Here is a 130,558-nt window from a genome sequence, read left to right on the forward strand (position 1 = left end):
CCACCTTAATTTTCCTATTAAGTTGGTTTTCAACCTCATTCTTATAGAGAACAAATTTCTCTATAGCTTCATCCTTACTTTTGAGAAGATACACATAACAATATTTTGTGTTATCATCTACAAAAGTGATGAAGTATTTATTACCACCACGTGTTGGTGTGCCTTTTAGGTCGCACACATCAGTGTGGATTAGGTCAAATGGTTCATTACTTCTTTCAATATGTTGAAAGGATGACCTTGTCATTTTCGCTTCAACACAAATCTCACACTTGTGTTTTGGGTCAAGGTGGAATGTAGGTATGCTTTGCATGTTTATTAATCTACGCAACACATCGTAGTAACATGTCCTAGTCTACCATGCCACAAACACGAAGACTCAAGCATATAAGTGGAAGAGCTTTCATCTTTATTTATCTTGGGCCTAATGGCCATTACATTGAGCTTAAACAACCCATCAGATACATAGCCTCTTCCTACAAACATTCCATTTTTGGACAATACAACTCTGTCCGACTCAAAAACAATGCGAAAGCTATGCTTGCTCAAAAGTGATCCGGACACTAGATTCTTCCGAATCTCCGGAACATACAGCACATTGTTCAGAGTGAGGTCCTTGCCCGAGGTCATCTTCAGCACCACCTTTCCTTGGCCCATGATGTCCGAGGTTGCTGAGTTCCCCATGAACAGTTTGTCTCCAGTGACTTCCTCGAAGTTGTGGAGCAGCTCCTTGTTGCAGCACACATGTCTGGTGGCTCCAATATCGATCCACCATTACCGTGGGTTTGAACCAATCAGATTCAGTTTTGAGACCACAGTGCAGAGGTCATCCATTTCTGGTCCCTCGTTCAGGTTGGCCTCTTGCTTCTTCTTCGGCTTTCTGCACTCCAAAGATTTGTGACCTACTTTGTCACAGTTGAAGCACTTCCTAGAGAACTTCTTCTTGCTGATGCCTCCTCTGGGTCCCATCTTGGAAGACTTGGGGTTCTTCCGTTTCGAGCTTTGACCGTGCTCGACCATGTTGGCTTTCACAGTAGCCCGAGAGAACAGTTTCCTCTCTGAACTCTTGTTGTCTTCTTCAATGCGAAGTCCAACAATGAGTTCCTCCACATTCATCTCCTTCCGCTTGTGCTTCAGGTAGTTCTTGAAGTCCTTCCAGCCGGGAGGCAGTTTCTCAATGATAGCAGCCACCTGGAAGGTTTCACTCAGAACCATCCCTTCTGAGTGGATCTCGTGCAAGATCACCTGAAGTTCCTGGACTTGGCTGATCACAGTCTTGGAGTCAACCATCTTGTAGTCCAGGAATCGACCCACAATGAACTTCTTTGCCCCTGCATCCTCCGTCTTGTATTTCTTGTCCAAGGACTCCCACAGCTCCTTAGCCGTTCTCTTCATGCTATACACAACGTACAGCGAGTCGGCAAGGCAGTTGAGGATGTAGTTTCGGCAAAGGAACTTAGAATGAGTCCATGCCTCCACTGTACTGATGGTCTGCGCATCAGCATCCTCAGCTTGCTTGGGAGGGTCCTCAGTCAAGAACCGAGCCAGGTTGAGCGTGGTCAGGTAGAAGAGCATCTTCTGCCGCCACCTCTTGAAGTTCAGTCCACTGAACTTCTCTGGCTTTTCCCCATGACTGATTGGCATAGTTCCAATCGGGGCGGAGGGGGCCTGCACTTGTTGAGTCTGTTGCACCTCAACATTTTGTTCCGTGGCCATCTCAACAGAAATGATTCTGTTTCAAGATTGTTAGACACAAACAATCTGCCAGAGATTTTAGGGGTATTAGCTGAATTCAAATAGCACTGATTTAAATTCAACTTACAGTAGAGATGACCTGAGCGGATAATCTCAGGCTGCCAACAGGGGCTGGTTTCTGCTCCGAGCCGAAGAATTGCCGAGCAAGAAGATCGGCTGAGCCACTAGTCTGTGTTACCGAGCGGGTGGATCGGCCGAGCAGAGGGCAGATCGGCCAAGCAGATCAGTCGAGATGAGGTCGGTCGGTCAATCGGGTCGGTCGGTCGATCGGTTGGGTCGGCGGGTCGGTTAGTTAGCCGGGTCAACGGGTCGGTCGGTCAGCCGGGTCGGTCGGTCGGTCGGTAGGTCGAGTCGGCGGGTCGGTCAGTCAGCCGGGTCGACGGGTCGGTCGGTCGGCCGGGTCGGCGGGTCGGTCGGTCGGCCGGGTCGGCGGGTCGGTCGGTCGGCCGGGTTGGCAGGTCGGATAGTGTTGGGAGATTCATTGGCATTTTGAGTAACTATCTGATACAAGTCTATATGATCATGCCAATACTTCAAAAATTGATCTTTAGGATTTTTGCCTGTGCGCTTTTCATTTTTATTCATCTTTATGGCTGTGTTTGGATAGATATAATATAGTCAAGCTTGTAATGTAATCAAATTTGTAATATATGCTACGTTTGGTAGGAGACAATCCACCTTGTAATGTAATCAAGATTACATTACAATATTGATTATTTTGTTTGGTACAGTTTTAAAATTATAATGTAATTTAATCTAAATTACAAAAGGTAATAAAGTTTTGTAATTTGGATTATAAGGTCAACACCATGTAATCCAATTACATTACGAGGTCACAGTTTAGCTAAAATGTAAATGTCAAATATACCCCTAGTCCATTTTCGACATCAACTGGTCACCGACGTCGCTACCTCGGCCGCCTCTCCACCGGTCGCCAATGGCTGCCGGTCACTGACGTCGCTGCCACCACCTCCGGGCACCATAAGCGGCGACGACTGTTAGAAATTATAAATGAGAAATTAAAAGATTTAAGTGTCTTTTAGATAGTTAAAGAGTGACATCTTATCAAGAGGTAGTGTGTCTCTTAGGAAAAGATGTGATCTACATCATACAATTCAAAATGGATGGATGAGATCTATTTGAACCAAGAGGTTCTTATACCCCTTCATTTAGTATAAATAAATTTCCTCACATTCTCATTTCACTTACTCAATTCCTTACACGCAAAGTAAGCATTACATTTCATACTTGCATTGGAGAGTTCGAGAAGCCTTCTTCGGTTCGGAGGTCTTGCGATTTACAGTGCTGCTATCGCAAGATAAAGTCGTTATATCTTGGGAGATGATTTCCATGTTCCGTGAGCACCGTGTGCGGGGCAATTTCGTCTTAAAGAGATAGAGTCTAACTCTAGCCTCGATTCAACCAAAAACGATGATATACCATCATTCTGCCCGCGCTCAGATTGCACCAATACAAAAATCCCAACAATTTAAAGACAAATTCTAATCATGCAAACTGATGGCTGGGATCAACGATGGTTCAACCGCCATTCCACACAGAGAAAAGTCGGAGAAGTTCAACGAAATCGACTTCAAATGATGGCAGCAAAAGATGTTGTTCTACCTGACAATGCTAAACCTCGTACGATTTCTGCATGAAGATCTGCCGACTGCTACAGAAGGCAAGTCCGATAATAAGGCTGCATGTGATACGTGGATGCACGGATCCACGGAGATTTCTTGTACCGTAACTACATTCTCAACGCATTGGACAACACGATATATAACGTTCTCAAAGCCTAATGTCACTCTGTAGCCGATGGACTCTTGGGTTCATTAGAGTTGGAAAATTTTTCAACCTGTGAATCTTGCTTTGAAGGTAAAATGACTAAGAGACCTTTTAATGCCAAGGGGTACAGAGCCAAAAATGTATTAGAATTGGTTCATTCTGATTTGTGTGGTCCTATATTTATCTAGGCAAGAGGTGGTTATGAATATTTCGTCTCCTTTATAGACAACTATTCAAGATACAGATACATTTAATTGATGCACCATAAGTCTGAATGCTTTGATAAGTTCAAAGAATATAGGGCTTATGTGGAGAAATGTCTTGGTAAAAGTATCAAGACACTACGGTCTGACCGTGGTGTCGAATACCTCTTTGGAGAGTTTAGAAATTACTTATCAGAAGCCAAGATCCAATCCCAATTGTCTGCACCTGGTACACCCCAACAGAATGGTGTGATAGAACGAAGGAATAGGACTCTTATGGAAATGGTTAGATCGATGATGAGTTATTCAAAATTACCAAATTCGTTTTGGGGATATGCTCTAGAAACAACATTATACATTCTGAATATGGTACCTTCTAAAAACAGTTCTTTCTACTCCCATGGAATTCTGGAATGAGCGTAAGCCTAGTCTGAATCATATCCGGATATGGGGTAGTCCAGCACATGTGCTGAAGGGAGATACTGACAAGTTGGAATCACGTACAGAAGTTTATCTGTTTATGGGGTATCCTAAGGGAATGAAAGGTGGCTTGTTTTATAATCCTAAAATTCAGAAGATCATTGTTACCACCAATGCTCGATTTTTAGAGGAAGATTATGTAATGAACCATAAGCCCATGAGTGAAATTGTTCTAGAAGAAATAAGAGAGGACACGTCTACTTTAGTACCAACAGTACAAGATGAAGTACCACAAGAGACTGCAACACGTGTCACACATGATACACAACCAGAGACAATGCCTCGTCATAGTGGGAGGGTTGTTAGGCAACCTGAGAGATTCATGTTTTTGGGAGAGTCTTCAGACTTAATCCCGGGTAAACATGAACTTGATCCCTGGACATATAATGAAGCACTCCAAGATAAAGATGCAGCATCTTGGCAAAAAGCGATGAATTCTGAAATAGAATCTATGTATTCTAATAAGGTCTGGGAGCTTGTAGAACCACCAGATGATGTAAAAGCCGTTGGGTGCAAGTGGATCTATAAAAGAAAAAGAGGAACAGACGGGAAGGTAGAAACCTTCAAAGCAAGGCTTTTTGCGAAAGGGTACACTCAGAAAGAGGGAATCGATTATGAGGAGACCTTTTCACCGGTAGCTATGCTTAAGTTTATCCAGATACTCTTATCCATTGCCGCTCATATGGATTATGAAATTTGGCAAATGGATGTCAAGACAGCTTTCCTTACCGGAAGTCTTGAAGAAAACATCCATATGAATCAAATAGAGGGGTTCATTGAAAAAGGCAAAGAGCATCTAGTGTGCAAGCTGAATCGGTCCATTTATGGACTGAAACAAGCTTTAAGATCTTGGAACATCCGATTTAATGAAGTAATCCAGTCATATGGATTTATTCAGTGTCCGGATGAGTCTTGTGTATACAAGAAGTGTAACGGAAATGTGGTGGTATTTCTTGTACTATACGTAGATGATATTTTGTTAATTGGCAACAATGTCAAAGTGTTATCGGACGTAAGGGTATGATTGTCCAAACAATTTGATATGAAGGACTTAGGAGAATGTGCACACATTTTGGGATCAAAGTCATAAGAGATCGCAAGAAAAGGATGTTGTGCCTATCTCAAGCTTCATATATAGATACAATCCTTGCTCATTTTAGCATGCAAAACTCCAAGAAAGGTTTCTTACCTTTTAGGCATAAAGTAGCTTTATCTAAAGAGATGTCTCTGAAGACATCGAAGGAGATAGAGGACATGAAGGCAGTTCCATATGCTTCGGCTGTTGGAAGCTTAATGTATGCAATGCTGTGTATGAGACCGGATATCTACCTTGCCATGGGCATGGTTAGCAGATATTAAAGTAACCCTAGACAAGGACATTGGACTGCTGTAAAGCATATATTAAAGTACCTGAGAAGGACTAGAGATTATATGCTAGTTTACCAATCAGATGATTTGCTCCCTGTGGGTTACACGGATTCAGACTTCCAATCGGATAGGGACAATAGTAAGTCTACATCAAGTTATGTGTTTACTCTAGGAGGTGGAGCCATTGTATGGAGGAGTGTCATGCAGAAATGCATTTCAGACTCAACCATGGAAGCTGAGTATGTGACAACCTCTGAGGCAGCCAAAGAAGCTGTATGGCTTAGGAACTTTCTCATGGACTTAAATGTGATTTCTGGTTTGCCCAAAATCATCACAATTTATTGTGATAATAGCGGTGCAGTTGCAAACTCGAAGGAACCACGAGACCATAAGGTGAGTAAACATATAGAGCGTAAGTACCACCTGATATGAGACATCGTCAAGCGAGGAGAAGTTGTCATCGCCAAGATTGCATCAGCAGATAATCGGGCAGATCCTTTCACTAAGACCCTTCCGACGAAAGCTTTTGATAGACATGTGGAGGGGATAGGAATCAGATGTATGACATCAAATATGGCAGCTTAGTCTTTTAGTATAAGTGGGAGATTGTTAGAATATATACTAAAAGTCTAGCTTTTGTAAACATTTATTTTGAAATAAAGAATCACTTTTGGTAAAAAATATCTACATTTATGTTAAGTGTAGTTGTTCAATTAATTTATATCGTAGATAACATGTTGTGTGGTGTCACACACAGAAGATCATGTTATCATTTCTTTATAAATTATAAACAGTTGCTCACGACTAAGATGGAAAGGAACACACCATTGGAATAGTTATAGTGTAATTAGGTATTAGTTTATCTTGACTAATAAATTACACTAGTACACTCTAAGTATATTGAGTAGGATCATTTAAGGCAAGTTCTTTTTATGCTGACTTAATAAGAGAACGAGACCTTAGTTATTATGAAAGTGTGTGCTCTTAATCCTAATATAATAACAAGCACATATATTTAGTATTTATTTCTTTAACTTATCAAACGGTGAGATTTAGCTCAATAAATCAATAGGCCCGATAAGTTGGAAAATGATATTACTTATAGTGTGTGTTGTTGATTATAGAAGGAAACTGTGTCCTAGTTATCTAGGTTGAGATTGTCCCCAAGAGGAGCTCATAATGATTATCATGTTAAACCCTGTAGGTGGACTTAGTCCGACGTGATAATAAAGTTGAGTGGTACTACTCTCGGAGCTATATGTTAATTAAATGAGTTGTCAGTAACTCATTAAATTAATGGATATTCGATATCTTAAACATAGGGAGACTAACACACTCATGATAAGAAGGAGCCCATAATGTAATTTTGGATTGGTGCGGTAGTGCAATAATAACTCTCTAGTGGAATGAGTTATTATTGATGAACTTGAGTTGTGTGTTCGGGGCGAACACGGGATACTCGAGCTCATCGGAAGGCCAAAACCAATTTCTCTTCTAGGTCCCTGTCGTAGCCTCAATAAAGCCTCAAATTCATCCATGTTAAGCCCATCTTGGTGTCCAAGAAGGAGGCCGGCCCAAGGCTTGGTGACCAAGCCAAGGGTCGGCCACAATCTTCCCAAAGAGGGTCGACCCCTTGCTTGGTGCCCAAGGAAGAAGGGGGTCGACCACATAATTCAAATACTAGGGGGCGTTTTGAATTTTAAAATATTCTCTTTGTAGAAATCTACAAGTTGTAAAAGAGAGATTTTAAATTTATAAAACTTTCCTTATTTGAATTAGGCCACATAGTTTAAAAGAAAGTTTTAAAAGTTTTTAAACTTTCCTTTTTTAACCATGCACATGGTTTTTAAAAAGAGAGTTTTAATTTTAAAACTCTCCTTTTTTGTAACCATGTTAAAAAAGAAAATTTTAGAAGAGAAGTTTTAAATTTTAAAACTTGGTTTTAATTTTTAAAACTTTCATTTTTTAACATCCACAATAAGAAAGAGAGCTTGTAAAATTTTATAAGAGGATTTCTTCTTTTATAAAAATTTTTTCTCTTCATGATGATGTGGCCGGTCACCCTTGCTTGGTGTCCAAGCAAGGGGCCGACCATTAAAAGCATTGAATCAATCAAGAGAAAAAAAAGGAATTAAAGAGGAGGAAAGGAAAAACAAGGGGAAGATTTTAATTTTTTGTAAAATTCATTCCTTATTTGCCTTGGGTAAGTATTATAAAAGAAGGGGAGGAAAGACCTCATGAGATATCAATTCTTATTCTCTAGTTGGTGCTCCCTCTTGTGGCCGGCCCTTTCCCTCTTCCTTTCCCCTTGCTCTCTTTTGTTCTCTTGTGGTGGTGGCCGGATTTTAGAGAAGGAGGAAGAAGCCTTTGGGTGGTGTTCATCTTGGAGAATCGTCGCCCACACGACGTCCAAGAGGAGGCGAGGAATACGACAGAAGATCTCGAGGTTATTAGCATACAAAGAAAAGGTATAACTAGCAATTTTCTTCCGTATCATGCTAGTATTTTCTTTGTATGAATTCCAAACACAAGAGGCATTAAATTCTAGTTTTTTGAATTGTAATTCGAGTTTGTGTTTTTTTTTTTTTTTCAAATTTGTGATTCGATTGTTCTTTTTGGTTAGACCTAGAGTTATATAAGGAAATTAAATATTAGCTTTCCTTAAAAGGCTTTATCTAGGAAGTGGTGGTTGCTCCCATATCCAAGAAGGCCTAGTACCTCGCCATGTTTAACCTGGAAGCCAATTTTAAAAATTAATATTTAATTGAATTTATAACATAGGTAGATTTGGATCAATAGTGTTAAGTTCTGCTTGCGATCCAAGTCTCAACCATTAAGAACAGATAAGTTAAATTTGGAATCAATAATGTAAAGTTCCGTTTGCGATTCTTAATTTAATTTCTAAAGAACACAATAGGTTATTAGGAAATGTTCGACACTTGTACAAAATTTTTGTATAGTGGAACCGGTACGATCTTCCTAGGAAGAACCAACACCACTTTCTTTGTTCGAGGTCAATATTGTACCCACATAGCACAATCAGACCATAGCTCTTGTGCACAGTCGACAGTTAAACCTTCTGGTAGTCCGGACTAGTCCGGATACCAATTGTAGGATTGAAAAGAATTTAGATATCTCCACAATGATATGATATTGTCCACTTTGGGCCTAAGCCCTCATGGTTTTGCTCTTGGACTCTACCCAAAAGGTCTCATGCCAATGGAGATATCTTTTCTCTTATAAACTCATGATCTTTCCCATGTGTTTTCAATGTGGGACTATGTTTGCAACCTTGTAACCCTGCAACCCCAACACCACCGTGGTGCTATTTTCTAATATACTATAGTGATGTTGATTTCTAAAAGTCAGCACCACAACAATGTTGATGATTTTAAAATAATTGACATATATATATAACTTATCATAGGAAAGTTAAAATTTGACATAGACATTATAAATACCTTTATTGCATTATTCTTTTCCATTACATGTCAATTTTTTAAAATTCAAATCCTTTAGGTCTATCAATGTGTTAGTATTAGCCCTAGTATAAATTATGAGATGATTGTAAAGAGCTTCTTTTGTATTATATTTCATTATTAATAAAGGCAAATCTGATTATTATATTTACTTCAATTCAGTGCCGAATGAATAAGTATAATAATGTACTAGAGTAGGAGGTTCTAATCTACAATATATCAATTGGTTGAATTGATAGTGATATATTGTAGATATACATAGAATACTACTCTTAACTATTCCTAGTCAAGCATTAATATGCAAGGACAATATTAATGCGTTGAGACTAACATATAGGTTAACAGATGACTTAATCTCATAAGTCATGAATATGAGATATCAGGTTGACACATGAGTATATATTAGAGACTATATACTGAATGATTCGTCATGAGAATATTTCATGGATTATTATATGAATGTTATAAATATTCTCATGTGACTATTAGTATGAATAGTCCTTAGACCTGAAGTCACTCCAGTTCCCTACATAAGGAGTTGTATACTTTGGTATCGTAAAAGGTCACCCGTAACAAGGTGGACCATAAAGACGATCACTGGCTATGCAATAAGTTATCCGGAGGGATATGAGTGATGTAGATGAGATCTATCCCTTCCATATAACGGAAGTGATATTTGTAGGCCCCTTGATTAGTAGGACACAAGAATGTATGACCATGCTTAAATGAGTCAATATGCGATATTGAGCTTATTTGATTGAATGTGTCTACCTAGAGATCAAGAAATATAAAAATTGATAAGACGATGATACAGCCTATGCTTCATTGATCAATCTAGATATCAAAGATAGAAGGATTGAGTCATACAAGATAATAGCCACGGAAAAAATTAAGTTTGATCTCAATATTCTTGTCACTTAGGTAGCAATGATGCCTTGCTAGATGCCACTATTGCTTATGTATCTAAATGTTGATTTGGATACATTACCAACGTTACAAGAACCTATTGGATCATACATAAAGAACAAGTCAATGGAGATATATTCATATGATGGATCATTGGATTAAATCTAATTCAAATTAGACTTATTGAGTTAGACTCAATTGAATCCAACTATTGGATTGAGTCCAATTTGAATTAGACTCATTGAGTCAATTGGATTAATGATTAATGAGTTGGACTAATTAAGTGATTTCATGAATTTGAATTCATGAAGAAAGAGGAATGTACAACTTGAATTACTCATGCATTAGATGCATTGTATGAAGAGTGAACAATTTGAATTGCTCATGTATTGGATGCATTGGATTCATTGGATGAAGAAAAATATTAATGTCAATTAAGGAAATTGACATTAAGGCATAAGGCAATTTCATGAATCTATAAAAAGGGTTTTTTGGATTCATTTTGATGATGAGTTTTTGGTGTTCTTTCTCTTCTTCCTCCTCCTTTCTTCCACTTGGCCGAAACTCCCAAGAAGGATTGCTAGCACAACCTTTGGTTGTTTTATTCTTCATTTTGTGAGTTTGTGAGACAAACGAGGCTTGTTCGTGTGGATACCATAGAGGCGGCCACTTAATCACACTAAGATCTATATTTAAAGAAATGTTGCTGTCGGGATTGCGAAGGACACACAACAAAATTATAACTCCCTCTCATGTAAATCTTAGTATATCATTTCCTTTCGCATGGATCTTTTGGAGGAACTAGATGTTTTTCGCTGTGCTTTCGAGTGTTTACCGTCCTAGTTCCTAACACAATGAGTTTCGGCCAAAACTCATTAATAGACCTAGAGAGCTCCGATCATATTCATTCCAAGTGTTACACGTTTCTCAAATGATCCGGAGTATATATGTGCCTAGAAATATTAGCTTGAAGTCATTAACAGCAGTGATTAAAAGCTTTCCAAAGTTGATGATTTTAAGACAATTAACATATACACATAACTTATCGTAGGGATGTCAAAACTTGACATGGACATCATAAATACATTCACTGCACTATCCCCTTTTATTACATGTCAACTTTTCAAAAATCTAAATCTCCTAGGTCTATCAATGGGTTTCTATCAAAACCCATTGTTGAACCTAAATATCTTCGATTAAATCTATTGAAAGTGCTAAAGGTTTCTGAAATGCCCCAAAGTCTATATATACATAGAGATACCAACTTGAAATCATTAACAACAGTGATTAGAAGATTTCCAAAGTTCATGATTTTAAGATAATTGACATATACATAACTTATCATAAGGATGCTAAAACTTAACATGGACACCATAAATACCTTCACTGTATTATCCTCTTCTATTACATGTCAACTTTTTAAAAAAATCCAAATTCCGTAGGCTTATGAATGAATTTCGATCAAATTCACTGATGGACCTAGAGAGCTCCAATCAGATCCATTCTAAGTGCTACAAGTTTATGAAATGTCTTGGAGTTTATATGTGCCCAGAGATATTAGTTTGAAGTTATTAACAGTGGCGATCAGAAGGTTTCCAAAGTTGACGACTGTAAAATAATTGACACATATATATAATTTATCGTAGGGATGTCAAAACTTGACATGGACACCATAAATACCTTCACTTCACTATCTTCTTCCATTATATGTCAATTTTTCAAAAATCCAAATCTTCTAGGTGCATCAATGAGTTTTGGTCAAAATCCATTGATGAAGCTAGAGAACTCCGACCATATACATTCCAACTCCTATGGATTTCTACAGTACTTCGGAGTCCAAATATGCCATTATTTACTGATTTTAAAAAATCACTACAACAACTTAACACACCAACACTGTCGTGGTGCAGATTTTTAGAAATCAGTACCACGGTAGTGTTGGTGTAATTAAACGGTGGTGTTGATTTATAAAAATCAGCACCACGACAGTATTGGTGTGTTAAAATGTTGTGTTAGTTTTTTAAAAATAATTAAAAAGGGCATATTTGGACTCTAGAGTATTGTAGAAATCTATAGGAGTTGGAATGGATCTCATCGGAGTTCTTTAGGTTTGGATTTTGATCGAAACTCATTGATGGATTAAGAGATTTGGATTTTTGAAAAGTTGACATGTAATAGAAAGGATGGTGCAGTGAATGTATTTATCGCGTCCATGTCAAGTTTTGATATCTTTACGAGAAGCTATATGCATGTTCCAATTGTCTTAAGTCATCAACTTTGGAAACTTTTTTATCGTTGTTGTTAATGACTCCAAACTGATATCTCTGGACACATATATATACTTCGGGACATTTCAGAAACTTGTAGCACTTGGAATTAGTTCGATCAGAGCTCTCTACGTCCATCAATAAGTTTTGATTGAAACTCCTTGATTGATCCAAAAAGACTTTAAATAATATTTTTTAGGCTTGAAACTGGATTGTTACGGGTTTCAATCAGTAACAAAACTTGAAATGGAAATCATAAATACCTTCACTACATTATCTTCTTCCATTACATGTCAATTTTTCAAAAATCCAAATCTCTTAGGCCATCAATGTATTTTGATCAAAATCTATTGATGGATCTAGAGAACTCCGATCAAATATGCCCTTATTTACTATTTTTAAAAAACTAACACAATATTTTAACACACCAACACTATCATAGTGCCAATTTTTAAAAATCAGTATATCGTGGAGTTGTTTTTTAGAAAATAGTACAATGGCGGTGCGATGTTTTTTTTAAAAGCACCACATAGCAATGTTGGTGTAATTAAATTGTGGTGCTATTTTTAAAAAATCAGTATTACTGTGATTATTGCATGCATGCATGCATAGGAGAGAAAATAAATTAATATAATTTAAGAGAAAAGAGATGAGAGGAGTTTGTTGTATGCAAATGTGAGAGGAAAGAGAAAAAATCACTTTTATCATAAGGGCAAAACGGAAAAGAAGTGCACCTTTTAGACAATTTTAAAGTTTGGTGCACCTTTCATACAATTTGAAATTTAAGGTGCGCCTCTTGGTAAATTATCACAGTAATTTAAGGATAGAGCACTTGAGATAGTTTTAATTGGATAACTTCAATTGGATGAAATTGTGGGCCCCGTGACAGTTCACATGAAATTTCTAGGAAAAGAAATAGAGATAGGGTCCTATCTCGGTGCGGTTATTAATTTATACTCTTTTACTCTGAGACGTGAAGGGAGAAAGGAAAGGAATCTCTATCCTTCGAAGCAAAGGAAGGGAAAGGAAAACAAAATCAAAGATGAATAATGAGTCCTTGTAGAAAGGAAGACCGAATAGAGGAAAAGAAAGAGGAATAAAAAAAAAACAGCGACATTGCGACAACTAAATTTGCAAGTGAATACAAGTTGCTTCATGTTGCCTTCAAAACCTGTGGGCTATAACACGTTGTCGAACTCGAACACAAATCGAGGTTTAGGCTCGGCCTTCACCATCAGATGCTGTCGATCCATGCCCTCTTCTTACCGATGGTGACCCATTTGCTATGGAACTCCATCGCCCTGTCGTCCTTTGCAATACCCTTCAAATCCAGTCGCATCCTGAACTTGCCCATAAGATTCCTAGGGCTCCACTAAAAGGAACTCCCTTACACGCTAGTGTATATGGAGACCTTGAGCTTCGCGCGGCTGGCGGAGCAGGCGAAAAGTGACGACTTTCTAGTGATTCGGTCAAGATCATCCTGTAGAAATTAATAGGTAGAGGAAAGAAATAATATAAAGCTTTTTGATGATCTTATTACTAAAACCAATAGGTTTATTTATACAAATTGTCTAAAACAATAATTGAAAGATTAAATAAGGTATACAATCATAATAATTATAAACATAGTAATATAATAAACTTAGAAATATTATTTTTTCCTATTTGATTCATGTCAATTTTGATTGTGTGCCGAATATAATAAATTTCAATTGATTAAAATCAATTAGAGATTATTTCTATTATTATTACCCCCCCGACAAACTTAACGGGAGTGCCTGAACGTTGAGTTTGAGTGCTAACTTGATAAAATATTGTCTAGATAATGGCTTAGCGAATATATCAACAATTGGATCTTCCGTAGAGATATAAGAAATCGAAAGTTGTCAAGTCACCACATGCTCGCAAACAAAATGAAAATCAATCTCTACATACTTGGTACGAGCATGAAAAATAGGATTTACCGCAAGATAAGTTGCTCTAATATTATCACACCATATTTTAGGCGTAGCAGTTGAGAAAAAGTGTGATTCCGAAAGAAGAGATTGTAGCCAAATAATTTCTGACGTTGCATTAGCGATAACTTTATATTCAGCTTTAGTACTCGAGCGAGAGACTGTAGGTTGGTTTTTTGAAACCCAGGAAACAAGATTTTGCCCAAGAAATATAGCATATCCACTAGTAGAACGTCTATCTTCAGGAGATCTAGCCTAATCTGCATCACTGTAGGCAATCAACTCTCGTGAAGACTGATGATATAAAAGAAGACCATGTAGAATAGTGCCTTTGAGATATCGAAAAATTCGCTTAACATATTCTTAATGATGTTCAATAGGAGCATGCATAAATTGACAAACATGATTCACAGCGAAAGCAATATCGGGTCGTGTAATTATGACATATTGTAGGGCACTAACAATACTACGGTAGATCTGGAGGTCAGACATTGAAGAGGAGGATGAAGATGCAATGAAACCACCTTCTATGATTGGTGTGGAGATAGGACGTGCACCATCCATTTTAGCTCATTGTAGGAGCTCAGTAATGTAATTGCTCTGAGAGAGAAGACAACTTTCAGAATGTGAGAGAAACTCTATGCCAAGGAAAAAATGATCATTGCCAAGATCCCGAATAGGAAACTCTTGATAGAGAAGATGTAGTAAAGTAGTAATGCTATTTTGATCACTATTAGTTATTAATATATCATCCACATAAATCAGAACAAATATTGAGAATTCCTCATTACAATTGTAGAATAGGGAAGAGTCTATTTTTGAGCCAAAAAATCCCTGAGTATGAAGCCAGGTAGATAGATGATGAAACCATGCATGAGGTGCTTATCGAATACTATATATAGACTTCTGAAGTTGACACACATGTGTTGAAAGTTACGGGTGGATGAATCGAGGAGGTTGCTCCATATAAACAGTTTCTTCAAGGTGTCCATGAAGGAAAGCATTGGATGTTAGGACCTTTGTACCCGCTAGAGGGGGGGTGAATAGTGTCTCGTCGCGTGTTCGTGCTTGCTTTGTCTTGATATGTATCGGAAAATAAAATACAACACACACAATGCTAACACCTAGGATTTACTTGGTATCCACCTTAAGATGAGATGACTAATCCAAGGATCCACACACGACACGCTATCTCTACTATAAAACACTCTTTTTCAATTACAGCCGGAGGTGGAGAAGCCTCGTACAAACTCACCCACAACACAAACACGAATACAAGAAGAAGAAATACAAATACACATAAAGACACTCTCTTCTTTCTTACTTGTGCTTGTTGTTGCCTCTTGAACCTTGAGAGAACACTCCCAAGAGCCTTCAAGAACTGGCGGTGAAGATCGGAGAAAGTCGCTGAAGATCGCTGTAAGCTCGCAGAAAACAAATCACAAAAATCTACGGAGAAAACGCTTCGCCAAGGCTTTAAACAGTGCTCCCAATCGATCCAATCCATCCCCAATCAATTGCCACATCAGCATCGTTCCATTGCAGCCGTCCATCACTCATTTCCTGCCCAACGGTTGAATCCCAATTGATCGACCGATCAATTGGGAACATCTAAATCGATCAGTGGATCGATTCAGAAGCTTTCTGTGTTCTCGCGATCGCGCGAGAACTCTCCTGCCCAATCGATCGACCAATCGATTGGTAGCTCCCAATCGATCGGCCGATTGATTGGGAAGGATTCTGTGCTCGCGATTTCTCATCCCAATCAATCGACCGATTGATTGGGCCTTCTCACAATTGCAACACACCCGAATCGATCCACTGATTGATTCAACTCTGGTTCAATCGATCGCCCGATCGATTGACCGGCCTGGACTTGACTCAAACTAAAGTCCAAATTCCCAAAACCCAACTCCTGGTCAACCGTGACCTGTTGGGTCTCCATGCCTAGCATTTGGCCACACCCGACCAACCTCGAACTAGCCTTCTAGCCTCCTCCATCAGCCTTGCGTCCCTCGGATATCTCCCATTCTTCACGCCTTGCCTTCAGGAGCTTCCTTCGACCTCATCCTAGTTGTCGAGTTCTCCTTGCCAAGTCACACTAGGACTTACCTTGCCAAGACTACATGCTTGGACTTACAACCTTTGCCAAGATCACACTTGGACTTTCCGTTGCCTGACTCCTCACCAGAACTTCCCAATTGCCTGGCTCCTCACTAGGACTTTCTCCTTTGCCAAGATCACACTTGGACTTTCAGTTGCCTGGCTCCTCACCAGGACTTCCCAAATGCTTGGCTCCTCACCAAGACTTTCCAATTTGCCTAACCTCCAATTAGGTCTTCCACCACTGCCTAAACTCTAATTAGGACTTCCATATGCCTAACCTCCAGTTAGGACTTCCATCACTGCCTAAACTCCAGTTAGGACTTCCATACGCCTAACCTCCAGTTAGGACTTCCACCACTGCCTAAACTTCAGTTAGGACTTCCATACGCCTAACCTCCAGTTAGGACTTTCATACGCCTAACCTCCAGTTAGGACTTTCCCAGTCAAGTCTCCTGTCAACCTTGACCTACTTGACTTGTATTCTCATCAACCTAGTCAACCCTTTGACCATCTCCATAACCGGACGATTGCTCCAGCAATCTCCTTATATTGTCAAACATCAAAACTCAAATCCTGACTTAAGCTTGACTCAACTCAAGCTTAGTCAAACTTGTCAAACTTGGCCTAGGAAAACTGCACCAACAATCTCCCCCTTTTTGATGTTTGACAATACCTCTAAGTTAATACCTCTAAGTTAGGCTAAATCCCATAGCCTTAAGCTCTTCTTTATACCAAGGCTAAATCTCATAGCTTTAACCTCTTCTTTATACCAAGGCTAAATCCTATAGTCTTAACCTCTTCTTTATCACAAGGCTAAATCCCATAGCCTTAACCTCTTCTTTATCACAAGGCTAAATCCCATAGCCTTAACCCTTTCATGATAAGACATGAATGAAGGTTTCCTTCATTCTCTCCCTTTCCTAGGGGGCAAACACCCTCTACTTGGGATGAAGGCCTAACTTAACCTTCCATTCTCCCCCTTTTTCACACATCAAAAATTGAAAACAAACTCTTCTCCATAAGAGTTAACTCTACGTTGTTTACAACCTCATAATGAAGATCTCATAGTCTTCACTGTCGCCAAAGCTCCCCCTTGAGCTCTACTTCACTTCACCCTACTCATTCTAGAGCATGTATCCACTTCCCAATGAAACTTCCATTCAATGTATTTAATGACCCCCCTTGAGCAGTAATCATCTTCTCAATGCTTATCCAAGAGCATTTTTCACTTTACCAATGAAGGTCCGATCCCTTTCATTAACCCAATGTTCCCCCTTGAACAGTAATATACTCCATAATGCTCATCCGAGAGCATTTATCATCCTAGCAATGAAGATAACCAATCTTCCATTGCTCCCCAATACTCGACCCTGAGTATTAATTCATCACGAAGGTTTAACCCCTTTCGAAGGTCTTTGAAAATATTTTTTATGTTTTCAAAGAGTAACTCCTCCTAAAAACATGGTCAACCTTCTATCATTGCACCAACAATGACTTGGGGTTCCTAAATAATTAGGAAAACTAAAACTAGAAGTTTTAAGGTTCAAAATTCAATAATGAAACTAAAGCTCAACCTAAACTTCACCTAAATCTACATTAACCAAACCATGCTTGTTTTCATCATGAAAACTCCCCCTAAGTGTATACAAATATACTCCAAAGGGTTAGGAATAGTTAATGACCCTTGAAAACCAAAACTTGAAGTTTTAAGGTTCTAAAATTCAGAATTGAAACTAAACCTTATCCTAAACTTCACTTTGGTTTCTCTTAACCAATCCATATATGTTTTCAACACGAAAACTCCCCCTAAATGTCTACAAATGTATTCCAAGGGGTTTGGAATCATTATTAGGACTCGAAGTGACTTAAAGTATTGAAATCAGGCTTTTTAGGTCAAAATCAGACTTCCCAATCGATTGAAGTTGGGACTCAATCGATTGACATCACTTCAATCGATCCATTGATCGATTCCACAAGCTACTGCTCGCAGAAATACCCTCTGAATCAATCGACTGATTGATCCAGCCTGGGTCAATCGATCGACTGATCGATTCACTACCCTTCTGTTCACGGAAAATAGCTTCCCAATCGATCGGCTGATCGATCGAACTCATCCCAATCGATCGGCTGATAGATTGGGTTTCTGATTTCCTGAAATCCAGATTTCAGTGAAATTCAGAAACTCCCCAAAAATTCTACAAAAATCTAAAAATCATGAAAACTCATGTAGTCATTATTTAGGGTATACTTTATCAAGGAAAAATAGTTTTCTATGAAAATACTTCCTATTTTCAAAGATTGACACAACTTTGAAAACCCTTGAAAACTTCAATGTTTTCTCCTAGTTTGTGTCTAACTTTTCAATGATGATTACTATCAAAAGATAGTCTTCACCAAGGTTTTCCAAAAGCATTTTAAAATCATTTTCAAAACCAATATCCAACAATGTTCTTTGGGTTCAATGCACATGACTTGTACATTAGCTTTCCCAATGATTGGAAGTTACATGACTATGTGCTTTGATGAACCTAAAACTCAACAAGATGCACTGAATCAACATCTTGAGTTTTGTTCACCATTCTAACATCTCACTTGTATCTAATGTGTACTAAAACACATACAAGTCACCTTATGGTTCTTTGTGAGATGTAAATTTTGTTTTGCCCTAAGCTAAGAGATCATGCATATCTATCTAGGCATTATGAGACTTGATCATCCACCTAGGATGTCATTTGGTATAATCCCACTTGTTGGGATACTTACCATTCTTAATAAATGTCTTTTATCCTTAATTACAAGGAAATTAACATAATGCATGATGTTACATGACATACATCAAGATAAGCAATTTTCAAAAGAAAAACATGCTATAGCTACATGATGTATGTATGACATGACATGATATTTTTGTATTTTTCATAATAAAAATGAATGCAACACATGATGTCATGGCATATGATGTGCAATCAATCATGACATTTTAGCATAAATAAAATATACCTAGATAATCTATCTAAGTATCCTTAAACCTTAGCTAAAACCTTAAAATTAAGCCTAGATTGCTTATCTCTTGAAGGAATGCCAAAACCCAACTTGACATTTCTTTTACCCCTTTCCATTTGTGCCAATTGAAATTAAGAATTCAATCCTCAAATATTTGTTTGGCACATATTACTCTCTTTAAGGATCAAATATTTTGATTGAGACTTAATTTTACTCTTAATCCCTTAAGAACATACTAATATCTCAACTAGACATTTCTTATCCCTTCTCAAAGTGTGCCAACTTAACCTTTGATGTGATTCCTCAAGGTTTGACACAACTTACTCTTCCAAAGAGTAATTAATTTGATTAAGGTTTAAATTTTCCCTTAACCCCTCAATAGAATACCAAATCTCCAACTTGGTATTTCTTTTTCAATTTGTGCCAATTTAAGTTTAAGTCCAATTCCTCAAGACTTGGCACATTTTACTCTTTCAAAGAGTAAATGAGATCAAATTAAGGCTTAGATTCACCTTTAACCTTCTAAGAAAATGTCAAAACCCCCAACTTGGAATTTCTTATCCTTTTCTAAATGTGTCAATTTAAATTAAGTTCAAATCCTCAAAGTTTGACACATTTTACTCTTTCAAAGAGTAAACATCTTACATTAGGACCTAGATTTCCCTTTAATTTACCCTAAGAAAATACCAAAATCCCAATTTGATATTTCTTATGTTTTCCCAATTGTGCCAAGTTAATTCAAACATAATTCCATAAGATTTGGCACATGTTACTCTTTTCAAGAGTGACAATTTGGATTAAGGTTTACATTTCCCTTAATTCCATAAAAAAATGTCGAATTTTAAATTTGGCATTACTTTTGCTTCTCTCAAGTGTATCAATTTAAATTAGATTCAACTCCTCAAATTTTGACACATTTTACTCTTTTAAAGAGTAACACTTATAATCTTTTTCATTTTCAAAGGTTAACAATAACCTTGAAAATGCTCTTCAAGTGCCAATTTCATCAAGGTTGGGTTCACTACCCTTTCAAATATAGAGTTGACACTCTCTAAATCTATTTAGGGTATAGAGAATATGCTCCTAGGAACCCAAAATCTATTGGTGCTCCTTGGATGCTCTAGGTACTCACTAGGGATGACTTCCCTAGATACCTTCCTAAGGACCTTTCTTGGCTTCTTAGAAGCCTTGGTCACTTCTACTAGGTCAACTCTAGGGATGACTTCCCTTATAGCCTTCTTTGTGACTTTATTTGGCCTCTTTGGAGCCTTAGTCACCTTGGTCTTGACAAAGTACTCTTAGGGATGACTTCCCTAGTATTTTTGACTTGACCTCTAGTCCTAGGGTTGGTTCCATAGCTATATGGAACCCTATGAAAAGAAGTCACATCCTTCTTGACTTTAGGGTTGTATCCTAAACCTCTATAACCATTTGATGACTCTTGTCTAGCTTTTCCTAGGTTATGCTCATTTTGACCCCTAAGCATGTTTTTCATTCTTGCTAAGGTCCTTTCTAAACTATCAAGTCTTATCCTCAAGACTTGGTTTTCACTCCATAAATCCCTAGATTTTGGTTTTTCATTGAATCCTTGAGCATTTCTATATTTAGGCATATATCTAAAATCCTTAGAGTTATTGCCTAAATTGTTATCTACCTTCCTAACCTTAGGTATGGTAGTTCTAGCATGAGGATGAATATATTTTCCCTTAACACTATCATGCTTCCTATTTTCATGATAATTTACATTAAAATGATAAGTGTTATTTCTAACATGCATTTTATCATGTGTTAAAGGGATAGGTTCATTAAATGATATCTTGGTTTTTACCTTGGAAGCTACCCCTAGACTTGTGCCTCCTCCTTTGACCTTAACCGTCTTCTTCCCCTTTGGACATTGACTTCGATAATACCCATTTTGATTGCACAAGAAAACACACAATGTGTTCCTTGCTCCTCTTTGTTGTGGGGATTGTCTCTTTGGGCTTCTCCTTGCCCTTAGATGCTACTTGGCCCTTGTTCATGGCCAATTTTGGACACTTGCTCTTATAGTGTCCATGTTTTCTACACTCGAAGCAAATGATATGATTTTTATTATTTACAATTGAAATTTCTATACCTTTGCTTGTAGGGGTGACACTCGATCCTCCATTTGATTTATCTTGCATTGTGGAGGTTGCATCATCTTCTTCTTCTTTTCCTCTTGAGGGTATGGGTGTTTCCACCTCTTCAACTCTTGAGGATGTGGATGCTTCCACCTCTTCCTCCCTTGAAAATGTAGAAGATCTCTCATCTTCTTCCTTCTCCTCCTCTTCCTTCTTTTCCTTGAATGTTGACCTTATGTCAACATCGAATTGGTCCTTCTCTTCTTGGACCAATGAGCCCTTCTCCTTGGGCTCCTCCACTCCTTGAAATTGAGTGGGGTTCTCATGATAGGTAATGATCTTTTTCCAAAGATCATTTGCACTCGTGTATTCACCTAAACTCAAAATTATATTAGAAGGTAAAAGATTTAACAATATATTTGTTACCTCCTTATCCGCCTCCGCTTGCTCCCGTTGTTCCTCAGTCCAATGTCGATTCCGGAGGTGCTTCCCTTTCTTATCCATTGGAGCTTCAAATGGGTCTTCCAAGACCACCCATTGGTTCCAATCCATTTGGAACCAAGTCTCCAACCTTGTCCTCCAAAAATTGAAGTATTCTTTGTCGTACAGAGGTAGAATTCGGATGTCCCATCCGAGAGGTCCTTCACTCCATCTTCTTCTTCCTCTAACTTTTTGCTCTCTTGGCGGTTAGTCCGTAGAAGAGCGACCTTGCTCTGATACCAATTGTTAGGACCTTTGTGCCCTCTAGAGGGGGGTGAATAGCATCTCGTCGCGTGTTCGTGCTTGCTTTGTCTTGATATGCAGTGGAAAATAAAATATAACACACACACAATGCTAACACCTAGGGTTTACTTGGTATCCACCTCAAGATGAGGTGACTAATCCAAGGATCCACACACGACACGCTATCTCCACTACAAAACACTCCTTTTCAGTCACAGCCGGAGGCGGAGAAGCCTCGTACAAACTCACCCACAACACAAACACGAATACAAGAAGAAGAAATACAAATACACGTAAAGACACTCTCTTCTTGCTTACTTGTGCTTGTTGTTGCCTCTTGAACCTTAAGAGAACACTCCCAAGAGTCTTCAAGAACTAGCGGTGAAGATCGGAGAAAGTCGCTGAAGATCGTTGTAAGCTCGCAAAAAATATATCACAAAAATTTACGGAGAAAACGCTCCACCAAGGCTTTAAACAGTGCTCCCAATCGATCCAATCCATCCCCAATCGATTGCCACGTCAGCATCGTTCCATTACAGCCGTCCATCGCTCGTTTCCTGCCCAACGACTGAATCCCAATCGATCGACCGATAGATTGGGAACATCTGAATCGATCGACGGATCGATTCAGAAGCTTTCTGTGTTCTCGCGATCGCGCGAGAACTCTCTTGCCCAATCGATTGGCAGCTCCTAATCGATCACCCGATCGATTGGGAAGGCTTCTGTGCTCGTGATTTCTCATCCCAATCGATCGACCGATCGATTGGGCCTTCTCACAATTGCAGCACACCCGAATCAATCCACTGATCGATTCGACTCTGGTTCAATCGATCGCCCGATCGATTGACCAACCTAGACTTGACTCAAACTCAAGTCCAAATTCCCAAAACCCAACTCCCGGTCAATCGTAATATGTTGGGTCTCTATGCCTAGCATTTGGCCACACCCGACCAACCTCGAACTAGCCTTCTAGCCTCCTCCATCAGCCTTGCGTCCCTCGGATATCTCCCATCCTTTACGCCTTGCCTTCAGGAGCTTCCTTCGGACTCATCCTAGTTGTCGAGTTCTCCTTGCCAAGTCACACTAGGACTTACCTTGCCAAGACCACATGCTTGGACTTACTGTAACGCCCGAAAATTCTCAAACTTGCATTAGAATTATTCTACGATTTTTCTGGAATTTTTAGATATTTTTCCGGAATTTTTCGAGTAGCGTAAGTAGCAAAAATAAATATAAGCGTAAAATGGCCTAGGCGGGGATTGAACCCGAGACCTATGGTTTAGAGGGACAATGTCATAACCAGTTGACCCAGCAGGGCTGTGCTGAAAGGGAAGGGGAACGATTATATTTAAGTTGGGTTTAGCCGAATTAACCACTTAATATAAATAGAAGGTTTAAGTGGGTTTGGTTTATTTTTGCTTGGTTCGGCAACCTTCTCCCTCTCCAAACCCTCAACGCCGACGCCACCCTCTCCTCTCCCTCACGCACGGCACACCAAGCCCCAAGGTCCCTAGGGCCATCTTCCGGCGACGACTCCTACACGAAAGAGGCTCTCCTCCGCGAGAGGAACGCGAAGTCGTGAGCGGATCGTCGAGAGGACCACCTCCACCGGAGTTCTAGCGAATAGAATCGTAAGAAATTACGATTAGAAGGTAAGAAACCCCTCACCTGCAGTATAATAGTTTCCGCTTGAGTTTTTATGCTCTAGTTAGGATGTATGCAGATTTTTATCGATACCTAGGGTGTATTTAGCTCTCTTCGCCAATTAGGGATTAGTTTAGCGCTTTTAGATGGGCCGAATACGTCTATTCTCCTTCAGTTGGGGATCATAGACGCTGTTGGGTGCCTAGAAGCGATTCCCTAATGGAGAGGAGGGTTTAGGCACACCAAGTGTTCGATAAAATGATTAGATCAGCTAAAATGCAACTTAGGCATTTTAACAGCTTAGATAAATGCATTAGAAGCATTTAAACCAGTAAAATAGTTATTTCAGCTTATATGGATTAGATATCCAATGGGTGGGCTCCCATAGTCGCCTCTAGGTTCAGATAACCTAGTCCTAGGTTCAGATAACCTAGTTTCAGCAAAACAGCATTAGCTATTCAGTATTTTACTTTCAGTTGGCACTGTACTGGATTAGATATCCATTGGGCTGGGCTCCCATAGTCGGTCCCTAGGTTTAGATAACCTAGCTGGGTTTAGATAACCTAGTTAACCCTACTAAATTCGGGACTTGCAAACCCGGGTCTAGTTAGGGATGCGCGCACAGCAAAGTACAGTTGCCGGGCCCTACAGCATGATTAGTATTTTCAAGTATTATGTATTAGTTTCAAACTCAAAATCAGATATGCTAGTGGAGTTGTTTTCAGTTACAGCTTTAGTTCCAGTTAGCTTAACTTATGATTAGCTTAGTGTTATTACTTGCTATGCCATGATTCCAGTGTATATGCCATGCTTATATGTTATGCCATTAGATTTCAGTATGCCATGGTTTAGCTTTTCAGTGCATGTTTTCAAATAGCATGATTTAAATCCATGATTGCATCGTTGCATGTTTTTGTGAGGTAGATGGTTTCTTACTAAGCTCGTTGGCTTACAGATACTATTTTCCTTATACTGCAGATACAGGTAAAAGGAAAATGGACTAGCAGTGGAGGCTGGGGGTCAATGCGGAGATGGTGTGTGTGTGTGGAACTGGAATGAAAGATCTTAGGGATCTAACGAGCTTCATTTATACATTAGAACTCTTTAGCATTTACTTTCAGCACTTTCAGTTTATTAGTTTGATACTGTCGTTTTCATGCACGTTAAGTTGTTAAAATGTGTTTTAGTGAGTGAAATGCCATGAACCAGTTTAGAATTGCCACTACCTGTTATTAGAATAGTTTATTATGCAGTAGGTAGTTGTTGGATTGTATTTTGGCACACCGGAGTCCTGAAATCAGAGTTCCCGGCCGAAATCAGACACTGATCGGTCTCCAGACCGATCAGTGCCTGAGCAGTGTCACTGGATCGGTCAGCCGACCGATCCAGCGCGATACAGTAGCGATCCCAAGTATTCCAGGTACCTGGATCGGTCAGCCGACCGATCCAGCTATACCTGGATCGGTCTGCCGACCGATCCAGCACGGGACAGTAGCGAACCCAGATTCTGCAGGTTCCTGGATCGGTCAGCCGACCGATCCAGCCTATACTGGATCGGTCCCCAGACCGATCCAGCCAGTGTTCGCGTGGGGGGTCAATGGATCGTTCCACGGACCGATCCAAAGTTCCAATTTTGTCTCCTCAGCCTAGCTATGAATATCTAGAAGGTAGTGGGACATGAAATCTCACTCTCACAGAGTTAACAGAGACAACTACAATAGTTTAGTAAAATTTTTAATTAGCCCAGCTTTCCGCACAGTATAGCTTAGCATTAACTGTAGCGATTCGCCTTACAGCCTAGTACCCAGAAGGCGGGTCGTTACAGAGTGGTATCAGAGCAGTGTTCCATACTTTCTACACACACATCAGCATTGTACCTGCAGCTTCCAAGTAAGAATACCTCTACTCTCTATATGTTCCTTGCTTTCTTATTTCAGTTCATGTTTATATATACCTGAAGCATGCTAGTATATGATAGTTTTAGACATGATATCAGTAGTTGTGAAACTATGAGTGCTTTAGTTATGTATGTTCTCTATGTCATTAGAAATGGCACGAGGACGCCCAGCTAAGCGGGCACCAGCTACTGAGCCCCAGCAGGAGGCAGGCAGTTCAGTGCCCCCTCCAGATCTTGCAGCGTTGGTGGCTCAGTTACAGCATCAGCTAGCTGAACAGCAACAGGAAATAGCCACCTTAAAGGCTAACCAGCAGCATACTCCTACCGTCACCCCGGAGCCGAACTTAGCAACCCCAGCATTTATAGAGGTTCCACCAGTTCAGCCAACAGCACCAATACCAGCACCCAAAGGAAAGAAGCTTACCTAATCCAGTGGCAGAGAGTTAAGCCCGAGAATTTCTCAGGCACTAGCGAACCATGGGATGCTCAAGCATGGTTCAAAACACTGGAGAGGATAATGGAGCTTCTAGACTGGCCGGAACAGGAGAAGGTTAAATGTGCTTCCTTCTGCCTGACAGGGGACGCTAGCATATGGTGGGAGAGAGTTAGAGCGAAGCGCCCAGTGAATCAGATGTCATGGGCTGACTTCGAGAAAGAGTTCTTCGAGGAATTCTTTCACATGCGAGTTACAGACCGCCGGATCATTGAATTTGCGCGGGCAACCTCTCGGTGGAGGAAGCCGTGAAGAAATTCAACAGTTTAGCTCGTTTATGCCCAGAACTCCGAGAAGGAGCGAATCCGGTTGATGCTCGAGATCTGAGGCCGAGATAGCGATGAGCGTGGTGGTGGCGTACATAAGCCCTGAAACCACGGAGGAGTTAGTGGCGGCGCCTTGACCACGAACATTATCGAGCAGCATAAGCGTGACGGGTCTCCTCGAGTCCAAGGCCAAGGCTCTCACACTCCAAAAGCAGCAAGGCCACGGCTCTAGGACAACTACAGCGCAAATCGGGGAGTGACTCAAAGGAGGACCATCTAGCAAGCGACCCGGTTATCCAAAGTGTGCTACTTGTGGGAAATTCCACCACGGGGTTTGCGGCACACGAGGATGCTTTGAATGTGGACAAGAAGGGCACATGGCCAGCGGTGCAGAACAAGGCGGTCTTCCTCGGCCACGGCCAGTTGACATGCGAGGCCGGCCCGGTAGATTATATCGAGATGCGATGCGCTCTAGAAGGTTCCCTTATCGGCCAGGGCAGATTAGAAGCCCCTCCAGGCGAATGCGAGGATCTACTCACTCACGAGAGAGGGCGTAGCCAATGCCTCGGCAGTCGTCACGGTCAGTTAGCATTTTCGTTATAGTGCTCTTTGTTTTATTTGATCTGGGGCAACCCATTCATACGTAGCCAGGGTTCTCCGAAAAATTAGAAATACCATCGAATTACTCGGTGGTCGGTTCTTGGCGACACTACCTTGGGAGAGTTATGGCATCCACGCCTTGGCTCGAGGCGGTGCGGTCATTATAGCGGGCGGGGAACTCTTACGTGATCGATCTGCTAGAAATGACCGACTACGACGTCATCACGGGAATGGACTTTACGATCGGATCGGTGCTTCCATAGAGTCTGTAAGCAGTCGTATTCAACCCGAAGCGGTTTGAATACCTCGTGACAGAAAAGCGGAAGATTTCTCTCAATGAAGGCCAGTTGATGGATTCGGGATGTCGGGTACCTAGCACATGTAGTCGATACTAGTCGGGGCAAGGACCAGCGACTAGCGGTCAGGTCGTATGTGACTACCAGTGTCTTCCACGAGGAATTACGGGCTTAGCACAGACGGGAGATTGAATTTGAGATAGAGCTCTTCCGGTACTAATCCCATTTCCAAAGCGCCTTATCGCATGACTCCAGCAGAACTGAAGGAACTTCAGGAGCAATTACAGGAGCTGCTCGACAAGGGTTTCATACGCCCGAGTCACTCACCATGGGGAGCGCCTGTATTGTTCGTGAAGAAAAAGGATGGAAGCATGCGACTGTGTATAGACTACAGATCCCTAAATCAAGTCACGATCAAGAATAGGTATCCTCTTCCCAGAATCGATGACCTGTGCTGAAGGGAGCAGCGGTGTTCTCTAAGATAGATCTCGGATCGGGTTATCATCGGTGAAAGTCAAGGAAGGGGATGTACCTAAGACAGCATTCAGGACCAGATACGGACACTACGAGTTCGTAGTCATGCCCTTTGGCGTGACCAATGCTCCAGCTACGTTCATGGACCTCATGAACAGAGTATTCAGGGAATACTTGGACAAGTTTGTCATCGTGTTCATAGATGACATCCTTATCTATTCGAGTACTCAGGAGGACCATGCAGAGCATCTGAAGACAGTTTTGCAGATCCTTCAGCAGAACCAGTTATACGCCAAATTCACGAAATGTGAATTTTGGCTAAACAAGAATGTTTTGGTCAGTATCAAAAGATGGTTTATGTTGTAGATTTCAGCCATAACTGAAGTATACATTTTAAAATTTACTGCAAAATTTTACAGGTGAAGTGGAAGAAGAACAGGAGAGGGAACACTCTATTCTCCAGCATCAACTTGATAAGGAGCTTCAGGAGTTGGACAAACGACTTGAGCTAAAGGAGGTAACTGACATGATGTTGATTTTAGCAATTGTTTAAATTTTCATGGTAAGCTTGGATAAAATTTTCAATGTGCTGTGAGCGTGTGACCATAAGTATTATAAAATTTCTCAAGGAAGAAAAGAAAGACGATGCAGGATGACCAATTGCATTGCCCCTGGATATAAATTCAGATTAGGAGACAGTACTCAATGTCAATATACGGTATCATCAGAGTCAAGTACTTCTTCACTCGAAGGATCTGAATATGCGACAGTGCAGGTGGCTAGAGTTGGTCAAAGATTACGACATAGACATCCTCTACCACCGAGGGAAAGCCAACAAGGTAGCAGATGCACAATCCAGTGCTACCTTGTTATCTCTTACAGCTATGTCACCGCCCCTACGAAGGAGATCGTAGAGTTCGGTCTCGAGCTTATTGTTGGACGACTCTCTACTATGACCTTAGGGTCTACCTTGCTTAGTGACATTCGGTCAGCTCGGGACAGGACCACGAAATTGAGAAAATCAAGCAAGGACTAGCGAGAATCGAAAGTAGAGAGTTCGGGGTGTCCGATGGCGGGGTCTTGTATTTTGGAGACAGACTACGTGTTCCAGTCGGGAGGAGCTACGGAGGCAGTTTTAGATGAGGCTCACAAGACTCCCTATCACGATGCATCCGAGTTCCACCAAAATGTACCAAGGCGTGAAGAAACATTTTGGTGGCACGGAATGAAGCGAACATCGCCAGATATGTTAGCGTCTGCCTCACCTGTCGAGGGTCAAGCGGAACACCGGTGAGGAGGAGTCTTGCAGCCTATACAGATTCCAGAATGGAAGTGGGAGGATATCTCTATGGATTTTATAGTGGGACTGCCCAGAACCACGAATGGGTTCGATGCCATCTGGGTAATAGTCGACAGGTTGACCAAATCAGCCCACTTTTTAGCTATCAAGATATCCTACTCCATGGAGAAGCTAGCTCAGTTGTATCTCCAGGAGATCGTCAGACTACATGGAGTCCCACGAACCATCATTTCAGACAGAGACAGCCGATTCACATCACACTTGGTACAAAGCTAAAGTTCAGCACAGCATTCCATCCTCAGACAGATGGACAGACGGAGCGAGTAAATCAAGTACTCGAAGACATGCTCCGAGCTTGTGCCCTAGACTTTAAGGGAAGTTGGTGCAAATATCTGAGCTTAGCAGAGTTTGCATACAACAACAGCTATCAGGCCACTATCGGCATGGCACCTTACGAGGCTCTCTATGGGCGGAGGTGTAGATCTCCAATCTGCTGGTATGAGAGTGGTGAACAGAAGGAACTAGAGCTTCAGACAGATCTAGTGGCAGATACCACAGCAGCCATACAGCAGATCCGCCAGAAGAGCTATGCTGATACGCGGCGCAGACCCTTGGAGTTTTCAGTTGGGGATTCAGTGTTCCTCAGAGTAGCTCCCATGAGGGGAGTAATGCGTTTTGGGAAGAAGGGCAAGCTAAGTCCCAGATATGTGGGACCATACCTTATCAGTCGAAGGGTGGGCAAGGTAGCATATGAGCTAGAACTACCTCAGGAGATGTCAGCTGTCCACAACGTATTTCATGTCTCTATGCTGAAGAAGCATACCCCAGATGCCACCCAGGTGATTGAGCCCCAGTCGGTACAGATCCGCGAAGACCTCAGCTATGATAGTCGGCCTATTCAGATAATAGACCGAGCAGTTAAGAAATTGCGGAACAAGGAAGTACCATTAGTCAAAGTTATTTGGCACAATCACACAGCAGAAGAGGCAACTTGGGAGACAGAAGCCAGCATGAGACAGAAGTACCCAGAATTGTTCTAAGTTATAAGGTATGGGGGATTGTAACGCCCGAAAATTCTCAAACTTGCATTAGAATTATTCTACGATTTTTCTGGAATTTTTAGATATTTTTCCGGAATTTTTCGAGTAGCGTAAGTAGCAAAAATAAATATAAGCGTAAAATGGCCTAGGCGGGGATTGAACCCGAGACCTATGGTTTAGAGGGACAATGTCATAACCAGTTGACCCAGCAGGGCTGTGCTGAAAGGGAAGGGGAACGATTATATTTAAGTTGGGTTTAGCCGAATTAACCACTTAATATAAATAGAAGGTTTAAGTGGGTTTGGTTTATTTTTGCTTGGTTCGGCAACCTTCTCCCTCTCCAAACCCTCAACGCCGACGCCACCCTCTCCTCTCCCTCACGCACGGCACACCAAGCCCCAAGGTCCCTAGGGCCATCTTCCGGCGACGACTCCTACACGAAAGAGGCTCTCCTCCGCGAGAGGAACGCGAAGACGTGAGCGGATCGTCGAGAGGACCACCTCCACCGGAGTTCTAGCGAATAGAATCGTAAGAAATTACGATTAGAAGGTAAGAAACCCCTCACCTGCAGTATAATAGTTTCCGCTTGAGTTTTTATGCTCTAGTTAGGATGTATGCAGATTTTTATCGATACCTAGGGTGTATTTAGCTCTCTTCGCCAATTAGGGATTAGTTTAGCGCTTTTAGATGGGCCGAATACGTCTATTCTCCTTCAGTTGGGGATCACAGATGTTGTTGGGTGCCTAGAAGCGATTCCCTAATGGAGAGGAGGGTTTAGGCACACCAAGTGTTCGATAAAATGATTAGATCAGCTAAAATGCAACTTAGGCATTTTAACAGCTTAGATAAATGCATTAGAAGCATTTAAACCAGTAAAATAGTTATTTCAGCTTATATGGATCAGATATCCAATGGGTGGGCTCCCATAGTCGCCTCTAGGTTCAGATAACCTAGTCCTAGGTTCAGATAACCTAGTTTCAGCAAAACAGCATTAGCTATTCAGTATTTTACTTTCAGTTGGCACTGTACTGGATTAGATATCCATTGGGCTGGGCTCCCATAGTCGGTCCCTAGGTTTAGATAACCTAGCTGGGTTTAGATAACCTAGTTAACCCTACTAAATTCGGGACTTGCAAACCCGGGTCTAGTTAGGGATGCGCGCACAGCAAAGTACAGTTGCCGGGCCCTACAGCATGATTAGTATTTTCAAGTATTATGTATTAGTTTCAAACTCAAAATCAGATATGCTAGTGGAGTTTGTTTTCAGTTACAGCTTTAGTTCCAGTTAGCTTAACTTATGATTAGCTTAGTGTTATTACTTGCTATGCCATGATTCCAGTGTATATGCCATGCTTATATGTTATGCCATTAGATTTCAGTATGCCATGGTTTAGCTTTTCAGTGCATGTTTTCAAATAGCATGATTTAAATCCATGATTGCATCGTTGCATGTTTTTGTGAGGTAGATGGTTTCTTACTAAGCTCGTTGGCTTACAGATACTATTTTCCTTATACTGCAGATACAGGTAAAAGGAAAATGGACTAGCAGTGGAGGTCTGGGGAGATGGTGTGTGTGTGTGGAACTGGAATGAAAGATCTTAGGGATCTAACGAGCTTCATTTATACATTAGAACTCTTTAGCATTTACTTTCAGCACTTTCAGTTTATTAGTTTGATACTGTCGTTTTCATGCACGTTAAGTTGTTAAAATGTGTTTTAGTGAGTGAAATGCCATGAACCAGTTTAGAATTGCCACTACCTGTTATTAGAATAGTTTATTATGCAGTAGGTAGTTGTTGGATTGTATTTTGGCACACCGGAGTCCTGAAATCAGAGTTCCCGGCCGAAATCAGACACTGATCGGTCCCCCGACCGATCAGTGCCTGGGCAGTGCCACTGGATCGGTCAGCCGACCGATCCAGATGAATACAGTAACTTCGAGTGCCTGGATCGGTCAGCCGACCGATCCAGCTATACCTGGATCGGTCTGCCGACCGATCCAGCACGGGACAGTAGCGAACCCAGATTCTGCAGGTTCCTGGATCGGTCTGCCGACCGATCCAGCCTATACTGGATCGGTCCCCAGACCGATCCAGCCAGTGTTCGCGTGGGGGGTCAATGGATCGTTCCACGGACCGATCCAAAGTTCCAATTTTGTCTCCTCAGCCTAGCTATGAATATCTAGAAGGTAGTGGGACATGAAATCTCACTCTCACAGAGTTAACAGAGACAACTACAATAGTTTAGTAAAATTTTTAATTAGCCCAGCTTTCCGCACAGTATAGCTTAGCATTAACTGTAGCGATTCGCCTTACAGCCTAGTACCCAGAAGGCGGGTCGTTACAGAGTGGTATCAGAGCAGTGTTCCATACTTCCTACACACACATCAGCATTGTACCTGCAGCTTCCAAGTAAGAATACCTCTACTCTCTATATGTTCCTTGCTTTCTTATTTCAGTTCATGTTTATATATACCTGAAGCATGCTAGTATATGATAGTTTTAGACATGATATCAGTAGTTGTGAAACTATGAGTGCTTTAGTTATGTATGTTCTCTATGTCATTAGAAATGGCACGAGGACGCCCAGCTAAGCGGGCACCAGCTACTGAGCCCCAGCAGGAGGCAGGCAGTTCAGTGCCCCCTCCAGATCTTGCAGCGTTGGTGGCTCAGTTACAGCATCAGCTAGCTGAACAGCAACAGGAAATAGCCACCTTAAAGGCTAACCAGCAGCATACTCCTACCGTCACCCCGGAGCCGAACTTAGCAACCCCAGCATTTATAGAGGTTCCACCAGTTCAGCCAACAGCACCAATACCAGCACCAGTGGTCCCAGCAGCTGAGCTAAGGAAAGAAGCTTACCTAATCCAGTGGCAGAGAGTTAAGCCCGAGAATTTCTCAGGCACTAGCGAACCATGGGATGCTCAAGCATGGTTCAAAACACTGGAGAGGATAATGGAGCTTCTAGACTGGCCGGAACAGGAGAAGGTTAAATGTGCTTCCTTCTGCCTGACAGGGGACGCTAGCATATGGTGGGAGAGAGTTAGAGCGAAGCGCCCAGTGAATCAGGCTGACTTCGAGAAAGAGTTCTTGAGGAATTCTTTCACATGCGAGTTACGAGCCGCTACGACGAGTTCATTGAATTTCGCCAGGGCAACCTCTCGGAGGAAGCCGTGAAGAAATTCAACAGTTGGCTCGTTTATGCCCGAGCTAGTCAGCATAGAGAAGGAGCGAATCCGGTTGATGCTCAAGATCTTGAGGCAGAGATAGCGTGAACGTGGTCGGTGGCGTCATAAGCCACAAACCACGGAGGAGTTAGTGGCGGCGCCTTGACCACGAGAACATTATCGAGCAGCATAAAGCGTGACGGTCTCCTCGAGTCCAAAGGCCAAGGAAGCTCTCACACTCAAAAACAGCAAGGCCACGGCTCTAACTGGAAGGGAACTCCAGCAGCAAATCAGGGAGTGACTCAAAAGGAGGACCATCTAGCAAGCGACCCGGTTATCCAAAGTGTGCTACTTGTGGAAATTCCACCACAGGGTTTGCCGCAAGGGCACGCGAGGATGCTTTGAATGTGGACAAGAAGGGCACATGGCCAAGCAGTGCCCGAACAAGACTGGTCTTCCTCAGCCACAGCAGATTCAGCATGCAGGCCAGCCAGCGCAGTTATATCAGATGCAGTCTGCTCTAGAAGGTTCCCTTATCAGCCAGGGCAGATTAGAAGCCCCTCCAGCTATGGCGAATGCGAGGATCTACTCACTCACCAGAGAGGACGTAGCCAATGCCTCGACAGTCGTCACAGGTCAGATTAGCATTTTTCAGTATAGTGCTACTGTTTTATTTGATACTGGGGCAACCCATTCATACGTAGCCAGGGTGTTCTCCGAAAAATTAGAAATACCATCAGAATTACTCAGTGGTCAGTTCTTGACGACACTACCTTCGGGAGAAGTTATGGCATCCACGCACTGGCTCAGAGCAGTGCCAGTCATTATAGCAGACAGGGAACTCTTCTGTGATCTGATCCTGCTAGAAATGACTGACTACGACGTCATCCTGGGAATGGACTTTCTGATCAGATACGGTGCTTCCATAGAGTGCCGTAAACAGAAAGTCGTATTCCAACCCGAAGCAGAAGCACAGTTTGAATACCTCGGAATCAAGAGAAAAGCCGAAGATTTCTCTCAGCAATGAAGGCCCGAAGTTGATGGATTCGGGATGTACGGGGTATGTCAGTCAGGGCAAGGACCAACAGCTAGCAGAGGTCCGAGTCGTATGTGACTACCCAGCAGTCTTCCCTGAGGAATTACCAGGCTTAGCACCAGACAGGGAGATTGAATTTGAGATAGAGCTCTTCCCCGGTACTAATCCCATTTCCAAAGCGCCTTATCGCATGACTCCAGCAGAACAGGAGCAACTTCAGGGGCTGCTCGACAAGGGTTTCATCCCGAGTCACTCACCATGGGAGCGCCTGTATTGTTCGTGAAGAAAAGGATGGAAGCATGCGGTATGCATAGATCTAAATCAAGTCACGATCAAGAATAGGTATCCTCTTCCCGGAATCGATGACCTGTTGACTGAAGGGAGCAGCGGTGTTCTCTAAGATAGATCTCAGATCGGGTTATCATCGGTGAAAGTCAAGGAAGGGATGTACCTAAGACAACATTCAGGACCGACACGGACACTACGAGTTCGTAGTCATGCCCTTTAGCGTGAAATGCTCCAGCTACGTTCATGGACCTCATGAACAGAGTATTCAGGGAATACTTGGACAAGTTTGTCATCGTGTTCATAGATGACATCCTTATCTATTCGAGTACTCAGGAGGACCATGCAGAGCATCTGAAGACAGTTTTGCAGATCCTTCAGCAGAACCAGTTATACGCCAAATTCACGAAATGTGAATTTTGGCTAGACCGGGTAGCCTTTCTCGGTCACATCATCTCCAAGGATGGTGTTATGGTAGATCCCAGCAAGATAGAAGCAGTAAGTAACTGGAAGAGACCTAAGAACGCCAGCGAAATCAGGAGCTTTCTGGGATTAGCAGGATATTACCGGAAGTTTGTAGAGGACTTCTCCAGGATAGCCTCCCCACTGACAGCTCTTACCAGGAAGAACAGGAAATTTCAGTGGACAGAGGACTGTGAGAACAGCTTCAGCGAGCTAAAAAGGAGGTTGACCAGTGCTCCCGTTTTGGCTCTACCAGACGACACCAGCAGCTTCGACATCTACAGTGATGCCTGATGAATCAATATGTGAGGCCTCTAATATATTGCTTGGTGATAGTAGATAGTTGCCTTGATTATCTGAAGGAGGAGCTGAGATAGCAACTGCAAATGGAAATAAAGATTCATCAAGAGTAACATGTCTAGAAATATATATCCGACCGGTCGAAATATGGAGGCAATGGTATCCATGATGCAAATTACTATAACCAAGGAAAACACATTGTAAAGAGTGAGGGTTTAACTTGTGCTTAGAGTAAGGTCGTAGCCAAGGATAACATGCACAATCAAAGATATGAAAGGAGTAATCTGGAAGATAATTATAAAGTCTTTCCAAGGGACATTTATTTTGAAGTAGCGGAGTGGATAAACGATTGATAAGATAGACTGCGGTTTAGATGACATCATCCCAAAATTTAAGAGGAGCTGAGGCATGATTAAGAAGAGCTAAGGAAGTTTTAATCACATGATGATGTTTTCTCTCAACGAATCTGATCCTGTCCGAACGCTGACTCAACGGACGCTGGGCACGTGACACTCTCTGTACTGCTGACGTGGATCTCCGACCGGTCGCACTGGTCTCCGGCGAACCTACAAAGAAGTCGGGCCGGGAAGGGGTTCCCGACGACGCCCCTCCGACGCTCAAGTCAGGCAAGAGGAAATGCAGAAGTGGCTTCGAATACGAGAGAATGCGTACCTCCGGCAAAGTGTGAGGCCCCTTATATAGAGTTGTGAAGAGGCTCACGCACACATACCGAGGTGAATACGTGTCCTCTAACCATACCTCTGTATGGGCTTGTCAGAGGAGCTTGTCTGACACCATACTGCTACAGTCCGAGCACCTCTCTGATAGGACAGTAGAACCTTCCGTCATAGGCTTCTGCGTATGGGCTAGTCGTCGAACACGCTTACTGTCAGAAGATGTCCCCCGATGTTTTCCTTGTCCTTTTGTCTCTTCTTTTCCCGCGCCGAGCGTCCGGCCGCTCGGCAGTCCCATCACGTCCGACCGGACATAGGTACTGATACACTCGGGAGCTTCCAGGTCGTGTGCTCGGCTGAAACTGTTCACAGCATTACTGCTTTATGCCTCGGCCGAGCGGACTATCCGCTCGGCCCGGCTACCCTGTTCACCATGAGCGTCGGAGACGCGACTCCCCGTCGGGTTGTCTTTGATTCTGCTTAAACCCCGTTCGGCCGGTCGGTCCCCCCTTTTCCGGTCGACCGTTTAACCTTTGACCTCCACGTGGCGTTGACTTCCCTTAAAGGGGGTCCCCTGTCCTTACTGTCGGATCAGAATCCATTTTGTTCAGGAGTGTGGGGACAAGAGACTCGATGGATGATGTCAGAGGAAGTAAGTGACGATGAAGCGCTTGATACTCTCCACCCCAATCAGAATGAAGGGAGACGATTTTACAATTAAAATAGCGCTCAACTTATTTTTGAAAGCGACAAAAAATATCAAAGAGATCAGACTTTCTTTTCATAGGAAAAATCTAAGTAAATTTGCAAAAATTGTTAATAAAAATAACATAATAAAGAAAACCTTTATTAGATAGAATAGGAGCAGGACCCCACATATCAGAGTGAATAATTTCTAAAGGAAAACTAGAAGTGCGAGAAGAAGACACAAAAGGTAATTTATGAGATTTTGTTTTCATGCAAACTTCACATAAATGAGAAGAGGAGACTAAAGAAATTAGTAAACCATACTGATTAATGATATTCTGAACAACAAGTAGAGATGGATGACCAAGATGTGCGTGCCAAGAGAATTTATTAGTGTGTTCTTCAACAAACACATTAGTATAGGTGGGCCGAAGATGATAAAGACCATCTTTAATATTTCCTTGAAGTATAATATTTTTTGTTGTGGGATCCTTCACAAGACAATGATGAGGATGAAATTCAAAGAACACATTATTATCAAGAGCAAATTGATAGATGGAATGCAAATTTTTAATAATAAAAGGAACATGAAGAGTGTTGCGCATGCGAAAAGTACGACCACATGAGTGAAAAAATGTGTTTCTAATGTGAGTAATTTGCAAACCTGAGCCATTATCTATTTGTACCATGTCGAGTTCATCATAAGGTGAAGCTTCTTTGAGAATATTATATTCTGGTATAACATGATAAGTTGCTCTAGAATTTGGATGTCATCCTGGATTCTCAAGAGTCGATGAAACTATATTAGGAGAGATAGAATGCGAGAATGCTCCAGAATGAGATGACTGAGCTGCAGAATGCCAAGAAGGTGGTGGTCGATTTGAAGATGCATACTCTCCTTGTGAAATAATTGGTTGTCCCAATGCTGTAGGACCGTCAACAAAATTTGAGTCAAATCTTTTAGGACATTGAATACTAATATGTCCAATTTTGAGACAAATTTGATATCTTCTTCGACTATAAGACCAATTAAATCTTTTAGAGCAATGAATACCAGTATGACCAACGATGTGATAAATTTGACATCGGTCTAAACTTTGCTTTTGGCCATCGTGATGTCATTGAGTATTTGACATTGAAAATAAATAACTTGTCCCTTGATTGTAATAAACTTTGCTGGAAGAATTTTCGATGGTTAAAAATAATACTTAGCACTGGAACTTTGCGGTCCAACGGAAGCGAAAAATCAAAAAGAGGCGGCGAATTCCCGATGCGGACTGTAGTAATTTTTTTTCCTCGACAACAGAGAAGAGGCGGAAAATCAAGGAGAGAGGAAAAGCACGAGGCTTCGTGAAGATGGTAGACGATTTTATAAGAAAAGTGAAAGAAACGTTATTGAAAAAGTAAACAGTAGACAAATTAAAGAAAGGGGAGGAATATGGTGGAATACAGTTTTAGAAAAGAGATATAGAATTGATATGACTCTGATACCATATAGAAATTAATAGGTAGAGAAAAGAAATAATATAAAGTTTTGTGATGATCTTATTACTAAAGCTAATAGATTTATTTATACAAATTGTCCAAAACAATAATAGAAAGATTTAATAAGGCATACAATCATAATAATTATAAACATAGTAATATAATAGACTTGGAAATATTATTTTTTCCTATTTGATTAATGTCGATCTTGATTGTGTGCAAAATATAATAAATCTCAATTCATTGAATTCAATTTGAGATTATTTCTATTATTGTTATTACATCCTTGGAGTGGTGAAACCAGGTGGTGACGGGAATCAAGTTGTCTGCGATGGAGATTTCGCCACAAGCGAGGATAGGGATGTCAGCAATCTAGTGAGGGAACTTACCTGTTCGAAGCAGGGAGAGGCAGGGCCACTGACGACACAAGAACCTTCAGCGCTAGGTTGCCAATGATGACTCGAATGAAGGAGCACTGGTCCATGCAATCGTTGTCTTCTTCATCGTGATTGAGCATCAGAGAGCGACGAGAATGGAATGGAAAAGTAATATGCTGTAGGTTTCGCCGCCGCTCACCCCTGTGCGATGACCGAGTAGGGGGGCCAGCGTGAGGCCATCTTGTTGCTCGCAGGCGAGTGTGAGGCCACTCACCTGCTCACCTGTTGTGGCGTAGATGGTGCTAACACGCGTGAGCAGAGGACAGATGTGGGCTTTCTGCTCGATTTTGAGAGGATGAAAAAAAGTCGAAAAAAAAATGATGTGATGATAGATTTAAGAATTCATTCGTCCATTATTTAAGAAGAAGTAAACAATGAAAAAGATGATTAATTCATTCTTTGTTTTTTAAGTAAATGGTGAAAAATTTTCTTCACAACAAACTTTTCTCAATTTTTAAATCCGTCATCTCAAGTAAATGAGAGCATCGAACTGATTCCATCGGGTTGATGTGGTATAAGATATTTCACTTTTTAATTACTTTGGTTAGATTTGTTATGTTAAGATATCATAAGTACATTTCAAATGGTAATTATGCTTCTTAATTAAACATATATGTATATCTCTCAAACTGGAAACGAGTAAAAAGAGGATCACTCCCTGTAGGCCCTTCTTCCCTCCATTCTTGTCTTTCACCCAGCATAATGGCTTGTTTACTCTGGAGTGGATTGGCGGAGGGGCAAATGGAGCGGCTCAAGGCATATATATCCCTCCACTATCTGCTCTCTGAAGTAAACATAGCATATTTTATTATCAGCTGATTGAGGAATATTTTTTTCCCCTTTACATAAATAGATGGATTTCTTGATTGGGAACCTTATCTTCCGTTTTGCGGCCGCACCCATTCTCATTTTCCCATCGACGAAGATAAACCCTCTCCCTTACCCTCTCTTCCTCTCCGTCTGCCATGGCCTCCTACTCCGATTCTGGGGTGGCTCAGGCTGCGGATGTAGTCTCTCATCCGTCGCCTCCGGTTCCGAACGAATCAACTGTCTCCATCCCCGAGGAAGGCCGCGACGGCGCGACCGAGGTGACAACCCCGAAGGGTGGCGACGAGCTTCCTCAAGCCGAATCCACCCTCCAAGATGCTGCGGACGGGACCTCCCTCGGTTTGCAAGATAAGATTGTTATTACGGACGATACCGTGGCCGGCACTCCATTTACTGATGTTGAGGTATCGCAAACCTCTGCCGGTTACTTAGCTCCTTATGCCTTCGAGCGAGATGGGAATTCTATCTCGGCTGATGAAGGAGCGAGCTTGTCCCAGGCGGATGACGAGGTGGTGCAGGTTTCGAGCAAGAGCCTCGACTTGGAAGAGAATTCCGCTGATGGAGGCGCCGTTGGAGGAATAGTTCAACTGGAGGAGTCTTCATCCTCAGGTTCTGTTCAAAACTCGGAGAAAGAAGGGATTTCAGATGGTGGATTGTCTGAAGATGTACCTGGTACCATAACTGAGGACCGGACGGAGAAGAAGGCTATTGAAGGTCAGTCAAGCGAAGGTTATGTTGTTGAGCGAGTCCAGGATAATGGGATTCTGAGTTCTCCAAATGAAAATTATGATGCTTCTAACGAGATGGAGGTACCTATTTTTGCAGTAGAGGGAAATTCTAAACCAGTGGGTATTCAATTTGCGGATGCAAAGGGCCAGAAATTTGAATCTGGTGAAGAAATTGACACTGTGCTAAACCTCGACGAGGTTGAGAAGCGTCCGTCTACTGGTATTGAACCTGTAAATACTCAAACCGCTGATGCTAACAATCAGAAGATTGAAGATGATGGAGAAATTCATTTGGTGAGTGGCCTCAGCTTGGTTGAAAAGCCTCTGAATGCTGAAGCTGAAATGATTCAGGCTGCTGACTCAAAGGATGAGAAAATGGAAGCTAGTGAAGAAATTGACACAGAAAGAAGTCTTTATGTTAAGGAACCTCTGGCCACTAATGCTGAAGCTGAAGAGTTAGAATATGCTGATACGAAGGATGAGAAGATTGAAGATGGTGAAGAAACTGAGGCAGTAAGAAGCCTTGGCGTGGCTGAGAAGGCTCCGGCTGCTGGTGTTGTAGCTGAAAAAATTCAGGTTGCTGATTCTAATCATATCAATCAAATTTCTGAGGATACAATATCATGCAATGCCAGTGAAGACTTGAAGAGTAGCTACCTGGATGGTAATATCCTTGATCCATCAATTGTGGGAGAAAGTGGTGAGCCAGTACTTGTCTCTGATGCAGCGGAGGAATCTGCTGATGCCACTCAGGCAGCTTCTACTGATGGTATCGTGGGGGTTTATGAGGTAGAGGAAAGTGAACAAGAGGAAGGCTTTGTTTCTGATGTGCATGCTAGAGTGGCAATCATAGAAAGCTCTGAAACAGCCAAGCAGATTATACAAGACATGGAGAAAGATTCTTCCAGCCACAATGATAACTCAGTATTTATGCATGATGCAGATGGTGAGATTGTTGTTGAATCTGATGAAGAGGTGGACACTGACGAGGATGGCAGTGGTGAGGAGATTTTTGATTCTGCTGCACTTACTGCCCTACTTAAAGCAGCTGCTGGTGCATCTCCTGATGGCAATATTACTTTAAGCTCCCAAGGTGCCGGTAGGATCTTCTCGGCTGAAGCCCCTGCAGGACTAGGTTCATCAGTTTCAACGTTGAAATCAACAGCACCACGTTCTCTACGTTCAAGTTTGTTTACTCCATCAGATTTGTCAGTAGTTGGAGATGATGAGATAATGGATGAGGAAGAAAGGAAACTTCATGATAAGGTTGAGCAGATAAGGGTGAAATTCCTTCGCCTTGTTCTGAGGTTGGGGCATTCTCCTGATGATATTGTTGCTGCTCAAGTCCTCCATCGTCTTGGTCTTGCAGAGGGGATCAAGCGAGCAAGGCAAAATGGCCATTCTTTTAGTGTTGAAAGTGCAAAGAGGAAGGCAATGCAGCTAGAGGCTGATGGCAAGGAGGATTTGAATTTCTCCTGCAATATTCTTGTCCTTGGAAAGACTGGGGTGGGCAAGAGTGCTACTATTAATTCTATTTTTGGCGATCAGAAGACTAAGACCAATGCATTTCAACCAGCCACAACTTATTTGAGACAGATTTCAGGAACTTTAGAAGGGATTAATATTCGAGTGGTTGATACTCCAGGACTCAGTACATCTGCAATAGAACAATCATCAAACAGGAAGGTACTCATCTCAATAAAGAAGTTTATCAAAAGTTGCCCTCCTGACATTGTTCTCTATGTAGACCGCTTGGATACTCAGACACGCAATCTCAATGATTTGCCTCTGTTACGCTCTATTACCAGTATATTGGGTTCGTCCATCTGGTTCAATGCTATTGTTGCACTCACACATGCCGCTTCTGCTCCACCAGAAGGGCCAAATGGATCTGCTCTTAGCTATGAGATGGTTGTAGCTCAGAGGTCACATGTTGTTCAACAATGTATTCGTCAAGCAGCTGGAGACATGCGTTTGATGAATCCAGTTGCCCTTGTTGAGAACCATCCTTCTTGTAGAAGAAACAAAGAGGGCGAAAGGGTGCTACCTAATGGCAAAAGTTGGAGAACAGAGATGCTTCTTTTGTGTTACTCTTCAAAGATATTATCTGAAGCTAATTCCCTTCTGAAGCTTCAAGATGCTTCTTCTGGGAAGCTCTTTAATTTCAGGTTTCGGTCTCCACCTCTTCCATATTTGTTGTCATCACTTCTGCAATCCAGAACACACCCAAAGTTATCTGCTGATCAGGGTGGTGAAAATGATGGTTCGGATTTTGATTTGGATGATTTATCAGATATAAATGAAGAGGAAGATGAATACGATCAACTTCCACCCTTTAAACCCCTTAAAAAGGCTCAGCTTGGGAAACTTACTAAGGAGCAACGCAATGCCTACTTTGATGAATATGATTACCGGGTTAAACTTCTTCAGAAAAAGCAATTGAAGGAAGAACTAAGAAGAATCAAAGAGATGAAGAAGAGAGGAAAAAATAAGCAAGATGATCTTGGTTATGGTTATGGCGATATTAGTGAAGGTGATCAGGAGGGTTCACCTGCATCTGTGCCAGTACCTTTACCAGATATGTCCTTGCCACCTTCGTTTGACTGTGATAACCCAGTACATCGTTACCGTTTCCTGGAGCCGACATCGCAGCTTTTGACTAGGCCTGTTTTAGACACACATGGCTGGGATCATGACTGTGGATATGATGGTGTCAGCATTGAACAGTCTCTTGCTCTTGCTAATTGCTTTCCTGCAGCCGTTGCTATTCAGGTCACTAAGGACAAGAAAGAATTTAGCATTCAGTTAGATTCCTCCATTTGTGCCAAGCACGGAGAAAATGGTTCGACTCTTGCTGGCTTTGACATCCAATCTGTTGGAAGACAACTTGCTTACATTCTCAGAGGTGAAACCAAATTTAAAAACTTCAAGAAGAATAAAACTGCTGGTGGAATATCTATAACCTTCTTAGGGGAAACTATAGCTACTGGTTTGAAAGTTGAAGACCAGATTACAATTGGAAAGAGGGTGAATCTGGTTGCAAGCACAGGCACCATCCGTTCTCAAGGTGATGTGGCCTTTGGGGCCAACCTTGAGGCACGGCTCAGAGACAAAGATTATCCAATTGGCCAAGCCCTTTCTACTTTGGGATTATCCCTAATGAAGTGGCATGGTGACCTGGCATTGGGAGCAAATCTGCAATCTCAGTTTTCCATTGGAAGAAACTCAAAGATGGCTGTACGTGTGGGGCTTAACAACAAGCTCAGTGGGCAAATTACAGTCAAGACAAGCACCTCAGAGCAGCTTCAGATAGCACTAATTGCTCTAGTTCCAACTGCAGTTTCACTATTCAGGAGTTTCTGGGCTGGTGAGTCATTTTTGGCTCGCTAACTTATTTGCTAGAGTGGTTATTTCGTATCTAGTTTATCTCAAATTTTGAATTCTTGAAGCTCATCATAGTTTTGTTTGGTCAAATTTTACCTGAAACTTCTGGTTTTGCTCAACTTTGAATAAATGCACTTTTTGCTCTTATTTTGTTGAAACCTCTAAAGGAATTGGAAAAATGTCGGTTCTAATTCTTAGGATAAAAAGGCTTAATCATGATGATGAAACATAATTTTTCTACCTATTTTTTTTTTTTCAGAGATTTAAATCTTGAGATATTCATTGTGTTGATCATCATTGGTGTTTGTTTTTAATAGTAGTTTGGTCAAATTTTATTTTATCTGAAACTTCTGTTTTTATTCAACTTTGAATAAATGCACTTTTTTGCTCTTATTTTGTTGAAACCTCAACTAAAGGAAGGAACAATGTTGGTTCTAATTCTTAGGATAAACGAGGCTTAATCATGATGATGAAACATATTTTTTTCTACCTATTGTTTATTCAGAGATTTAAAATTCGAGCTATTTTTGTTGGTCTACTTTATTCTTACGATGATTATTATTTTTTTACTTGATCTGCGACACAAGCTATTGCCTGTTCTCTGTAGACGATAATGTTGGCAACAAGTCATGTTATTTTCATAGTGAAGAGAGGTAAAGAAGCTGCTGCGTCTTTCCTAGTTTCCAGAATGTCTTATGCCGAAAGGAAAAAAGTCCTCTTAAATTTCAGATATTTATTTTTCCTTAGTTTTATCCCTTTTTTACTTGATTATTCTAATTAGGAGTTCTGCAAGTGTTTCATGCAATATTTTTCTACTCGGCCAACTCTTAAATCTCCTGATGGCACTTTGTCTGACATTGAGCATAAGTTGGCACTTCACCGTTAGTTGTGGCATGCTCAATCTGAGGATCATCACCTTCAAAGTGAAATTATAAACAGATTTTCATATATCTTATTCTCTTCTAACAAATTCATTTGAAGATATTTAAATTTATAGCCTTCTTTGTGGCACTTTCCCTTGTTCTTATTCTCGTCTATTAGCGTTCATGAATATGTTATGAAAAATATAATGAATGAACATATAGTGAAGGATCAGTCGGTCACCTTGTTCCTCACTTGGAGCAAATTATCAACTTATTTGGTTCATCTTTATTTATCTATAGGTTGAGGACCTTCCCTTTTCTGCACTTAAATTGCTATTATTTTATCTGTATACCAGCAAGATGGAACCATAATCATAGTAAAGCAAGCAATTCTAATTACAACACTATAGTGGATAAACTCTACTACTTGATTTGATTTCTTAACTTCTATCCAGACAGAACTCTTTTGACCCAATAGCTTGCTAATTGATCTTTACAATGTCTTCTCTATCAATTCTTTTATAAACACTTGGATATCATATGCTTTACCAATTAAGCTACTATGCCTGTCTATTCTGTGTCGTTTATATGTGAGCAACATCTGAAATCTCGGTCCATTGCCGATATCTGGTATGATGGGTTAGTCAGTTGCTTATCACCCTTACGTGTATTTTCTTTTTTAGTTTCATTCCTAACTTCTTTTGTGACTGTGAATATTCTAACATGGTGGTTACATGTCTAGATTAAACAATAATTGTGCATTTACAGTACTTGCGATGACACCCTTCATCTTGTTCATCGTGGTAGAACTGTGTGACTTCAGTCATTTTGTAGTTGTTCGAATCTGAAAAGTATCTGGGTTCGATATTTCGCTCTTTTCTTTTGGATAATACATTGGATACTCATGGGGGAATCAATAGACAGGCTGATCAGTTGCTTTGCAACTGCTCAAGGTGCCTGGCTCAGATATCTCACAGCCAGCTTCTTAGTCTTGTCTTTCACCTAGACCCGATCTCAATTAGAAACCGACGTTCTTTGCAGCTCGATCATTAATCTTAACCATGGTTGGTATACGGTTCTTGGCAGATCTGGTTTCACCTTCTACATTTTGATCATTCACGATTTGTTTAAACAAATTATTTTCAAAGATTTTAATTACATTTGTTTTTAGTAAATCCTTTGGTCACAATTCTTAATCTTTCCATCTTTCTATATTTTCAGAATGTTCTTTCCACCTAATAATCCCGTTTTAAGCTAAATTCACGAGTTTAAAGATTGACAGCATCATCACTTCCTCCTTATTCTGTCATATGAATCAAAATAACGCAGACGTTAAAAAATTGAAAACAGAAAATTGAATTATTAAATTATAAATTATTATGTAAATGAATTTAAATCTGTATTTCCCTTCTTATAGTTAAGTTGATGATTTAGATATTTTAGAATAATAAAAATTATTTCTTTGATATTTTAAAATAAAATAGATTTTATAGCTGAGGGGGTTGGTACGTTGTAGTGGTAGGTGGATCTAACTCGAGGAATATGGTTGAAGTATGCATGACAACGAAATTATATATATATATATATATATATATATATATATACACCAATAAAAATAATCACAAAATTTAAAAATCATTAAACAGCACAACGAAAGAAATATTAAGAATTAACTTAAAATCAAAAGCTTATCAAAAATAAATAATAAAAAAATCAATCCACCTAACAAACAAACACAAAGTTTCTCAATTTCATTCCCTCCCCTTTACTTTACCCATCTCTCCCACCCATCTCCGCTCCTCTCCTCAGTCCTCCCCTGCTCGGCACCCAATGGAATGCCGCCACCATCCTCCCTCTTCGTCTTCCTCTTCGGAAGAAGAGGACAATCAAACTCGACTCCGATTTTCCTCCCTCTCTCTTTCTCTCTTCTACCCTCATCTCTCCTCCACCTCCTCCTCCTCCTCCTCCTCCTCCTCCAATCTACTCTCATCCGTTCCCTTCAGCCTTAAGATCCCCACTCAGATTACCTCCCTCTCCCTCTCCCTCTCTCCCTTCCCCTCCGAACTCTCCTCCTCCTCCTCCTCCCGTTTCACTCCTTCTAGATTATCCAACTCCATATTCCTCTCCTCCTTATCCTTCTTCCGCCGCCGCACCGCCGACCCCCTCGTAGCCGCCGGCTCCCGCCGCTGCGCCATCGTCTGGTTCCGCGCCGATCTCCGCCTCCACGACCACGAAGCCCTCTCCGCTGCAAACGCCGACTCCCTCTCCTTCCTCCCCGTCTTCCTCTTCGACCCCCGGGACTTCGGGCGCTCCGCCGACGGATTCGACCGGACTGGCCACCGCCGCGCTCGCTTCCTCCTCGACTCTGTGGCCGACCTCCGCGCCGGGTTGCGGCGCCGCGGATCAGATCTCGTGGTGCGGGTCGGCTGCCCCGAGGTGGTGCTGCCGGAGCTCGCGCGCGCAGTTGGCGCCGATGCGGTGTATGCTCATCGGGAGGTTTCCCGCGATGAGGTGCGTGCGGAGGAGCGAGTTGGGAAGGCGATGGAAGATGAGGGGGTTGAGGTGAAGTACTTCTGGGGAAGCACGTTGCACCACATTGACGATTTGCCGTTCGAGCTGGAACAAATGCCCACCGATTATGGAGGGTTAAGGGAGAAGATGAAGAGCGTGAAGGTGAGAAAAGCGATCGAGGCACCGGAGGAACTTAGAAGAATGCCATCAAGAGGAGGTGTCGAGCCTGGGGAGATCCCTAGCATGCAAGACCTGGGGTTCAATCCGGCGCCAACCATGTCTCAGGTCATCTCTAAATCTTAACTTTTCTATGGTCTTCCATATACACAAAGATCATAGATTTAAAAAAAAAAAATTACCAAAGAAAGTAATAATCTATTAATCTTTTGATTACTAAAGGAAATCTTACAAGCCTTAAACAAGGGAAAGGGTAATTGCAAAGAGAACAGGGATTTCACGAGTCCACAGTAGTAAAAAATGCTAATGGGGTCATTTCATCTTGGTTGCTTTATCTGGCTTTGTCATCCAAAACGAACAACGACTTCTAGGTTGTAAGCATAAATGTCTATGCTTAGTGCGTCCAGTAAGGAAGATAATGGTTTTTTTTTTTTTGAGAAAATCATATTTGATATTTTGTTTTTTACCTTCATAAGATGACATTCACGTCACTGATGTTCATTGGTGCTAGATGTTTGAATCAATTTTCTACTACTGGAACAATTTATATGATGAAGTCTACCTTCACAAAATTCAATAGCCATCTTAAGCTATCTTAACTTGACATCACTATACCTTGTGGAAAAAGAAGACATGTTGTCTATAATTCAGTTGTTGTTTTTTTCTCATTGAGATGGTTCTTGCTCTTGCCAAAAGTGAAAATTTTGGGCTACATAACAGATCCTTTCAAATTATAGATTTATATAATATTTACTTTACATTTATTTACAATTGAGAAAGCTTCAATTTTCTTTGTCTGCAAGCCTTCTGACATATAAAAGAATACTCTAGTCATAAAGAAAGAGATTGGTTGATGAAAGATGCCTTACTTGCCTTAAGACTTTGGATATTCGACTCTTACAGAAAGCACTCATTTTGTATTTTGGTACAAAGCTTAGCAACAACAAAAATATTAGCCATGCTTTCTCTTGTTCCTTGTTCTTGTACCCAAAGTATATTCTTCTTTCTTAGTTACTTGTTTTTATCATTGTGGGCATCTATCTTGTGAATGAACCAAACTAGTGAACAAATGCTGCATAACCTTTAAGGTTACATGGCTTTTTGGTTCAATTTTTGAAAAAAAAATAAAGAAATATAAAAAACATGAAAAAATTAAGAGCTTTCAGATGATTGCTTAATGTGTCAACAATAGAGTCCCAGCAAATTTTGTTTTTCTTCCAAATTATTGATCTAATGCTTTTGTAAAGTAAGATTCTATAAGTTGATTAAAAGTGAAACTATGCTCTTATTTTACATATCTTAGCTGGGTGGGGTAAATGAGTTGGCATAGTGTCCGACTTGTTACCAAATGCTCACTCAAGCTTATTATATTATTTATATTATGATCAAGAGACCTTATTTTTTATTTGATAAGCTGGCAAATCAGATGGTTTTGTTACCATTATGCTCCATCTAGTCTTTTTCCTACCAAGTATAGTCTAGTGTGCATGTAATCTGTGCAAGTTATGGCGCTACATCCTCTTTTCCCTTTATCTTTCCAACTTTAGTTCTTAGACGCCTTATGTAGATCTCTTTACAACTTTTTAAGAAGTTTGATTGGCTTCTGCAGAGATATAGCTGATCAACTAGGCAAATTCCTACAGTCACTTTCTTCTTTTGTGATTGTGATCTACTATGCAGCTTTTTGGGATTGTGATCAGCGTATTGTAGGATTAAAATATTTCCTCTTTATGTGATTAGTTATTATAGTTCTGATCAGAAAACATCCATGGTTAGACCAGCTGCATTCATAAAAAGAATCTTAGAACTATAGTTGAGATAGAACTAAGAAATTTGAGATTAAAAGCTTCTATTTGGTTATAATTACTTTTCATAATGGTATTGTTTGGACTTTAGATTGTGTTTTGTGCTCTGATATTGTATGAAGCAATTGGTGATGAAATCATGTTTCTACATTTTTGTAGCAGGCTATATAATTTTACTTTTTGTGTAATACAGGATCGCAAGCCTTTCTTCAGCACTCCTGTTGGCGGGGAGACTGAAGCATTAGACAGATTAAAGAAGTATGCTGCTGAATGGCAAGCACAGCCTAACAAAGCAAGGACTTCCACCACAGATAGCATATATGGTGCTACTTTCTCATGCAAAATCTCACCATGGCTATCAACAGGATGCATTTCTCCTCGCTTTATGTTTGAGGAGTTGAAGAATGCTACTAGGTAATATTATATTAGACAAAAATGTGTCTCTTTGCTATTATAGGTTAAGCAGACAAAGTAAAGAATAAAGATGTAGATTTTTTTTAATGACCATTTCTTTTGCACTTTGTATAAGTGATGTGATCCTTGTTTGGTTTACAGGAATGTTTCTACTGCTTCATCGTCGAATTGTAGTCCTGATTCAGCAGATGGAGGTGCGAACTGGTTGATGTTTGAACTGTTATGGAGGGATTTCTTCAGGTAGCACACAGCTTAAAAAGCCCTTTCATTTACACTTAAGCTTGATTGTCCCAACTATTTAAAATTGGTTATACAATTTTTTTTTCTTTATCGAGCACTATGCAAGTCTAAATTATAATCATTTAAATCATCTTTAGTTATATTAAATAATGATTTTGTTAGGTCTCCTCTACCCTTTGTGCTAGTCATTATAGTCAATTCAACTATAGAATCTATCCGCCTTTGAACATGCTATATCTGTATCAGGTGTATTTGCATAATTTGTTGCAGTTTAATAATTGATTTGCTTTCATTTTGTTTTTAATTCTTATAATTGATTTATTATCTTTGTTAAACACGGTGATACAAAAGCTTACTGATTTGTTTAGTTGGGTGGTGGAAGAACAGGATAGAGGAGGGGAAAATTGGTTATCCACGTGTTTCTCTTATCCCATTCCCTTCTCCCTCCTTACCTCGTATTTATTCCTCCAAGTGTGATATTCTACCTTACCAAGCTTTAGAGCCTGCATCATTTTGTTTCTGGTTTCAAATTGTATAACCATGTTACTCATAAATGACTCAAAGTAGCAATATTTTAGAAATCTGGAAACAACTATCTTTGTCTCTTGAACTCTGAAATGCATCTAATATAACCGTTGAAAGTTATCTTGTCGGAATGAAACATTGTTTGAATTTATTGTCAGGTTCACCACCATGAAGTGCAGCTCTGCAAATAAAATGGTGGAAGCCGCGTCCAATAGCACTGTTGCTCTAGCATAACTCTGCTTACCATCTGAAATTCAAATCAAAAGATTCAAAACTTGACCAAATGGTCTTTAAGACATCAAGTTCTCCATTAGTTTCCCACAATTGTTATTTGTGCACTTTCATCGTCTCAGATATTGTTTTTTAACTTTTAAGGCATACAGATTTTCTGTGTCCCCTTCATAATAAGCAGCTGTTCCGGCTTGTGTAGATTGAAATCAATATTTTTATATCAACTATGCAACTGAGAGTATGACTTGTTTCAGCTCTAGGTTAAATTCTAGTTTCGTTAAGGTTATTTAGTGCTCGTAATTTCAACGTTGCTGTCGCATGTAATAATTAGTTTTGCACCGGAGATTGCATCTATATATGTGCCCACTGAGATGCTTGACAATCGGAGCTGTAAGAAACAGATTGTCCTTGTTCATGATCCATCTCACATTGCCATTTTGATGGCGCCCTTGTTCTTTCCTCTATATCCATTTGATCCCGTCCGAAAATTGAGTCAGATGGATCGTCGGATGAGATGGATGGAATGTTGACTGAGTCGCGACGTCTCGGAGGGAGGTATGCTGAGATGATTTCTGTGTTGACCAAGTCTTCAGAAGTTCTTTGGTCAACGCTACTCTACAGCCAACGACTGGGTTGACTCGGCCCTCGGTACTCCGATACTCGAGACAGATCCAATGAATATGTGAGTATAAGACTAAGCCATAAAATAATGAAATATGCATAGAATATGAACGGAGAACGTATCCTGGCCCAGGGGGCACCCTCGGATGGGACGCGGTGTGAGTTGTCCGGGCCCGGAAGAGTAGACAACGCCTGATCAGGATGGAGAGCTGGATCTGACGACGAGAAGCTGAACGAGGTATGAACCCGGAAGACGAGCTGCAGGTCAGGATATAATATCGGCACACAGACCGGGATAAGACACCGGCACGCAGACCGGGATATGACATCGGCATGCAGGCCGGGATAGAATATCGACACGCAGGCCAGGATATGACTTCGGCACGCAGGCCGGGATATGACTTCGGTGTTGGTGCAATATTCCCTAGGTCAAGGTTGACCTGGTTAACCAACCCTGAGTCTTGGTTTGGGTTTCGATATTTGACAATATGTTGAGTTTAGATGATATGGACAATGCAGGTGCAGTTGTTCATTTGGGGAGATTGTTGATACAATTCCCGTTTGGTCAAAGTTGACCAGTTAAGATTGTGAAGGAAAGTCAAGTAGGTCAAGGTTGACTGGATACTTGACTGAAAGTCCTGGTGAGTGAAGCCAGGCAGAAGGAAGTCCTGGTGAGTGAAGTCAGGCAGAAGAAAGTCCTAGTGAGTGAAGTTAGGCAGAAGGAAAATCCTAGTGAGTGAAGATAGGTGAAAGTCCTGGTGAGTGAAGCCAGGCAGGAGGAAGTCCTGGTGAGTGAAGCCAGGCAGAAGGAAGTCCTAGTGAGTGAAGCTAGGCAGGAGGAAAATCCTGGTGAGTGAAGCCAGGTGAAAGACCTAGTGAGTGAAGCTAGGCAATTGGGAAGTCCTAGTGAGTGAAGCTAGGCAGGAGGAAAATCCTGGTGAGTGAAGCCAGGTGAAAGACCTAGTGAGTGAAGCTAGGCAATTGGGAAAGTCCTGGTGAGTGAAGCCAGGCAGGAGAAATCCAGATGGGTCAAGGTTGACCAGACATCTGGTGAGAGTCCAAGTAGGTCAAAGGGATTGACCGGATACTTGGCACGAGGAAGAAAAGTCCAAGTAGGTCAGAGGGATTGACCGGATACTTAGCAAGAAGAGAAAATTCCAAGTGGGTCAAAGGGATTGACCAGACACTTGGTAAGAGAGTCCTAGCTGGTCAAGGGTGACAGGATGCTAGGTCTTATGTACCAACAAGTCATGGTTGACTAGATGTTGGTTTAGGGGACTTTGGACTTGGTTTTAGGTAAAAACCAAGATATGGATTGATCAGCCGATTGATCCAGCAGATCTGAATTGATCAGCCGATTGATCTAGCCGATTGATCTAGCAGATTTGGATTGATCAGCCGATTGATCTAGCAGATCTGGATCGATCAATGGATCGATCCAGCAGATCTGGATCGATCAGCCGATCGATTGGATCATGCCCAATCGATCGGCCGATCGATCCGGTGAGTCCCCGCGAACAGAACCCCTCTGGATCGATCGGTGGATCGATCCAGAGGTCTCAATCGATCAGTGGATCGATTGGGAGCTGCTGTTTGTGCGCGATAAGCCCTGGATCGATCAGCCGATCGATCCAGGCTATTCCAAAAAGCACAGAGGCACTCTGGATCGATCGGTTGATCGATCCAAAGCCTCCCCGATCGATTGGGAGCAATCCAATCGATCGGGATTCGACCGTTAGCGTCGATTTAAGCCGCAGGCGTTCGTTTCCTTCAGAATTGCTTGCACTGTTCACTCCCGATACTCTCCAGCACCTCCATAGCTCTCTCCAAGCTCCAGATCGCTAGTTCTTGAAGATTCTTGGAGGCTCTTCCAAGTCAAGAGGTGGATCAAAAACAAGAAGAAGAAGTTAGGGTTAGGGTTTTTATTGTACATCTTGTAAGCTTTTGCTTATCTTGTATTTACCTTTCTTCTTCTTGTATTGAGAGTGTTGTAGGGCTTCTCCGCCTTTGGTAGTTACCATAAAGGAGTGTTATTCATAGTGGAGGGTGCGTGAGTAGGTGTGGATCCTTGGACTAGTCACCTCTTGTGAGGTGGATACCAAGTAAACCATCCTTGTTAGCGTTGTGTGAGTTTGTTTCTTGTATATTTTCGCTGCACATCTTTGAAGAAACAAGCAACGCCGACCACGAGCACGCGACGAGCTATTCACCCCCCCCTCTAGGTACTTTTCGATCCTAACATTCGGCACGCAGGCCGGGATACGAGATCGGCACGCAGACCGGGACACACAATCGGCATGCAGGCCGGGAAACGACATATAGACAAGCATAGCGCATAGGTTGGAACATGTGGCACAAGCTAGATCGGCACAAAATCGAAACACAATAATGGCACGCAGGTCGAGGGCCTACAACGACGAGGAAGCTATGCCGTATAAGCGTCGGAATCTTAAAGGCGGCGACCCTTAGCCATAACACGCAGGGAATAGCAATTGCGTTCCAAAGGCCCTAACTATGAGGGTGAACAATAGTGCCGGGCACGACTTCGACAAATACGATGTCGACACGGAGAAGGAGAAAGGGCTGCCGGCGTTCGCAATGGGGGTCATGATGCGCAAGGGGAGCAGAGAGGAAGTGGTGGCTGGAAGTTGCTACCGGCGAGAGAGGAAGCGGCAGCGGCAGCGGCGTGCGTCCAGCGGCGACGTCGAGAGGAGGAGGGATAGAGAGGCTGTCGGTCCGGCTGGTGAGCTCAGGCAGCTAGGGCTGCGAGATAGAGAGAAAGGGATGTGGTGAGGGGATGTAGTGCTGCCGGCGTCGGCGTCAACCCCCCTCCCGAGCATCTCCTGTCGGTGGTGTCGTCGAGAGAGACGAAGGAGGAGGAGGTGGAGAGGAGCAGGTGTAGCGGCCAACAGCGGCTCTGGTGAGGATCGTGAGAGGGAGTTAGCGGCACGGTGAGGAGAGGGAGACAAGAAGAGGTGAAGACCGGCGGTGGCCGGCGTCGGAGCCGGCAAGGAGGAGAAGGCAGAGGAAGCTCTGCTAGCGGCGGAAGCTCCAAACGAACTCCCCTTCCTTTGCATGCTACAGTCTCCTTTCCCTTAAAACCCTATACAACCCAAAGACAAAACTGCCCCTCCATATCCCTTTAATTACGTCTCCACCCCTAACCCATATCCACATCACAAGTCTCCCCCTCAAGTCTAGTCGAAGGTGGCACAAGTCCGACTGACTAGACCAAGCCTTAAAATAGAATCGCTACCGAACGTGGAATCAGATCGTTAGACTCGTCTTATTACGTCGAACGAGTAGCTACAAACGATGAGCGCCCGACAGAGCGACCAAGCGGCGAAAGCAATACCGAACAAGTGTCAAAAGAACGATCTAGCAGATGTCGAACGATATCGAGACGACAATCAGGCGATGCTAAGCAGGGTGATCGAGCGATTACCGAGCTAGACGAAAGACAATGGACGAGTAATGGTGAGTGCGCGATCGAGAAAATGTCATCCGCATAAATTGTGATCAGTACGAGTAAATCCGTTAGCGTGATTGAGAAAGTGCCAACCGAGTGACAATGAATCGCGACCGGGAGAGCGCCGACCGAGCGACGGTAAATCGTGATTGACCAATAGAGAGAAGGATGGACGAGCGAAGCCGTGAGCGCGACCGAGAGAATGCCGACCGAGCGATAATGAATCGCGACCTGGCAACAACAAGAATGATGGACGAGCAAAGCCATGATCGAGACCGAGAAAAATATTGACCGAGCGTCCATAAATCGCGACCGGGCAATAAAGAGACTGATCGACACGCCAAGCCATGATCGTGATCGAACGAGTACCGACCGAGCAATAATAAATCGTGATCTGATAATAAAGAGAGTGATGGTCGAGCAAAGTCGTGAGCGCGACCGAAAACATGCCGACCGAGCGATAATAAATCGCGACCTGACAATAAAGAGAGTGATGGTCGAGCAAAGTCGTGAGCGCGACCGAAAACGTGCCGACTGAGCGATAATAAATCATGACCTGGCAATAAAGAGCATGATGGTCGGGCAAAGTCGAGAGCGTGACCAAGCGAAAATACATCATAACTGGGCAATCGAAAAATGTCGATTCAAAAATAGAGAGAATCTCTATCGAGCAGAATAAGAATGAGCGGGCGATGTCGAGTGCGCAATCGAGAAAAATATTAAGCGATAGGCCGATCGGCGTAAAACGAGTAGCCGAGTGGTACCAGCGAATGGTCGAGCAAATGACTAAGCAACAACGATGAGCGAAACGTGAAGGGCAGAGCGACAAGTGAGCGGTGGATGCTGACCCAGCCACAGCGGTGAACGAAACGCGGATGCCGAGAGTCGGACAGAGCGGCGAGCGAAGCGAATATGATAAGTGTCGGGCAGAGCGACGAGCGAAGCGGTGAGCGCCGATCGGGCAACAGCGACGAGCAAAGCACGGATGATAAGTGCCGAGCAGAGCGACGAGTGAAGCGGTGAGCACCGATCGGGCCACAACGATGAGTGAAATGCGGATGATAAGTGCCGAGCAGAGCGGCGAGTGAAGCGGTGAGCACCGATCGGGCAAGAGTGACGAGCAAAGCACGGATGATAAGTGTCGAGCAGAGCGGCGAGTGAAACGGTGAGCGTCGATCGGGCCACAACGATGAGCGAAATGCGGATGATAAGTGCCTAGCAGAGCAGCGAGTGAAGCGGTGAGCGCCGATCGAGCCACAACGATGAGCGAAACGCGGATGATAAGTGTCGAGCAGAGCGGCGAGTGAAGCGGTGAGCACTGATCGGGCCACAGCGATGAGCGAAATGCGGATGATAAGTGCCGAGCAGAGCAGCGAGTGAAGCGGTGAGTGCCGACCGAGAGGTCGTTGGGCGTAAGGGCATACTCACTTATAACTCGCACTGGGGCGAGAGTCTAGGACCCGACCTGGACGGTCGTTGGGCGTGAGAGCATGCTCACTTATAACTCGCACTAGGGCGAGAGTCTGGGACCCGACCTGGACGGTCGTTGGGCGTGAGAGCATGCTCACTTATAACTCGCACTGGGGCGAGAGTCTGGGACGACCGACTTGGAAAGGTCGTTGGGCGCGAAAGCCTTGCTCACTTATAACTCGCACTGGGGCGAGAGTCTGGGACCCGACCTGGACGGTCGTTGGGCGTGAGAGCATGCTCACTTATAACTCACACTGGGGCGAGAGTCTGGGACGACCGACCTGGAAAGGTCGTTGGGCGTGAGAGTCTTGCTCACTTATAACTCGCACTGGAGTGAGAGTCTGGGACCCGACCTGGAAAGGTCGTTGGGCGTGAGAGCCTTGCTCACTTATAACTCACACTGGAGTGAGAGTCTGGGACCCGACCTGGAAAGGTCGTTGGGCGTGAGAGCCTTGCTCACTTATAACTCACACTGGGGCGAGAGTCTGGAGGCGTGAGAGCAGAGTTCACTTATAACTCGCACTGAGATGAGAGTCTGAGACAGCCGACAGGGAAGGTCGTTGGGGGGTTGAGCGTGAGAGCAGTGCTCACTTATAACTCGCACTGAGGCGAGAGTCTGGAATCCCGACCGAGAGGTGATCTGGAGGCCTGACCAGTACTTGATCTGGAGACCTGGCCAAGAATTGATCTGAAGGTCTGACCAGGACCTGACCTGGAGACCTGACCGGGAAACATTCTGAATGCCTGACAAAGAAGCAATCTGGAGGCCTGACCCGGAATTGATCTGGAGATCTGACCAGGACTTAATCTGGAGACCTGATCAGGAAACAGTCTTAAGGCCTAATAAAAAAGCAATCTGAAGGTCTGACCCGGAATTGATCTAGAGATCTGACCGGGACTTGGTTTGGAGGACCGACCGGGAATTGGTCTGGAAGACCGACCGGGAATTGGTCTGGAGGACTGACCGAGAGATCGTTAGCGATACTCCGATCCGAGACCGGTGGTGATACTCTGGTCCGAGACCAGTGGTGATATCTCGACCCCGAATGGGGGAGGATAAGCCTTGAAGCCCCTAGAAGTGAAGCCTGTAGCAACATGAGGGAATAAAGCCTTTGTCATACCTGATCGCGTATCATACATGATCGCGGAGTGGTGTCAGCCGACTGAGGATCTATCTTGGTCCCTCCACTCCCAAATACCCGTGGAGCGAGGGGAGAAGATAGAGAGCGTGAAGCCGATATAAGGGAGTAGAGTCCATAGCCATAGAAGGAAGCAGAGCACCATGGGTGAAGGAAGCAACACCTGTAGATGTAAGAGGCTGCACAATAAGTGAAGGATGCAAAACATATAATAATAATAGAGTAAAGCGCCTATAGCAGCAAGAGAATACTGAGCCCCATGGTGAAGGGTACTGAGCCTGTAGCCATAAGAGGATGCAGAGCCTCATAGTGAAGGGTGCAGAGACTATAACACACCTGATCGGGGAGCTAGAACCTTGGTCCCTAATCAGAGAGTAAGGCCCCTAGCCTGTAATCAAAGAGCGAGACCCCTAGATTCTGATCGGGAAGTGGTACTACGAGTCAATGATCGGGGAGCTGTGTCCCTAGTGTATGAGCGGGGAGCTGTGTCCTAAGTGTATGTGCGGGGAGCTGGCCCCCTAGTGTCCGATCAAAAATCGAAGGCCCTAGTCTTTGATCAAGGAACTAGGATTTTACTCTCTTATCAGGGAGCTATATCAGTTCCTATAATCATAAAAAGGGAGCAGAGCTTGTAGCGTACCTGATCGGGAAGCCGTGTCAATCGGCTAAGGATTTGTGTCGGTCTCTTAACTCCCGAATACCCGTGGAGTCAGGGAAAAAACATAACGGAAAAACTAACCTGTCAGCCAGTTGAAGCTCCACTCGATCCCTCGACTCCCGAATATCGGTGGAGTGAGGATAGAATATAATATATGCGTCGAGATCCTCCGGGATTTTGATAATAGCAGAGAACCTCCCGACGTCATCCATCTTCACGTTCCAGAACAGGTGAAGGATGTTCTCACAGACGGCGTCAAATTTGATCCCGTCCGGAAGCTGAGTCAGATGGACCGTCGGGTGAGGTGGATGGAATGTTGACTGAATCACAACATCCCGGAGGGGGGTATGCTGAGATCGCTTCTGTGTTGACCAAGTCTTCAGAAGTTCTCTGGTCAACGCTACCCTGCAGCCAGCGACCGGGTTGACCCGGCCCCCGATACCCCAATACTCGAGGCAGATCCAACGAATATGTGAGTACAAGACTAAGCCATAAAATAATGAAATATGCATAGAATATGAACGGAGAACGTACCCTGGCCCAGGGGGCGCCCTCGGATGGGACGCGGTGCGAGTTGTCGGGACCCGGAAGAGTAGACGACGCCCGATCAGGATGGAGAGTTGGATCTGACGACGAGAAGCTGAACGAGGTACGGACCCGGAAGACGAGCTGCAGGTCGGGATATAATACTGGCACATAGACCGGGATAAGGCACTGGCACGCAGACCGGGATACGACATCGGCATGCAGGCCGGGATAGAATATCGGCACGCAGGTTGGGATATGACTTCGCACGCAGGCCGGGATACGAGATCGGCACGCAGACCGGGACACGCGATCGGCACGCAGGCCGGGAAACGACATACAGACAAGCGCAGCGCATAGGTTGGAACACGTGGCACAAGCCAGATTGGGACAAAATCGGAACACAATAATGGCACGCAGGTCGGGGGCCTACAACGACGAGGAAGCTACGCCGTATAAGCGTCGGAATCTTAAAGGCGACGACCCTTAGCCATAACACGGTGAGAGTAGCAATTGCGTCGCAAAGGCCCTAATTATGAGGGTGAACAGTAGTGTCAGGCACGACTCAAACAAATACGATGTCGACACGGAGAAGGAGAAAGGGTTGCCGACGTTTGCAATGGGGGTCATGATGCGCAAGTGGAACAGAGAGGAAGTGGTGGCTGGAAGTTGCTGCCGGCGAGAGAGGAAGCGGCAGCAGCGTGCGTCCAGCGGCGACGTCGCAAGGAGGAGGGATAGAGAGGCTGTCGGTTCGGCTGGTGAGCTCAAGCGGCTAGGGCTGCGAGATAGAGAGAAAGGGATGTGGTGAGGGGCTGTAGCGCCGGCGGCTTCGTCGGCGTCAACCCCCCTCCCGAGCATCTCCTGTCAGTGGTGTCGTCGAGAGAGACGAAGGAGGAGGAGGTGGAGAGGAGCAGGCGTAGCGGCCAATAACGGCTCCGGCGAGGATCGTGAGAGGGAGGTAGAGGCACGGTGAGGAGAGGGAGACGAGAAGAGGTGAAGACTGGCGGTGGCTGGTGTCGGAGCCGGTAAGGAGGAGAAAGCAGAGGAAGCTCCAAACGAACTCCCCTTCCTCTGCATGCTACAGTCTCCTTTCCCTTAAAACCCTATACAACCCAAAGACAAAACTGCCCCTCCATATCCTTTTAATTACGTCTCCACCCCTAACCCATATCCACATCACCATTATTGTCTATACATTTTTAAAAGAGAAATGATATGCATCTCGAAATACCTTCTCGAATTCATATCTCGACTGATGTGGATTCCTGCGTGGGCATGACACGTCAGCACTAATTTTGGGGTTTTTTCACTCTGTGTCGCTCGATTCGCGCTCATTTCTCGCCGCAATCCTTCCTCCTTGCCCTAAAACACACTCTTTCTCGTCGTCTCCTTGCCGCCGCTCTTTCTCTCCGCTCTCTACCCCGATCGAACTCCCGGCGATGCTCTCTGCGCCCTCTGCTCTCTGCTCTCTGTGGTCCTAACTCTCGACGCTCTCTGCTCGCCGCTCTCCCTTCCCATCGAACGTCCGACGGCCAAAGACTCTCGACACTCTCTGCTCGCCGCTCTCCCTTCCCATCGAACGTCCGGCGGCCAAAGACTCTCGACGCTCTCTGCTCGCCGCTCTCCCTTCCCATCGAACGTCCGACGGCCAAAGACTCTTCCCCTAGCCCTCCCCTGCCCTAAATCTGCCCTGGTATTTTCCTTAGCTGATTTAGTTGGATCTTAAGATTTTTTTTATTGGATCTAAACGCCACTTGATTTTCTTCTGTTTAGCTGCTCGCCTCGCACTTCCATTGTGTAGATCAAAATAGGGTCGATCAAATTTCATTGTGATAGAGATTCTTGCTTTGTACATTCATTAGTGTAGCCTGTGTATGGAAGCTCTCCTTCCATCAGTTTTTCCTTGTGTGGCATCATCAAGTGTTTAAATTAGGTTGGGATTGGTTGGAAATATTTAAGAGATGGAGATTCTTCTTAATGAGATGATTAATTTACAACTCGACAATACAAATCAAGTGTTTGGTTCCATGATTGATTCTTTTTGTGTAAATTGCAGGGAAGTTGAATTTTTACTGGTATTCAGATATTCAATTTGTGATATCTGCCGTGATATAACCATTACATTTGCTTAATGTCTGTGGAAGAGTTTATATTGAAAATTGTTACAACATGTTGCATTTTATCTGAGAATAAGTTATCTAAGTTGCAGCATGTCTTAATAGCTATAGTTCTCTATTGTTATCAGGTTGTAATCACCTTTATAGTTTCTTATCTATTTAATATGAAATATGTTCATTGTAATTTGCAGATTTGATTAAAAATCCACAATTTTAGCAATCGTAGCATGGAGGAAAGTCGTTTCGGATAGGTCAGTGTTTATAAAGACCAATGTTTAGAGTTTTGTGTGTTTGGTTTAGTAAATTTTTAAAATAAAACATGAGAGAGACCAGTACTGTGCTGACAGACATCTCTTATAACTTTAGTATTTGGATGTATGTTCTTTACCATCTGGATGTATGGTCATCGCAAAATAGCTTATTTCCTATTTTTGAATTGATTTAGCATATAATCTATGAGCATTAAAAAATATTTGAATCTAAGTAATTCTTGTTTGCTTAATAGGTTGTTATTTGATGGCATCATCAAAGTATAGCTCCATCGACAATACAAAATTTGAACATGTACCATGTAGAGATTGCGGACGAAGAACATTGGTATGTGTTTCTAGATCGAGTAAAAATCCCGGAAGGAGGTATTATGGATGTGCCAACATGGCTTGCAAAAGTGAGTGGTAGCTGATACTTTGTCTAATGAAGACAGAAGTGAAATATGTCATGGAAGGTTAGGAAGAATAGAGTCAAGGTTAGACAATGAATACATTGCTTCTCGTGGGCATAATCTAGGAAATTGGAATGTACCATCAGTGGTCTGGATATTAGTTATAGTGAATTTAACTCTTTTGGCTGTATATCTTATTACTTTGTTAGTTCGGTCTTGTTAATTAGTGTTGAGTAATGTTGTTGTTGTAATATGACAGATTAAATGTTTGTAATAACCAGCTTAAGACTAATTAGTTTATTAGTTTAGATGGTTAATTAGTGTTGACTAATGTTGGTACTGTAATGTGATAGGATAATTTGTTTTTAGTTAAGATGGATAATGCAGAACTTGTTATATACCGGTTTGATCATTTTATAATGATTTTTTGTGCGTTCTTCTTTTTGGACTTGTTCTTACTAGTACCCATTTTGTAATGGTTTGATCATTTTGTAATGATATATAGCTGCCTCTTGATATCTACTAGCATTGCAGAGACCCTTGAGCAAGGCATTGTAAGGTTCAACTTGCACAACGTCCTTCCTATCTAAGAAGGTCATAGCCTCATTCAACTTCACAAATTTGCAAAGCCCATTGACAACATCTGTGTATGTAACAGTTAGAGGAGTAAATCCCCAGTTTTTTATTTCTTGAAGAAATTCTCTTGCAGTCTCAAGTTGTCGGTTGTTACATAAACATTGGATTAAATGTTTATACAAATATAAATCTTGATCACCCTTTATATTTCCCTTCATCCTTAACAATTTAATGCCTTCCTCAAATCTGTTGATGCTGCAAAGAAGAGGCATAACATTATAATAAAAGTTCGGAAGATGAGTGCAACCAGACTCGAGCATCTGCTGAAATACATTATGTGAAATTGGGCCCTTTATAAGATAATTTAATGTGACAACATCTGGAAGAATCCCCGATTTTACCATTTCTTTATATACAAACATTACAATGATGAAAAAAAATTTCCACTGTGTGAGAAAAAAGTATCTAAAAGTCTGTTGTAGCATGTTGAGATGGATGGTTGCTGTTTTGCTAAAATTGAATATCTGAATACCAGTAAAGCTTCAAATTCCCTGCAATTTACACAAAAAGAATCAATAATGGAGCCAAAACACTTGATTTGAGTAGAAGCTCATTTGAATGCTTTAAGAGCTAAGGTTACATCCAACATAGAATCCAACACATGAACTAACCTCTGAGGATGAAGGCCACCTTTAAGGGCCTGCACTACAGATATAAACTCCGCAGTATCTAGATTGACCATGTGCAGCAGTTGCATATGAAAATGTACGATAATTTAGAGAAATCCAGACGAAGGCAGGCTTGGGAATGGTTAAATTATAAAACTTGGTTATCATTTCATCAAACAATGGATATGCAAAGAGTCCTTCCCTCTTAAACAATGGATATGCAAAGAGAAATTAAGTCTTAGCCGCTTGTTAAAATGGCATGCATAGCTACACTTAACCATCACACAGCATTGAACAAGCTTAGAAACATAAGAAACCAGTATCATATCACACAACATTGAACAAGCTTAGAAACATAAGAAACAAGTATCATATAGATAGATCAAGATCCATATATTGTGTTTCAAGGAAAAAAATTTGAGACATCCTGATCTGGCTTAAACTTCTTGACTTCCCTTCTTGACTTCCAAAGCTTTGGCTTGGCACACTGCCTTCTTAGCCCCTGACAAGCCTGGGTGTGGCAGGAAGCTCTCCACTTGTTTCAAACCCTTTCCTCCGAATGTCGCCAAGTGTAAGAATACCCTCAAGAAAGTCTTCGTGATCAATGATAAGAACACAAGTTTGTTGTTTGTCATGCATAAGCACAATGGCATCCTTTAGTATAGTAGTTGTATGAACTTTAGCATAGGTCTTTGACATGGCTAAAGAAACCTGGAGGAGAAAATAAATGTTTATGTGAAGCCAAACAAATTAAGAAGCACTAGTTGGGCTAGTAAGAAAGCTCTCTCATTACATTCGCCACTACCAATAAATTCATACCTTAAGGTCATCTAGCAGCATTTCATTGTTGATAGTGCCGACCTATCCGAAACAACGACTTTCCTCCATGCTACGATTGCTAAAATTATGGATTTTTAATCAAATCTGCAAATTACAATGAACATATTTCATATTAAATAGATAAGAAACTATAAAGGTGATTACAACCTGATAACAATAGAGAACTATAGCTGTTAAGATAGGCTGCAACTTAGATAACTTATTCTCAGATAAAATGCAACATGTTGTAACAATTTTCAATATAAACTCTTCCACAGACATTAAGCAAATGTAATGGTTATATCACGGCAGATATCATAAATTGAATATCTGAATACCAGTAAAACTTCAACTTCCTTGCAATTTACACAAAAAGAATCAATCATGGAACCAAACACTTGATTTGTATTGTCGAGTTGTAACTTAATCATCTCATTAAGAAGAATCTCCATCTCTTAAATATTTCCAACCAATCCCAACCTAATTTAAACACTTGATGATGCCACATAAGGAAAAACTGATGGAAGGAGAGCTTCCATACACAGGCTACACTAATGAATGTACAAAGTAAGAATCTCTATCACAATGAAATTTGATCGACCCTATTTTGATCTACACAATGGAAGTGTGAGGCGAGCAGCTAAACAGAAGAAAATCGAGCGGCGTTTAGATCCAACAAAAAAAATCTTAAGATCCAACTAAATCAGCTAAGGAAAATACCAGGGCAGATTTAGGGCAGGGGAGGGCTAGGGGAAGAGTCTTTGGCAGTCGGACGTTCAATGGGAAGGGAGAGCGGAGAGCAGAGAGCATCGAGAGTCTTTGGCCGCCGGACGCTCGATGGGAAGGGAGAGCGGCGAGCAGAGAGAGTCGAGAGTCTTTGGCCGTCGGACGTTCGATGAGAAGGGAGAGCGGCGAGCAGAGAGCGTCGAGAGTTAGGACCACAGAGAGCAGAGGGCGCAGAGAGCATCGCCGGGAGTTCGATCGGGGCAGAGAGCGGAGAGAAAGAGCGGCGGCAAGGAGGAAGGATTGCGGCGAGAAATGAGCGCGAATCGAGCGACGCAGAGTGAAAAAACCCCAAAATTAGTGCTGACGTGTCATGCCCACGGAGGAATCCACATCAGTCGAGATATGAATTCGAGAAGGTATTTCGAGATGAATATCATTTCTCTTTTTAAAAATGTGTTTATGTTTTTTTTGTTTGTAGTAAAGAGTCTTGCACTTAGGCTGTTTGTTAGACAATAATTCATTAAAAATATTTTTATTATTTAAATAATATTAAATTTTATCCTATATAATTGATGCGTTAAAAACAAAATATTTTTTTTTTTTTTTTCAGTTTTACAAATCTTATATGATATCCTCAATCAATTAACAGTTCATCATAGTTATTAACTCTAAATGTAACTCATTCATCCTAATTAGATCGTGCAACTTATTCTGCCCACTCAGTTGTCTAGCTCAGCTCCTTTGTCAACTTAGATTGATTAATCTGTTTAACCTAATTAGATCGTGCAACATCTCCTTGCCAATTCGCTGGATCCGTCTAATTTGGCCCACTTTAATAACTCGTGTGCCCACCTGATTTCATTGTCTCACCAAAGTTGACCAACTTGCCTAGACAAATTGATATGCTCCAACGTTAGCATGAATCGAAAGAATGAAGAGACTTACAATTATAAATAAAGAAAATAATGTTGGAGCATGATCTTAATTGCTCCACCATGATATTCTCCTTTGCACTGACAGATTGCTTAAAGTGTTCTTTTCATCAAGGCGGTTACCATCACACTGCACTCTGGTGGAGCATTGTTGTATTGATTCGGCTGTTAATTATGAAGCCCAAGTAGGATCACGAACGATTTTAAGAGATTTTTTTTTAAAAAAATCTCTCCAAGTGTTTAATTAATTTGTTTTCACCAATGTGCGAGTTCAATATATAAGAACACCGATCGAAACATTAACTCGATTATCACTGAAATTGAAGTCCACACACACACTTCATCTTAAGTCTCATGAGTTTTATTCCGGTCCATCGAGTAATTAATAAGGCCCGGTTATATTGCCATCGATCGCGTGCAGTATATGCTTCTGCTTGCTCTGTCCATATCGTCCACTCCACGAGTGTATATATCACTCACAGACCTTTACACGCCCGAATGGCAATAAGAATGATTCAGAAAGCAGCGTGCATGAATCAGTCGTTGCCTATAAATTCCAACCAAACGGGACGACGCAAATTCATCAACAAGCAATTAATTAACCTCGATCGATCGCCACCATAACTGAAATATGGCTCTGAAGATTGCACTTGTAGCAGCGCTGCTGATGGCTGCATCCGTTGCGCCGCCAGCGGTTTCCCAACTGACTACGCCGCCAGCGGGTTCCCCACTGATTAAAGTCAATGTCGTGGTAAACGGCACGGTGCCTTGCGGCCCCGGCGCCATTAATATCAACCTAACAGCAGCAGTTTTTGCAAGTAAATCTTTAATTTTTTCCCTCTCACTTCAATTTTTGCCCAGATATATATATAACAATATCGTCTCTCTGTATGTCTAATAAATTATCTTGGTCTGAGCCGCAGATGCCACCGTGGTAATGCTATGCGGGCAAGATATCGTCGGCAGCACAGTCAGCGACAGAAACGGAATGTTTTCGTTGCCGATGGCCGCCAATTATACGAAGAATCTGCTCCCCGAGCTCTTAGCCAACTGCAGTCTTGTCGTTCCCACGCCACTCTCCCTTTGTAATTCGTCGCTAAACGGGACCCTCCAGGCGCACTTGCAACTGCACTCCAGCAACCTGAATCTGGGTGGATTTGTTGGTCTGTTCATCAATCTTATCGCCAGGATTTTCCAGTTGATGCCGTGAGATCCAAAAACGATGTTAGAAACGACGCCACGAAGGAATAAATATGGCTATCTATCTATCTATCTACATATATAACTACAGTGGAATAATTATGCATGCACAATGTGTGCATGTATACGTTTCTAAGCATAATGCTGGAACGTCTGATTACTCATCGCCTCATATACTTGTCCTGCATGAATATAAATTATAAGTACCTCTAAAGCTATCCCGGGTTATGATGCTGATGCTATAGTAAACGGTACGAAGGATTCTTTGAGCAATAAGAATTCGAATCTCACCATGTACGTACTCAGATCGATCACTTCCCAAATTAATCAGATCGTAAAATTTAGATGGATGATTACCAAAAAAAAACCTCTCAAGCTTAATTATTTGATTTTAAGTACAACACTACAAGAACTAGGGATTTAGCGACGAATTATTTTATAGCTAATGCATTTTTCTGTCGCTAAAGGTAAATAGCGACGATAAATATTCATCGTTCGTCGCATTATAAACTTTATTTAGCGACGAAAGTTAATATTTCATTGCTAAGATTAACGAAAATACACGAGGGTTACGACAAATGTAGAATAATTCGTCGCTAACCAGATAGTGTTAGCGACGAATTACCCATAATTCACTGCTAACATGTATTAATTTTAGTTGCAAAATTCTCAAATTCATCGTGAAAACTAGATTTCATACTTCATCGCAAATATTTTAAAAAAAATACTGTCAATTGTGATAAGTTTCGATACGATATGATGTAGTTAGCGATGAAACACAGGTAAATCGTAGTGAATAAAAGGTTTAGTGACAATTTCCTCCTAATTCGTCACTAACCCTATTTTTATAAAAAAATAATTTTATTTATTTTCATTCCTATCCTATCCTGTATACAAATTTATAAATTCACAAACGCTTAAACATCATCCCAGCCGGGTGAGCATCCTACCATTTCTTTAAAAAAAAAAAATCTCTCAAACATAATTATTTGATTTTGAGTACAACTAACTAAATTAAATTTGTATCCAAATATCCTCTTTCTCCATAACATGGATTGAAGTTTATTTTAAAAGCAATATATATATTATTGATGCAGATGATGAGTAATTAAGGTTCCTGGGGTGGGCTCTTAGTCGGTCAATAGGGAGTTTAGGTGACATCCTCCAGCTAGCACTTGGTCAACACAAGTTGAGCCAGTGTCCAAACCAGTCTGATCTTAATTTCAAGTCGATCCAAGTTGCCGACCTGCTGACCTTCCAAGATCTCGGCACGTGATAATTACTCATTACAGGGTATGACAGTTACAATGGTACCCATTAATAATTTAAATTAGAAAGTTATAATTGAGGATTAAGAGGAGATTCTAGGATTTCCTTCTTTGTAAAGATAGGGGCTCTCCATCTAAATTTCTATCTTTTTACTTGTTCCCTCTACTAGCGAACCTTTTCATATTTGATGCTCTTCATCAGAAAAAAAAAAAAAAAAAGGGAAGACATAAGCAGGAGATTTTTAAACCGGAATAAATGGGCGCCGTGAGAACGTGAGCGACTAGGATCTTCCCCTCCCGTCCAACTGAAACATAGAAATCTGTTAATTCTTCACGTCAGGTTCTAACAAATTTTAAGCTACCCATGTCACAAAATCTATGTACTCCAAAGTTAATCAATTTCTGCTTATATAATTTGATGCGGATATTGATTAAGGGGACATAGCAGGAATTAGAGAGAAAGGGAGGGCAATTTGATCATTACACAATTTAGGCAAGGGGAATCCTGGTTGAGGGGACTTTTCTTCGTGGTTTTTCTGCCGCCGCCAGGAGGGACGCGAGGGATGCACGCTGCCACCTCCAATCGGCATCGCCTCGTCGGAGGTTCTCGCTGACACCTCGCCACCACCGTCACCAGGAGGTCTTCTTCGTTTTTTCGCTGCCGCCGCCAGGGGAAGGGGCCAACTTCTTTCCCTCACGCTACGCTCCTCGCCGGCGCCGGCCGCCATTCTTCTTCTCCTCCTCGCGCCACTGCCACAAACAAGGGGGTTCGTGGTTCTTCTCCGCCGCCAAGAGGGTAGCCTCTCCCTCATCCTCTTCCTCTTCGCGCCTGCTGCCAAGGTCGTCTCTCTCCCTCTTCACGTCGTTGACAAGGCCACCACCGCCCCAAGCACGGACGCTGCCTTGGAGATTTTCCGTCGCATCCCCCTGCCGACGCCTCCTCTTCTCCCTGCTCACGCACGCCTCTGACTCCCTCTCGTCGTCACCTCCTCTCCACGCCGACGCCACGGAGAGCACTGACGCTGACGGTCTTCCCCTCTTTTGGACAGCGCTGACGTTAGCCAAGGAGGCGATGCCTCCTCCCCTCTCACCAACAGCCTCGTCGGCTGTCCCTATGGCAGGACCGTGTATCTTTGCTGTCGGCTTCGCCGGAACCCCCATCTCTTGCAACCGCCCCAGCACAAATCTTGTTTCTGTTGCCATAGACCCCGTTATTGCCGATCTGACCATGTTTCATTTTCGCTTGTTCCGACCCCGTATTGATCTGACTTGCATGTTGTGTTCCGGCCTTCGAGCAGCAGTTGTATTTCTGTGTGTTTTGTGTCTAGTCTTCTTGTTGTTGTTATAGTCCAACCTGCGTGCCGAGATCCTATTCCAACCTACGCACCGATGTCTTATCCCAATTAGTGTGTCAATGTCTTATCCCGACCTACATGCCAATGTCTTATCCCGATCTGCGTGCTGATGTCATGGCCCGGCTCGCGTGCCAAGGTCGCATCCGATTTTGTGCCACCGCGTTCAGCTCCTCACCGTCATATCCAACCTGCTCATAGTCATCGGCTCTTCCGGATCACAACAACTCGAGCAGCGTTCCATCCAAGAGTGACCCTTGGGCCAGGGTACGCTCTCCATTCATATTCTATACGCATTTTATTATTTTATGTCTTAGTCTGTTACTTATATACTCGTTGGATCTGCTTGAGCATCGGGGTACTAGGAACCGGGGTGACCCGCTCGCTGGCTGCAAGTAACGTTGACCAGAGGACTTCTGATGACTTTGTCAACATAGAAGTCATCTCAGCATATCCCGCCCCGCAGGTAGCGTTGACTAGAGGACTTCTGACGACTTGGTCAACATAGAAGTCATCTCAGCATACCCCGTCCCGCAGTTGTGTTGACCAGAGGACTTTTGATGACTTGGTCAACATAGAAGTCATCTTAGCATAACCCTCCAAGACATCGCGACTTGGTCAACATTCCATCTACCTCATCCGCGGTACGTCTGACTCAGATTTCGGACAGGATTGTATCTTTCTCAGTTCGTTCACACTACTTGCTTTCTCGGCGACAACAAAGTCTTCTCCTTGATTACAAGTGATGTGATGTGATCTCTTCCGAGATCTGCATCCTACAATTTCTGTGAGCTTTAACCATGATTGTGAGTGACACCTGGTGGAGGCACCATGTAAACTTCTTCTTGAAGATTTCTATTTAAAAAAATATTTTTAGCATCCATCTGGAAAATAGACCACTGATGAATAGATGCAACTACAATATGAGTATGAATAATAACAAGCATGGAAACTGGAGCAAAGATTTCTTCATAATTTATACAGTACTATTGGAAAAATCCTTTAGCAACCAATCGAGCTTTATACCACTCAACTAACCCATCAAATTTAGTTTTGATTTTATACACCCATCGAGAACCAATCTCACACTTGCCGAAAGGAAGAGGAACAAGATCCCAAGTACATGTTTGATACAAAGCAAAAAATTCTTCCATCATAGTCTGCTGTCAAAGAGGATCAAGAACAGTCTCTCTATAAGAGGAGGGCTCAAAAATTAGTAAATAGAAGCCAAAATGAAAAAAAAATAACCAAAATAAGTATAATACACAAAATTAGGTAATTGAGTGGACTTACAAGATCATTGAGGGTAACGAGAAAGAGGATCCGCTATCATAGGAGAATCATGGAAAAAAGTAGGTGATCCTGTCTAAAAGCTAAGAAGACGAACCTGTCGGTATGACGTGTCTGGAAGGTTGACCGCATCCCCATGACCTGGATGATGAGCTGTCCTCTACGTTGACCAGATCGTCAGAAGTCCTCCTCCGGTCAACTGTACCTGCATCCAGCGACCGGGTTGCCCCGGTCTCTGGTACCTAGGTGCTCGAAGCGAATCTCACAGATATATGAGTAACCGCATAATAGTATTGCAACAAGATGAACAGATACCGAGTACAAGAACGTACCCTGGCCCAGGGGGGCGCCCTCGGATGGATGGATGAGCTGGCTGCGGTGCTGGTAGAGCTGTCGCGGCCCGAGAAGGCGGATGAATGCGGGTCAGTCGGGGAGCCGGATATGCGGGCGATGACTCCGAATGTAGTGTGGCGTGGATCCCAGACATGGCCTGTAGGTCAGAACACTGCAACGGCCCGCGGCCCGAACAATATCAATAACTCAACGGCGCGATGGCCGGCACACAACACGCAAAGCACAACACGAATCATGAAAGCCATAAGTTGGCCAGCGGTGAGGGCGGCGTCCGAGGGTGGCAGTAGCCACTGGACGCGGCGGCGAGGCTGCGAGAACCGCTGGACGGAGCGACGATATGTGTGAGGAGAAGAGGACAAAGGCAGCGGCGCTGGCGGTGAAGCCCGCTGGCCGCAGCGCGTGGGGGTGGAGGCAAAGCGTGGAGACGGCTATGGCAGTTGCCCGGAGGCGGTAGCCGCAGGAGTCGTCGGCGGTGACCACGGGAGGCGACGGCGACGATATGCTTCCGGCAGCGGCTGCGATAGCATGAAGAATCCATGGCACTCGAGTGAGGAGAAGGAGAAGTCTGGCAGCGGAGTCATGAGGAGGGGAGAAAGGTCGGCAGCCGACGGCCGGCGCCGTCGCCGGCGAGGAGGGAGGAAGAAGAGGTGAGGCGGTGGCGAACCCAGCAAACCCAGCGAACCCCCTCTTCTTTCCTCCCCTGGCGGCGCCCCCCCTGACCTCCTGTGCTCCAGCGCTTAAAAGCACTCAAAAGCCCTAAAGCTTTACCCTCCCAAATGACCAAAATGTCCTCTGACCTCACTTTAATTCCTCTTATGCCCCATTCATATCCGGATTAGTAGTAGAGGAATCATCAGGAAGCTGGTGACCAAAATCTGTCTAAGTGTTAATCTTGCAAGTAGCATCATTGGAAGAAGAGGTGCTAGGGTGGTCTAATTGTGGGGAAACATGAGATGACATATCATCGGAGTCAGTACAAAAAGAATCAATATAGTGAATTCAAATTTTTGAAGATTAGGAGTGTAAGAGGAAATGGAATAATATGGGATGTGTTCAAGAAAAATAACATAATGTGAAACATAGAGTTTAACTAATTGGATCATAACATCTATATCCCTCGTCATATGCAAGAAAAACACAAAAAACAAACCAAGAACTAAGCTTACTACGTTCAGCATGAGGACGGATGATAAAACATGTGAATCCAAAAACTCTTAAGATAGAATAATCAAGAACAGAGCCATATAGTTATTCAAAAGGAGACAACTCGGATGTAATAGAAGATGAAATTCTTTTGATAAAATGGACTACAGTAAGAATAGTTTCCCCTCAGAACTCACTAGAAACATATGCAGATAATAGGAAAGAACGTGCAATTTCAACAATATATCTATGTTTTCTTTCAGCAACACATTTTTGTTCAGAAGTGTCAGTACAAGAACTTTGATGAAGTGTATCATCTCAATCAAGTAGTTCAAAAAAAAGATTGGATGTATATTAACCACCTAAATCACATCAAAAGCATTTAATAACATCATTATATTGAGTGTTTACCATGACACGGAACATATGATAGATACCAAGGAAATCAGAACAATGTTTCATAAAATAAACTCAAGTATAATGAGTACAATCATCAATAAAGGAAGCATATTAATAGGATCCACCAGGTGCACGAATAGGAGATGGACCACACATATCAGAATGAACCAACTCAAATAGTACAAGAGAAATTGAGATACTTCCATAGAAAGATAAAGCAGAGAAATTGAGATACTTCTATAGAAAGACAAAGCAGAGAATTTTACAAATTTACAATCACAACCATTTGAAATATCATGAGTTTGCAATTTTCCTAAATTTCCTTTAAAAGCTAAATATTTCAAATGAGAAGAAGAAAAATATCCAAGACGAGAATGTCACAAATAAAAATTTGAAGAAGTACATAGAGTTTAAGAAAAAGGATGACAAATCAACACTAGAAGCTGCAACATCTAGAATTTTCACCTCTTCTAATACATATAGTCCCCATGCATATGTCCTATCCTAATCTACTTCTGGGTCGTGAATCCTACACATAACAAGAAGATGAAGTAAAAGAAATTGAGAAAATAGAATCACATAATTGGCCGACCAAGACAAGATTCAAAATAAAATTAGGAATATGGTATACATTAGACAGAGATAAATTAGACATATAAATAAACTCAGCACCAACTAATATCATAAGAGAACCATTAGCAGTCATGACTGACACAGAAGGAGATAAATTTATAGATACAAAAGAATTAGCATTAAGCGACATATGATGCAAAGCTCTAAAATCAAGGATTAAGATAGGGGAAAGTATACCTAAGGTACCACTAAAGGGTAAACCTATGTGAGAAGAGGCAGCCATGGCATGTGGTTGAGATATGAGAAACTCCTGAAACTGTTTGGTAAGAGCAATGATTATGGCACTGGATAATTGAGTTACTCTAGAGTCTATAAGAGGAACTGCTACTAGCATGTTGGGTGCTTCAGGGTTTAAGGAATCATTGTTGTGGTTGACTATCAAATTTTTAAGGAGAAGACAGAATCAACGGTCACATTTTTCAGTCGTCAGATGGATATAAAGAATTCAAAATCCGATCTCCACCATTCAAAATGTATCCCTAGATGTGATAAACATTTCCTCAAAGTTTCAATGCTATCCAACAATTGAAACTCAAGAATATGTAATTCTTCTACAGTTGTAATTAACCAATCACGACATAGGAATCGCTAAAGAAGCCTCCCAAAGATTAACCTTTAGACACCTTGAAATCACAAATCTCGACGACAATGTTGAAGTCATTCCAAATCCAAAATTTTCAGTTTGGCAGGATCATGTTCTAATACCATGTGAATAATGCAAATAGAATGCAAAGAGAAGGAAAAAAGAGATGAGAGAAAAAAAGAACGAATAGAGGCTAAATAATTATATTTAAAAACTTAGGTTTATATATATATATAATAAAAATAATAATAATAAACTAATATATTTTTATATAATAATAATTTAGCATATAGCACCAAATTTGTCATTCTGCCCAGCCCCATTAATATCACCCTAACATGCTAGCAACATCACTTTTTGCAAGTATATCCTTAATTTAATATTATTCCCTCGCTTCAATTTTTTCCCAGATTAATTTGCTTCCCCGACCGTTTGCAATGTCCTTAACGTGATCACAAAATCTCTTCTCTCTATCTATCTAATAAATTATCCTGGCCTCAAGGTTACAGTATCACATAGGTATCCACAATTTGATCCCTAGTTATAACGTATTTATAAGATTTTTTTTTCAAATGAAGAATGCAATCAAAAAATGCTAATTTTTTGGGTTGGTCGTCACATGCACTTCCTGATTTACTCTGATGGTCAATGAAAAACTTTCATAGAATCAAACTGATCACTCTAAAAATAATCAATGAGATTATTTAGTGATGAACTTTCTATGAGAAGTTCGAAGAAGAAAAGAGACGAAGAAGAAGAGGCGGCGTTGTAAAGAATCTAGAATATTATTCAGATTAGGTTTTGTTGTACATACCAACATATACATATACCATAGGTATATAACAATACACGTGACAACTTAAATAAATAAAACAAAAGAATAAAAACTAATATAAGACTTATTCTATATTTTATAAATATAAGACTTATTCTATATTTTATCAATATAAGACTTATTCTATACTTTATCATCCCCCCTCAAACTTAAGGGTCTATGAAGAACATTAAGTTTGGAACGTAAGGAGAGAAATCTGAAAGTCGACAGACTTTTGGTCAACGTATCCGCAAGTTGATCAGACGAGCGAGTGTATTGAACAAGTAGAGTTTGAGCTACAACACGTTCCCTAACAAAATGGTAATCAATTTCAACGTGCTTGGTTCTGGCATGCAAGACCGGATTTGCAGAGAGAGAGATAGTGCTCATATTATCACAAAGAATACACGGTATAGAATTCAAAGGAACAAGAAGCTCACGAAGCAAAGATTCCAACCAAGCAATTTCAGTAGCTCCATTAGCAACAACACGATATTCTGATTCAGTACTAGAATGTGACACAACCTTTTGCTTCGAAGAAGCCCATGAAACAAGATTACCTCCAAAAAATATGCAATAGCCACTTGTACTACGACGATCATCCGGACAAGAAGCCCAGTCAGCATCAGTATAACACACCAAAGATGGAGAGGAAATTAGGGAAATAGATAAACCATGGTACAAGATTCCACGCAAATACCTCAAGATACGCTTAACAACTTGTCAATGAGAGACAGTAGGGGAATGCATGAACTGACATACTTTATTTACAACAAAAGATAGATTAGGACGTGTCAGTATGCAATACTGAAGAGCACCAACAACGCTGCGATAGTCTGAGCCATCTTCTAAGGGAACGCCATCATATAGAGATAAGGAAGCAGTGGAAGACATAGGAGTATCAGATGGTTTGGAGTCAAACATGCCAGTTTTCTTCAAAAGATCCGTAATATATTTTATTTGACTAAGATGCAAACTCATATCAGAGTGATGTACTGCAATACCCAAAAAATAATGCAATTGTCCAAGATCCTTTACAGTAAACTGTTTATTAAGAAAATCAATCAAGTAATAAGACCCTGTGTGCTACCAGTAATAATGATATCATCGATATAGACAAGCACAATAAGAATACCACGGCTTGAAGAGAAGAAAAATAATGAGGTATCAGCCTTAGAACCAGAAAAACCCCAATTCAGAAGTGCCTGACTAAGTTTTGTAAACCATGCACGAGGCGATTGTTTTAACCCATACAATGATTTATGTAGTTTACACACCATATCGAGGCAAGAAGAATCAATGAACCCAGGAGGTTGCTCTATATAAACTGTCTCAGTAAGATCACCATGAAGAAAAGCATTCTGAATATCAAGTTGTCGAATGGGCCAATTGTGAAATACAACAATGGTAAGAACCACCCGAATTGTTTGAGGTTTGACAACAGGACTAAAAGTTTCAGTATAGTCAATAGATGCAGTTTGATGATATCCTTTGCCAACCAAACGGGCCTTGTATCGATCAATAGAACCATCCGGTTTTAACTTCAAACGATAAACCCATTTACAACCAATAACTTTCATATTCTCTTATCTTGGAACAAGAGACCATGTTTTTTGAAGCATCAACGCATTAAACTCAGTTAGCATGGCTTGTTGCCACTCAGGAACACTAGCAGCCTGCTTGTATGTATTTGGCTCAAATTGATTTCCAGAAAGAATAGTCAGCAACACACGTGGTTTAAATATGTCAGACTTACTTTGAGTTACCATGTGATGAGCATTTGTAGTTGGTGCTATGACATTTGTATCAACACGTGGCAAGTCAATTTCCAAAGGGTTGGATGGATGAGAAGAAGAGGAAGTGTAAGGAAGTAGACTGAAGAGGAGGTGGGGAAGGAAGATTAGAAGAAGACTAGGTAGAAGAAGGCTGGGTAGCAGATGTTGTAAGAAATGGTGAAGCATGAGAAGGTGGCGGTGGAGATGGGGCTGAAGGACAAGAAGAAGACTGGGTAGAAGATCTTGTAGGAAGTAGATAAGCATGAGAGGGTGGTGATAGGGAGACAGATGGTTGAAAAGAATTAAAGAGAGGAAGAGATGTAACAATCTGTGAAGAACCTGAAGAATTAAGAGAAGAAGAGGATGATGGGGAACTAAAAGGGAAAAATGTCTCATTAAAAATCACATGACGAGATATATACAGTTTGGAATTGGAAGGATCAAAACAAAGATAGCCTTTATGATTAGAGCTGTAACCAAAAAATATACATTGACGTGACCTGAATTCTAATTTATTGGAATTAAAGGGATGTAAAAAGGGAAAACAAGCACAACCAAAAGTTCAAAAAAAGTTATAATCTGGTGCCTTATCATAAAGAACACTATAAGGAGACTTGAGTTGTAAGATTTTTGTAGGCAACCTATTAATAAGAAAGACGACTATAGAAAATGCATAGGGCCAAAATTTAAGAGACATATTAGAGTGAGCCAAAAGAGAGAGACACATTTCGACAACATGGCGATTGTTACGCTCAACTCTTCCATTTTGTTCTGGATTATAAGCACATGATAACTGATGATGAATACTTTTAGAAGCAAAAAATTTTGTGAGGGATCGAAATTCACCACCCCAATCAGAACGAACATTTTTGATAGAAATGCTAAATGATTATGCACCATATTGTAAAATGTAACAAAAGTGGTATATGCGTCATCTTTAGAATGCAACAAATACAACCAAGAGAATCTGGAAGAATCATCGATAATTAACATGAAATATTTATGACCGGTAACAGAAGAAATAGGTGAAGGACCCCACAAGTCAGTATGAACAAGATCAAATTTATTGAGTGCACGAGAGTTTGATAAAGCAAAAGACAGTTTATGGCTCTTAGACAATTGACAGGAATTACAAAAATTAAGAGAAATAGACTTGTTCATAGAGACATTACAAGACCTTAAAACTTGATTAACAACTTCAAAAGACGGATGACCAAGACGCTTGTGCTAGAGATTCGGATCACAGGAAACAACAACATGAACTTGAAAAAGACTTGAAAGCAATGTAGAAGATGAAGCAGAAGACGATGTGGGAGGACAGACTCTGTAAAGACAACGATTAAGGATACCCCGAAGAAGAACTTTGTGTGTGACCTGATCCTTAACCAAGAAAAATGTGGAATGAAACTCAACATAAGCTTTATTATCAAGACACAAGCGAGAAACACTAATGAGATTTTTAGACATGGCAGGAGTATGGAAAATATTAGACAACTTGATAGAATTAGAATAGGCAGGTAAAGTTGAATTGTCAATATGTGAAATAACAATGTTCTTACCATCACCAACTGTCACACGCTCAGCGCCAATAAAAGAAGTGGCAAAATCCAGCATATTTATATATGGGGTAAAGTGATGTTTTGCTCCTGAATCCATGTACCAATTGGGATCACCCACTGTATCAGCCGTTGCAATGAAACCAGACACAGCTGAGCTAGTGGTGGATGAAGACATATCAGTGGTAACAAAATTATTGAAAGCCTTTGGTTGAGAAGACGCTGGTTGATAATTAAGATTTGTCCTATGATAGCAAATATTTGTAGTGTGCCCGAGTTTGAGACAAATTTGACAACGTGGTTTTGAGGGATGAGTGGTCTGATTCTGTTGAGGTTTCCATTGGTTGTAAAATTGTGTAGTTGAAGGCTTGTCGAGAAGACCATTTGGAGATGTGTAAGGTGTAGGGAATCTGGACTGAAGAGTATTTGGAAAGCTTGATGGTGTGGAGACTCGAAGCTGTCTAGGATGAGGGTGGTTTTTTGTCATAGACAAACGAGCTATATTGGTTTGAAGAGAGCTCAATTGATCTGCAGAATTTTGTCGTTCTAACCTGTATTCGTAGTTCAGCAATAAGCTATGCACTTCTTCAATGGAGGGTCGGTCAGCACGATTTTGTATAGAAGTTACAAAAGCATTGTAATCCCTCCCAAGACCAGCCAATAGATATAACAAATGATCATTGTAAGAAACAAGTTCTCCAATAGAAGTAAGCTTGTTGGAAATACCTTTTAATTTCTAAATATATTCTATTGCCGAGAGACCGTCTTTCTTTAGATTTTGCAACATACTTCTTAATTCTGCCACACGAGCAAATGATGAGGCAGAATAAATCTGATCGAGAGCTAAACAAATATCGCGTGCTGTTGAATACCCAACAATATGAGTTAAGAGACCTTCAGTCAACGATGAGTAAATCCAACTTATTATCATACAATTGTAGCGTTGCCAACTGGTATGCTCAGCATTTACAACTTGATTGCTGAGATCAAGAAATTTGGGAGGGCAAGGATGAGTCTCATCTATAAACTCCTCTAATCCATTAGCAATTACAATATTCAAGAACTGATTTTTCCAAATCAAATAGTTGTTTTCGTCTAACTTCACAGAAATAGATTGATTCATCGATGGAAGAGTTGGAAGAGGGTTGAGAGTATATTGAACAATAGGAATCTGCTGAGAAGAAACTGTAGTTTGATGAATCATATCCGGATTTGTTTGTGTGGTTGATGATGTTGGAGAAACGACCGTGTTTGCCGGCGGCGACGGTAGCTCTGATACATGATGAACTTTCTGTGAGAAGTTCGAAGAAGAAAAGAGATGAAGAAGAAGAGACGGCATTGTAAAGAATCTGGAATATTATTCAGATTATATTTTGTTGTACATACCAACATATATATATATATATATACCACAGGTATATAACAATACACGTGGTAATTTAAATAAATAAAATAAAAGAATAAAAATTAAAATAAAACTTATTCTATATTCTATCATTTAGGATTATTATAATTTCGTTAAAAAATAAATTATCTTGGTCCGAGCCGCAGATGCCACCGTGGTGCTGCTATGCGAGCAAGATATCGTCGGCAACACAGTGATGAGCAACAGCAACGGAGCGTTTTCGTTGTTGATGGCCGCCGCCAATTTAACGACGAATCTCCCCGCGTTCTTGGGCAGATGCAGGCTCGTTCCCACTCCACTCTCCGTTCGTAATCCGTCGCTGCAGTCCAATAGGACCCTCGATCCAGGCGACCTTGCAACTCTCCAGCAACGTGGATCTGGGTGGAATTTTTGGTGTCGTCACCAATTTTGTCCCCTAGATTTTCCAGTTGGTGCCGTGAGATCCAAAAACGATGTTAAAAACGACGCCACGAAGAAATAAATATGGCTATCTATCTATAGTAGAATAATTATGCATGCGCGCAATGTGTGCATCTATGCTTCTAAGCATAATGCTGGAACGTCTAGTTACTCATCACCACCTCATGCACTTCTTCTACGTGAATAAAAATTATAAGTACCACTAAACTGCCCCTGGACTTTGATTCGATAATAAGTTGTGGGGCCAACGAGGATTCCCGAATTCACTGTGTGACCGCATAGTCACCTTCAGAATTATGAATTATCAAAAAAAATAAATAAATAAAACAAACCTCTAAAACTTAATTATTTGATTTTCAGTACAACTTAATTGAATTTGTATTCAAATATCCTATTTTCCTTAACATGGACCGAAGTTATTATATTACATTAAAAACAATTAATGTAAAATTCAACAAAATATATATATATATATATATATATATAAATTTCTCTATATAGAGAAATTTTAGCCTGCGGTGCTTTTTGTGCGGTTCTGTGCGGCATCAGTTATTTACGTCATCTGAGCTGGCAAAAAAACCTACTGCACTTACACATCAGCAGCAGGTAAAAAAGAAATAACTCTCCACAAACCCTAACTGAAGCAGCGCCGACTCCTCTCCTCATCGCTTCCTTCTCCTCCCTCTCCGAATCCCCTCCTCTCTCGCCGAAGCTCGTCGTTAAGCAGAGCCGCCCTCCTCTCCTCTCGCCGAAGCTCGTCGCGAAGCAGAGCCGCCTCCCTCTCTCGCCGAAGCTCGTCGCGAAGCAGAGCCGCCCTCCTCCTCGTCGTGAAGCAGAGACGCCTCCCTCTCTCACCGAAGCTCGTCGCGAAGCAGAGCCGCCCTCCTCTCCTCGTCGCGAAGCAGAGCCGCCTCCCTCTCTCGCTGAAGCTCGTCGCAAAAATCAACCCCAGGTAAATTTGAATATAGCATTTCTCTAGTGTATCAAGGGTGATACTTTTGATTTATCTTTTCCCATTGTGAAGATTTGAACTTGTCCAGAAAAAAAAATTAATGATACAATAAAACATTTTCATATGTTCTAGATATTAATGATATTATGTATAGTTTTAGGTTATGTTCCTTTATTCAAAATATTAGTCTAACTATATGGCTATGGACTCTTTGCGTCCATGATATTATATGCGTCATATCTGGACTTCAAATATGACCATTGACTTCTGAGGAATCATATATTTTCCCTTTGCAAATCGGGGCACCTGGATGGTGAATGTAGCTTGGGTCAGTTTTGCGTATACTTAGTCTTGCTTCAAATACGGTTAAGATCCATTTATCATGGTTTTAGTCTGGCTTCTAGGCGGCACATTGGCAGTGTTACTTTCTTAGATCATGTTTGCATTTGTTTTTTAAATTTTCTATAATTGTTTTTTGTTTGATATTTGGGGTGTTTATCTTCTTGAGTATCTTCCCAGCCGCTCTTAGTATGTGCCATATTTTTGCAGGTATATTCCTTTGCTGTGGGAAACGTTTACATTTCCACAATGCCTCGGCATCTTAGGTGGTAAACCTGGTGCCTCAACCTATATTGTTGGTGTGCAAGATGAGAAGACACTCTACTTGGACCCTCATGAAGTTCAGTCGGTATAAAATTTATCAATGCATATTTGCTTTTCTTTTCGATCGTTCTCAGTTCATGAGCAATTATCATGTTTACTAAAAACCAATTGCCCTACTAATTTACTTTCATATTGTTCTGAGGAATCTATCATGTGTCATTGTATACAAGATGTTGAATGGAAGAAATGATTTCTTACACTTCTTACTTACAGTCTCTTCATTAACTCAGAAATATGGTTCTTAGAAACATACAAGTCGCTAATTAAGCCACTATGGTTCCTTGATAGCTTAAAAACATTTACTTTTTTCAATTTTTTGTCATCTTGAACAGAAATATGATATCTTGTTCTCTTTCTTGAAATCATAAAGTTGCTTGTGCTCTATCTATCTTGTCGGAGACACTAAATAATTACTGTTAAACTAGGCTGTTGATATCAAGATGGATGACCAGGAAGCTGAGTGCTCTTCATACCACTGCAGGTATTTTGTTTCACCCACTTGCATTTTTGAACATGTACCTTTTCCCTCTCAAGTAGCTCACTTGTGGCATAAATCGTCTGTCTCTAGCACGGTGTGACACCTACCACTAGACACAATCGATCCATCATTGGCCGTTGGGTTCTACTGCAAAGACAAGGGTTGGTTGATGCAGTGGTTATAAGACATTCCTTCAATAAAAACTTAGATTCATTTTTGTTTGCTGAATTTCAACATTACGCGGATGATTTCTAAGATTTCTGTTCGCATTCCACCCAGCTTGCAGACAAGTCAAGTGGAGCACCATTGTTCACAGTCATCCAAAATATTCAACCTACCAGACCCATTCCTGCCCATGATTATGCTGCGGCCAGTACTGGTAGCGATATTGGAATGGCTGAATGTCACTGTTCCGAAAGTTTCAGCAACGTCGACGAGCAAGAGCAAGATGGGTGGCAAATTCTCTAAAGAGCTAGGTTTCACAGATCCATCTAATTTATTCTCAAGTGTTTTAATTGTATTCCCCTCTATTTTTACCTTTTCATTTATTCTCTGTAAATTATTAACCGATATCCTTGTACATAGAACAGAATGATGATCCATTGCTGAACCTAAACCAAGCAATAATGTTGTTGATGGCTTGTTCCAAAATGACGAATCTGCATAGGTTCGAATAACATTTATGCAAGATGTCAAACTTCATAATAAAATTTTGTAACGTTTGAAATGATATATGTACACAATGTTTCAGACAACTAAATAAATAATAATAATGGATAGATGAAAGATAAATCTTCTTTATAAACCTTTGCTAATATTTGGAAATTTAGAACAATAATTAACCAATGGAATAATTTGTACAATTATTTGCTTGTACAAATAAATATGGGATTTAGGCCTTAACGGACAACCAAAATTGAATTCAAAATTACAGGAAATAGCACCGTAAATATTGTTTTGAAAAAGATTAAAGACAAATTATCTGTCTTTAGCTGCCTTCAAAATGTCCACTGCTAACTAACTTCCAGCAGCAGGTGTTGTAAAGCCTTCCTGAAGGAAATTCAATCATCACTTTATGAGATTTACTCGAGTCAAAATGATAACACACATTTACCACGTTTATGTTCAAAGAACAATGGATAGATCGAGTTCATTCTCTTTATTAAACCTTGGCAAATAACCACACATCACATAAGAATATTGGCAATGTAAGACTAAAAGCTAGTGTTTGTAAAGGTAGTGGTGAATAAATCGCATTCTTGAGTCACCATGCGACGAAGAAAGTTAATATCATAAGCTAAGTGTTCTAATCAAAGTGTGTCGAAGGACCTAGTTAATAAAGTAGGAGCTGCTCTGTTAATTCTACATAGTACATAGTGTATCGAAACAGCATGCACATAATTATCAAGCCACTGAAATAAAGAGAAAATTTAGTTTATCTTCGAGGAAATTAGAAGAATATAACAATGGTTGGTAGAAGAAAGCAAATCAATGCTTCTGAAATAGCTCAAATAAGTTGAGGAACGACGTGTCGAACCAATGGCACTTGCAAGAACTTCAATGCTCTACGATTGCGAACTGAGAGAGATAATGCATATATTTGTTGGAATTCGGAAGTCAAAAATTTTCATTATCATCAGATCTAGATACTATTATAACCCTAGCTCCAGAAGTAAGCCTGCAGCAATAGGCACCAAATCGAAGTTGAAGGAAAGAAATTAAAAACCAAAACAAGTTTAGTGATAACAATATATATAACTCAACTTTCTTCGATCCTGATCACCTTCTCTTTGAATTCTTGGAAAGACTTTAACCCAATGGATGAGCCCTTAACTGGGTCACACTCTCTTGATCTTTTACTTCCATCAGTTGACGAACGGAGAGGCGAAGACCTAGGAATGTCCATCCATGCAGAGGACTTTCTTGCATCTGAAACGGGGGATATCTTTGTTGCATTATCATCAGACATGGAGTTCATGTCGGATATGTTTTTGGAAGCCCCGGAGGGGTACTTCGGTTGAGATGAATCCCCAATCTTTTCACTCTCCCTTGTTGAACAAGGCATATCGTAGCTCCTACATATTGGGAATTTCATGCATAAAAAATAGTATAATTTAGAAGACTAACATGAGCATCCGAGGACTGAACACTGTTCCATTGAGTAAGGTAAGTGTAAAACAAGCCTATTGCAAATAGGTCACGTAAAAGCAACAATTTCATCAAGATTTCAAGTAAAAAAGTTGGTGCTTTGTGTTAATATGATCGATTTAGTAAATCAATAATATTAAGAGTTGAGTCTGGATTACCTATCCTCATTGAAGGAAGATGATCGCTTCAACTTAGGAACTCCTTCCAGTCGCCTCTTTGAACTTGTTTGTTTCAATCATGCTTCCACTGAAATGCTGCTTCTTGTTCAGCCTTGGGATGATTGCTCTTTGACTCTCCGGTAAGAAACTGATATCCTGCAGAGCCACTGAAGTAGAGGCCACTAAAGTAGAGCCAAAAACAAGAGCATTGTTCAGGACAAAAGAATAGATTTTACAAGAGGCAACACGGATTTTACCCTAGTTCGGCGGAGAGAAATGCCCTAGTGTCGAAGAAGATCAGCTGCGAGAGAATGTGACGAGGGGTCTCGCGAGCGAGAGAGGGGTCTCGCGGCGAGAGAGGAACGCGACGAGGAGAGGAGGGCGGCTCTGCTTCGCGACGAGCTTCGGTGAGAGAGGGAGGCGGCTCTGCTTCGCGACGAGGAGAGGAGGGCGAAGCAACTCTGCTTCGCGACGAGGAGGAGGGCGGCTCTGCTTCGCGACGAGCTTCGGCGAGAGGAGAGGAGGGCGGCTCTGCTTAGCGACGAACTTCGGCGAGAGAGGAGGGGATTCGGAGAGGGAGGAGAAGGAAGCGATGAGGAGAGGAGTCGGCGCTGCTTCAGTTAGGGTTTGTGGAGAGGTTTTTTTTTTTTACCTGCTGCTGATGTGTAAGTGCAGCAGGTTTTTTTGCCAGCTCAGATGACGCGAATAACTGGTGCCGCACAGAACCGCACAAAAAAGCACCGCAGGCTAAAATTTCTATATATATATATATATATATATATAAAAGTTAAAAGGGTTAAGCATTTTAATGTTAATGTTATCTTTCTAATAAAGAGAGCGAAATGAATATATTAAAGGTGTTTAACACTACGATAATTCTTGTTGATCAGAATTTGATCAGTTAAAATTTTTTATCCTTCAATTAGAATGCATGTATGTATATACATGTAATTAATATATATATATATATATGATATTACTAAAATATCCATATGTACACTTATATGTTTTGATTCTAGTTGACCTGACTATTTAGCATTACCTTTAACACTAATAATCTTTTAAGAGTATTAAAAAAAATATTAATAAAAATATAATTTTGAATTTATTTATTTTGGAAAATGGCTCTGACATCGAAGCAGTCGCTCATCGATCCTCCCGCTGTGAGTGGCGAGGGCAACGGAGCTTCTCGGGGCACCGAAGAAGGCAGGCAACGATGGCAGACGATAGCAAGTGCGGCGAGATTGGCAATGAGGGAGCGGCGGCGCAGAAGCCGAATGTCGTCTTGAAAGCAGTAGACATGGACGACGAGATGCGTAGCCACGCGGTCGCCTGTGCCCGCGCTGTATGACGAAGAGAATCCTTTCTCCCTAATCTTTCCCTTCTTTCTTCTCCTACTTATTGTTAGAAAAACAGGATTTTTTTTTTTAATCGTGTTCCACTGGCGTTGGCTGCTTCTTGAGATCATCGTTTTGTGGATTTCGGTTGGAATCTAGGCGTTCCAGGAGCATGCAGTGGAGAAGAACATCGCGGAGCACATCAAGAAGGAGTTCGATGCTAGATATGGACAGAGTTGGCACTGTATTGTGGGTCGTAACTTTGGTGCGCTCCTCGTTCTTGTTTTCTTCCATCTTTGTTCTTATTTCCTGCTGTCTTCACAAGTGTTATTTGGTCCGTCGATGGGCAATGAAAATTGTTCCTTTTTTTGTCGGGTGAGTTCTGCTTCGAATAGCTATATGGATGAACATTTTGTTTACTGAATCGAAGGCGAAATCCCTAGCGTAATACTGAATATCTTCATCACTGTTGAGATGTGGAGTGAGATTAAAAATAAACTTTAGTCTACCAAAAAAATCTGAGATCATAGGAACTGAAGGCAGGCTTTGCCTGAAGTTTTTTGCCTTCCATGGAAAATCCTTTTATTTTGCTCCCTGAATATTGACCCAAAGCCACCGTGTGCAGTCCTTATGTGATCTTGGATACACCTGCATTATTGAATTGCATTTATAGATCGACTGAGATGTAGCTGCCCACCCTATTGTTTCGATTAAGCCCAAGGCCACTGTTCTGGAGTAGTCTTAGGATCTTTCTCCTGGTATGGCCGATCTGCTGTTGTTCTGTGAACTTCCCTATACTTTGGTAGCAAGTAAAGCATGCTTGGATTCCCTTGCTCGGACCAATTTGTTTCATGCCATAAATTAGTGTTTCCCACCTGATTTTATGGGCGTCTACAAAATTCTAATTTGAAAGTGAAGCATTGGACGATACAAAGTTGCAAAGATGAAAGAACACGTGCATTTAGAAAGACATCTTCTTTTTGTTGTTCACTGGAAGTTGAACTTTTCTCTTCATTTTGACTGTAAATTATCATTTGGTGTTAAGCAAGCTTCTTGGTCTTTTACACATTCTCCCAATTTTCAGGGTCTTGTGCCTTCCTATAGAGCATCATAATGATGTTTCCTGTCATATTCTGTTGCACTGGCTAACTTGTATTATTTGTTATGTTATGTGAAGATCAAGGGGCTATATCTTAAATTCCAATTACAGTTCCAACTTGTTTGAAATTAGAAGTTTTCCTACAATATGGAGGAATAGAAAAATTACTTAGTTACATATTCAAATTCAACAAGTAAAAATATGAAATTCAAATGAATCAAACTAAAACCTTAGGTTTTTGCTCAAGAGTACAAAATACGAGAATGCATAGTAAAAAGCATGCAGCCTTTCTTTTTTTTAAAAAAAAAAATCCTAAGTTTTCTTTGGACATAATGTTTCTTAGAGTTTATTTTTGTTATAAAACACATATCATACCAAGTTCGTTCGTGTAATTGTTTTGTTATAAAACATGTGCATAATGTTTCTTGTATATTTTTGTTATAAAACACCTATTACACCTATTTACTTCTTCACTTCATCAATTTTGTTTCTAGTTTCTGGGTGGTTTGATAGTTTAATTTTGGTGTTGCATCATTCTTTAGTTTGCATTGTAGTGCTATTCAAACAATGATTTTGTATTTCAGATAACCAAACAATTGAAAAACTGCAAGAACTTTGAGAGTAGTTAAACTGAATTATAGAGGAATTAACTGTCATCACTCCAAGGCCACTGAAGTATATCAGAGCACCGAGCATGAGAGATTAGACACAATATTTGAGCAACTGTAGCAAATGCAGTTGAACAGATTCATGTTTACAAATGTTCTAATTAGAACTTTGTAAAATAAGATTACAAAGTCTGATATTGTGATCCTGTGTTGACGCTCAGAGAGTTGGACATTTATGAGCATAACTCCAGGATGACCTAATGAAGTAACAGTTTGATGTTTGGATAGTTGAGAATGGGATAGGGTAACCTGTTTGAACCACGATTTGCAGAAGTTGACTGGTTTATGGGTTCTCAAATCTGATCATTTCTAAGCTTCCTTCTTTGCTAACAGAAACCATTATCCCATTTGATCAGGTGGAACATATCTGCTATCCTCAATGGAATCCCTAAGAAAGTCTCTGATAGGTTTAATCTTATTGGAGACTAAATAGGATTCAAATAGTGCATTAATGGGTATGTGACTATCAGTTGTGATCATGTCATTCAAAATAACTCATCTCCCCAGTTGCAAGGAGACCAATCTTCTAATAAGAAAAACCACTCTGAACTTTACTAATCAGATCATTCCAATCCAAGCTGGAAATTTATTTTAGTTTTGTGCTAGAACGTTTATCATATCTAGTTCTTTATCTTCTCTGTAGATAAGAAAATGTTACTTTTTTCTCTATTTTTAATGTGCTTGAAATGTCATATATTCCTTAGCTCATGTTTGACTATCTCTGAAACTTTTTTTTTTTGCTTGTGGTGCCGAATAAATTAACAAACTAAGTTTCAAGAAGCAGAATTGCATCAAATGTTTAAGAAGGCAATAGGTAAGAAAAATTTTGTACCGAGCGAACAAGAACTCTAGTTGATGTGACTTAAAAACTATACTATTTTATCAAACTTCATTTGATACGATGGGCAGCTTGGCTTGATAACTTTGCAACCGGTTAAGCAGAATCCCAGAAACTAGTTCAGTAATGTTTACACCATAAATCCCTCATTTCCTGCCTACATGTTGCATTTGATCAAGCTTAGTTGGACAAAATTGTTATGGGTCATTAAGTTGGAAGGACTATCAATAGTAGGTGTCAGTTATGATAGATCATAGATAATGTGAATTCTTATCCAATTTTCCTTGAGGAAATCATGATATATCTACCATATTGTTTCTTTTAGTTTGTATTTTTTTTCTTTTCAAATATGTGGTTTTACAATCTTAATAATCTCTAGTGAGAAAATAAAGAAAACTTGCATTGAAACTCTTTAGAAAACCATTGTATAGTTATTGCTTCTAGTATGAATATCAGAACCTCTAGAAAACCATGCACTTCATGGACCTTCACAAACTTTTTACACACTAGAGAATCTTACTATGCCTGATTGCTTTTTGCACACTGAAGTTAAACTTTTAGTTGCTCAACTCTCAATTGATTTCACATGCTACCTTATTGTGAAATTGGTAGGCCATGATTTTAGATGTCTGTTTTTAATCTGTAACTGTGATTTACTTTCTGAAGTGTGATTTGCTTGAGTCTTCTATTTCATGGTTCATGTTAGGCGAAATTAATGATTATCCCTCTAATTCATCTTGTGCTTGTCTAGGATCATTTGTAACACATGAGTCAAAGCATTTCATCTATCTCTATGTGGATTCCAAGGCAGTCCTACTGTTCAAGTCAGGTTGAGAAGTTCTTGGCAGTTTAGCTGTCATTTCATGCATTTCTACATCACCTTAAATTGCTGCAGCTGAACTTCTTGTTGTTTCGATCACTAGCACCATCTGTGGTTTATATGACATGCAAGAAAAAATATGTGAAAATGGGATGAAATTGTGCTTGAGAAGTAGAATGGGACGAAATCCATTTTCTTAATAATCTCATTTTGATGTTTAGAACAATATATAATTATGTTTAGAAGGGTTCTAAATGGAATAATATGAGATTAAAATAATAATTAGAATATGTGAGGTCTGACAGTTTTTATTTATCTCAAATTCATCGAGCATGAAAAGCGGGGTAGAATAGAAATTAGAAAGGAAACAAATCTGTAGTTAATTGTCACGTCATTATTTTTTTTAAATTATGAATAAGTCAATCATTTTAAACCTTTCTTTATTTTAGTAGATTAAGTTTTAAAAAGTTGATTCTTTACCCCTGTTTTTTTTTTCCCTTTTCTTTTCTTTTTGATATTTATTAGCTTCCATTTCAGAGGTTGAGAAGATCTAACTTACAAACAGAGAACTTTCACTTAAGCGAAAATTAACACTGCATTAAAATTATTTTACAAGCAAACACCTTCAATCATACTGCTTCATCAGACCCTGAAGATTTGGGTTCGACCGTCGACCGGCAGATGGGGCAGGTGGAGTGCGACTGAAACCAAATGTCCACGCAGTCGACGTGGAAGCGGTGGCCGCACCTCGGAAGCAGCCTCCCCTTGTCCCCGTCCCTGAACTCCAACAAGCACACCACGCACTCCAACTTCTCGCCCCCGGCGGCCGCAGTACCGGCGTAGTCGAAGACCGGCAGCGCGGAGAGCGCCTCGGGGTGGAGGCTGGCCTCGATGCGCGTGGAGGCGTTGGGAGAGCTGGCTGCCGAAGTCGACTGGGCCGTCGCGACGGTGGTCGACTCGTTCGTCCGGTCAGACCGGCCAAAGAAGAGCCGCCAAAGATAGTAGTAGACGAGGAGAATGAGGCCGACGTTGAGAACTGCGAAGAGAGGGTAGAGGAGGCGGCCGTGTCCGTAGTGGCTGAACCAGCTGGGCGGCGATGTGGTCGGAGCCGATCCATTTGGGGTCGCTTGGCTCATGAGCTCTGATCAATGAGGAGAAATCAAGGTACGAGGAGAAGAACAAGAAGTCTATTTGTATATCACAATTCTTTACGTTTCAGAAGCCAATTTGATCTCCTTTATCAAGTGGACAATGAAAAATATATAATGATGGGGTTGTTCGAGTGTTTTTATAATCTTAATTTCCGTATCCATGTACCATTGACTTGGCGTTACAGTTCATGCCAAATTACAATCCGTTCATCGGCCATGGCGCTTAGCAGATGGAGAATGACATTATAGATTAAAAATAAATAAAATAAAATATTGGATGATCTCATCATAGACATAATCACAAAAATAAATCCAACTGTTTGTGAGATTTTTTTTTTATCCCGAATATCCAAATTTGAACCAATTAATTCTGTGACGATCAATTTGGCCTTTAAAAGTTTTTCACTGGCCACATGATAAATTGGAAAATGTTGAGGCTCATTCTTAGTGACACAACGAATAGTGGGTAACCCCAAGGGTATTGTGAGGACAATAGTCAAGGTGGTGTAGTAGTCAAAAGTCAATAAAAGGTGATAATCAAGGTTGAGAACTACGTGTCCACCCATTCTATTCCCGTCCGACTCTAAGCCGGTCATACCCCAAGGGTTTAATCTCCTCACTTCTCCTGGCATAACTCTCAGTTTACTCTCGGTCGGCTCTAAGTCGGTCAGACCCCAAGGGCTCAGTTCCCTAACGTCTCATGGGCATAGTACCCCGTTTACTCCAGGTCATCTCTAAGCCAGTCGAACTATTGTTATGAGACAATATTGTCAGAAAATCTTAACTACTTGTCAGATAATAACGATCAGTCATCAGAATATATTCGATGCTTTATCACATGTATGAAGCGGAACATTCCTCTATCCAATGAGAATTCGCCATAGACCTTCTATCATCCGAGATGCTTTGACACCTTACATCTCTGATGTCTAATGATTACGGAGGTTACAAAAGGTAATATAAAAAAAAGGGAGGTACTTTCCGTTGGCTAGCTACGCACAAACGCTCGCATACCCACATCTACTACAGTTCTACTTTCTGATACTTTTTTCTACTCGGTCTCTTTTGATTTGAGCGTCGGAGAGGCCGTGCCAAGGATTTATTCTCTGGTTCTTACTCTAACGCTCCCAGGTGCTTGGTCTATGGTGTCTATAGGGTCATGGGTACTATCGACGATCCTCTCCCCTATCCTATCGGCTCTCGATCCAGGTCCTCTCCTAGTCAATATCCTTGTCCTCATCGTCGGTATCTCCTCTCCCGATTTTACTCAACTTTCGGATAGATCAGCTAGGTTCACTTCTCACGTAGATCAGCTAGGTTCACTTCTTATGTAAGGAAAAATATTTTACAATATCCTACTACTAAGATTCAAGTTTTAAATTTCTTAATTATATTGATGGTCAAACCTGGCCCAAGGAGTGAAGCACGTTTTTCTTGATTATGAAGGACATTAAAATAGACAATTTTGTTCCATTTCACTTTTATTTTTATCTATATAAGTACACCATTAAGGAATTATCAAAACAAGAATGGAGTCTAAAGGTATCTTTTTAGAGATTTATTTGCAAGTGTGAAGGGCAATTCCAAACTTTGAATGCGCCCATTAAAAAAATGTCGACTAATCATAAACATAAATAAATTCAGATGTTTATGAGGCACGTTTTTCTTTATTATGATTTAAGAATCTCATACACGTCACGTTTAAATAGATATATAATTTTAATTTTGATCCCTTTCTTTTTTATTTTTATCTATATAGGTACACCATTAAGAAATTATCAAAACAAGTAGGAAGGCTAAAGATATCTTTTTAGAGATTTATTTCAATTATTTGCAAGTATGATGCGAGTCAAAGAGACGTTTATTTTTCTTATGGCATTATTATTAACAATAAAGAAAAATAAATAATAATAATAACAACAACGCTTGAAGCCAAAAGATATAGTTTTTACTGAAATATCAGATAGAGAACGGTTGGAGAGCTGTTTTCTATGAGACGTTCCTCATTCAACTTCCTCTTTCATTCAGACTTTTAGCACTACATAATGAAATCAATTTTAAATTAAATAAGCTTTTTATAAAGATTTAAAGAAATAGTTGGCAAAAATTAAGAAAATAAAGTCAAATGTTTAATCAAACTAAAGTGCTTTTAGTTTAGGGTTACTGAGACTAATTGTAGCATAAGATGAAATTTATCATCCACCGGCCGGTTTCTTATGATTAGTCCCATGATTATCTATGATAAGATAAATTGAAAAATTATAATTAGCTAATATGAGAAAGGAGTTTTTTCTCGATTTTATCAAGATTTGAACCCTTATCTTATTATAGTAAAAAAAAAATCTCAGTTAGTTTCATTGACTATCTCTAGGATGACGAATCTAGTTCCACCGAAGTTTCCTATCACCCACAAGAGTAAATCGAGAAGTACACGCGGTGATCAGCTCAGAAGCCCAGTATCTTTTGGTTACACTCTCATTTAGAAAAAAAATTCCTATACATATACTGTAATTGACGTTCGAACTGCGGATACCTATGTGACAACTTGAATGTCCTATCGTGATATCATAGCCCCGAGACTTGTCTTATTATAGGAAAAAAATGATTAACCAAGCTGGGTAACGTCGAGCCTGGGGTGACCGACCCGATCCCACGAAAATTTTCCATCAACCACCAGAATAAATTGGGAAGCGCTTGCAGTAGACAACCCAAGAGCTCAACATCCTTTAATTATGTGCATCATATGGAGAAATTTTTTTTATAAATTTATCATAGTTGAGATTCAAATCACGAGTACTTAAATGACAATTTAAATATTTTATCATTGTACCATAAGTGACATTCTTTTATTATAGAAAGATGTCATGGAAGGAGGTCTGATCGTCGTATATCCACCGTCGTATATCCACCGTCTGATTTGTAACTATAATATATTTTGGGCCATCCACGATTCGGTATGTTCAATATTTTTTTTAGAAAAAAATCATTTAAATTTGTCTTTTTTAAGAAAAAAGCCTCCAAATCCTTGAATAGATCTAAAGTCTAAAGTGAGTTGTGAACGAGGAGACCAGTTGTTGTCGTCGCTGCCTCCACTCGCTTCACCTTTGTTGAATAGAGTTTCCGTTTCTCAGCGTCGATTTTGTCGCCTTTGGGCTCGCATCCTCCCGAGGCGGCAAGGCCGATGGCATTCGTCGCGCCGCCTCCTTCGCCCTTCCTCGCCGTCGCCCTTCTCATTCTCGGCGGCCTCACCACTGGCGAAGGATGCTTCTCCGCCATCTTCTGCTTCGGCGACTCCATCACCGATACCGGCAACGCCGTTCTCCTCGGTGGAGTGGGCGGTCCCGGTGGCGTCTCGCCGTATGGACGTACCTTCTTCGGCCGCCCCACTGGCCGCTACACCGACGGCCGCGTCATCCTCGACTTCATTGGTCGGTTTCGGGACCGTTGATAATCTGGTTTGGGCAATAGAAAGAACCGATGCGAGTGTCCTTGATTCGATTGGTGCAGCGCAGGGATTTGGGTTGCCGCTGGTCCGGCCGTACCTTGAGGGAGGGGATTTTCGCAAGGGGGCTAATTTTGCGGTTGCGGGAGCCACGGCGCTCGACCTTGACTTTTTCAGTGCGAAGGAGATTGATGCTTCGTGGACTCGCAAGTCGTTGCGCGTGCAGATTGAGGAGTTCAAACAATTGCTGCCTTCGCTATCCTCTGGTAAGCCTGCGCCTTTTTATTTCTTCTATTTGTTCCCTTAAACTTTGTAGAAAAAGGTACTTGATTTTTTGGATTAGTAATGATTCTTCTTGTGGTAGGAGCCCCTTATTTCCTTTTCATCAAAAAGTTACTACAATTTACAGCAGCTGCTACGGCTGTAGCTTGTAGGTTGTAGCAGCTACAACAATGTTAAAGCGATTTTGACTAAGAGCATCCACAATGCTCTAATGTTATAACACTCATCATCTCATCAAAAGACATGAGACCCACTACCACATATTCGTTATAATAACACCCTTCTTTCATCCACATCCCTTTTAATGTTAATACTCATTATTCATGGGCCCCACCGTCTGCTCAGTCATCTTAAAATTATATAATATTAAATAAATATACTTTAAATATGTTTTAAAATATTTAAATTGTTATTATTATTTTTAATAATAATCTTATGTTTAAAAATATAATTTTATTATTTTTCAAAAATAATATTATTTTTTTAAATATATTTATTAAATAAAATAGATGTTTGTGAGAAAACGAAATTATAATGTTAGGAAAACGAAATTATAAAGTTGGAAAAACAAAATTACAACTGAACACCTAAAATTATAAAGTTGGGAAAATAAAATTACAACTGAGCGGCTAAAATTACAAAGTTGGTAAAACAAAATTTATTTTAAATTACCATGTAATTATGAAATTGAAATGCAACAATAACTTAAATAAACTATACTATTATGTCATTAAAAATAATATATGAAATATTAATTCACGGATTGTTGTTGTATTGCCCCTAGATATGCTCAACTAAGTCAGTGCGAAGTTGGTGATGAACTTGAGTGTCATGTAGCTTAGAATTTGTTCGAAGATAATCCTGAAATCCTCGGTTTGTGCCATGGATAGGTTGTGCGGGTTCGTCACCTTCTTCGTTGTACCAATTTGTCACGTGACCTCCCTCATCCTCAACAATCATATTATGCAAAATAATGCATGCTAACATGATTTGTTTTAACTTTTTCCTATACCAATACCGAGCTGGACCTCTGACAATGGCCCATCGAGATTGGAGCACCCCAAATGCCCGTTCAACATCTTTTCTTGTAGACTCCTGTCTTTCCTTAAACAACTTCCTCTTGGGATTCTCTGGGCAAGGAAAAGCCTTAACAAAAGTAGCCCACTCGGGATATATTCCATCTGTTAGATAATAACCCTTCGTATATGCAGTGTCGTTCACCGTGAAATTAATCTCCGGCATATTTCCTTGCAAGACGTTGTTGAATATGGGAGATTCATATAACACGTTGATATCGTTACATGAACCGACGACCCCAAAAATGTATGTCATATCCACAAGTCATGAGACGCGACCGCTTCAAGTACGATTATTGGTGACCCATGTCCCCTTGTAAATTGACCTTTCCAAGCAACTGGACAATTTTTCCATTTCCAGTGCATACAATCAAGGCTACCTAACATGCCAGGAAAGTCATGTCTCTCATCATGCATTTGAAGAAGACGTTGAACATCATCAGCATTTGGCCTTCTCAAGTACCTATCACCAAATATTTTAACAACGTATTCACAGAACTTGAAAAGACACCTGATGGCAGTTGATTCACCCATACGTAGGTACTCGTCAAGATGATCGGCGGGGACTCCGTAAGCCAGTTGACGAATTGCAGCGGTGCATTTTTGTAGTGGTGACAACCCTTTTCTCCGTACAGCATCGTCCCTTTGTTGAAAAAATGCTGAATGATTCTCTAATGCATTCACTATGCGGAGGAATAACTCTCTTCGCATTCGAAATCGTCTTCGAAATATTTCATCGTGATACACCGGGGATGCAGAGAAATAATCATTGACGAGTCTCTCATGCCCGGCTTCACAATTTCTTTGGACGAACCTGTTAGGGCCAAAAGTAGCTAGAGGGGGGGGTGAATAGCTCGTCGCGTGCTCGTTGCTCGGTGTTGCTTGTTTCTTCAAGAATGCGCAGCGGAAAATACATAAACAAACACAAACACGCTAACACTAGGAGTTTACTTGGTATCCACCTCCAACGGAGATGACTAATCCAAGGATCCACACCACGCACGCACCCTCCACTATGAAAACACTCCTTTTCGGTAACTACCGAGGGCGGAGAAGCCCTACAAGACTCTCAGTACAAGAAGAAGAAGGGGTAGTAAAGAATAAGCAAAAGCTTACAAGAAATGCAAGAAAACCCTAGCTTCTTCTTCTTCTCGTTGTGCCTCTTGACTTGGATGAACCTCCAAGAACCTTCAAGAACCGGCGAGGAGCTTAGAGAGAGAGCTGTGATGAATCTGGAATGAATCGGTGAAGTTCTCCTGAAGAAATCGCACGCCAATGCCTATAAACGACGCTAACGGTCGAATCCCAATCGATTGATTGCTCGATCGATTGGGAGGCTTGGATCGATCCACGGATCGATCCGAGCGCCCGCTCTGGAAAACTTCGGATCGATCCACCGGATCGATCCAACACTTATCGCGCGAAGCGGCGCCCCAATCGATCCACCGATCGATTGGGACCTCGATCGATCCACGGATCGATCCGGAGAGGTTCTGTTCGTGGGGACTCACCGGATCGATCGGTGGATCGATCCAGATCTTCCGGATCGATCCACCGATCGATCCAAACTCGCCGGATCAATCCACGGATCAATCCAAACTCTTTGGATCAATCCACGGATCGATCCAAACCTTGGTTTTGCCCAAAACCAAGCCCAAAGCCCCTAAACCAACATCTAGTCAACCACGACTGTTGGTACATAAGACCCAGCATCCGGTCACCCTTGTGCTAGGACTCTCTCACCAAGTGTCCGGTCAATCCTTGACCCACTTGGACTTTTCTTCTTGCCAAGATTTACACTCAAGACCTACTTGGACTTTTCTTCCTCGTGCAAGTATCCGGCCAACCTTCGACCTACTGACTCTCACTGACGTCCGTCAACCTCGACCCATCCGGATTTCTCTGCCCGCTTCACTCACCGGACTTTCCCAACTGCCTAGATTCACTCACTAGGTCTTTCACGGCTTCACTCACCAGATTTTTCTCCCGCCTAGCTTCACTCACTAGGACTTCCCAATCGCCTAGCTTCACTCACTAGGTCTTTCACCGGCTTCACTCACCGGATTTTCCTCCCGCCTAACATCCCAGTTAGGACTTCCTAGCATCCGGTCATCCTTGACCTACTCGACTCTTCTTCAATCAATATCTTATCGTCAAACATCTAAACCCAAACCAAAACTCAGCTTGGTCAACCAGGCCAACCTAGGGATGTCAGCACCAACAATCTCCCCTTTGATGTTTGACAATACCACAATAACACTTACAATGCCACATGTAAGTTAAGCTAATCTCATAGCCTCATTCTTCATGCCACTAGGTAATGAAAGCATAAGTTAAGCTTTCATTCTCCCCAAGAGGAAACTCCCTCTTAGATAATGAAAGTCTAACTTACTCCCTTCCGCCCTTCATTCTCCCCTATTGGCACACATCAACCTATGCCCCTCTTTGGGCACACTTCAACAAATCCATTTGTTGAAAACTCTCCCCTGAAGAGTTGCTCATCATTGTTCACAACTTCACTCGTCGTGAACAACACGATAATGAAGGTCCCATACCCTTCATTTATCCTTAACTTCTTCCTTAATGTAGACAAATACCCAACTTTGAGCATTTTCTAACATCTTGAGTTCCCACTTGAAATAATGAGGATATCCACTCCCCATTTCAAGTTCAAAAGCTCGTCCATGAGCATTTTCTTTAAAGAAGGTTAACCACCTTCCAAGGTTCATGAAAAATAATTTTCATGCCTTTAAAGAGTCCCTACCCCTAAAGACATGGTGGTAACTTCATTGCACCAACAATGACTTGGAATCCCTAAACCTTTAGGAAACCCAGATTTAGAAGTTTTGAGGTTCAAATGTTCAAAATTTGAAACAAACCTCAACCTAAACTTCAATGAAGTCTTCCTTAACCATTCCATCCTTGTTTTCAACACGAAAACACCCTTTTATGTATACAAATGTATTTTAAGGGTTTGAATGGTTACATAGACTAACCATGGTTCAAAGATGTTGAAAGCCTTCCCACCAAAATCAGCAACTTGGATCGATTGAGTTGGGATCCAATCGATTGAACCAACCGAATCGATCCACCGATCGATTCGATGTGTGGATCGATCCATCGATCAATCCAACCCTCTGAGGAGATTTACCTTCCGAATCGATCCACGGATCGATTCAGAACTCCAATCGATCCATGGATCGATCGAGTTCTGATAGTTGCTGAAATTCCATTTCAGTCAACTTCAGAAACCCCTAGAAAATTCTACAAAAATCTAAAAATCATGAAATTTCGTGTAGACATTATTTAGGGCATACTTAATCATGGAAAAATAGCTTTCTATGAAAATACTTTATATTTTCAAAGATTGACACAAACTTGAAAACTTGCAAAAACTTTAGCGTTTTCTTCAAGTTTGTGTCTAACTATTCAATGGTGATTACTATCAAAAGATAGCCTTCACCAAAGTTTTCCAAAAACATTTTAAAAACATTTTCAAAACCAATATCCCAACATGTTCCTTGGGCATAATGCACATGACTTGTACATTAGCTTTCCCAATGATGGGAAAACACATAACTATGTGTTTTGATGAACTTAAAACTCAAAAGAATGTACTAAATCAACATCTTGAGTTTTGTTCATCATCCTAACATCTCACTTGTATCTAATGTGCACTGAAACACATACAAGTCATCTTATAGGTCTTTGCGAGATGTAAGATTTTGGTTTTGCCCTATTCTAGGGATCATGCATATCTATCTAGGCATTTTGAGAGGTAGACATCCACAAAGGATGTTACTTGTTGATTTACTTGTTAAACAAATGTCACTTGTTTATTCCACTTGTTGTAAACAAATGCCACTTGTTTAACTAATGTCATATGTCCTTAATTTTTAAGGAAATAAACATAATGCATGATAATGTTATGGCATACATCAAAATAAAATAGCTTTCAAAAGAAAGATTCCTATAACTACATGATGTATGTATGACATGACATGGTATTTTTGTATTTTTCATGATAAGTCATGAATGCAAAATACAAATAAGATAAAATATGATGTCATGACATATTATGAGCAAACAATCATGGCAAGGTTTAGCATAAATAAAATATACCTAGATTACCTATCTAAGTATCGTTAATCTTAGCTAATCCTAAAACTTAAACCCTAGATTGCCCAAAGTGCTTCAAGAGAGTGCCAAAACCTAAATGGGCATTTCTAATTCTCTTGATTAATTTATGCCAATTGAAATTAAGCTTATCCTCAAATGTTGGCATATTCCATTTTTCCTCAAGAGTAATCACATAAATCAAGGCCCGGAGTGCCTTAAAATTTATAAGAGAATACCAAAATCCCAACTTGGTATTTCTCTAGGTTTTCCCAATTTATGCCTTTTAAGATAAAATCAATTTTCCACCATTAGGCACATTTTACTCTTTCAAGGAGTAAATAATAATTCCATTTCATTTTCAAAGGTTAACAAAAACCTTGAAAATGCTCCTTGAGTGTCAATTTCCTCAAAGTTGGGTTAACTACCCTTCTAATCGGAGTTGACACTCTCTAACCCATCTATGGGTAGAAGATGCTCCTAGAACCCAACACCTATTGGTGCTCCTTGGATGCTCTAGGTACTCACTAGGATAACTTCCCTGATACCTTCCTAGTAACCTTGAGTCTTAGAAGCCTTGGTCACATTTTCTAGGTCAACTCTAGGATAGCCTCTCTTGTGACCTTGTGACTTTCTTAGACTTCTTAGAAGTCTTAGTCGTTGCAAAGATACTTCTAGGATATCTTCCCTTGTATCTTGGACTTGACCTCTAGACTTAGGGTTTGTTCCATAGCTATATGGAACCCCATGATAACTAGCACATCCTTTTAGCTTTGGGTTTGTATCCCAAACCCCATGACCATTGGATGACCTTTGGCTCCTGGACTCAGGCTATGCTCATTTTGCCTAATAAGATATTTTCCATCCTTCTTAGGGTCTTTCCATTTTATCAAGTCTTGACCTCAAGACTTGATTTTCCATCACTAAGTCCTTAGTTTTGGTTTTCCATTAAGTCCATGAGCATTTTTGTTTCTAGGCTCATAGCTACAATCCTTAGAGTTCTTGCCTATACTTTTACCTACATTCCTAGCCTTAGTGTAGTAGTTTTGGCATGTAGGCCACATGCTTTTCCTTAAAGCCCTCATGCTTCCTATTCTTATGGTAAATCGCATTAAAATGATAAAAATTAGAACTATCATGCTTTTACCATAATGTAAAGGGTAGGCTCGATAAATGTTACCTTCTTCTTTACCTTGGAGGCTCCCCTTGACTAATGCCTCATTGAGCCTTGACCATCTTCTTCCCTTGGGGCATTGACTGTAATGCCCTTTCGTTGCAAGAAAACACACAATGTGCTCCTTGCTCCTTTGTTCCGGATGGTCTCCTTGGCTTCTCCTTGCCTTTGTGCCACTTTGTCCTTCTTCTCGCCAAGTTGGACACTTTCTCAGTAGTGCCCACTTTCCCTACACTCAAAACATATTATATGATTTTTATTTTAATTGAAACATTTATACCTTAGGATGGCACTTGCTCCTCCATTTGCTATTTCTTGAATTTCGAGGTGGCACCATCTTCTTCTTCTTCACTTGACCCGAATAGGCTTCTCCTTCTTCTTGATCCGGTCACCAAGGATCGCTCCCCTCAATCCTGAGGTGGAGGCTTCATCATCTTGAACACGAAACAAGAGTATGCCCCTCCTTGTTCCCTTCGCAGATTCCCTTGAGGATGAAGCTCGATATCCTCTTCTGAAGCGAGTAACCGATGGTGTCCTCGTATTCCTCGTTTTGTTCTTGCTCAAAGAGTCACCCTTTTCTTCATAGAATCGAAAGGATCTTTTTAAGATACACTTGATTCATCCCCTCCTCTCACGTGCACACCGATCCTACACTTCGTTCCTGTTCACCTTTGATCTCACAGGCTCCGCTCCGCTCACTTCACGGGCTCCACTTTGCTCTTCTTGAGCTCCATGCCTCTTAGCTCTTGGAGCCTTGAAGCCTTCCATTAGAGCAAACCATTGCTCTATCTCCATCATAAGAAAATTTTCGATTCTTGATTTCCAAGAATCGAAACTCGTAAGTGTATGGTGGAGCCACCCTTGTATCCAAGCCCATCTTGGAATTGCATCTTGAAGTTGAGCTTGATAAAGTCTTGAACTTAAGAATTTGCTCCAACTTCTTCACCCTCTAGTTTTTCTTGATATGCTTGACCCTTCCATGATGATTCCGTGAAGAGCTCGCCTCGATACCACTTGTTAGGGCCAAAAGTAGCTAGAGGGGGTGAATAGCTCGTCACAATCTCGCTTTTTGTTGCTTGTTTCTTCAAGAACGCGGAAAATACATAAACAAACACAAACACGCTAACACTAAGAGTTTACTTGGTATCCACCTCCAACGGAGATGACTAATCCAAGGATCCACACCACGCACGCACCTCCACTATGAAAACACTCCTTTCGGTAACTACCGAGGGCGGAGAAGCCCTACAAGACTCTCAAGACAAGAAGAAGGGTAGTAAAGAATAAGCAAAAGCTTACAAGAAATGCAAGAAAACCCTAGCTTCTTCTTCTTCCGTTGCAACTCTCTTGACTTGGATGAACCTCCAAGAACCTTCAAGAACCGGCGGTGAGGAGCTTAGAGTGTTGGGGAGGAGCTGTGATGAATCTGGAATGAATCGGTGAAGTTCTCTGAAGAAATCGACGCCAACAGCTATAAACGACGCTAACGGTCGAATCCCAATCGATCGATCGCTCGTGAAATCGAGGCTTGATCGATCCACGGATCGATCCAGCGCCTTCGCTCGAAAACCTTCCGATCGATCCACGGATCGATCCAACACTTATCGCGTGAAGCAAGTCCCAATCGATCCACCGATCGATTGACTCTCGATCGATCCACGGATCGATCCAGAGGTTCTCCGTGGGGACTCACCGGATCGATCGGTGGATCGATCCAGATCTTCCGGATCGATCCACCGATCGATCCAAACTTCCTTGGATCAATCCACGGATCAATCGAAACCGCTGGATCAATCCACGATCAATCCAAACCTTGGATCAATCCACGGATCGATCCAAACCTTGGTTTTGCCCAAAACCAAGCCCAAAGCCCCTAAACCAACATCTAGTCAACCACGACTTGTTGTACATAAGACCTAGCATCCGGTCACCCTTTGCTAGACTCTCTCACCAAGTGTCCGGTCAATCCTTTGACCCACTTGGACTTTTCTCTTCTTGCCAAGTATCCGGTCACTCCCTAAGACCTACTTGGACTTTTCTTCCTCGTGCAAGTATCCGGCCAACCTTCGACCTACTGACTCTCACTGCACGTCTGGGTCAACCTCGACCCATCTCGGATTTCTCGCCTCGGCTTCACTCACCGGACTTTCCCAATGCCTAGATTCACTCACTAGGTCTTTCACCTGGCTTCACTCACCAGGATTTTTCTCCTGCCTAGCTTCACTCACTAGGACTTCCCAATTGCCTAGCTTCACTCACTAGGTCTTTCACCTGGCTTCACTCACCAGGATTTTCCTCCTGCCTAACATCCCAGTTAGGACTTCCCAGTCAAGTATCCGGTCATCCTTGACCTACTTGACTCTTCTTCAATCAATATCTTATTGTCAAACATCTAAACCCAAACCAAGACTCAGCTTGGTCAACCAGGTCAACCTTGACCTGAGGGATGTTGCACCAACAGAACCTTCTTCTGCGCGTGTCCCTCCTCTGATATGCTTCCATAAGTTGTTGGTGTTGTTGAAGAACCAATAACATCTTCGCTTGTCGAACTGGAACTTGAGCTAGAGCTGCCGGTAGAATGAGACATTTTTGGAGGAAACATGTTTTAGTATATGTGTTTGAGAAATGGTATGATAGTCTATATATATTGTTTTTGTCATGCAACGGCTAGTTTACAACGGCTAGTTTCCAACGGCTAGTTTCCAACGGCTAGTTGTAACAGCTAGTTTCCAACGGCTAGTTGTAACAGCTAGTTTCCAACGACTTGTTTATAACGACTATTTTACAAAATTAAAAGGCATTAAAAATTACATTAATCAAAATGAGAAATACAATAATTAAAAATTACAATCACTCGAAATTATAATAATACTAGAAAATGGATGTTAAGTAAACAATTTAGATATTCCATCTCGACCTAATATCCTTGCATTGGCATTCATGTATGATAAGCTGCTCTTTTGTTATCTGCGAGGTGTCTTTGTTCAATATTTCGTACTCCTTCAACTTCAAGCGACTATTCTTAGCTTCAGATTTGGACAATGCAGCTTTTGCCTTAATCTCCTCTACTTCGAGTTGTTTTTGTTTCAAATCGACTTCGGACTTCTTCACGTTTGTGTACTCAGTGAACTTTGTGATAATATTGTTGTAGTTTACTATCAGATCCTCCATGGTCGATTTTACTTTGTCTTTTCCCTTTCTTTTTGCTGCCTTTTGCCCCATTGGACGAGTATCTTCATAATTCAGGTCTATACTCACATCTTGGTTGGAGGAGGTGTTGCTTGCTCCCGACTCTGAGGTCCTCGTCTTCTTTGTGGCCACAAAGTGATCAGCGGACCGTGGAGTAAACATTGGACGGTCTTTGACAATTCTCCACACATGTTCGAGATTGAATGCAACACCATTGTTTTCGGATAGATATTTTTCGTACGCAAACCTCAATATATATTCATCACTGTGACCACTTCGATATGAACTATAAATACTATTGTAATTTGCGTTGAATCGATATACCTTCTTTTGGATTGTATTGTGCCAATGTGACCGTATAACATTTGCACTTTTGGTGTTTGAACCTAGGGGAAGATTCTCATTGTAGTAGCTTGCAACCCGTCCCAAAAAAGCATCCGCCTTTTGATCATTGCCGATTATTGGATCATCACTGATAGTGACAAAACTTCTCACTAAGACCTCGTCTTCAACCTTTGTCCAACTTGAACGCTTTCTTGTACCCTCAGTATTTGAAACCGCCTTTTCTAAATTGACCACCTTAATTGGGGATTCACGGTCGGAAAGTTGAGTCTCCAGGACAAAAGTCGGAGTTGCAGGTTCATTCGACATTGAAGGAGTGAAAGACATACCAGTTGTGTGCGGGGTACCATATCCATGAACAACCGACGGTGTGAAATACAGATGGCTCATGTTTTGCCAATATTCGGCTGGAAGCGGTTGATATGGACCTCGAGGGGCATAATTCAGATGATTCATAGAATTTCCAAAACCTTGGAAATTTTGAAGATTTTGTGGAGGAAACGACATATTGGGAAATGGATATGGGTATTGATAATTTGGTGGAATTTGTGGATTTTGGGAAGATGAATATTCTTGCGAGTTGTTTGTAGAATTCAAGAAATTTGTAAAAAATGCCCTATTATTTTCATCCATTTCGGATAGAAAATAAGATGGTAAGAACTTGAAAAAAATAGATGGGGAAAGAATTTAGAGAGTAGAATTGAAAGAGTAGTGAGTTGGAATGAAAATATGTGTGCATATTGATGGTTATTTATAGAAGAAATTTCGAACTAGCCGTTAAAAAATAACCGTTAAATAACTAGCCGTTATTTAATTTTTAATTTAAAACTTTACCTTTAAAAAAAAACTTGAACGTTTTAAATAACTAGCCGTTTTTTTAAAAAAGCTTGAACGTTTTAAATAAGTAGCCGTTATTTTAAAAAAACTTTAAATAACAATCTGTTATTAAAAAAAACAACAAAGTTTACACATGGGGTGGGCCCGCCGTGGCCCACCCTTGAATGTTTGAACGCGTTCAAAAACTTGAACGCGTTCAAGTGTTTTAACGCTGCGTTGGCATCTACAACGCGGCGTTAAATGCATAGTAGCGTTATAACGCGGCATTAACGTCGCGTTGCAGATGCTCTAAATTGGTAAAAAAAAATTGATATAAACAATGCTTCTTCTAGTGTAATTTTGATTAAATTGGAATAATTTGACTATGATTATACTTGCCACAACTTGCTCCACATAGTAGCAGCTCATAGTTGCTACAAGTGTCTTAAGAACGATTTTGAAGTTGGAGTGATTTTAATTAAATTTAAGCAATCTTGACCGAGCTGGGAAGGAATATTTTGATATAACAATGTTATATGATGCGGCGATAAGGAGGGGCCCATCTTGCAGGGGGTTAGTTGCCATGATGGAGGTCAAAGTTAGGGCGGTCAAAGTTAGGGCGGTCAACGTTCAGGTATCATATGACTAAACGGATGATAATCGTATTGGCCGGTTGAGCGATCAGGCCCTGACCGGGAGGAGAAGATTCCGGTCTGACCCCACCTTTGACTCAGGGAGGTGTGTCAAACAGCCCACGCTCAATGGAGTGTTGTTGGACGCCAAAAGGAGGAGACGATATGTAGAATCCTGGCCGAACAACTACACTGCTCGGCCCAGCAACAAGACTCGACACAGGCGCAGCAGAGTTCCGGCCGAGCGGACGCAGCATAAGCGCAGTGAAGTTCTGGCCGAGCGGCTAACCCGCTTGCCTAGCAATGGACCCACTGTGTTATCTCTCGACATCCTTTTGGGAGTTAGTGTCGCTGACACCAGACATGGTCGACAAGAAGATCGTACGACGAAAGCTTCCACTGTCACATCAGAGATATGCTCGGCTTGTTAAAGTATTGTGTCAGAGATACTTTACTGACAAGTCTTTTCAGAGGAAACTTCGAGAAGCGTGCTCGCATGGGGAAGCGTGCACGTGCGCTACAAGAACTCTATATAAAGAGGGGGAGTCCAAGCATCGGCAGAGATACGAGATATACACTATTTCCGCTACAGTGTTCCTTCTTGTTGCTCCACCTTCTACATCATCGCCGGTGACTGACTTGAGCGTAGGAGGGCCAACGCTGGGGATCCCTTCCCTGGCAATGCACTGACGTCATCTATTTTGCAAGGCGGAGCGGAGTCTAAGGCGGTTAATGGGACCTCCACATCCCCAGCTTTCCTTCTCATCGACTTTCGGACAGGATCATATCGGCGTCGTTTGTCGGAACTTAACCTGCATCCGAATTGAGAAGATGAAGGGCGCTGAACGACTCATTACCGTGACGCTCACCAAGGAGGAGCTTGACATGCTCGTGCGAGCTCGACATAGTCGTGCAAGCCCGAGCGGCGAAGATGGTCGAGCAGCAGCAACTTGTGGATGTCATATTTTTGACCGGCCAACATTGAAGTTGCATTGAGGTGTTCGATCGACTCTTATACTTTTTTAGTAGACTCTGACTCGCCACTTCGAGATGCCAGTCGGACGGGAAGTCTGACCGTTCGGGAAGGCGCACAAAAAAGAAATACTCCCTCCAGTGCTTGTTGGAGGTTGACATTTTATCGAAGAAAACTAAGCTCATTCGGGCTTAGAAAAGTCCCCGGCTCGGACAATTTGGGATAATAAAAATAATGAAAAAGCCGGGGAGTGAGAGGAATGACGTGCAGGCGGAATAGAACCACCACCCCGTACAACAACCGAAAGGAGTTCAGTACTAGTTGATGAAGAGAGATGCGAAAATATTTACATACGGCAGGAAAGAAGGGTGGATTGGAAACCGCAGGCTGGCGGTAAACTGATCCCTAAAGAAACAAAGACAGCCGGGGCGGAGCATTTGGTCGATCGGAAGGAGAAGGAAGAAGAACTTTGTAATCGGAAGAAAACTCATAGGCGGTTGTTAGGCTTTCAGCATCGCCGGCGTCAAACCTGAACTCAGTAGAGGTGTACCAAGGCCCATGGATGGCGACGGGAGGCTGTGAAGAACTCACTATTGCAAAAAGCAAGGAAGGCAGCGAAAAGATGCGATTGGAGGGAATGAGAGCTTACTGGAATGTCGCCGGAGGAGCAGGAGAGAAAGAATATCGCTGAGAAACGAAGGCGGAGTATCGCCAAAGAGCTCGAAGACAGAAATGTGCAAAAGGAGAAGGTGGCGAGCACGTGTTTATAAACCCCAGGGGCCGGTCAATCGAGGTCGTCCGATCTATGATCGCGGAGACCTAGGTAGAAATCTGGCCGTTGAATTCAAAGCGCCAAAAGTCACATCACCAGAGGATATTCGCTTGTCACGTCAAGCATGCAACGGTAGCAAGAGGGACACGTAACGCTTGGCCACGAGATAACATTTAATGAAAGCAATTAAGAGGCATGGAGGTGCGCTCAGCTATAATGAGCAGGGATTTGCACGATCTCCCAGAAATATGGATGACGTAAACCCAGATCGCGCCCACCCAAGGAAGCGCAAGAGAAGGTATCGAGGATGGATCTTGCTTGTGCTGATCGGCATAAGGAAGTAGACGTATCGCCGAACGACAGTCTTCAACAAGTCGATCGGCAAAGAAACTTGCTAACACATTCGCTCAGTTACAAGGGAGCGGTCACATAGCCGACCGTCGGGCTACATCGGTCCGATCAAAAGCTAAAGGGTGTCATAAGCCGATTCGGTGAAAAGCGTCATTGACAATTTGTCCAATCAGTCGGACTTGCAACTTCCTTCGACTAGACTTGAGGGAGAGACATGTAATGCAGCGATAAAGAAGGGCCCACCCTGCAGGGGTTAGTTGCCACGATGGAGGTCAAAATTAGGGCGGACAACGTTCAGATATCATATGGTCAAACGGATGATAATTGTATTGGCCGGTCGGGCGATCAGGCCCCCAATCGAGAGGATAAGGTTCTGGTCTGACCCCACCTTTGACTCGGGGAGGTGTGTCAAACAACCGACGCTCAATGGGGTGTTGTTGGACGCCAAAAGGAGGAGATGATATGTAGAATCCTGGCCAAACAGCTACCCCGCTCGGCTAGCAATAGGACTCGACACAGGCGCAGCGGAGTTCCAGTCGAGTGGACGTGGCATAAGCGCAGCGAAGTTCTGGCCGAGCGGCTAACCCGCTCGTCCTAACAACGGATCCAGGGAGTTAATGTCGCTAACACCAGGCATGGTCGACAAGAAGATCGTACGACAGAAGCTTCCACTGTCATATCAGAGATATGCTCGGCTTTTTAAGGTATTGTGTCAGAGACACTTTACTGACAAGTTTTTTCAAGGAAAACTTCGAGAAGCGTGCTCGCTTGGGGAAACATGCACGCGTGCTACAGGAACTCTATATAAAGGGGGAGTCCAAGCATCGGTGGAGGTACACGATATACACTATTTGCGTTACAGTGTTCCTTCTTGTTGCTCCGTCTTCTACATCATCGCTAGTGACTGACTTGAGCATCGGAAGACCAACGTTAGAGACCTCTTCCCTGGCTCAGCACTGATGTCATCTGTTTTGTAGGGCGGAGCGGAGTCTACGGGCGGTTAGCGGGACCTCTACATCCCCAGTTTTTCATCTCATCGACTTTCGGACAGGATCATTATATTTAGTAATATTGCCTGAGTTATAGACCAAAAAGAAAAGGTTGAGCTGCTTTACTTTAGCTAACCCAAAAAATCAGTTGTCCTTTGCTTGAGAATTTTCATTTTATTGTCTAATAGATTTTTGTTTATCAATGTCTCGCTTATGTGCCAAAGAACCTGATTGAATAGGTTTTGCATGTTGGCTATATTAATTAGTAACTGTAATTTTTTTATTTTATATCTAGATCCTAAAGAATTACTGAATACTTCATTGATTCTGATGGGAGAGATTGGTGGGAATGACTACAACCATCCATTCTTCCAAGGCAACAAGGCTGATGATATAAGAACCTTCGCTCCTAGTGTGATTAGTGCAATTGGTTCTGCCATCAGTGTGAGTCATTTGCTATTGAACTATCAGTAATCTTTGTGCATCATAATTTTGAGTATAATTGGATGTTTTTACTCTAGCATTATTAACAAGATCTGTTACTGCCTCTGGTTCCTCTATCTTCCTTTTCAGAGCATATATTTGTTGGATTCTTGCTTAAAGAAGACAAAATGAACTAGGTCTCTATATATTCCCTCTTTGGACAGGATTTAATAGAATTTGGGGCAAAGACATTCTTAGTTCCTGGAAATTTTCCAATTGGATGTGTTCCAGCATATCTAGATGTGTTTGAAAGCAATAATGCTGAGGAATATGACTCAGGAACAGGGTGTATTAAGTGGTTGAATGAGTTCTCTGAGTACCACAATCACCTACTTCTGGAAGAGTTGGAACGGCTTCGAAAGCTTCACCCACATGTTACCATCATCTATGCAGATTACTACAGTGCAACTATAAGCTTCTTCCATGCCCCCCAACTTTTTGGTGTGTATTTCTTTTACATTGTTTTTTTGGCAAAGTTCTTATACTAAGTTTAGATTCAAGTTTCTTCCATGTACCCCAACTGAGGTTTACTTGCAATTTTAGTTCAGCAGCCATTACTTTTCATTGTTTAGTTTCAATCTCACCTCAATTACAATGGAGTCAGTTTGTTACCTAATTCATTTAAAGGGGCAGTCCGATACATGAAACTCCCACCATGTGGGGTCCCGAGAAAAGATCCATTCAGTCTTACTCTGCTTTTTGCTAAAGACTGTTTCCAGGATTCTAACCCATGATCTTTTGATCACAAAACAATAACTTTATCGTCATGCGCCAAGGCATCCCTTCTTGTTTACCTAATTAATTTGATTCAGAATAATACTTATCTTTGGTTGTAACATCGGAAAAGAGTTTTTGAAACTTGATAGGCTAATTTACGCCATGCATCCTACTCAGATGACCAGTAAACCCAATGCTTTAGCCAGATCAGTGTAGAAACCAAATTCAACAGCTAATTCTTCCAAAACGACTTCAAATGGAGCACTTATTGTAGTTAATTGCTCTTTTTTTTCCTCGTGGCATCCTACACTATTTTGTTCTGTAATTATAGTTGTAGATAACTAATGAGCACATATCACACACAAACAATGGCATAGATCAGTGAAAGTTGACTTTAAGAATCTCTATCATAGTTGCGATCCAAAAAGAATTGTACTGAGATGCCTGTTATCTTTTATCTATTGCAGGAGTCAATTTGTAACAAACTAGGTGATGAATTATTTGTCCAAATATTTATCCACTTGCTATTCTATTATGTAGTTTGATGGAATCCTGATATAGTGAGGTAATTCTGAGTGCAGGATTTAAGGCAACACTGCATGCATGTTGCGGAAACGATGGCCGATATAATGTCAGCCGAACTGTTCAGTGTGGTCACAAGGAGGCAAAGGTCTGCAGCGATCCATCAGCTTTCATTTCCTGGGATGGAATTCACCTAACTGAGGCAGCTTATGGCACAATAGCAGAGAGTTTATTAGAAGGTCCGCATGCCAATCCTCCATTGTTGGGAGCATGTCCAGCCACTCAACGAAGTGAAACTTATGACTTCTAGCGAATTTGGTCTAGGGATAGTTCATCCAATCCCAAATTCCCTGATGCAAGACTGGTATAAGCTCATTTAATTTCGAAACATCTTTGCGACCTATTTTTGCTGCATTGCCTTGTTGTTGGTAGCTCCATTGATATATTTTTGAGAACTCTTTATTATCTGTATAAAAGAAATTGATGGATATGTGGCAGTCTACTAACAAAAAACCGAGGAGAACTCTTCAGTAATGACAACTTGCTTCATATCTCGACAAGGCGTTGACCAAGGACGCCGAGCTTGCCGCGGCCTCGAGCTCTTTCGTATGGTACAGAATACAAATTGCTTCCTAATTCTGTCTCTTCATCCACCTATTTTGGTCTCAATGGCTCTCCCGTTTTGTTGCATGCACGCCCATGAAGTGCCTTCGTCCCTCCAATATATAATGCTTCGACACACTCGTCCAAATCATCCTGCCATCGGGGTCTCGTTACCATCTCCAAATAAGTTCCCCCTTCCAATATCCAATAATAATCTCTCTTGCTTGGAAGGGGACGAAGAATAAGTCTTGGTTGATAATCAATCATGGGGAACGGCGGCGTTCTAGTTGTCTCAGCGGTCGTGCTCGTGGCCGTCGTTGCCACCGTCGGCGTCGTCACCGTCTCCAACAACCGTGGAGACGATACGTCTGAGGCACAAGTGACGAAGCTGTCCACCTCGCAGAAGAACATCCAGCAATTCTGCCTGCCGACCGACTACCAGCAGACTTGCGAGACCACGCTCTCCTCTGTCGCCGGTAACAACACGGACCCTAAGAACCTCGTCAACTTGGTCTTCAATGTCACCATCAACCACATCAAGGAGGCCTTCAAGCACTCCACCACGCTTCAGGAGGCCGCAAAGGACCCGCGCACCTCTGAGGCCCTCGAGAACTGCCGCGAGCTCCTCGACTACGCCGTCGACGACCTCCACAGCTCCGTCGACCGCCTCGATGACTTCTCGTTGGAAAAGATCGGCAAGTTCATCGACGACCTCAGGGTGTGGATTAGCGCCAGCATCACGTACCAGGAGACGTGCCTCGACGGGTTCGAGGAAGCCGACACGGACGCCGCGGCATCCATGCGCAAGGCGCTCAACAGCTCCGCCGAGCTCAGCAGCAACGTTCTCGCCATCGTCACCAACATCGGGGACGCACTCGACAAGCTCAACCTCGGTGGCTTGAGCCGCAAGCTCCTCGAAGTCGATAATGAGTTCCCATCGTGGGTCTCTGGCGGCAAGCGAAGGCTCCTTCAGATGAGCCCGGCCGAACTGAAGCCTGCTATCACAGTGGCCCAGGACGGCTCCGGCGATGTCAAGACCATCGGCGAGGCCTTGCTACGCGCTCCCAAGAACAGCCTCAAGAACGTCGTTATCTACATCAAGGAAGGCGTGTACGATGAGCAGGTCCAGGTCAACCGGAGCCATACCAACATAATGATGGTCGGCGACGGGCAAAGCAAGACCAAGATCACCGGCGGCCTCAACTTCGTTGATGGTGTGGCCACCTTCAAAACTTCCACCGTCGGTAAGCTTAATTTTACATTATCTACCCAACCCAATCCATGCTTAATTAATACAATGCGAGTTACCGATCGACGCAGCTGTGGTTGGAAATGGATTCATCGCCAAGGACCTGTGGATCGATAACTCAGCAGGGGCAGCGAAGCACCAGGCTGTGGCGCTCCGAGTGCAGTCGGACAAGTCGGTGTTCTACAACGTCCGGCTCGACGGGTACCAGGACACGCTGTACGTGCACACCCACCGACAGTTCTACCGCGAATGCACAATCACCGGCACCATTGACTTCATCTTCGGCGACTCTGCCTCCATCTTCCAGAACTGCCTCATCTTGGCCCGGAAGCCTTTGGACAACCAGCAGAACATCGTGACCGCGCAAGGGCGTAAGGACCGGCGATCCACCGGCGCCATCATCCTCCACAACTGCACCATCAGTGCTGACCCCGAATACTACCCCTTACGCAACAAGCTTCCCACCTTCCTGGGCCGCCCGTGGAAGGAATACTCCAGGACCTTCGTGATGCAATCGCAGTTGGACGACTTGATCAATCCCAAGGGGTGGTTGCCGTGGCTCGGCGACTTCGGCCTCAACACTTGCTTCTACGCTGAGATCGACAACCGCGGCCCTGGCGCCGACAAGAGCCAGAGGGTGACGTGGAAGGGAGTGAAGACCGTTGACCTTGACCACGCCCAGAAGTTCACCGTCCAACGATTCTTCTCAGGCAATGCCTGGCTGCCGCAGACCGGCGTGCCCTTCATCCCCGGCCTGCTCCCGCCCTCATGATCCCCCAATTAATTGATGATGCACGCTCAATGCCCTACAGAGATTTGTTAGTACCATCGACGACCTTCTCGCAAGAAATTGCCTCGTCGATGAAGATCATAGGAACGTTTTTTTTCCATCAGTGGGAAATGCTCCCCGTCAGTGAAATTTTACATTTTTGACATATAGGAACGTTTTTTTTTCCTCCATCAGTGAGACTGTTTCCCATGGCAAATACCATCACCGACGGGCTTCTTGTGCTCGCCGTCGGTGAAACATTCTTATTTAATCAACATTTTGTGTACTAGATAATGTTAAATATTACTTATATATTTTTTTAAAAAACTCAGATTTAAATTGTCTCTAACATAAAAAAGGATAATGTTTGATCGTTTTAAAATGCAAGAATGTTTTTTTTTAATTGCTGCTCCTTTTTAATGTGATAAATTTATTAATTGACCCTTTCAGTTTAGTAAATTGGAATTTAGAAGAGAAATTTTCTTCTGGATAACGGATCTCAAAATACTGACGGTTAGGATGAACTTCGATGTCCTCGATTTAGCCACGGGCCGGTTAATTATTTTTTGGAATTTTAAGAGAGGTATTTTTGTTTTTTTCCCCTCATCTCTCGTTTGACGAACCAATGGAATTGTTATATTTTATGGTGGTTTGCGGTTCGCCATCTCAACCACAGCCCCGTTGCCGCTGCGCTGGCAGAGCAAGAAAGGGACAAGACGATCGAGATAGGGAGAGAGGAGCGGCCGGGGAGGAGGATGGAGAATGGACTCCAGGCAGAGCTTCCTTCGCTTCCTTGTCGTCGATGAATTCTTCGCCTTCGCTTCTAGGGTTTAGCGGGCTTTTCTCCGCTGGCGATTGCTCCAAGACCAAGCTCGAACCCTCGTCGTTTGCGATCGGTAGCGGAGTCGGCTCCCCTCTTGTCGATTGCGAGCGGTAGCGGAGTCGGCCCTCCTCTGTTTCGCACTGGCGGGAATCAAAGGCGCCGTCGCCTTCCTCCTCTTGTCGGCGCTTGCGCACCTCGTTGATATCTTCGATTTCAAGACTAGGAGTCGGCGTCGGCGGAAGGGTTGGGGAGGCGGAAGCCGCCGGAGTGGAGGAATCCTTCGGTGGGTCGTCCGCCTTTCCGGATTGTGCTCCGCCGCCATGGTAATGGTGTTGTTATCCCCCTCCTTCCAGTCCTCCCCTCCAGCCGAGGCCATTCGGTCCTCCCATTATCTACGGTTTCCTGGCGGCGGGTACAATCACCAGCTAGCCGCCGCCTCTAGCGAGACCAAAGGTTTCGCCTTCCGGCAAGCGCCCCGGTTTTACAATGCCGCCGACTGTGAACCCCCGTCTGCTAACGGCAGCTCCGTCTGCGATTCCTCGCTTGTCCATGTCGCAATCACCCTCGACGAGGAGTACCTGCGGGGCTCGATCGCGGCGGTTCACTCTGTGCTGATGCACGCCCAGTGCCCAGAGAGCGTCTTTTTCCATTTCTTGGTTTCGGAGCTGGGCATGGAGTCGGTGGTGCGCTCGGCCTTCCCAGGCCTCCGCTTCAAGGCGTATTACTTCGATCCAGACCGTGTCCGATGGATGATTTCGACGTCGGTGCGGCAGGCCCTGGATCAGCCACTCAACTACGCACGCAACTATCTGGCGGAAATTCTCGAGCTGTGCGTGAGCCGAGTGATCTACCTAGACTCCGACCTAGTGGTGATGGATGACATCGCCAAGCTGTGGCGGAAAGGGTTGGGATCGAAGGCCGTTGGGGCGCCAGAGTACTGCCACGCCAACTTCACCAAGTACTTCACCGACCGGTTCTGGTCCAACAGGCGCCTGGCAGCCACATTTGCGGGGCGCCGGCCTTGTTACTTCAACACTGGAGTGATGGTGCTTGACCTTGTCCGATGGCGGCGCGCGGGGTACACTCGACGGATAGAACGGTGGATGGAGGTACAGAAGAGGGGCGCAGCGCCCGGCGGAGCAGGGCGAATCTATGAGTTGGGGTCTCTTCCGCCCTTCCTTCTTGTATTTGCAGGGCAAGTAGCCCCCATCGAGCACAGGTGGAACCAGCACGGGCTCGGCGGGGACAACGTGAACGGTAGCTGTCGGGATCTCCACCCAGGGCCGGTGAGCCTCCTTCACTGGAGCGGCAAGGGCAAGCCTTGGGTGCGGCTCGACTCAAACCAGCCCTGCCCGCTCGACCACATCTGGGCGCCCTACGACCTCTACGGTTTTGCTGCCAAATGACCATTGCACAGCTTCTGCCCTGCCGCATCTGGTACTAAGCTCTCTCCCTTGCTCGCCCCTCTATTTTTCACCGTAAATCCTCATCTCAAAGCACTTCCATTTTCATCTTTCTCCATTATTTTTTGGTTCTCTCTTAGACATCGTCTGATTCTTACTCTCTCTGGGTTTAGTCATGTATAACTTGAAGTTTTTTTTTTCCTTATTCGTTGCTCTCCACCATTTTGGTGCGAGGCGATCTTTCATTTTGACTACTGCTTTGCTGAATAAAATAGAGACGGATAATTCATTCTGCTGCATATATATATATTGTAATGTTACGCATTTTACCTATTGCTTTTGTCGATGCTTACGATTTTGATGCCTAAAAGAATCGACTTTGTGATTCAGATTCAGATGAACAATAGCTGATTAACATTGTATATCCATTTTTTGAGTTTTCCGAAGATTGAAGGGGAACATCCTGTGAAGTGCCTCCAAAGAGCACTGTTTTCAGGCCCATCGCTCTCTCTCTCTCGCAGCCTGCCTCTTCCCAACTGCCTTTTTAATAAGGTTAGAGTTTGCAAAGGGCCATGGATCAGCCAATGGGGGAATCACATACTTTCCTTTTTGTCAGAGCATTTATTCAGCCTTTTACTCGTTATCTTTTTTCAATCTCTTGTGGGTTGTCGGTGGATGATGGCAGTAACTTTCCATACAATTTTCCCTTTGCTTTTCGTTTCTGCAGTGCCAACCGCCATCTTTCCATCGATGCCTGCAGAGCAGAAAAGACAGTTTAGTAGAAGAGTTGGAGATGAATACCATACCCTTGGATTAACTTTCCCAAATCCATTTTATATCCTGCCTTGATTGGTTAGGCTTGGTTTATGTGGATTTTATTCTCTCATCTCTGTATCTGAGGAGAAGATTAGCATCTTTCTCGGAGATTGGAGACTCGAGCTCGTCCGGGGAGAAGAAGTCCATAGATTCCCTCACTGTAGGTGATTTGATAGATGAGGTTGCTAGGCTGGCTGTGTCACTCTCGAAGCGGCAAAGCATCTCCCCCATGGACTGGTAGCCCCACTCCTCTTGTTCTTAATGCCACGGAAGTCATCAGCGTTGAGCAGTATCTGGGGACCCATAGCCTGTTTGATCACCATCGAATACGATATGAGAATGTTCTTCTATATGCAAATTAAGGTGCCCTTGGGTTTAAGGGTCTTATCTGATAGACGTGCTTTTGTTTTTGGTTTCTTGGTATGATAAAAATGGTCTTAATCATTTACTAGAATACTTATTCATAAATCGTCCTCGACGTTAAATGACATTATTATTATTATGGCATGCCAAACGATGGCAACATGGTTCGCTCGGCAAATAAATCCTTTAACTTATCAATCAGTGTTCTTTGTAACATAACTTTACATTGCTTTGATGGTCCCTTTTTTCTCCACCGGCTCTGCGGCTCGGGCTCCGTTTTGAAAGTTGGATCCGATCTCTCTGTTGGTGTTACTGTGCTAGAAATGAAGCTCATCGTAAACTGCCGCCAAGAAATTACTGCTGTGGCACTAACGTCAGACGATTAATGCCAATAATTCCACGCCGTAACAATTACAAGGTCCAAGTTATAAGAGAAGAAGGTAGGAAGATGAGAAGATAAACGAGAGAGTAAGGTAAGGGCATTTTGATTTCATTCGTGATTGTTTTTCCGACGGTAAGATTTTTTTGCGGAAAAAAAAAAATCGTTGATGAAAGTTACTCCGTTTGCGTTTTGCCGTCGTCAGGTGAAACCTTGACTAACTCGAGCCATCGTTACCTGGCAAGATCATGATTGAGTCGCGATTTGTCGCCGTTGTTGAGCCCCGAAAGGACGCTGGCTATCAGTTTTCATGGTCGGCGAGTGTCAATGATCACGTTCGAAGGCCAACAATCGATAGCCGTGACGATCGTGTTTGTCGTGGCAGAGGAAGTGAGTGTTTCTTTGTCAAACCCACTATTTGATAGAATAAGTTTGGTTTTAAAAATTGGAAGTAGAAAAAATCGTGAAAGCTTTGCCATTAGGGGAAAAGGACGAAGCAGACTGTTTTTTATAAAATTAATTGAAAATTAAAACTTTGTGTTTTTGGATTTTTCAATTAATTAGGCTTGGATTTAGATTTGTATGGCTATCTAATGGCCAATCTAAATTGGTCTAGTTCATTTAGACTTGATCATATTGATTTGGGTTGGTCCAAATAGATTTTAATCTGATTTAAATTATTGGTTGATTTAATTATATCAATTAATATAATTTAATTAAATAGGTTTAAATTAAATAAAAATAAGTGAATATTTTAATTAGACTAGTTCTAATGAGGATAAGGGATTTAGGATCAAGTTTCTCAATCGACCGACCTAATATGTTATTTAGTGTGTCAGTCAACTGAAATTCCTTAAATAAACAAAAATATTTTTTTTTATTTTCTTATTTTCTTATGAAATATGTATATTGCTTCGTATATATGTTAAAATTGAATTTGATCGATTTTGTTACTAGTTTGTCAATTTTGTACTGATATTATTATTTTTAATTTCAGATACCACAAACAATATACAAGATGATTAGTTGTTATGAATGACAACATGAGCTTTTGGAAGAGATCAAGGAGCTTGATTATGACTCGGTTCACGAAGTTGGATGGCTTATTGGTCGGCTCGATCGGATATTTTGGAAACTTAAACGAAAAAAGTTTCTAGTCCTGAACGAAAACAAAAGATAAGCTCTGATTCAGTCACTACCGGGAAATTTTAGAGATATAGCACACCAACTAATGGATCACTCTGAATGGTGCATCTCATATTCAGAGATGTGCAGGAATTTACTTCATTTGGCATGAGATCCTGAAGAATTTGAAGAAGATCCGGATCCTAAAGAAATGGGTCTCGTAGAATCAGAAGAGGATCCAGATCATGAAGAAATAAATTCCGTAGAATTTGAAGATGATCCAAATCCTGAAGAAATTGATCTAGCAAAATCTGACGAGAATCTAGAAATAGATCCTGAAGTATCTGAGGAGGAAGATCTTGAAGAAACAGAGGAGGATCTGAAAGAGTGTGTGGAAGATCCAGAAATAGATCTGAATATGAATCTAAATATGGATCTGATAGATGATATTGACGTTGATCCTGCTTCATTGAGACCCGGATGAACAGGATAGTATTGTTCACTACACTAGTATTTTTTTCTAGTGGGAGTGATGTTAGCTTATCTTATAAAGTCTAGTTTAATTGTTATCACTATCACTATGTGTGGACAGTATTAAACTCATATTAATAAAATCATATAATAAAAATTATTGGTATACAAAGAGTGTTATTTTAATGAAAATTTATGGTAATCGTTAACAAACTTGAAAAAAGAATATTATGTGTTAATAGTCTTGACAGAATGATTAGTTCATTTAATGATATGTTCATTGTATGATTAGTTCATTTGATGGGATGTGTGTTGTAGGGACCTTTGTGCCCGCTAGAGAGGGGGTGAATAGTATTTCTTCGCGCTTGCGTTGATTTGCTTTGTCTTGATATGCAGCGGAAAATAAAATACAAACACACAACAAACCAACACGCTAACACCTAGGGTTTACTTGGTATCCACCTCAAGAAGAGGTGACTAATCCAAGGATCCACACACTCGAACACTCTCCACTAGTAAACAACTCCTTCTCGGTTGCAGCTAGAGGCGGAGAAGCCTCGTACAAACACACACAACACTACAACACTCACACAAGAAGAAGATACAAAAATACAACTGAAATACACTTCTTCTTGCTTATTTGTTGATTGTTGTTGCCTCTTGAACCTTGGAAATGCATCCCAAGAGCCTTCAAGAACTGGCGGAGAAGCTCGGAGAAGATTGCTGAAAAATTGCTGTGAGCTTGCAGGAAAAGATCGCAAAAATCTACGGAGAAAACGCTTTGCCAAGGCTTTAAACAATGCTCCCAATCGATCCAATCCATCCCAATCGATTGCCACGTCAGCACCGCTCCATCGCAGCCGTCCATCACATGCATCCTGCCCAACGGTCGAATCCCAATCGATCGACAGATCGATTGGGAACATCTGAATCGATCGGTGGATCGATTCAGAAACTTTCTGTGTTCTCGCGATCGCGCGAGAACTCCCTTGCCCAATCGATCGATCAATCGATTTGCAGCTCCCAATCGATCGCCCGATCGATTGGGAAAGCTTCTGTGCTCGCGATTTCACATCCCAATCGATCGACCGATCGATTGGGCCTTCCCACAATCGCAACACACTCTAATCGATCCATTGATCGATTAGACTCTGGTTCAATCGATCGCCCGATCGATTGACCAGTCTGGACTTGACTCAAACTCAAGTCCAAATTCCCAAACCCAACTCTCGGTCAACCGTGACCTGTTGGGTCTCCATGCCTAGCAATTGGCCACACCCGACTAACTTCTAACTAGCCTTCTAGCCTTCTCCATCAAGCTTGCGTCCCTCGGATATCTCCCATCCTTCACGTCTTACCTTCAAGAACTTCCTTCGGCCTCATCCTAGTTATCGAGTTCTCCTTGCCAAGTCACACTAGGACTTATCTTGCCAAGACCACATGCTTGAACTTACAACCTTTGCCAAGATCACACTCAGACTTTCCAATTGTCTGGCTCCTCACCAGGACTTTCTCATTTGCCAAGATCACACTTGGACTTACCAAATGCCTGGCTCTTCACCAGGACTTTCTCCTTTGCCTAACCTCTAGTTAGGACTTCCACCACTGCCTAAACTCCAGTTAGGACTTCACCACTGCCTAACCTCCAGTTAGGACTTACAGATGCCTAACCTCCAGTTAGGACTTACCCAGTCAAGTCACTTGTCACCCCTGACCTACTTGACTTGTATTCTCATCAACTTGGTCAACCCTTTGACCATCTCCACAACCGGACGATTGCTCCAGCAATCTCCATATATTGTCAAACATCAAAACTCAAATCCTGACTCAAGCTTGACTCAACTCAAGTTTAGTCAAACTGGTCAAACTTGACCAAGGGAAATTGCCCCAACAATCTCCCCCTTTTAATATTTGACAATACCTCTAAGTTAAGCTAAATCACATAGCCTTAACCTCTTCCTTATCACAAGGCTAAATCTCATAGCCTTAACTCTTTCTTTATACCAAGGCTAGATCTCATAGCCTTAATCTCTTCTTTATACCAAGGCTAAATCTCATAGCCTTAACCTTTTTCTTGGGATGAATGCCTAACTTAACCTTCCATTCTCTCCCTTTGTCACACATCAAAACCAGAAAACAAAACTCTTCTCCATAAGAGTTAACTCTTCGTTGTTTACAACCTCATATGTTGTTAACAACCCCACAATGAAGATCTCATAGTCTTCATTGCCGCCAAAGCTCCCCCTTGAACTCTACTTCACTTCACAATGCTCATCTTAGAGCATGCATCAACTTCCCAATGAAACTCTCATTCATTGTATTCAATGCTCCCTCTTGAGCAGTAATCTTCTTCTCAATGCTCATCCAAGAGCATTTTTCACTTTACCAATGAAGATCCGATCCTCTTCATTAACCCAATGCTCCCCCTTGAGCAATACTCTACTCCACAATGCTCATCCGAGAGCATTTATCATCCTAGCAATGAAGATAACCAATCTTCCATTGCTCCTCAATACTCGACCCTGAGTATTAATTCATCACGAAGGTTTACCCCCCTTCCAAGGTCTTTTAAAAAGATTTTTATGTTTTCAAAGAGTAACTCCTCCTAAAAACATGGTCAAACTTCTATCATTGCAACAACAATGACTTGGGGTTCCTAAATAGTTAGGAAAACCAAAACTCAAAATTTTGAGGTTCAAAATTCAATAATGAAATTAAACCTCAACCTAAACTTCACCTAAGTCTACATTAACCAAACTATGCCTGTTTTCATCATGAAAACTCCCCTAAGTGTATACAAATTGTTAGAGTGTATACTAAAAGTCTAGCTTTTGTAAACATTTATTTTTGAAATAAAAGAATCACATTGGTCAAATGTCTATATTTATTTGTTGAATATAGTTGTTCAATTAATTTATAAAGTAGATAACATGGTGTGTGGTGTCACACACAGAAGATCATGTTATCAGCTCTTTATAAATTATAAACAGTTGCTCACGACTAAGATGGAAAGGAACAAACCATTGGTATAATCGTAGTGTAATTAGATATTAATTTATCTTGACTAATAAATTACACTAGTACACTCTAAGTGTATTGAGTAGGACTATTTTAGGTAAGTTCTTTTTATACTGACTTAATTAAAGAACTAGACCTTAGTTATTATGGAAGTGTGTACTCTTAATCCTAATAAATAACAAGCATATATATTTAGTATCTATTTCTTTAACTTATCAAAAGGTGAGATTTAGCTTGATAAATCAATAGGCCCGATAAGTTGAGAAATGATATTACTTATAGTGTGTGTTATTGATTATAAAAGAAAATTGTGTCCTAGTAATCTAGGTTGAGAATGTCCCCAAGAGGAGCTCATAAGGATTTTCATGTTAAACCCTACAGGTCGACTTAGTCCGACATGACAATGAAGTTGAGTGGTACTACTCTTGGACTTAGATATTAATTAAGTGAGTTGTCAGTAACTTACTTAATTAGTGGGCATTCGTTATCTTAAACACAGGGAGACTAACACACTCATAATAAGAAGGAGCCCATAAATGTAATTTGGGATTGGTGCGGTAGTGTAACAATAACTCTCTAGTGGAATGAGTTATTGTTGATGAACTTGAGTTGTGTGTTCGGGGCGAACACGGGATACTCAAGCTCATCGGAAGGCCAAAACTAATTTCTCCTCTACGTCCCTGTCGTAGCCTCATTAGTGCCTTATAAATCACTCATTAAAAGCCCTTCTTGGTGTCCAAGAAAGGAGGCCGGCCCATTGCTTGGTGACCAAGCAATGGCCGACCACCATCTCCTTAAGAGGGCCAACCCTCTTGCTTCAAGCAAGTAGGGGCCGACTATAATAAATTCAAATAGGAGGGGTTTTTTGAATTTTTAAAATCTTCTCTTTGTAGAAAACTATAAGTTTTAAAAAAGATATTTTAATTTTAAAAACTTTCCTTATTTGAATTAGGCCACATGGTTTAATAGATGTCTATTGCAAGAGAGAACCGGCAACCTTCTATAAATGTTGAACAATTGAGAAATAGGATTTAGTAGATCATTTACATTGAGGAGTCTACAAAGAAACCAAAACTCCTAGAACATTCCTTTATCATAGCCCATAATCTTGTTTGTTGATCTCTCATTTCTATGTTTACTTTTCATTAGTTACATTTATCTTTTGGAAACTAATTGATTAGTTGTTTAGCTAACTCGTGTTGAAACATTTCTAGTGCTTATTCCAGTCCCTGTGGATATGATAATCTTTTATATTACTTGCGACATTTCCGTACACTTGCGGAGGTCAATAAGTTTTTGGCGTCGTTGCCGAGGATTGCGCTATAACATTAGAGATTATCAATTGAGTTAGACTAAACATAACTTTTCTTTCTTTATCATTAGTATAATTGTAACTAATCTTTAGAATTCTGTTTTTCTTTTATTCTTTTCTACTTTTTGTAAATTTTTCTTGTTGCTATTCTAATTCTACATTCTTGATTTCTAGCATTCTAGTCTAGCTTTTCTCTGTTTTTTTTCCTTTAAATTTTTCTCTGCTTTTCTTTTGTAAACATATCTTGTTAGTTGATTAGCATATGAATTATTCTACACATTTTTCTTTTTCCTTTTGTCTTTTCTTTCTTGTTTTCATTATGCACTTTCTTTCTTGCAATTTAAATTTTACATTTTCTATCTTGTTTTTAATATTGCATTTTATTTCTTGTCTTTAATTTTTGATAATTTTTTTTCTTGAATATCCATGAGCACTAACATGTCAAGCAGGCCCATGAGAAATTTTTCTATACCCTTTTCTGTAAGATTTTTATCTCCCATTGTGCAACCTCAAATTGAAGCAGAAAGTTTCCAACTAGACCCAGAGATAATTTTCATGATACAAGGTCACAAATTTAGAGGAGAAGTATCGCAGAAGTCATACTTATACCTTGAAACATTTCTAGAATATTGCAATATAGTGAGCTGTGAAGGAGTTTTAATAAATATCATTCGGTTGATGGCATTCCCTTTCAGTATCAAGGATAAAGCAAAGACTTGGTTTTATTCTCTCCCTCCACAAAGCATAATAAGTTGGGAACAATTGGCGCAACATTTCCTAAATTATTTTTTCCATCTAAAAGAATGGTGTACATAAAGAATTGTATTACAAATTTTACTCAGACAAATGGAGAATCATTATTTGAAACATGAGATAGATTTAAAAGTTTATTAAGATAGTGTCCTCACCATGGGCTGGAAAGATGGCTGATAATGCACATATTCTATATGGGGATTTCTTTCTCGAGTAAGAGTTTATTGGATTCATCCGTAGGAGGTTCTTTTATGGACAAAAGTATAGATGAAGCTTAATCATTAATTGATCAAGTGACATTGAACCTCCATGAATGGTCGAACAAAAGTTGGATGGAATTTCCCTCAGATATTCAAGAAGTGCAAGCCATAAATGTAAGAGAGCCTGTCAAACAAAATGAAGTTCAACCACCTAAAAATGTTGAAATTCACAAGTCACAGAGTGAGGAGTTCAAACATTTGGGGGCAAAGCTTGATAGTATTGTTTCAAAATGGTTTAAAGAAGATCCCCTCCTACACAGTCAAGATCTAATGAAAAGTGTGATGATGTTGGGTTGAGAAGTGGCAAAAATCATGAAGAACTTCTGAAGAATGACATGTTTAGAATTGAGAAGAAGAATAATAGAAGATCACAAGAACTTAGTTCCATTTCTCTAGGAAGTTCCCAAAGGCCACAAGTACCTTTCCCTCAACGATTAATCACACCAACACTAGATAAGCAAGTTGGACCTCCTCCAAAAGCTCAAAGGGAATTTGGGAAAAAGGAAGTTCAGTCATTCCCAGGACCTTCACTAAGGGTTCCTTTATCACAAAGGTTAGTGGGGGTCAATGAAAATAAAGACTTTGGCAAATCCTGTGACACTAATATGGTTGAGTGCAGATTTTTGAATGTATATGAAGATGAGGATTTTTCAGATGAGGATTTTATTGATAATGCAGTGGTAAATAAGTTTTCAGATCTACCTCAAAATTTTATAGGGTGTTATAGTGATATTGAATTTTCTGATGATGAATGTGATGTGGTAGATCAACTTAAAACTGCTAGTGAAGTTATTGATCCTCTTGTTATTGATTCTCCTATTGAGGACATAGATGTTGGTTTATTTTTTTGATGTATGTGTTGATGATGATGATATGGAAGAATGTGTAGGGAGCTGTGTTGTGGAAGCAGCATCTCAAGGATCACCACCTTTGTCAACACAACTCTTAGAGGTTTTAAGAATTGATCATGTTGTGGAACAATGTGTAGGGACTTATGCAGAGCTAGCAGAGTCTCAAGAATCACCATCATTGATATCATAACACTTGAGCTAGAGCCAGAACCATCATTTGATTCAGAGGAAGTCACATCTACATGTTTAGAAATTTCAAGTATTTCTCAACAAAGTAAGGTTAGTATTTCTTGTGATCTTTTGGAAAACTTTATGGAGGTACCTATAATTGACTTTGTTGGATGTGATTCAGTTTTTATTACTTATTCATCTTATCTTGATATGGTTCTAGCTCTATACTATATAACATGCTTGTGGGAGATTTGTTTTTCTTTTGGATGTGCATATTTCACATGGGCCAATAATTGGAAGCTCAATCTGAACCGTCTTCGACCACCTGAAAAAATTTCCAAGAAGACAAAGATGGAGAGAGTTATACTTTACTTTATAGCTCCTTTGATAAAAGCTCTCTCCATAATAAGAGCCCTTCGTAGGAGGGTTCTAAAATATCTTACCCCTCCAAGAGCGAGATTTCGATGAATCTAATGAGGTGGTCGAGCTAATAACCTTAAACAAGCGCTTCTTGGGAGGCAACCCAAGTTCATTTTCCTTATTTTCTTTTATGTCTTTAGTTCTTTCTTTATAATAAACATGTTTCCTCTACTTAATTTTCTTGTCTATCTTATTTTTATAGAATTTAAAGTTGTGGAGGAATGTGAGCATTGGATAGAGGAGTATTTTTAAAACATGAATGTCAACCATTTGGAGATCATCACTTGGTAACTTCTCTAAATTTCATAAATCTTCTCCACATTGTTTTTAGTTTTCATTAGGACAATAAAAAGTTTAAGTCTGGGGGGATGCATTAGATGCATTTGATTTAGTTTAGTTTTTGCATAATAATTTTTTTTTTTTTGCTAGTTGCATCATTCATCATATCATGATTGTTTGTTCCTTAATGCAAAAACTAGCACGTTTATTATCTAGATTCATGATGTTTTAAATGATGCTAGTAGTAAGCTTTATGCACTTCTTTTCTCTATCTTGGGTAGCATGAAATAAGCTAAGAATCATATAGAGATGAGTTTTAGTTTTGGCTTAACTCTAAGGGTCTTACCTTCACTTCACTATACTTGATGCTTGAATAGTTGATATCAATGAAATAGTCATGATTCATCTTGTTTGCTTAGTACTTGGTTTCCATGGTGATTTCTCAAACTTCATTTTGGTTACTGGATGAGGCTCAAATCATGTAAGCTCATTTGGAAAAATCAAAATATCCCAACATTTGTGCTAAAAGTACATTTGTGAATAAGTTTTGCACAATACAAACACTTATGAAAAAAAATGAAAAAATAAATAAATAAGGGATATAAAAAATAGTTGTCATGAGTGAAATCTAGCAAGTCACCCCTTTGAGACCGAGTTAGGTTACTGGGGAAATGACTGCTTAGCTTTTCTTGAGATTGAGCACACCTTTGAGACCTTGGGTTGATTGAGAAATATGAACCAAGTGTGTGGCAAGTAAGTGTCTATCACTGGTTACTTGTCTATCACTAGAAACATTAGGAATTCAAATTTGATGATGACTTGACTAGGACATAGATTGAAACTTGAAGGGGTTTAAGTACTTTTTGCACTGAGCACAAGATACTTATGCTTGATGTTGGTTGCTACTCGGAAAACCTAGAGGTTCCACTGTACAAAAATTTTGTACAAAGGTCTGAACCTTTTCCTAGCTACCATGTGTTCTTTTAAATTAAATTTTAGATCGCCTGCGGAACTTAACACGTTTGATCCAAAACTTAATCTATTTGTTCTTTTAGGTTTTAACTTGGATCTCCTGCGGAACTTAACACGTTCGACCCAAGTCACCTTAAGTTATTAATTCCATTAAATATTAATTTCCATAATTGGTTCCCAGTACTGACGTGGCGAGGCACATGGCCTTCTTGGATATGGGAGCAACCACCACCGACTATACAAAACCTCTTATGGAAAGCTAATATTTAATTTCCTAAAATAACTTTAGGTTAACCGAAAAGAACAATCAAATCACAAGGAAAAGAAAAAACAAAAGAACACAACATCGAAAAACATATTCAAAATTCTAGAATCGTAAGCCTCTTGTATTTGGTATTATTTCCATAAATAACTAGTATGATGCGGAAAGAAAAATTACTAGTTATACCTTTTAGAAAGACCTCTTGATCTTCTACCGTATTCCTCTTCTAACCTCGGACGTTGTGTGGGCAACGATCTTCTGAGATGACAAATCACCAACCACCTTCTTCTCCTCCTAGCTAGGTTCGGCCAACAATAAGAAAGCTTCACCAAGGAAGAAGATCAAAACACCAACCAAGCTCCAAGAGATGCTAGCTTTCTCTCCTCCTTCTTCTTCTTCTTCTTCTCCAAGTAGTATCCGGCCACCACAAGAACTCCAAGAGGGATGAAGTATTCGGCCACCACAAGAGGAAGAGAGGGAGAGGATGATGGCCGGTCACAACACCAAGGAAAAGAGGGAGAGAAAATAATAGAGGTTGTGTCTTGTGAAGGCACCCTCACCCCTTCTTTTATATTCCTTGGCCTAGGCAAATTAAGAAATTTAATTACAATAAAATTTCCTTAATTCCCTTGACATGATTTAATTGAGAAAAATAAAATAATATTTCCCCAATTAATCTCCAATGGCCGGCCACCTCATGTAGAGCAAATAGGATAATTTTAATCAACAATTAAAACTTCCTTATTTGTCTTTGGAAATTTTTAAAAAATAAAATTTTCTTTTAAAATCTCTTCATGGTTGATAAAAAGAAATTTTCATAATTTTAATTTTATCAACATGTGAATAATTTTAAAGAGAAAATAAAACATCTCACCAATCTACAAATAAGGAAAGAGATCTAATCTCTTTCTTTAATCTTTTATAGATCTTTTACAAGAGAGATATTTTAATTTAATTCTCTTTAATAAATTATTTCTTCCACATAATAAAAATTAAAATTAAAATTCTTTTTAAATTTAATTTGGCTGGCCCCCACTAGCTTGGGTTCAAGCTAGGGCCGGCCACCCAATTTTTACCTAGGCCGGCCCTAGCTTGGTTCCCAAGCTAGCTTGGCCGGCCCCCTATTGGTGGATATAGAAGGTGGGTATAGGTGGGTATAGTACTCTATAAATAAGAGGCTACGATAGGGACTGAGAGGAGGAATTGGTTTTGGTCTCCCGATAAAATTAAGCATCCCGTGTTCGCCCCGAACACACAACTTAATTTTATCAATAATAATTCATTCCACTAGAGAACTATTATTGAACTACCGCACCAATCCCAAATTACATTTTTGGGCTCCTTCTTATTATGAGTGTGTTAGTCTCCCTGTGTTTAAGATATCGAATGTCCACTAATTAAGTGAGTTACTGACAACTCATTTAATTAATATCTTAGTCCAAGAGTAGTACCACTCAACCTTATCATCATGTCGGACTAAGTCCACCTGCAGGGTTTAACATGACAATCCTTATGAGCTCCTCTTGAGGACATTATCAACCTAGTATCTCTAGGACACAGTTTCCTTCTATAATCAACAACACACACTATAAGTGATATCATTTCCCAACTTATCGGGTTTATTGATTTATCGAACTAAATCTCACCTATTGATAAATTAAAGAAATAAATATCAAATATATGTGCTTATTATTATATTAGGATTAAGAGCACACACTTCCATAATAACTGAGGTATTTGTTCCTTTATAAAGTCAGTATAAAAGAAACGACCTCAAATGGTCCTACTCAATATACTCTGAGTGTACTAGTGTAATTATATAGTCAAGATAAACTAATACCTAATTACACTACGATCTTCTAATGGTTTGTTCCTTTCCATTTTGGTCATGAGCTACTGTTTATAATTTATAAGGTACTGATAACATTATCTTCTGCATGTGACACCACATACTATGTTATCTACAATATAAATTAATTGAACAACTACAACTAAATGTAGACAATTTGACCAAATGTGATTCTTTATTCATAATGAATGTTTACAAAGCTTAGGCTTTCAGTATACACTCCAACAATCTCCCACTTATACTAATGACTAAGCTGTCATATCTTCTACCATACATCTGATTCCCATTCCCTCCACATGCCGATCAAAAGTTTTCGCCGGAAGGGCCTTAGTGAAAGGATCTGCCAGGTTATCCGCTGATGCAATCTTGGCGATGACAACTTCTCCTCGCTTCACGATATCTCGTATCAGGTGGTACTTGCGCTCTATATGTTTACTTGCCTTATGAGCTCGTGGTTCCTTCGAGTTTGCAACTGCACCGCTATTATCACAATAAATTGTGATGATTTTGGACAAACCAGGAATCACATCTAAGTCCATTAGAAAGTTCCTGAGCCATACTGCTTCTTTAGCTGCCTCAGAGGCTGCTACATACTCAGCTTCCATGGTTGAGTCCGAAACGTATTTCTGCTTAACACTCCTCCATGAAATGGCTCCACCTCCTAAAGTAAACACATAGCCTGATGTAGACTTACTGTTGTCCCTATCTGATTGGAAATCTGAATCCGTGTAACCCACAGGGAGCAAATCGTCTGCTTGGTAAACTAGCATATAATCTCTAGTCCTTCTCAGGTACTTTAATATATGCTTTACCGCAGTCCAATGTCCTTGTCCAGGGTTACTCTGATATCTGCGCCCACGGCAAAACAAATATCAAGTCTTGTACATAGCATTGCATACATAAGGCTTCCTACAGCCGAGGCATAAGGAACTGCTTTCATGTCTTCTATCTCCTTTGAAGTCTTAGGAGACATCTCTTTAGATAGAGCTATTCCATGCCTGAAAGGTAAGAAACCTTTCTTGGAATCTTGCATGCTAAAACGAGCAAGGATTGTATCTATATATGAAGCTTGGGACAGACACAACATTCTTTTCTTGCGATCCCTTATTACTTTGATCCCAAGTATGTGTGCACACTCTCCTAAGTCCTTCATATCAAATTGTTTGGACAACCATACCCTTACGTCTGACAATACCTTGACATTGTTGCCAATTAACAAAATATCATCTACGTATAGTACAAGAAATACCACCACGTTTCCGTTACACTTCTTATATACACAAGACTCATCCGGACTTTGAATAAATCCATATGACTGGATTACTTCATTAAACCGGATGTTCCAAGATCTTGAAGCTTGCTTTAGTCCATAAATGGACCGATTGAGCTTGCACACTAGATGCTCTTTGCCTTTTTCAATGAACCCTTCTGGTTGCTTCATATGGATGTTTTCTTCAAGACTTCCATTAAGGAAAGTTATCTTGACATCCATTTGCCAAATCTCATAATCCATATGAGCAGCAATAGATAAGAGTATCCGGATAGACTTAAGCATGGCTACCGGTGAAAAGGTTTCCTCATAATCGATTCCCTCTTTCTGAGTGTACCCTTTTGCAACAAGCCTAACTTTGAAGGTTTCTACCTTCCCGTCTGTCCCTCTTTTCCTTTTGTAGATCCACTTGCATCCAACGGCTTTTACACCATCAAGTGGTTCTACAAGCTCCCAGACCTTATTAGAGTACATAGACTCTATTTCAGAATTCATCGCCTTTTGCCAAGATGCTGCATCTATATCTTGGAGTGCTTCGTCATATGTCCGGGGATCAGGTTCATGTTTACCCGGGATCAAGTCCGAAGACTCTCCCAAAAACATGAATGTCTCAGGCTGCCTTACAACCCTCCCACTACGACGAGGCACTATCTGTGGTTGTGTATCATGTGTGACACGTGTTACAGTTTCTTGTGGTACTTCATCTTGTACTATTGGTACTAAAGTAGACGTGTCCTCTTAGTTCTTCTAAAACAACTTTACTACTGGGCTTGTGATCCATTATATAGTCTTCTTCTAAAAACTGGGCATTGGTGCTAACAATGACCTTCTGGTCTTTAGGACTATAAAATAAACCTCCTTTCGTTCCTTTAGGATATCCCACAAACACTCGAACTTCTGTACGAGATTCTAACTAATCAGCATCTGGTTTCAGCACATGTGCTGGACTACCCCAAATCCGAATATGTCTTACACTGGGTTTTCACCCATTCCACAATTCTATGGGAGTAGAAGAAACTGATTTAGAAGGTACTAAGTTCAGAACATACACTGCTGTTTCCAGAGCATATCCCCAAAACGAATTTGGTAATTCTGAATAACTCATCATCGATCTAACCATTTCCATAAGAGTCCTATTCCTTCGTTCTGCCACACCATTCTGTTGGGGTGTTCCAGGTGCAGACAATTGGGATTGAATCCCAGCCTCTGATAAGTAATTCCTAAACTCTTCTAAGAGGTATTCGCCACCACGATCAGATCGTAGTGTCTTGATACTTTTACCTAGTCATTTCTCCACATCAGCCTTGTATTCTTTGAACTTATCAAAGCACTCGGACTTGCGGCGCATTAGGTAAATGTATCCATATCTTGAATAATCGTCTATGAAAGAGATAAAATATTCAAAACCTCCTCTTGCCTGGACAGACATAGGACCACACAAATCAGAGTGAACCAACTCTAACACTTCTTTGGCTCTATACCCCTTGGCCTTGAACGGCCTCTTGGTCATTTTACATTCCAAGCAGGATTCACAAGTTGGAAAATTTTCCAACTCGAATGAACCCAAAAGTCCATCGGCTATAAGCCTCTGAATCCTACTTAAGTTAATATGACCAAGCCTTAGATGCCAAAGATATGCTTGGTTCATTTCCGAAGGTTCTTTTCTCTTATTAGAATTAGAAGATGAGTTATAAATTTCCATGTTTTGCTTTGTGGAAGAAATTGGATTTAAAGTATACAAATTGCCAACCAATGCACCAGAACAGATAATCACATTATTTCTTTTAATAACTACATCGTTACTGAAAGAAACAAAATATCCATCTAGAAACAGTTTAGAAACTGAAATTAAATTCTTTCTAAAACTGGGTACATAAAGACAATTTCTTAAAACCAAATTTCTATTTCTACTAAAAGATAAGTAGACGTCTCCCACTGCAACAGCTGCCACCTTAGTAGCATTGCCCATGTAGACGGTAATTTCTCCTTCAGATAGTCG

The 130,558-nt window shown here is 41.4% G+C and overlaps 8 protein-coding genes, 1 long non-coding RNA gene, 1 other non-coding gene and 1 pseudogene across 16 annotated transcripts; 7 read left to right on the forward strand and 4 right to left on the reverse strand.

Annotated features, from left to right (window-relative positions):
• Window positions 1-39,557: 39,557 nt before the first annotated feature.
• Window positions 39,558-49,348, forward strand: LOC122005187 (translocase of chloroplast 101, chloroplastic-like). Of its 2 annotated transcripts, XM_042560136.1 has the most exons (3): window positions 39,558-40,216; window positions 40,328-43,597; window positions 49,164-49,348. In XM_042560136.1, the coding sequence occupies exons 1-3, from the start codon at window positions 39,640-39,642 to the stop codon at window positions 49,205-49,207; spliced, it is 3,891 nt and encodes a 1,296-aa protein (XP_042416070.1). In that variant the 5' UTR covers window positions 39,558-39,639; the 3' UTR covers window positions 49,208-49,348. The 2 variants fall into 2 exon arrangements, with proteins under 2 accessions (XP_042416070.1, XP_042416069.1); XM_042560135.1 differs by having other exon boundaries at window positions 39,558-43,597.
• A 12,150-nt stretch (window positions 49,349-61,498) lies between these two features.
• LOC122004117 (pentatricopeptide repeat-containing protein At5g46100-like) lies at window positions 61,499-62,358 on the reverse strand. Its single transcript, XM_042559049.1, has 3 exons — window positions 62,288-62,358; window positions 62,149-62,167; window positions 61,499-62,062 (listed from the first exon to the last, which is right to left on the reverse strand). The coding sequence occupies exons 1-3, from the start codon at window positions 62,356-62,358 to the stop codon at window positions 61,499-61,501; spliced, it is 654 nt and encodes a 217-aa protein (XP_042414983.1).
• Window positions 62,359-65,336: 2,978 nt separating this feature from the next.
• Window positions 65,337-66,175, forward strand: LOC122003539 (phylloplanin-like). Its single transcript, XM_042558643.1, has 2 exons — window positions 65,337-65,579; window positions 65,685-66,175. Exons 1-2 carry the CDS (start codon window positions 65,393-65,395, stop codon window positions 65,969-65,971), a joined length of 474 nt encoding a protein of 157 aa, XP_042414577.1. The 5' UTR covers window positions 65,337-65,392; the 3' UTR covers window positions 65,972-66,175.
• A 12,523-nt stretch (window positions 66,176-78,698) lies between these two features.
• LOC122004118 lies at window positions 78,699-81,682 on the forward strand (annotated as a pseudogene).
• A 634-nt stretch (window positions 81,683-82,316) lies between these two features.
• Window positions 82,317-84,040, reverse strand: LOC122005189. Of its 3 annotated transcripts, XR_006118343.1 has the most exons (3): window positions 83,610-84,014; window positions 83,353-83,519; window positions 82,317-83,121 (listed from the first exon to the last, which is right to left on the reverse strand). It is a non-coding gene; the product is annotated as an uncharacterized LOC122005189 (long non-coding RNA). The 3 variants fall into 3 exon arrangements; XR_006118342.1 differs by having other exon boundaries at window positions 82,317-83,519; window positions 83,610-84,040; XR_006118344.1 differs by having other exon boundaries at window positions 82,317-83,534; window positions 83,610-84,040.
• Window positions 84,041-84,487: 447 nt separating this feature from the next.
• LOC122005190 (dynein light chain 1, cytoplasmic-like) lies at window positions 84,488-88,393 on the forward strand. Its single transcript, XM_042560137.1, has 3 exons — window positions 84,488-84,697; window positions 84,849-84,954; window positions 88,046-88,393. Exons 1-3 carry the CDS (start codon window positions 84,569-84,571, stop codon window positions 88,126-88,128), a joined length of 318 nt encoding a protein of 105 aa, XP_042416071.1. The 5' UTR covers window positions 84,488-84,568; the 3' UTR covers window positions 88,129-88,393.
• Window positions 88,394-88,743: 350 nt separating this feature from the next.
• LOC122004119 (RING-H2 finger protein ATL5-like) lies at window positions 88,744-89,250 on the reverse strand. Its single transcript, XM_042559050.1, has one exon. It carries the CDS (start codon window positions 89,248-89,250, stop codon window positions 88,744-88,746), a length of 507 nt encoding a protein of 168 aa, XP_042414984.1.
• A 3,057-nt stretch (window positions 89,251-92,307) lies between these two features.
• Window positions 92,308-109,600, forward strand: LOC122005193 (GDSL esterase/lipase At1g28590-like). The gene is made up of 5 exons (XM_042560139.1): window positions 92,308-92,693; window positions 92,773-92,973; window positions 107,715-107,863; window positions 108,067-108,343; window positions 109,201-109,600. The coding sequence occupies exons 1-5, from the start codon at window positions 92,447-92,449 to the stop codon at window positions 109,449-109,451; spliced, it is 1,125 nt and encodes a 374-aa protein (XP_042416073.1). The 5' UTR covers window positions 92,308-92,446; the 3' UTR covers window positions 109,452-109,600.
• Window positions 109,601-109,715: 115 nt separating this feature from the next.
• LOC122005192 (putative pectinesterase/pectinesterase inhibitor 28) lies at window positions 109,716-111,962 on the forward strand. The gene is made up of 2 exons (XM_042560138.1): window positions 109,716-110,988; window positions 111,065-111,962. Exons 1-2 carry the CDS (start codon window positions 110,010-110,012, stop codon window positions 111,763-111,765), a joined length of 1,680 nt encoding a protein of 559 aa, XP_042416072.1. The 5' UTR covers window positions 109,716-110,009; the 3' UTR covers window positions 111,766-111,962.
• Window positions 111,963-112,421: 459 nt separating this feature from the next.
• Window positions 112,422-115,770, forward strand: LOC122005194 (probable galacturonosyltransferase-like 7). Of its 4 annotated transcripts, none has more exons than XR_006118345.1 (3): window positions 112,422-114,022; window positions 114,426-114,540; window positions 114,716-115,258. XR_006118345.1 is itself a non-coding variant. In XM_042560142.1 (2 exons), the coding sequence occupies exon 1, from the start codon at window positions 112,906-112,908 to the stop codon at window positions 113,989-113,991; it is 1,086 nt and encodes a 361-aa protein (XP_042416076.1). In that variant the 5' UTR covers window positions 112,422-112,905; the 3' UTR covers window positions 113,992-114,022; window positions 115,752-115,770. The 4 variants fall into 4 exon arrangements, 2 of the variants coding, with proteins under 2 accessions (XP_042416076.1, XP_042416074.1); XR_006118346.1 differs by having other exon boundaries at window positions 114,436-114,540; XM_042560142.1 differs by lacking the exons at window positions 114,426-114,540; window positions 114,716-115,258 and adding an exon at window positions 115,752-115,770.
• Window positions 115,771-122,281: 6,511 nt separating this feature from the next.
• On the reverse strand, window positions 122,282-122,388 carry LOC122007509. Its single transcript, XR_006118998.1, has one exon. It is a non-coding gene; the product is annotated as a small nucleolar RNA R71 (small nucleolar RNA).
• Between the last annotated feature and the right edge of the window lie 8,170 nt (window positions 122,389-130,558).

This window comes from Zingiber officinale, chromosome 7B, assembly GCF_018446385.1.
Source record: "Zingiber officinale cultivar Zhangliang chromosome 7B, Zo_v1.1, whole genome shotgun sequence".
Classification (NCBI taxonomy): Eukaryota; Viridiplantae; Streptophyta; class Magnoliopsida; order Zingiberales; family Zingiberaceae; genus Zingiber; species Zingiber officinale.

Excerpts from the sequence above, each read along its gene's own strand:
- LOC122005193 (XM_042560139.1), top strand. The coding sequence starts at position 92,447 with ATGGCATTCGTCGCGCCGCCTCCTTCGCCCTTCCTCGCCGTCGCCCTT. Across the intron at positions 92,694-92,772 it reads CGTCATCCTCGACTTCATTG|CGCAGGGATTTGGGTTGCCG; the intron begins GTCGGTTTCGGG and ends CGATTGGTGCAG. Across the intron at positions 92,974-107,714 it reads GCTGCCTTCGCTATCCTCTG|ATCCTAAAGAATTACTGAAT; the intron begins GTAAGCCTGCGC and ends TTTTATATCTAG.
- LOC122003539 (XM_042558643.1), top strand. The coding sequence starts at position 65,393 with ATGGCTCTGAAGATTGCACTTGTAGCAGCGCTGCTGATGGCTGCATCC. Across the intron at positions 65,580-65,684 it reads AACAGCAGCAGTTTTTGCAA|ATGCCACCGTGGTAATGCTA; the intron begins GTAAATCTTTAA and ends TCTGAGCCGCAG.
- LOC122005194 (XM_042560142.1), top strand. The coding sequence starts at position 112,906 with ATGGTAATGGTGTTGTTATCCCCCTCCTTCCAGTCCTCCCCTCCAGCC.
- LOC122004119 (XM_042559050.1), bottom strand. The coding sequence starts at position 89,250 with ATGAGCCAAGCGACCCCAAATGGATCGGCTCCGACCACATCGCCGCCC.
- LOC122004117 (XM_042559049.1), bottom strand. The coding sequence starts at position 62,358 with ATGGTCAATCTAGATACTGCGGAGTTTATATCTGTAGTGCAGGCCCTT.
- LOC122005190 (XM_042560137.1), top strand. The coding sequence starts at position 84,569 with ATGGCAGACGATAGCAAGTGCGGCGAGATTGGCAATGAGGGAGCGGCG. Across the intron at positions 84,698-84,848 it reads CGGTCGCCTGTGCCCGCGCT|GCGTTCCAGGAGCATGCAGT; the intron begins GTATGACGAAGA and ends GTTGGAATCTAG. Across the intron at positions 84,955-88,045 it reads TATTGTGGGTCGTAACTTTG|GATCATTTGTAACACATGAG; the intron begins GTGCGCTCCTCG and ends GTGCTTGTCTAG.
- LOC122005187 (XM_042560135.1), top strand. The coding sequence starts at position 39,640 with ATGGCCTCCTACTCCGATTCTGGGGTGGCTCAGGCTGCGGATGTAGTC. Across the intron at positions 43,598-49,163 it reads ATTCAGGAGTTTCTGGGCTG|GATCGCAAGCCTTTCTTCAG; the intron begins GTGAGTCATTTT and ends TGTGTAATACAG.
- LOC122005192 (XM_042560138.1), top strand. The coding sequence starts at position 110,010 with ATGGGGAACGGCGGCGTTCTAGTTGTCTCAGCGGTCGTGCTCGTGGCC. Across the intron at positions 110,989-111,064 it reads CTTCAAAACTTCCACCGTCG|CTGTGGTTGGAAATGGATTC; the intron begins GTAAGCTTAATT and ends CGATCGACGCAG.